This window comes from Dipodomys spectabilis, unplaced genomic scaffold (genome assembly GCF_019054845.1).
Source record: "Dipodomys spectabilis isolate Male_0828 unplaced genomic scaffold, ASM1905484v1 ptg000118l, whole genome shotgun sequence".
NCBI classification, from domain to species: Eukaryota; Metazoa; Chordata; class Mammalia; order Rodentia; family Heteromyidae; genus Dipodomys; species Dipodomys spectabilis.
Genome location: NW_024870795.1, coordinates 2,211,979 through 2,351,594, shown reverse-complemented (window position 1 = coordinate 2,351,594; position 139,616 = coordinate 2,211,979). Strand labels below are relative to the sequence as shown.

General features: G+C 52.3%; 3 protein-coding genes across 3 annotated transcripts; 2 read left to right on the top strand and 1 right to left on the bottom strand.

The window, feature by feature from the left end:
- Nucleotides 1-2,038: 2,038 nt before the first annotated feature.
- On the top strand, nt 2,039-2,848 carry LOC122115157. The gene has a single exon (XM_042688430.1). It carries the CDS (start codon nt 2,039-2,041, stop codon nt 2,846-2,848), a length of 810 nt encoding a protein of 269 aa, XP_042544364.1.
- Nucleotides 2,849-19,667: 16,819 nt separating this feature from the next.
- On the top strand, nt 19,668-121,204 carry Hspg2 (heparan sulfate proteoglycan 2). Its single transcript, XM_042688437.1, has 97 exons — nt 19,668-19,747; nt 53,979-54,114; nt 54,612-54,656; nt 58,745-58,854; nt 58,940-58,998; nt 59,261-59,421; nt 60,919-61,047; nt 61,289-61,543; nt 61,632-61,751; nt 65,054-65,185; nt 65,362-65,506; nt 65,611-65,762; nt 65,846-65,992; nt 68,385-68,548; nt 68,899-69,078; nt 69,161-69,357; nt 69,443-69,590; nt 69,851-69,978; nt 70,249-70,335; nt 70,428-70,486; nt 70,601-70,668; nt 71,727-71,867; nt 71,976-72,152; nt 72,300-72,479; nt 72,595-72,713; nt 73,811-73,922; nt 74,069-74,182; nt 74,261-74,388; nt 74,721-74,807; nt 75,222-75,271; nt 75,522-75,616; nt 75,851-75,991; nt 76,308-76,499; nt 82,820-82,912; nt 83,234-83,314; nt 83,487-83,717; nt 85,157-85,270; nt 86,500-86,627; nt 86,772-86,858; nt 89,030-89,088; nt 89,225-89,392; nt 89,524-89,634; nt 90,735-90,835; nt 90,923-91,103; nt 91,612-91,737; nt 91,882-92,034; nt 92,111-92,253; nt 92,519-92,654; nt 92,736-92,890; nt 93,089-93,236; nt 93,732-93,877; nt 93,963-94,098; nt 94,468-94,619; nt 94,725-94,860; nt 94,949-95,100; nt 96,152-96,287; nt 96,469-96,620; nt 97,350-97,488; nt 97,593-97,744; nt 98,190-98,325; nt 98,431-98,582; nt 98,701-98,839; nt 99,591-99,742; nt 99,880-100,027; nt 100,867-101,018; nt 101,439-101,580; nt 101,974-102,125; nt 102,840-102,981; nt 103,092-103,232; nt 103,502-103,636; nt 103,816-103,997; nt 104,726-104,921; nt 105,111-105,290; nt 105,515-105,775; nt 107,240-107,444; nt 108,070-108,167; nt 108,793-109,059; nt 110,755-110,864; nt 111,035-111,182; nt 111,291-111,407; nt 111,899-112,010; nt 113,162-113,306; nt 113,388-113,487; nt 113,619-113,728; nt 113,818-113,926; nt 114,372-114,470; nt 114,802-115,023; nt 115,269-115,513; nt 115,951-116,122; nt 116,232-116,354; nt 116,454-116,510; nt 118,469-118,544; nt 118,625-118,703; nt 118,865-118,935; nt 119,071-119,154; nt 119,923-120,026; nt 120,156-121,204. The coding sequence occupies exons 1-97, from the start codon at nt 19,685-19,687 to the stop codon at nt 120,326-120,328; spliced, it is 13,173 nt and encodes a 4,390-aa protein (XP_042544371.1). The 5' UTR covers nt 19,668-19,684; the 3' UTR covers nt 120,329-121,204.
- Nucleotides 121,205-121,517: 313 nt separating this feature from the next.
- Nucleotides 121,518-136,042, bottom strand: Ldlrad2 (low density lipoprotein receptor class A domain containing 2). The gene is made up of 5 exons (XM_042688429.1): nt 135,982-136,042; nt 131,702-132,118; nt 127,109-127,240; nt 121,854-122,018; nt 121,518-121,756 (listed from the first exon to the last, which is right to left on the bottom strand). The coding sequence occupies exons 1-5, from the start codon at nt 136,040-136,042 to the stop codon at nt 121,518-121,520; spliced, it is 1,014 nt and encodes a 337-aa protein (XP_042544363.1).
- Nucleotides 136,043-139,616: the final 3,574 nt, after the last annotated feature.

Here is a 139,616-nt window from a genome sequence, read left to right as displayed (position 1 = left end):
GGAATTAGGATGGGGGGGGCTGGTAAGGGACAAGAGGGACATCACCCCGGGCTGGACCCAGGCTGGCTTAAGGACAAGAGGTGGGCTCAATGGAAAAGACATGTCTTTGGTCTGGTGAAGTTAGTCTCTAGGAAGCGCCTACGTTGGGTGAGCGGGAACCCAGATGCCGCTCCTCTGGTAGGGTGGGTGAGGAGATGTTAGTCAGGGGGCAGGAACAAATCACTCCACAGCCTCAGGAGCATACTTTTTGAGGCTCCACCCACCCCATCCACTGGGTTTTTTTTTTGTTTGTTTTTACAGTACTGAGGATTGAAGCCAGGGCCTTGTGCTTGCTAGGCAGGTGCTCTACCATTGGGTCCACATCCTCAGTCTTTTTGTTCATACTTTGTTTATAAAATAGGGTCTCCCTAATTTTGCCTAGCTCCTGCCTCCTCTCCTTTCCAAGTAGCTTGGATTACAAGCATGTACTACCACCACTGGGCTTGGCTTTATTTCAGGTCTGTGTGTGTGTGTGTGTGTGTGTGTGTGTGTGTGTATTGCAGGTTGAACTCATGGTCTCTCATTCTCACTCAGCATTTTTTGCTCATAGCTGATGCCTTAACATTTGACCCACATCTCTAGTTTTGACTTTTGTGCTTGTTAATTAGCGATAAGAGTCTCAAGGACTTTTTTTTGGGTCTGGTCATGGGGCCTGAACTCTGGGCCTGGGCGCTGTCCCTCAGCTCTTCAGCTCAAGGCTAGCGCTCTACCACTTGAGCCACAGCACCACTTCCGGCTTTTTTCTTTTTTCTTATGTGGTGCTGAGGAATCGAACCCAAGGCCTCAGGCATGCAAGGCAAGCGCTCTACCACTGAGCCACCTTCCCAGCCCCCTCAAGGACTTTTGAGCAGGCTTTAATCCTCAGGCTTCTGGGTAGCTAAGATGACAGGGGTGGGCCACCAACATCCAGCTTTCATTTAGGATTCTTGAAGTCAGATCAACTTAGTTACAGGGTTAGCTAATCTCCATCCGGAGAACCACCAGTGCTCCAATTGAGGAAGGCAGGAAAAGTTCAGTGAGAATTCTTCCTTAGAGGATTGTAGGGCACAAAGTTAGCCTGGTAACGTAACAGTGTCAGGAGTCATTGGATACTACTCTGACATGCATACAAGTCACTGTTGTGACTCAGCTAGTCACAACATCTCTCTTGAGCCTCAGTTTCCCCCATCTGTCAACTGGGAGTAATAGAATGCCTCCTTGGTTTGCAGTGGGAATTCAATGAGTGGATTCCTATGAGCACGGGCCCACAATGGCAGTGCCTGCAAGTGCCTGCAGGATTACGTGGAGGCTAGGATGCCTGCACAGTGGCCTCTCACTGTTTGTTGTCACCCGAGGCCAGTCTGCTTTAGTCCTCTTACTATGAGATCTATCTGGCCTTTGTTGTTTCCTGGAGTCCCTGCTTCAAAGATAAATGAGGTTTTCAGAATATGATCTAAAACTTGAAGAAAAAGAAGCTGCTTCCCCACCCCCTTTTTCTAGGGGACCTCAAGTCTTCAACATTCTCATTCTTCATCTTTCTCTTCTTATGTGCTTTATGAAGAAGAGGGTATTGGAGCCTGGCACCAGCAGCTCACACCTGTAATCCTAGCTATTCAGAGGGCTGAGATCTGAAGATCATGGTTCAAAGCCAGTCTGGGAGAAAAGCCTGTGAAACTCTTTATTTTCAAGGAAGCTGCAAAAAGCCAGATATACAGTTATGGCTCAAGTGGTAGAGCACCAATTAAGTGGAAAAAACTAAGGATAAGCACCCTTGCCCTGAGGTCAAGCCCCAGTACCAGCACCAAAAACAAACAAACTATTGAGGGTATTGGTTTCTAACTTGAGAGTCCTTAGACCTAGCTGGAGGAGAGCTCGGGAGTTGGGGTAGCACTAAGTCTCTGGGGGGAGTTGGCAAGAAACTCAGATGAGCCTATCCACCTTTCTCCTCCCCAGGCCTGGGTGAGCAAGCTGCAGACGCTATTCCATCTCAACCACAGGCTTGTTCAGCCCATCCAGAACCATGTCCAGACGCCAGATGAACAGCTCCAATTCTAACGAGCATTGTGTGCACCATCCCCGCACTGCATCTTTTTCGCCCAGAGTTCCAGGCTGGGGCCCAAACCTCAGCTTAAACACCCACAAGAGTCCACAGACCCGCGTCACGAGTAACTCGGAGTTCCGTAGTCACTCAGAGTGGTACCCCACTTCCTCCAGGATGCCCTCGAGGAAAAGCACGGAATCCAAGGGCGTGGACACAAGTCAGCTTGCAAAGGTCCCCACGGTGGCCAGGAGGCCCTCTTGTCATCAAAGTGGTTCTCGTGAACTGTGTACAGATGGCCCGTCTTGTCCCTCCAGCCCTTCCTTTCTGGAGCAGCTTATCAAAGGCATCAACTATCTGGACCGATCCACAGGCATCTTCTCCAACAACCAATCAGCCCAAGCACTGAACTTGCCCAAGCTTGCAGCCACCTACCTGGAACGAGCTGCCAACTCCCTCTACCTGGACAACCTGGAAAACTCCTCACCCCCCAGCTACACCAGCCACAGTGCTGGCGTGGGCCCTGACCACTCCCCGAGTAACACCTCCATGGTGCCCTCTGCCAGGGAAAACACTACACTCCAGTTCCTGGGCGATTCCACTGGTGTGGGCAGTCAGCACCCATCCCTCCGCCCTGGGGGTATGTCACAGAGGTCAGAGGTCAAGCTGCCAGAGCTCCCTCTGTTTAGCAATGGGTTCCTTAACTTGAGTCGTCTGCCCAAGTTGTGGGAAGCCATGCGCTCTGGCATCAATGCCTCAGAACCCATCTCCAAACCTCCTAACTGGTGGTGACACAGACACCCGGCTTATGCAATGGGCACATGTCCATCTGGCTGCAGCATGGAAAATAAATTTGTCTGTGGCAGATGTTTCTTCTGAGGCTCTGATGGGGAAAATGGTCATGAAATAGGGGAATTCAGAATCAAGGGCCTCTGGTAAGAACTGAGGGAGTGATGTGGGCTGGGTGGTAGCAGGGAGTGATGGGCACAGGGGCTAAAGGAACAAGTCTTGCCTTGGCTCTCAAATGCTCTCCTGCCTTTGTAACACGAGCCATGGGTTTGATTTTTTTTTTTTTTTTTTAATGAAGTGGAGTTGCCCAGGTTGGCCTTGAATTCCGAACTTGAATCCTTCACTAGAATGACAGGTATGTGCAATGATATCCAGCTCTGAAATATTGCTTACTTATTTATTTTTATTTAATTTTGCCAGTCCTGGGGCTTGAACTCTGAGCCTGGGCATTATCCTTGAGCCTCTTTGTGCTCAAGGCTAGCACTCTACTACTTGAGCCACAGTGCCACTTCTGGCTTTTTCTGATTAGTTTATTAGAGATAAGAGTCTGTGGACTTTTCTGTCCTGGCCGATTTTTGAACCATGATCTCAGCTTCCTGAGTAGTTAGGATTATAGGCGTGAGCCACTGGAGCCCAGTTTATTTAGTTCTTTTTGTGCTTATACTCAGGGCCTTATGCTCTCACTTGGCTTTTTTCCCCCTTGGCTCAAGGCTGGTGCTCTACCACTTGAGCTACAGATCCCTACCCTGGCTCTGGACTCTTGACATTTCCTGTGTCAGCAACAAAATTGAAATTATCCTGACACTCTGTGGGTTGAACAAAAGTATTTTAAAAATATATTATTATTATTATTAAACTATCAGTCTCAGTTTTCCATAAGAAGAAACAGACTGGCTGTTCATTTCTAATTTCTGTCCATACAGCCTCCTTTTTTAGGATGGCTGATTTTGATACTACATCATGTGAACAGAAATGTAAAAAAATAATAGCAACAACAAAGTAGTGAAAACACTTATACAGCTCTTATTACACATCAGAAACTGTTCTACTTTTTTTTTGAAGTAGTATTACTGAGTAGCCCAGGCTTGCCTCAAACTTAAGGTCTTCCTGCCTTAGTCTTCTGAGTGGTGGATGAGATTACAGGCTTGTGTCACCATTGGCTCTACAGTACCACTCTTCTAAAGATGTGGTTTTAGGAAGGTACCAGTGGTTCATATTTGTAATTCCAGCAACTCAGGAGGCTGAGATGGTTTGAAGCCAGCCTGGAGGGAGATTCTTATCTCCAATTAACCAGCAAAAAGCTGGTAGCTTAGAAGCAGAGTGCTTGCCTAGCATGCCTGAAGCCCTGGATTCAATTCCTCAATACCACATAAACAGAAAACACGTGAAATGACACTGTGGCTCAAGTGGTGGAGTGTTAGCCTTGAGCAAAAGCAGCTCAGGGACAGATCCCAGGCCCTGGGTTCAAGCCCTGGGATTGGTGGGGGAAAATAATGTCTGTTCAGGGCCTACAATAGGCACAAAGAGTTCCTGGATGGCAACTGTGGAATGGCGCTGGCCTTCAGATAATCAGTGATGGGTTAATGCAAATGGTTGCCGGTTTGGGGATAGTCTTTCTTGGGGCTCTGTGAAGACAGAAGGTCTCTGAGCCTGATGAGATTCGAAAGGTCACAAAGAGGTAGTTCCCATATCCTACTTCCTTGAGTTTTTTTTTTTTTTTTTTCGTCCAGTCATGGGGCCTGAACTCTGGGCCTGGGCACTGTCCCTCAGCTCTTCAGCTCAAGGCTAGCGCTCTACTACTTGAACCACAATGCCACTTCCGGCTTTTTTCTTTTTATGTGGTGCTGAGGAATCGAACCCAGGGCCTCATGCATGCAAGGCAAGTGCCCTACCACTGAGCCATCTTCCCAGCCCCATCCTTGAGTTTCTTACTGCAAATGTCTGGGAAAATATTCCCTGGGCCACTGAGGATTCAGAAACCAAACAGATCAAAATGCTAGGAAATTAGACCCCAAAGGTACTCTACTGCCCACAGTCCTGCTAATTGAGGAACTCTGCTGACCAGAATTCCAGCTTAACTCTGACACTGGCTTGCTCTGAGGCCTTGGATGCATTGTTGCCATTTCCAGCCTCTGTTTTTCCATCGATGATCCTTGGATTCTGGAGTCCCAGACTAGGTCTGGAGCCTCCCTAGCTGAGAACTGAGCATGCTCCTCTCTGGCTCCTGCCTACCAGCTACCTTCCCAAGATGCCCAGGGACCATGGCAGGCCTCAAGGGCTGTGAAATGTGTGATTAGGGACTTGACATACAGTCCCTGCTATTGGAGCTGTCCTGTCTCCTTGGCAGTGTGGAACACAGCTGACCTTGAGATAATGCAGAACCTGGAGGCACAGGGTGCTGTGCCTGGTCCTGGCGCCAAGAAGAGAAAGTGACAGACTTGAGTAATTCTGCTATAGGGTAACTCGGGCAGAAGGAGGGAAAGGGCCACTAAAACTCCTGATTCATTGAATTCACCCCACTGCTGCTCCAACTCAGAAGCCAAGGGAGACTCTTCATAGGTCCAGAGCTCAGCAGCCAGCACATACAGGTCTTTGCCCATCCCCCTTGCCCTTTGCTGTTGCTTGGCTTTTTCATTCAAGGCTGGCACTCTCTCATGTGAGCCATACCTCTACTTCTGACTTTTTTCTGGTTAATTGGAGATGAGTCCCATGGACTTTTCTTCCCAGGCTGGTTTTGAATGGAAAGTCTCATATCTCAGACTCCTGACTAGCTGGAATTATAGGTGTGGGTCAGGAACAGCTGGTTCCGACTTGGCTCTTTAAGACAAGTCCTGCTGTCATGATTTTACAGTGGAGGAAACAGGCACAGGGAGGTCAGGTGTAATAATCATAGGGAAGCGTCCAGAACATCGTCTTCAAAAAACTGGTTGTCATGACCTGGCATTGGTGGCTCACATCTATAATCCTAGCTGGTCAAGAGGCTGAGATCTACGGATCACAGTTCAAAGCCAGCCTAAGCAGAAAAGTTCTAAAACTCATCTCCAATTAATCACAAAAATCTGGAAGTGAAGCTATGGCTCAAGTGGTAGAGGGCCAGTCTTGAGGAAAAAAGCTAAGCAAGAGTATAAGGCCCTAGTACCAGCATAAAAATTAGATAATAAAACTAATTTTAAAATAAAAAGATCTAGAGAGACTAAAAGAAGTATTTGTGGAAATAAATTATCATTATCATTAGTTATTAGCAGAGCTGGGATTCTAAATTGGGACTATGACTCTCAGCCAATTCCCCTTCCATCTAAAGAGTAGTTTCTTAATATCTATTAGTGGATTCCAAGGGGAAGAAGAGGAAAACTTGGCTTCCAGGAGTTATATGCAAGCTGGGCACCAGAGCCTCACGCCTGTAATCCTAGCTACTTAGGAGGCTGAGATCTGAGGATTGTGGTTCAAAGCTAACCTGAGAAGGAAAGGCTATGATGTGAGACTCTTTTTTTTTTTTTTTTTTTGGGTCCGGTTGTAGGGCCTGAACTCTGGGCCTGGGCGCTGTCCCTCAGCTCTTCAGCTCAAGGCTAGCGCTCTACCACTTGAGCCACAGCGCCACTTCCGGCTTTTTTCATTTTGCTTATGTGGTGCTGAGGAATCGAACCCAGGGCCTCACGCATGCAAGGCAAGAGCTCTACCACTGAGCCACCTTCCTAGCCCTGATGTGAGACTCTTATCACCAATTAAACACCAGAAAAACAGAAGTGGTGCCGTGGCTCAAAATGGTAGAGCACTAGCCTTGAGCAGAAGAAGCTCAGGGATGGCACCTAGTCCCTGAGTTCAAGCCTAATGACCCAGGGGGGAAAAGTTAAATGCAGAGTAGGTCCTCAGTGATTATCTTTATGATGACAATATCTTGAGTATGGTAGGAATTCTGTAAATGTACACAGTGGTGTTCCACATATACTACACGTTATTATAGAGCCCAGTAAATAAGGTTTGCCCATTGGTTAGAAATTGGATTGTGAAGCTAGGTGCTAGTGGCTCATGCTATCATCCTAGCTACTCAGGAGACTGAGATCTGAGGATCATGGTTCAGTCAGCCCGGGCAAACAAACTCCATGAGACTTTTACTTCCAATTAACCACCAGAAAATAAGAAGTAGGGCTGTCTCTCAAGTGGTAGAGCACTTGCCTTGAGCAGAAGAGTTTAGGGACAGCGTTCAGGCCCAGAGTTCAAGCCCCACGACCAACCAAAAAAAAAAAAAGAAAAGAAAAGAAATTGGATTATGTCTAGCCTGGCATCTGTGGTTAATGCCTGTAATCCTAGCTACTCAGGAGGCTGAGATCTGAAGATTGCAATTTGAAGCCAGTCTAGGTAGGACAGTCCGTGAGACTCTTATCTCCAATTAATCTTTAAAAAAAAAAAAAAGCTAGAAATGGACCTGTAGCTCAAGTAGTAGAGTGCTAACCTTGAATGGAAAATCTCAGGAACAGCTCCCAGGCTCTGAAGTCAAGCCCCAGGCCTGGTATATGCGTGTACATGTGCGCGCACATGCACATAGACACGTACACACACACAAATTGGATTGTGTCCTGTAAGGACAGGATCTACCCTTAGCCCAAACTATTGTCTAGTATGGTTAATCATTGCTTACAAATTCTATCCACAAGTTACTGAGTTGGAGTACAGAGAAAACCTGTTAAATAGAAAAGGTTCTCTTCTCAATGTGGCCATATCAAGGCCATAGGAAGTCCCCCAAGCCCACAGTTCAAGCCATGCATCTGTCTGGTCTGTATAAACAGGAAGTGGTGTGCCTCTGTGGAACAATGCTACAGCCTTCTGAACTGTCTCACTGTGTACAGAAGCAGCCATGGCTGGCAGTGGCCAAGTAAAATCCTTTACACTTACACAATTGTCTCAGACACTGTGTGCAGACCTAATAGAATCGGCTCTCAGCCTTCTCTCACCTTGCTAGGCTAAGCTTTAGTAGCCCATTTATCAGGGGGGAACTTGAGGCACAGAGCAAGAAAGTAATTTACCTCAAACTTTTTCAGTTGGTCAGTGGCAGAACTAGAATTTCAATCCAGGGCTCTGACCCACAACCAAAGCTCTTTCCATCTTTCCATACAAAATGCAATTTCGTGTGTGTGTGTCTGTGTGTGTGTGCGTGTGTGTCTGTGTGTGTGTGCCTTGAACTCAGGGCCTGGGGACTGTCCCTGAGCTGCTTTTGCTCAAGGCAAAGCCATGTTCTACCACCTGAGCCACAGCAATACTTCAGCTTTTTTCAGTAGTTTATTGGAGATAAGAGTTCTCATGGAAGCCAGGCGCTGGTGGCTCACACCTGTAATCCTAGCTACTCAGGAGGCTGAGATCTGAGGATCATTGTTCAAAGCCAGCTCAGGCAGGAAACTGTGACACTCTTATCTCCAATAAACCACTAGCTCAAGTGGTAGAGCACTCTCCTTGAGCTGAAGAATTCAGAGACAGTGCCCAGGCCCAGAGTTCAAGTCCCATGACTGACAAAAGAAAACAAAAACGAAGAGTTCTCATAGACTTTCTTGCAAGCGCTCTCATCGATCTACAATCCTCAAATCTCAGCCTCCTGAGTAGTTAGAATTACAGACATGAGCCACCAGTTCCAGGCTCCAAAATACAATTTCTTAAAGTTTATTCAGTGGATTCCAAGAGTAAGAGGGGTAAAAGTTGGCCTTCAAAATATGCAGTAAATTAGGCAAAGTAAGAATAGTGTTTAACTTGGAGATTTGGGATACCAGTCAGTACCAGGTCTTTAAGGAAAAGGGGCTAAAAATTGGTATAAGATGCTTTCCAGAAACAAGTAAAAAGGGATAAATTTCCTTGAAGACCAGCAGTGATCTATTATTCAGTCTAATGGTTAATCCCTCATTCAGTTTTGCTTGCATAAGGGCGATATATTACAGCCCTTTTAAAAAAGATAGTCTGGCCCGGCCCTGGTGTCTCAAGTCTGTAATCCTAGCTACTCAGGAGGCTGAAATCTAAAGATCCAAGTTCAAAGCCAGCCCAGACATAAAAGATTGTAAGACTTTTATCTCCAGTTAACCAGCAAAAAGTCAGAAACAGAGATGTGGTTCAAGTGGTAGAAAGCCAGACTTGTGTGAAAAAGCCAAATGAGAAGGTGAGGCCCTGAATTTCAAGCCCCACTACTGGAAAGAAAAAAAAAAACCGGAAAGATAGTCTGATACTATTCTAGAAAACAAATGCAGACTCTTGAGTTAACAAGGACTGTGTGCAAAAGATGCACATATCCTATTCTTAGCCCTTACTTCATCCCCCACCTTTGTTCATAGCCGACCTACTCCTCTAATCTTCACCTGACCCCATCCCTCTCTTATTCCCCAGCCCTTTTTATCCCTTCCTCCTCTCATCTACTCACCCATCGTTGGTTCTGTTTATTCTACATAAGAAACAAAGTAGGAATGGGCAGCCTGCTCCTCCATTCCATCCAAAATTGTGCCCATACTGCCTGCTCTCTTTGGGGAGAGGGGGAGTAAAGAACCCCCAGGCCTTGCTGGGCCTGAGCTGGTCACAGGATTTGAAGCAAACTTTTGGACCCCTCCCGCCAGGGCAGGAATTTCTAGTGAACAATTGAACAAAGCCGGGAACTTGGAGGGAGAAGGCACAGGACATTCCAGAAGGATTTCTCTCAAGCTGTAAAAGACAACACACAGGAACAGTGCAGAAAGCTCATGGTCTCGGAAAGAAAAGCATGAAAGAGACGGAAAATCTAAGCAAGAGGAAGGGCAGTGCAGGCTGGAGGAAGAAACAGGGACCTGAGGGTCAAGAGGCCATCAAGGGAGCGCCCCCCACCCCCCAGCCTCTTGCCCCTGCTGAGGCCTCTCCAACTCACTGGCTAAAGATTTGTGCTCCTTAAAAAGGGAGCATCAGAAACAAACATGAGAATTCACACAGAGAGTTCCCAGCAATGCTTTGTCCATCACAAAGACCTGACACAGATTTAATAGCCCCAAACAGGAGAAGGTTTGTGAATCATGCAGTATCAATATAACATAATTGTTAGCCCGGTGCTGGTGGCTCATGCCTGGAATCCTAGCTATCTTAGGAGGCTGAGATTTGAGGATCAATCACAGTTCAAAGCCAGCCCAGGTAGGAAAGTTCATGAGACTCTTATCTCCAATTAACCACTCCAAAACCAGAAATAGAGCTGTGGCTCAAAGTGGTACAGAGTGCTAGACTAGAGCAAAAAAAAAAAAGCTCAGGGACAGCGCCCAGGCCCTGAGTTCAAGCCCAATGACCAACAATAAAAACAAACAAATATATAATTGTTAGAGATAGCATGGGCTGCCAAGCACTGTCAGCTACTTTAATCCTAGCTACTCAGGAGGCCGAGATCAGGAGAATTCGGAACCTTCAGCCCAGGCAGAAAAGTCCTCAAAAACTCCATCTCCAAATTAACCAGCAAAAACTGGACACTAGGTGGCTTGCTCATGCCTGTAACACTAGCTATTCATGGGGCTGAGAACTGAGGAGAAAAGTCATGTGATTCTTATGTCAGAATAACTAGCACAAAGCCAGAAGGGAAGCTGTGGTTCAAGTGGTAGAGCACCAGCCTTGAGTAAAAAGGTAAGTGAGAGCACAAGACCCTGAGTTCAAGCTCCAGTACCAGGAAAAAGAAAAAGCAAGGACCAATGTTAGTGCTATCCGAAGTTGCTAGCCCACAGTTTATCAACAGACACGATCTGCAATCTAGAGCTTCTGCCAGGTCATAAATCTATGACTGCTTTCAATAGGAATCTAGAATTGTTAGAAAACTGACAGCTGAGTCTAAGCTGTATTCTGGGTGCCATGATTGATTTACACATTGCAGCAAAATGCTCTTTATCTCAGACAGCTAATAAAGAGTTTGGGGACTGGCACAGATGCTTTCTCTTTTTTTCTTTTTTCTTTTTGGTTGTGGGGCTTGAACTCTGGGCCTCGGTGCTATCCCTGAGCTCTTCAGCGCTCTGGATACGCTCTCTACCACTAAGCCACAGGCCCATTTCCAGTTTTCTGGTGGTTAATTAGCGATAAGAGTCTCACGGCCTTTCCTGCCTGGGCTGGCTTTGAACTGTGATCCTCAGATTTCAGACTCCTGAGTAGCTAGGATTACAGGCCTGAGCTACCGGTGCCCTGCAACAGATGCACTGTCCCTCAGCTCTTCAGTTCAAGGGTAGCGCCCTACCACTTGAGTCACAGAGCCACTTCCAGCTTTTTCCTGATTATGTGGTGCTATGGAATCAAATCTAGGGCCTCATGCATGCGAGGCAAGTACTCTATCACTGAGCCAATTTCCCAGCCAACAGATGCATTTTTAAATAGTCCTGATCTTTACTGATGCGCAGAGCTGTGTTTGTGAAAACCACATTAAATGAGAAAAGCAAGACATCAAATCCTCCGAATGCTCTGGTACATTTCTACATGGAAGAAGGAAGGGACATGGATATTTGTGGAGTTCCAATCATGTACTCCCATACAGAAGCCTTCCAAGCTGGAGCAGGAGTTCACTGGGAATGTGAAGGGGTGTATAGGAGCCTGCAGTATTCCAGCCTGGCTGGAGAGGAGTGGGTGTGGAGGGTCAAGGGTGACAAATACCTATTATAAAGATGGCATATGCTCAGCTCAGCAGCCAGGCTCTGGGGGTAGCCTTTGCTAGGCATGTTATACGAATCACCAGTCTTGTGAGATGTTTGATGTTTCCTTGAAAACAAGTGGGGTCTGTCCTCAATGAAAATGGAGATTAAACAGATGATCTCACTCAAAGCCCGTTCACTTTTCTGTGTCACTGTTCCATTAGACAGTCAAAGCATGGAAAAGAGTGTGGGAGCCGTATACTTCTTTGCCCAGAGACTCTCTTTTCCAAGGAGCATGTTGGAGGGCAGATCTGCCTAAGGCCCCCTGGGGCTCAAGGTCGAACTGATCTTAGCTGATGATGGGAAGAGGTTAGGAGAGGCCGGGGCCAAGTCCAAGATCATTTGCAGAAGATTCACACTTTTGCTAGAGCTGGGAGGAAACACTTTTGCCCAGGCAGAACTGAGAATCACAGGGAGGGTGCAGAGGTGATGGAGAATGTGGGTTCTGGAATCAACCAGGTGTGGATCTGAATTCCTGTTCTACCTTTTCCTGGTTGACTGACCTGGGCAAGGCCTCAATCTCCTCATGTAGAAAAGAGGTCAATAACGTATACATCCTTGTCCACTACCTAGGACCATGGCAGTGGCCAAATGAGATTCAATATTAATCAATTTGCAGGGGCAGAGGGAGGGGAGGAGAAGGTTCTCTTTGCCTCAAAAACAAATCCAAATGGCTCAGGCTTATAATCCTAGCTTCTCGGGAAGCTAAGATCTGAGGATCATGGTTTGAAGCTAGTCTAGGCAGGAAAGTCTACTGAAACTCTTCTTTCTAATGAAGCAACCACAAAGCATAAGTGGAGCTGTGGTTCAAATGGTAGAGCCCTAGCTTTGAGTGAAAAACCTCAGAAACAGTGCCCAGGCTTGAGTTCTCTCTCTCTCCTTCCCCCCCTTACACACACACACACACACACACACACACACACACACACAAAGTCTTGAATGCCAGTGGTTCACATCTCTATCTATTTAGGAAGCTAAGATCTGAAGGACCTCTCAGCCCACGCAGAAAAGTCCATGAGGCTCCATATCCAAAAATAACCAGAAAAAAGCCAGGATGAAGGTGTGTCTCAAGTGTTAGAGAGACAAGCAAGCATGCTAAGCAAGCGGGAGACCCCTGAGTTCAAGCCTTGGTAGCAAGGGAAAAAAAGGACATGGATGCTTAGTGCCAGTCTCTTGAGTAAACTATGCCCACTTTGAGCCAGGCATTGTACCCTTCACAGGGAATATAATTAGGAAAAAGATAGAAACATGCTGGGCACAAGTGGTTCACTCCTATAATCCTAGCTAAGAGGGAGTCTGAAAACAGGAGGATCAAGGGGCAAGGCTAGCCCAGACAGAAAAGGTCACTAGACTCTATCTCCATGAAAGGGAAACTAGACATGGTGGCACTTGTTTGTCATTCTAGAAATGATGGAAAGCTCATTGTAAGTGGATTGTGGCTCAGGTGTACATTCAGGTGGGAGAGGAGACTCTATCTCAAAAATAACCAGCAGCTGGGCGCCGGTGGCTCACGCCTGTAATCCTAGCTACTCAGAAAGCTGAGATCTGAGGATCGCAGTTCAAAGCCAGCCTGGTCAGGAGAGTCCAAGAGACTCTTATCTCCAATTAACCACCAGAAAACTGGAAGTGGCACTGATGCTCAAGTGGTAGAGCGCTCGCCTTGTGCTGAAGAGTATAGGGCCAGCACTAAGGCTGAGAGTTCAAGCCCCATGACCAACAAAAAAATGATAGGGCTAGAGGTCGGGCTCAAAGGAAGTATGAGGTTCTGAGTTCAAACCCCAGTACTAGAAAAAATAGTAAGTCATTTTCCAGGATAACATAATTATCAAAAATGCTGAGAATACTGGGCACTGATGGCTCACATTTGTAATCCTAGCTATTCAAGAGGCTGAGATATGAGGATCATGGTTCCAAGTCATCTAGACAAAAAAAAGTTCCTGAGACTTTTTTTTGGGGGTGGGTTGTGGGGCTCGAACTCTGGGTCTGGGCTGTCCCTCAGCAATTCAGCCCAAGGCAAGTGAGTGCTCTACAACTTGACCCACAGTGCCACTTCTGATTTTCTGGTGGTTTCTTGGAGATAAGAGTTTTATGGACTTTCCTGCCTGGGCTGGCTTTGAACCGCGATCCTCAGATCTCAGCCTCCTGTGTAGCTAGCATCACAGGCATGAGCCACCAGTGTCTGGCATTCCCTGAGACTTTTATCTACAACTAATCACCAAAAAGCCAGAAATGGAGCTGTGGCTCAAGTGATAGAATACTAGCTCTGAGCAAAAAAGCTCAGGGACAGCACCCAGGCTCTGAGTTCAAGGCCCAGGAACAGCATGTATGTGCACACAGACACAGACACAGACACACACACGCACACACACACACACACACACACACAAATGCTGAGAGAGTTAGGGGAGGCAGATTAGGAAAGTTGGATAGGCAGAAACAAAAGAATGTGACATCAGGAAAGGCTCCTTCAGGGACATGCTATCTGAGAGGAAAGGGAACATGGCAAGTGTCAGGTGGGAAAAGTATTCAAGGAACAGGAAGCACATGAACAAAGACCACTGTAAGGGAGGAAGAGCTGGAGAGATAGACAGACTCAGGTCTTGTCAGGCTTATGGGTCCCTCCTTCTACTCATGGAACTTTTACTATCTCTTTAGAATGAAACAATGTCCTCTCTTCTTTTTCCTCTTCTCCTGAGCTGCATTATTCTTTTTTTGGGGGGGGGGTCTGGTTGTGGGGCCTGAACTCTGGGCCTGGGCACTGTCCCTCAGCTCTTCAGCTCAAGGTTAGCACTCTACCACCTGAGCCACAGCACCACTTCCGGCTTTTTTCTTATGTGGTGCTGAGGATTCGAACCCAGGGCCTCATGCGTGTAAGGCAAGCGCTCTACCACTGAGCTACCTTCCCAGCCCGCATTATTCTTATTATTTTTTAATCTTCATTTTTGTGCCAGTGGTGTGGCTTAAACTCAGGACCTTATGCTCTTTGCTTAGCTTTTTCACTCAAGGATGACATTCTACCACTTGAGCCACATTTCCAATTCCAGCGTTTTGCTGACTAATTGAAGCTAAGAGTCTCCAAGACTTTCCTGCTCAGGTTGGCTTTGAACCATGATCCTCTGATCCTAGCTTCTTGAGTGGCTGGGATTATAGGCCTCATTTCCTTCTCTCATCCCTGCTCCCTTTCACATCCACAGCTCCAAAGATGTATCGTCACTCTGCCAGCACAACTGACTACATAGATGTGGAAACAATGACTACTGACTCAATACTGAAAGAATGCCGGGTACAGCCGCCCATACTGTGCCCTTGCTCATACTACTGAAAGGCAGATGTATCCCACAGCGTGACACATTACAGCTCCCATCTTGGGATGTGCTTGGTACATCCTTACTCAGTGGACAACCTCCTCTACTCTCCACTGCTGTCTTGAATGAATGAATGAATGAATGAGCAAAAATATGAATAAATGAGTAGCTCTGAGACAGAGAAAAGACATAGAATAGGAGAACTAAGGAGAAAATAGCTGTCCTGCAAATTTGGGGCTTTCTTTCTTTCTCTCTCTTTTTCTTTCTCTCTTTTTCTCCCCTTTCTCTCTTTCTTTCTTCCTTTTTCTCTCTTTCTTTTTTCTTTTTCTTTCTTTCTTTGCCAGTCCTGGGGCTTAAACTCATGGCCTGGACACTGTCCCTGAGCTTCTCTGTGCTCAAGGCTAGCACTCTACCACTTGAGCCACAGCACCACTTCCAGCTTTTTCTGTTTATGTGGTACTGAGTTAAAACGAATTAAACCCAGGGCTCATGCATACTAAGTAAACACTCTACTAGTAAGCCATATTCCCAGCCCTCCCTTCCTTCCCTCCTTCCCTTCCTTCCTTCCTTCCTTCTTTTTTTTTCTTTTGTGCAGATCCTAGAGCTTGAACTCAGGGCCCGGGCACTATTTCTTAGCTTTTTTGCTCAAGGCTAGACCTTGGCTCACAGCTCTTCTGATTTTTTTGTTTTGTTTTGTTTTGATTTTGGTAGTTAATTGGAGATAAGAGTCTCAGTGGCTGGGCACTAGTGACCCAAACCTGTAATCCTAGCTACTTAGGAGGCTGAGATCTGAGATCATGGTTTGAAGCCAGCTCAGGTAGAAAAGTCCCCGTGAGACTCTTAGCTCCAATTAAGCATTCAAAAACCGAAAGTGGGGCTGTGGCTCAAGTGGTAGAGCGCTAGCCTTGAGCACAAAGAGCCTCAGGGACAGTTCCCGGGCCCAGAGTTCAAGCCTCACAACTGAAAAAAAAAAAAAAGTCTCACAAACTTTTCTGCCAGGGGTGGCTTCAAACCAGGATCCTCAGCTCTCAGCCTCTTGAGTAGCTAAGATTTTAGATATGAGCCACTAGTGCCTGTCTGCCTCTCCAATTTCTTGTAGTTCCCCCTCACCTAAGGAACCTCAGCTGCTTAAGTAGCTCCTGTTGAAAGATCTCTAAGCCACAGATACATGCCGTGCAGTTACAGTTGCCTGGTAGGTTCAGAACAGCCTAGAAGGCTCTGCTTTGCTCCTTTTCTAAGCTATGTGATAAGACAGCTGGGTCTTAGGCAGGGCAACCTGAGAGCATTTATTAAAAATACTCAGCATGCAAAATACAATTTAGCCAGCCAAATCTCTCAGTGGATGGAGAGAACAGAGACTAAATAGGTGGATGACCAGTCCCCATGTGGGTGGGGCTTTTCTGGAGGGCTTACTAGACAAGCCATATATTCCTGCTCTCTGGGTCAGCCAGGCTTTCTTCAGACCCCAGACAGCTTTCCTCAAGCTCTTTTAGAAAGCAAGACCTACTAGGGCTTGATTAATCTTGGACCAAATATCTACAAAGGATTGCTTGTTCTTCTCTTTCCTTTGCTCATGAGCAAACCATACCCCCTTCACCGCCCCCCCCCCCCAAAAAAGCCAAATCTCTGCGCCTTAAATGGCCTGAGGTAGAGAACAGACATGAAATGGGATTTGTCATGATACTAACCCTCCACACATAGGCAAGGCCTTGGAAAAATCCTGCCACTAGGCTGGCTACTTGCCAACTCTGAAGTCAGCAGGGTTTTGAAGCCTTTTTCATCAGACAGGGAGTTCCTGAGCAGCCCACGGCTGAACTCCCCCATCAGGCTGGGGGAAATCCTGAGGTGGGAGCTGTGTTTCACCATTGGACAGGAAACAACAGGTTGGATGCTGAGGCCGCTTGGCCACCGGACTTGAGCTTCCTGAGGATAAACTTGTTTCTCTCTTAGATTGGCAGTGCACCTAGAAATCACAAGAAGGCAGGTGTGGTGGTGCATACATGTAACCCTAGCCTTTGGGAGGCTGAGGCAGGAGGGTGATGGGTTTGGAGTCAGCCCCTGCACTGTATAGTGAGATGCTGCCTCAAAACAAAAGAAAACAAAAAACAGCTCACTAAAGCAAACAAACAAAAAGCAGCAACAATAACAACAACAAGAATAGTAACAAGGGAATAGCCACCACCTATTGAGTGCTTACCATAATGTTTCTCATCCTCTGTCTCACACAAGTAATCCTTGCTTATCAGGAGACTGAGATCTGAGGATTGTGGTTCCAAGCCAGCAAGAAAGTGGGGTAGGAAAGTCTGTGACTCTTATTTCCAATTAACCACCAAAAAGCCTGACGAGGAACTGTGGCTCAAGTAATAGAGTAGAGAAAGCCAAGCAAGCGCAAAAGGTCCTGGGTTCTTACACGTGCATACATGGGGACACACACAACACACAGAGTATCTCCATATGTTCCTGAGGAGACTGGGGCATGGAAGTTGATTATTTTATCTGGTCTTGCACAGACTGATGGCAGAGGCAGGATTCTGTTAGACTGAGAACTACATGAGGCCAGGGGCTATGTCCTCCTCCAGATTCCCTCTATCAGATTAGACTCTAGGAGGGTGACCATTGGCCATGCTATCTCTGCCAGCCCCAATTTCCTGCCTAGAGCAAGAGACAGACCTTATTCGGTGCAGTGCTTAGAGTCTGGGTCAAGGCCAGGGAGCTGACCAAACCACTCTGGATGCAGTTTCTGCTCCTCACAGCTTTGAGTTCCTCCCCCAGAAATACACCCACAGAGCGGAGAACCACCCACTCCTTTAGAACTGAGCATCTATGGGGCTGGGAGTCAGTGTATTCCCAATCCCCCAAGTGCCTGGCCCCTATCACAGAGAGCATGCCTTCCGCAGCCAAGCTTGGTGCCGCCCAGTGAGCTGGGCATTTCCTTTTGTCCACAGCCCACCTCACTTCTGGCCGCCAATCTAGCCAGGAGTCTCTGGAACCTAGCAACTCTCGGTAAAACAATGGAAACTTGGGTTTTTATTTTCCTCCCTCTATCATTACTCAAAAGTTTTCTCTTAAAGCCACACACACACACACACACACACACACACACACACACACACGTGCATGCACGCAGGCATGTACTCACATGCACACATACACATTTTACCTTCACTTATTAGCTTGGGGGCTGCCTGGAAATTTTCAGGCAGAAGATCAGACTTGGGTACAGGCAGTGGAAAGGCCCCCAGGCTGTTGTGACTTCCTGTCCACTGTGTCAATGGTGGATCATCAGCTGTGATTTACCACAGGAAGATCTGCAATGCGTTGGCAGGGTCTATGACAAGGCTGGGAACTAGAGCTTATATGCCTCTGGCTCTAAGGCTGTGACCAGTAGGACATGGAGCAGGGCTAGGAGGACAACTGTTGAGTACAGAGTGGAGGCAATGACATTAGTGGGTAAGAAAGACATAGCCAAGCGCCAGTGGCTCACACCTGTAATCCTAGCTACTCGGGAAGCTGAGATCTGAGGATCATGGTTCTAAGCTAGCCAGGGCAGGAAAGTCCCTGAGACTCTTATCTCCAATTAATCACCCAAAAGCAGGAAGTGGAGCTGTGGCTCAAGTGGTAGAGCCCCATCTTTAAGTGAAAAAGGCTAAGATACAGAGCCTAGGCCCTGAGTTCAAGCCCCAGTACCAGCAGAAAGAAGAAAGAAAGGAAGGAAGGAAGGAAGGAAGGAAGGAAGGAAGGAAGGAAGGAAGGAAGGAGAGAGAAAGTAAGAAGTGAAAATGTAAACTCTATAAAGTGGTCTAGCATGTGACTTGTAAGTGTGTGGACAATGTATGTGTGTGAAATCACCTGTCTATGCTTTGTGGCTTGTTGGGACATTGAGTAGGTGAGCAGCAGAGTGTGTGTGAAGATCGTGAAGATTTGGAGGTGCCCTCGGTGTCCTTGGAAGAAGTTTGGTTGCAGGGATGTGAACTTGCTCCTGGAGGAGGCAGGCTTTCGGAGGAGGAAAGCTGAGTGTGGGGGCTGGGGATTTGGCTCCATGTAGGACACGGGTCTGGCCTTGCACGAGATTAATCCCCAGCACGACAAAAAGTTACACTAAGAAACAAAGTTGAAGCTGGTACCCAACAGAGCACACAATTAAAACAGATGCAAAGATTGCCCAGCGGGACTGTCCTTGTGAGTCAAAGTGGGGAAGGGCGTCCAGCCTGCGTCTGAAAGGGGGTCCTGGAAATCTTCCCGCTCGCGTGCAGGCGTGGGGGAGCGGTTTCAGGAGTGTGAAAGTTGGGGGGCCACGCTTTGTGCTTGGGGTCCAGCTGGAGCTGACAGCCCGGGCCTAGTCTCAACCCACATGCCAGGCTGCTGCTCCCGCGGAGGGGGTTGGGGACCCGAACAAAGGCCCAGTCTGCTGCGCCGCGGCCGGCTTTAGAGAGCCCAGCCCGAAGTTCGTGGGCGTGGCCTGAGCCGAGGGGCGTGGCGAAAATTCGAGGGGAGGAGCCTGGTGGTCTGGAACCTGGCTCTCGGGGGCGGGGCTTGGGCCTGAGAAGGCGGGGCAGGAGCTCGGTGGGGGCGGGGCGGGGCGAGCTGGAAAGGGCTGGGGGCGTGGCCGCTGACCGGGGGCGTAGCGGCTGACCGGGGGCGTGGCCTGGATTCGTGCGGGTGGGACCGGGAAGAGGGGGCGGGGCCCAGGGCTTTGGGACTGGGCGCCGCGGGGGCGGGACGGGAGGCCTGGGGGCGGGGCGGGGAGGGGCGGGGCGGGGAGGGGCGGGGAGGGGCGGGGGCGCGGTGAGCGGGCCCCGCGGGCCCGAGAACTCTGCAGGACAGCGAGCGGGCGGCTGCGCGCGGCGCCGAGCGGAGCTGAACGAGCCAGCGAGCGAGGCCGGGCCATGGGGTGGCGGGCGGCGGGCGCGCTGCTGCTGGCGCTGCTGCTGCACGGGCGGCTGCTCGCGGTGAGTGTGGGGGACGGAGGGCGCGGGGGCGGGGGGACGCCCGCCAACTTGGCTGGGCTCTGGAGGCTGCGCGCCTGGGACGGTGGCCCGGGACCGCAGCGCCCGCCGAGGACCCCGGGCAGGCACAGGCAGGCCGGCGCCACCGTGTGGCGTGGGGTTGGTCCCAGGGAACGCCCGGGAGGGACCCTACCTGGGGCCCGGGGCTGGACCGGCCCGCATGGAGTGGCGTGGGTCTCTGGGCCACGTTTCGGAGGCAAGAGTCGTGCTGGGCATGGCCCGGGCTGCCATTCCTGAGGACCAGAAGAAGAAAGTTCGAGCAGGGTGGGACCTTGGCAGGGCCAGGGTACCCCCGTCTGTGCCAACTTGGCAGAAGCGGCACTCAGAGGGATGGCGATCTTGTCAGCCCTCGCTGGAACTTGACCACGCCGCTGTCCCCCTTGGGGAGCTTGTCACCAGACAAGCACAAGTAAAAACTTGAACGAAACTGGGGCTTTTATGGAACATCCCTGGACCCGGGAGTCAGACAGCCCTGGAGCTCAACCCGTTCCTGCCCTTCACCTGCGAATCCGTGGCCTTGAGTGAGCTAGTTAACCTCTTCCAGGCCAGCCACACGTGGGCAAAGGCATCTCAAAATTCGGAGCTCCAGGGTAGTTGGCGGCTTGAATTGAATTAGTGCTGGGTTCAGGGCCTGTTAGTGGTGGTCAGGCAGTTGAAGGAAGTTTCTCCAACTTTCTTTTCCCCAGGTTTCCAAGGTTGAGGACAGGGAGGGGGGAAGGGAAGGGGAGGAAGCAGCCTGTGCCTGCCATCCAGCCCCATGCTCAGGCCTGGGATGGGCTACAGTGGGGAGAAGAGAAGTCCTGGGTCAGGAATCCCGAGGCCTAGAAGACACTTGGTATGAGAGGCCTGGAGGACCCGAGTGACCTCCTAGGTGGGGTGGGTGGGAAGGCCGAGGGTGGCAGAGGAGGGTGGGGCATGTAGCCCCCGAGGTGGTGAGCTGCAGAGTCCCTCCACCCTCTACTAGAAGTGCTCCTAGACAGTCCCCTTCTGTCTGAGCCAAGAGAGTGACTTTTCCAACCAGGTCAGTGTTTACCTAGTGACTGATTCTCTGTCTTTGCCTTGCTGGCTCTCACTCACCTCTGCCCTCCTGAGTCACTTGTTAACCCCCACCACACACACACCGAGACCTGACCCCCTCATTGAGCCAGCCCCACCCAGCCAGCCCTCCCTCCCCAAATCTAGGCAGTCTCTTAATTTATCTGGCTTCTTAATTTATCCCAATACAGCCGGCTGAGCTTGGCACTTGCTTCCCAGTCAATCTGAATTGTAGCTCCCAGCCTTGACCTAGACCTTGAATGTCTTCTCAGCCCAGCAATCTTTCCCAAACTCCCCCAGCCCTTTGATGAGGGGCTACTCTGTGTAAGGGCTGCATAATGGCAGGAGTGGTGGGTGGAGCTGTTTGCTGTGGGCCTGAGGAATTCCACAGAAGTTCTCCAAATAGGGCTGATCATCTCATTCACTTGTTCATTTAACAAATCTTCATTGGCCAGCACTGGGAATCTAGGCGTTCATTCATTGAGTAAATATTAGCCAAGTACCTACTGTGTGCACCAGCAGATGGTTGTGGCTGAACAGGCCTTTCTGTGCTTTCCTGGAACCCACAGGCTGGTGGGTCAAGCTGTGGGATTCTAGAGCTTCTGAATCCTGTGAGTCTTGAATAAGATCAGGTTTGCCGTCAGTTATTCCAACAAGCCTTGGGATCTTCCTTGAACTTGGTCTCTTCTGCCCTTCTGTTCACTTCCAGGAGGCTCTTGCTCCTCCAAGTGGGGGAGAGTGGGACACAGGTTAAGCTGGGCCTGTGGGAACCCAGGCCTCACTAGGGGCAGCAGACAAGGGGCAGGGACAGGAGGAACAGCGGTCTGTGATTATGCGATTATACGTGGGAGTAATTTTGGTTCTGGGGAGTGGGAAGAATTGTTGGGTGAGGGGGCTGGGTCTGCGTGACTCAGGGCCTGCTCTGGCCAGCTGACCCTTTTCTTCCTGCTGGGCCTTAGCCCTTCCTTTCTTGGGCCAGTCCTGCAGGGGTCAAGAGTCTTCAGAGGCCCTGGTAGGGATGACTGTGCTTAGGAGGGAAGTCGCTTGAGATACCTGTTTCCTGCCTCCCTGGATTTCCTAGCAGGGGAGGTTGCTGGGGAGAGCTAGAGATCCTCCCCTTCCTGATGTGACCTCAGCCCTCCCCTCTACACAGCTGCTGCCCTGTCCCCCCCTCCCCCAACCTCTCCACCCTGTGAGATCCTTCTTGCTCTAGACTTGCCATAGGGACAGGATGGGGTTGTGTGAGTGCTTCAGGGATTCAGGAAGGAGGGAGGGCTACAGGTCCATCCACCATCCTCTCTTAGGCTGAGCTCCCCTTGTCTGAGGAGCTATCCTGGCCTTGTCTGGTTTGGCCCGGGCCTGTTCTCAGTCTGAGTACAGGCAAGTCAGGATCTGTGGGCCAGAGGCCCTGCCTTGTGAGACAGTTGAAAAAAGGTGACAGAAGGTGACTGGGTTCAGGGCTCAGAGGATGGGTGGATACAATGGTGGGGAGGGAGATCTTGGGTGTCAGGCCAGGTAGTATGTATTTAGTCAGGGTCCACTGTCGGCTGGGTGGCCTGTTTTTCAGCAAATCTGCACTGCCTGCTCATCACTACTCTGTGTTGCTGAGAACCATTTCCAAGCCTCTGACTTCATATAGCCCACAAGGCCCCGGGACAGAGGTCTGGCTATCCCCCTCCTGCATGAACTTGTCTTCTGCTGTCTTTCCTCTTTAGCATTGCCAGCTATACCCATCTTTGTCTCTTGAACTACACATCTCAGGGTCTTTGTGCCTGCTGTTCCCTGAGCTTGGAACACGTGCCCCTCTGTTTCCTTTCCTTCAGGTCCCAGCTATTCAGTTACCCATCATTCTGTGTCCCCGCCCTCACCCCTCTGTGCTGGGGATGGAACCTAGCACTTACCTGCTAGTCATGTGTTATATTAGTGTTCACTGGGCCCTACTGCTTTCTTTTTTCTTATTATCTGACACATGTTTACTCATTTGTTTATCGCATCCTCTGCCTAGGGTAAGCTCCACACAAGCAAGGCCTTAACCTGCTCCTGCTCACTCGCATCTCTAGCATTTGACAGGTAGTAAGTGCTCAGTAACTATGTCTACTGACTATATTAAAGCCATAGTTACTAGAGTGGCTCCCAGACTTGCAATACTCAGGAGTTAGGAAATTTGTACCTTGAAGTTCCCCTGACTGAGCTACTTTCCCACCTACTTTCCCACCTGCCTATAACCAGCAGTTGACTTAAGAACTCTTAGGGATGTGAGGGCACTCTGGCTGCAACATCCATTACCCCATTGATCACCAGGGTTGACGTGGCTGATCTGGCTGGCTAGGTAGGTATTCTCTTCCTCCCTTACCAATCCATGTGCATTCTTCCCAAAGCTGAATGTTTGGTCAAAGAGGATGACCATCCTTGATAGAGGAGGACTTGTCTTCAGTCAAGGGTATATGAGTAGCTGCCTTGCCCTGCTAGAACCTCCAAACAAACTTTCAAGAGCTCTTAGGTTAGGCCAGAGGCAGCACAGGACTACCCTAGGCAAGGAATACTGAGGGTCTGAGGCCTGAGATGGGTGTGGCTTGGTGATGTGGGACTTCCTGCAGATGCGGGAGGAACTCCAGGAAGCTGGAACTCTAGAGCTGGACTCTGGGTTGATCATTTGTAGATTTGTTCTTTAATTTCCTGATCAGACACTCTCTGGGCCTGTACTGACAGTTGGATGATTTCAGGGGCTTTGGAGTATCAGTGGGTTGGGGTCTGTGTGATGTGAGGGGCCTCTGCCTCTGGCCCCACTGTCCCCCCTTCCTCCCAGCTCTCCCTGGGGGCTTCAGGTGCTGGGTGTATCTGCTGAGGTCTCTGGCTTTCCTGGCTTGGGGTGAGAGGCTGGGGTTGGGAAGGAGCGCTGCTAAGGATGTGGAAAGATCTGGGTGTTGAATCAGATGGACTTGGAGGCCAGACCTGTGAGTTCTGGACCCTCAGGGACTTGGGAACTAAAAGCTGGGCTCCCAGCCTTGGCCTGTTGCCACCCTACTCCCAGTCCAATCCTAGCTGCACAAATCAGACCAAGGGAAAAAGGAGTGTGACTCGCTCTCTAGCAGCATCCTGAGAGTCTGTGTCCCTGTCCTGATGGAAGTCCACTGATCTTCCCCATTTCACTCCTGCCCTGGTGGGAGGGGGAGGCTGAACTTAAGGTCCCCACTGGAATGCTGCCCTAGAATGGGCCTTGGCCTCTGTGGCCCTGCTACCCCTCCTGCTCCCAGGGCTTGGCTGGGGCCAGCTGCCCAGCGCCCAGAACTGGCTGACTGCAGCCCAAAAATATGTATGGAACTCGCTTCGTGGGGAGCCGCCAGCCTCACTATGAGGCCTGGTGGCGTCGGCCTTGTCAATAGTGGCCTTGAGAGGGGAGTGGCTTGTAGCTGCAAGGGGGTGGCTGGGCTAGGGGCACTGACATGAAAACCCCAGAACAAGGTGGCTCTTTTAGGCCTGGGAATGTGGGGACCTTCATGTTTCAGCTGCCACTAGAATCACATTCCCTTCTTCCTACCATGCCTGCCTGTATGGGGACTCTGGGGACTTCATACCATCACTGAAGTCTGTGACACTGAAGATGTCCTTAACACCAGCTTCTGACTCCTTTCCTGAGCCCTTGCACTGGGGCATAGAGGAAGGTGTTCTGTTGCTCTGGATTTTAGGGGTGCGTGGGGCACGAAGGTTCAGTGTGCACTAAATGAATGAACTGTACACAGGTGTACACTGCACTCTAGCGAATATTTATGCTGCATCTTCTATGTATTTGATGTTATTCTAGATGTCCAGGTTACATCAGAGAACAAAAGAAGTCCCTTTCCCTCATTCATTATAACTGTGTTATCATGGCGGGAGAAAGACAGATAATAAGGGAAGCATACCAATTGGTGATAGTGCTTGGAAGGGAAAAGAAATGGGACAGAGGATAGACCAAGATGAGGTGAGGCTGAAGCCCTGATAACATTTGAGCAGTCCTGAGGAGTGAGGGTGAATGCCCTTCAGATACTCAGGGAAGGGTGTTCCAGGCTGGGGGAACAGCCAGCGTGAGCCCAGAGGTAAGGGTGTGCTTGACCAGAAGCCAGCATGGGTGAGCTGCTTGAGTAGAAAGGTGGAGGGAGGAGAGTGTGGTGAGATGCAGGCAGAGGTATGGCTGTGGGAAAGGATTGGATTCTGAGTGAGGTGAGACATCATTTAAGGCCATGGATTGCTCTTTTTTTGGTGGGAGGGTGAAGGGTCAAGTTTAGGCAGTGGTAACTCTGGTTACCTTCACCAAGTGATGGAGGTGGGAAAAAGTGGTTGAGTTCTGAATGAAATCCAGAAGTCCACAGGACTGGCTGGTGGAGTGGGAGGAGCCCAGATGCTAGAGCCTGCACCAGGTGATGGAGCTAGGAAGAAATGGTTGAATCTGGAGGTCCATAGGACTGGCTGGTGGAGTGGGAGGAGCCCAGATGCCTCCAAAATCTCAAGACTTGAACATTTGGGAGGATGGAGACACCACAGACCAATGGGACAGTACTGGGGGGAGCAGGCCAGCAGGCGCAGGAGGGTAATGGAGAATGGCAGGTGGTAGTGGAGGCATAGAGACTGAAATGCCAGGGCAACGGGCCTCTGGTCTTCTCCAGCTGTCCCAGGCTGGGGTCTCTGTGATGACCTGGGGATGAAGTGGGCCTTGCCGGGTAAAGCCATGTATTCAGATCCCTTCCACTCACAGCCTGGCTCCTGGCTCCTGTATTTGTACATTTGATGGGAAACTCCAGGAGGGCTTTATTCTTGGCCTTTTGCCCAGCCCTTGGCGGAGAGCAGGAGAATGTGGTCCAGTGACTGAGTTAACTGTCTAGGTAGAGGAGGGTTAGAAAAGGGGCTTCCTTTGGCCCTGCCTTCTGGAGAAACCATCTTCTTCCTCAGCTGCCACTCTCTGCAGTAGCCCATGGGATTCAGGACTGGCTGGGATGCCCATTCTGCCATCTCTTCCTTGCCCATGACATTGTTGGGCTTGGAACCTCTTCCCCTGGGTCCTGTGGTAGAGGGTAAGCCACTGGCTCAAAGAAAGCCACCTTCAAGTCTTGCCTCGGCCCTAACTGGCTGTGTGACTTTAGACAAGTAGCTTCACCTCTCCCAGCCTCGGAACAGTTATTTCTTGCATGCTTTAATGGAAGTCATGAGAGGATCAGGTAGAAACCTGGAATGGCTTCCTGCCAAGGGCAATGCCAGCATGGTATTTGACATAGGGCTCCCAGTGCTCAAGCATGACACATCTCTGCTATGGAGCCAGACTCCGCCCTGGGCTTGCGTCGTGAATGTGTGGCTTTATAAAGGGATTTGAGCCCTGGAAGCTAACTGCGTCTGATCTGTCATTGCCCTCCTTCCCCCACCAAGGCCCAGAGGCTGCAGCTGCAGGACAGAGTCCACCCTTTTACTCTGATCCCTCCTTCCTGGAGGGGGGCACACCCCAGGGTGTGGCCTGCAAAAGGCTGGAGCCTGCGGCTCAGCACACCATCCCTTTCCCAGATGTGTGCAGTTAGTTGGTAGGCTCTGAGCAGCAGAGGGGGGTGGCCAAGTGGCTCCCCTGGGTACTGAAAGGATGTTCGTGTATCATGAGGGGAGTGGCAGAGGGGGCGTCTCAGACTGTATTCCAGCCCCATCCTTCCCCCATAGTGGAGGAGGCTGGACCTGCCCAGGGAGCTCTGGGCAGGCCTGTGGCCCCACCCTCCTTTCTAGGGGTGGTGCCCTGTACAGCAATGAGTTTGACTCCTACGGACTGTCAGAGTATTGGCTGGACTACAGGGGAGAGAGATGGACAGACAAGCGCTGGGGAGGGCAGTCCCTCCAATCCCAGCCTTTTGGGAAGGGGCTGGGTAGGGAAGCCTCAGGTGACCCCAAGATGCTTCTCCTGGGGTGGGGCTGGGGATTCCTAGCTGCTTTTGGCCCCTTCCCAGCCCACCTCCAGGTCCCTGCCTTTCCTTTCCCTTCCCTGCCTGCCCATGGCTCTCCCCCAAAGAGCCTGCTCCAGCCCCCACCCCCTCCAGCTGACTCATCTTGCTCCTTCTTGGCGGTTCTAGTTTTCAAATAGTTGGGAACTGGGATCATGGCTGTTCTTGGATCCTAGCTGGACTAGATGGACTGAGGCTCTGGCCCCACAAACCCTAGTCCCTAAGGCCTCTGTGGCTTGCACAGCTCTTCCTCTCCAGCCTCTTGGCTTCCTGTGAGGGTAGACTAGAGGAATAGAGGCCTTAGAGTTTCACTCTCTGTCCTGGGGCCTGCGGTGTCTCCTCCCTTCAGACCCCAGTTGCTGCAGTCATCAGCCTATGCTCATATCTACTGACTACAACTGCCACCTTCTTGAGCCAGTCTGGTCATCGCCTGGTACAGTCCACCCCCCCTCCCCTGCCCCCAGCTTCGCCCAGCATTCTTTGGAAGTTGGCAATCCTATCTCCATCTTGCAGAGGTGGGAAAACAGACTTATCAAGCAAGAAAACGGGTGACTCAGCGTCCATCCAGCATGGCACACCTGGGAGCAGGGCCCAGGCTGTCTAAGCCGAATTTTGTCATTCTTTTCTCAGTGGGTCTAGCTGCATGGGCCTTGAGAGAGGACAATCAGGGAGAGCTGCATAGAGGAGGTAGATCTGGACCTGCTGCCTTGGTGGAGGTTCCCAGTAAGCTGAACTATCCTTGTCTGAGGATCTTTCAGGACTTTTTGTCCTGGACATTGTACGGATTATTTCATCTGTGTTATCAATTGTCTCATGAGAATTTCCAACAATAAGGAACAGCCCAAAGAACAGTGGCCTGCCCACACTCTTAAGGAGTGATCTGGATAGGCTTTCTGGAGGAGGTGGGTTTCCGAGTAGGTAGGATATGCTGACGGAGGAGGAAACACCGGGCTGGCCTCCAGGGCTCCTCTATCCCTGAATTGGCATTGTCTATGTTGTTGTCCAGGGCAAGAGCAGGAAGGTCTGTGCCTCTGCTGGAGTTGTTAAAGCTAGAGAAAGAATGAACGGAAGTCCCCAATATAGCTGAAGTGACATCCATTCCAGCTCCCACCCTGTACCTGGCCAGAGCAGCAGGCAAGAGGTCAAGACTCGTCCTCCCTCCGCTGGGTCACCACCCAAGCAGCCCTCTTCCTGGGGCCTCCATTTTTGTGCTCACAAAGTGGCCTCCTTCCTTTCTTGTCAGAGGGAATGACTGTGTGCTGACCCTAGGCATTGGTGGTGGTCCATTCTCAGGCCACCTGGAGGAGCCCACCCTGTCACCAAAGGCACATCTTTCTCCCCCCAGGCCACCAGCCTGCAGTGCCAGACCCTGAAACAGGTCCTTCCTGTTTCCCCTCTCTGAGACCCCTGTCAGTGCACTCAGCCTCCTCAAAGCCTGCCCTGGCCTCCCCCAGTCCCTCCTAAAGTGATCTGCCCACATGGTCGGCCTTGGGTCCTTGTTGTTGAGTGAATGAATAGCCAGGGGCATCATCAGTGTCCTTGAACAGAGGAGCCTGGCATCAGGAGCCACAGGTCTTTAATATCTCAAAGCTTATTCGTTCATTCTTTCTTTCTGCAGTCATTCATACAGAACCTGTTCTGTGTCTGCCCAGTGAGGGGCCTGAGGAAGTTTTCAGGCTCCAAGACCTCTGGGAGTCTCTAGGATTTGGCCCCCTCCCTCCCCACTGTTATTCTAGCTACTGCCAGTCCATTTCCCTCTCTCTTGCAGTGATGGTGGGGGGGGGGGCTGGACATTGCCAGGGGAGGCAAGGGGAGGCCAGGAGAGGGGAGTCTCAGATGAGCTCACGGCTATGAGGAATACTGGGGGCTGTTTACGTACTAAGTCTTCTGGAGCCCAGGTTGGGGTTGGTAGTTCTGGAGATTTCCTGCCCTTCCCCCTCTTGCCTTCCTTTCTTCCCTCTCCTGGGGAGGGGGGAGGGGGGAGGGGGGAGGAATGAGAGAAGCAGAGATCTGTCCAAGTCTGGAACTGAGTGAGGAGGTGGGAGGAAAGGGTTAAGGCCCACAGGTTTCCCTCCTCTTGGGGCAGGGATGGGGAGGGGACAGGGACCCAGGCTGGAATGTGTGATAAGATCAAAGCCGGCTGCCTGCCTGAGCCTCACCTCAGTTTCACCTGTGCAGTGAAGGGAATTCTCCTGGCTGGAGGAGGCCGGCCTCTGGCTGCAGCTGCCCCTCTGCCCCCCTCCTCCCGCTGGCTTGTGGGAGGGAGGCCCACCTCTTATACTGGCAAATGGGAGAGGACCCCCCTCCTGCCCTCTCCAAAGCTGCCTCACCACTGCTGGTCTCAGCCCAGGACACTGGGTTTTAGTAAAACCAGGACTCTGGCTGCGGAGCTGAAGAATTTTACTCAGCTCAGAGAAGAGCCTGGAGGCTCCTTGCATGGCTCTTAGCCCAGTCCCTTCATTTTACTCCACCTCAATCTTTAGGTGTCCCTTTGAGATACTGTTAGGGGAGGCCAGAACAGCCCTGAGTCCTGTCCTGGCACTAACGCTTTTAGTCCTGTGTGACTTTGGACTGGTAGGTTAATCTCTCTGAGCCTCATCTGTCAGGTATGCCAATACCTACTCTGCAGAGTTTTGGTGGAGATTAAGAGGCCATATAAATCCCTGATAGCCAGAGCAGACTTTCATATGCAACAGATGTGCTATTCCATTGCGATTTCATAGTTCTCCCTTCAAGACCTCCCTAGGGAGATTTGAGTCCCAGTTTTAGTGTACTGTGCCCCTGCCTTGGGAAGGCCTCAAACTCCAGGCTGCTCTTCCTGGTTCACACTCCTCTGATCTCTGTAGATCAGGGAGGGGGAGAGAGGCACCTGCTGGCTCACTTACCACAGTGGTGTGAAGTTGACCCTCCTGCACTGCCTGACTTGGCCCGTGCTCCAGTGCCCCAGGTCTCACCAGCCTAGCTGTGTGGCTGCTGGGTGGCCCCGGGATGGCCCAGTGGGGAGGAGCTGGCCCTGGGGTGCTGGCCCTGGGCTCCACCCCGGCCCTGATTTGGTTAATGGTTACTCTGGACTCTGGCAATCCTGCTTTCCCAGCTCTTTAACCGCTGGTTGCGCCTGAGGTATGCCAGCCAGTGGCCTGGGTGTTTCCCGCTTTAATGGGGCAGGCCTGATCTGGGGCACTGGGGATGGGGAGCCGGGGCCCCAAGTCATAGATGAGCCAGGCTCTTGCCATCTGGGGTTGACTTGGGACTCACAGACTCAGGGTGAAGTGGAAACAGAGGCACAGAGTCCAAGTGTGAACAGACTCTGGTCAACCCTTGAAGGACACCCTGAGCAAGCAAGCCTCTTGGGACACAAACCTCCATACCCCTCCTCCTCCAGGCTCACTGCCACCCAGAAGCCCCAAGAGAAAGGGACTGTGGTGGCTACAGCTTTGATGCTTGACTTCCAAGACCCAGCCTTACTGTTACTAGGCTGTGTGACCTTGAGAAGTCACTTCACCTTCCTGAGCATCTGCTTTCTAATCTCAGAGGAGAGAATGCTAATCTCTCTTAGCAGGTATCAGCTAAGGTGAAAGATGAATTTAGCCCCTCTAATTAATACCTGAAGAATCATAGTAATAATTCTATTACTGTTCCTGGCTCTGCTCTTAGGAGAAAGTGAAAGCTGAATCTTGGGTAATCAGGATGACAAGTGGCCTATGGGGATGAGCTGGAGGGTTTAGGGAAGAGAAGGTGTATGGGGAGTCTCAGAGGATTGGGAGGATGAAGAGCCTGAGGCAGGGGTGTCTCTGGATTGCCCCAGGCCACCCTCAGCCCTCTCAATCTGCTTTCTCCCAGCCTGGATTCTTCCTGGCCTGGGTCCTGGGGCTGGTGTAGGCCCAGAGTGGAGAAGGAAGGAGAACTATTTATTCTGATGGCATCAGGGCATTCCCCCTCCTGCAGCTATTTTGAGAGCCCTGGAGAGCAGGGGTGATGGTTAAATTAGGTAATGTTGCTGCAGAAGGAATGTCTGAAGTGGTCAGCCATGGTCTGACTGCCTGCAGAGGCTGTGGGGAGAGGACAGGCTGCTCATTCTGCATCTAATTCAGCTGCAGCCTGGAGCTACAGCTCAGGCTGCTTTATAAGGTGATGGAGGGAGGGCAGGTCGCTGGGAGCTGCTGCTGGAGGCTGGGGCCCATGGCTAGGGCCTCTTTTTGGCTGGCCTAGCAAGGAGCTGGAGTGGGGGCCTGGGCTCACAGGTCCCTAGCTCTGTGCACGTGTGGCTGTTGTTCCAGATGGGTGGGACTTAGGGTGACATGAGCCTGGGAAGGAGGTATGGGTGGACTTGGCCTGGAAACCCGCTTCTGCCCCTTTCTAGCCTTCTATGTTCATCTATAGCAGTGAAAGATGTTCCAGTCCCATAGGAGGGTTTTTGTTGTTTTTTTTTTTTTAATGGCAAAACCAACAAGAAGAAAAACATAACTCGCTTTTGTGGAGAGGCCTACTGTATGCCTAGTGGATTCAGAGCCCTTTACTCCCTATGATTTCAAGGGGGTTATATGTACACACAGCTTGGCCCTTACCTAGGAGCTCTTTAAAAAAATGCAGAGTCTCAGGTCCCTCTCACACCCACTGCATCCAAACTTGGTAATATTAAGGACCCCCTAGTGATTGGCATACAGATTAAAGCTGGAAAACTATGAAGAAGGAGGAGCCTAGGAGAAGGGATGTCAGAGGGGCTGCCCTGGGCTTGGTTCCAGTATCCCCTCCGCCCCCTGCCACCCCCCTCTTGACACGGCTATTTCCAGGGCTAAGTCCATCTGATAACAAATGTTTAAGAACACCTACTGTGTCCTAGCCCTGGGGAAGTGTCCTGAACTCGTCCCCAACTGTGTGGACCTTTTATTATAGAGAAAAACAAAACTCACTGCTATTGGTTTAGCATGAAGCATGTGCTACATACTAAGCACTTGACAGGAATTCTCTTTTACTTGTTTAATTCTTCAGCCTCTACAAATGGGGATAATAATAACAATAATAAAATTAAAATAATGTGTTAGCTGGGCACTGGTGGCTCATGCCTGTAATTCTAGCTACTAAGGATGAGCTACTGAGGATGATGGTTCAAAGTTACCTCTAGTAAACTACTCAGAAAAAGCTGGAAGTGGCACTGTGGCTCAAGCCTTGATCACAGAGAAGCTCAGGGACAGAGCACAAGCCCTAGGATCAGAGGGGTTGGGGGAGGGTCTGGAAAGACTCTCACAAAATTTCCTGCCTGGGCTGGCTTGGAACAGTGATCCTCAAATCTGAGTCTCCTGAGTAGCTAGGCACACGGTTTGTAAACCAATATTATAATTAAATTCAGTCATTGAGATGCATTTGAGATTGGCACCCTCACACCCTCACAATATATACACACACATACACTCTATATATACATTGAATAAAGAAACTAACCTAGAAGGCTAGGATGTAAGTCAGTGGTAGAGCATTTGCCTAGCAGATGCTTGAGTCCTGAATTGAGTCCCCTGTACTCCAAAACAACAATAAAACAACTTGATGTTTGTCCCCAGGGAGCTTTGGTTCTAGTACAGTGACTTAGGGACTATAATTACAACTAAATTCCTAGTTCTCTAAAGTGAAAATTAAGGGAGGGATGAGAGAATGATGGAAGGGGTGACATTGATCAAGATGCATTGTACTCATAAACTGACTTGTTGAATGGTGACCTATTTGTACAACTACTTAAATAAAAATATAATTTGAACTCAAAGCTCCGACACTGTCCCCAAGCTTTTCTGCTCAAGGCTGGCACTCTACCACTCAACAGCTTTTTTTTTTTTTTTTTCTTGGTAGTTTAGTGGAGGTAAGAGTCTAACAGACTTTCCTGCCCCGGCTGGCTTCTAACCACCATTTTCAGATCTTAGCCTCTTGAATAGCAAGGATTACAGGTATGAGCCACCGACACCCAACAAAATAAAAACTTTTCTTTTTAATTTTTTTGTTGGTTGTGGGGCTTGAACTCTGGGCACAATCCCTTGGCTCTTCAGCTCAAGGCCAGCGCTCTACCACTTGCACCACAGTGCCACTTCTGTTTATGTGGTGCTGAGGAATCTAACCCAGGGCCTCATGCATGCGAGGCAAGCACTCTACCACTGAGCCACCTTCCTGGTCCCCATTTGTTGTTTGTTTTTTTTGCTTTGTTCGGTCCTGGAGCTTGAACTCTAGGCCTGAGTGCTGTCCCTGAGCTCTTTAGCTCAAGGCTAGTGCTCTACCACTTGAACCACAGTGCCACTTCCAGTTTTCTGGTGATTAATTTGAGATGAGTCTCACAGACGTTCCTGCCCAGGCTGGCTTTGAACCGTGATTATCGGATCTCAGCCTCCTGAGTAGCTAGGATTATGGCCAAACTTTTTTTTTTTTTTTTTTTGTCAGTTGTGGGGCCTGAACTCTGGGCGCTGTTCCTCAGCTCTTTAGGTCCACCACTTGAGCCACAATGCCACTTGCTGCTTTTTCTGTTTATGAGGTGCTGAGGAATTGAACCCAGGGTCTCATGCATGTAAGGCAAACACTATACCACTGAGCCACCTTCTCAGCCCCAAAACATTTGTTTTTTAAAGCAAGGATTAAGGCTTGTCAGAGCCACGTGGTGACTGATCTGGGCCTTGAATGATGAGGGCCATATTAGCAGGAGGCCGAGAAACTGCATTCCATGAAGAGGGAAATAGTTGAAAGGCCACCTACAGGTGGGCAAAAGGCCTGTGTTCCCTGGAGCAGGTGCTGTCCAGTTTTGGGTCCTGTAGGGCCTGGGATTGTAGGGGAAGAAAGGCCTATCTGGGCATTTTTGCCGTTAAGTTTCCCAAAGCCCCAGAACTCTACCAGTTAGGCTTTGTGTTCACAAAGCTCAGGCTCCTTCACCAGCTGGGATCTTCCATCGTCATTCTGCCTTTTTCTTGTGTCAGAAAATCAAAGAGTTTATAAATGACCCGTCAGAACTTCTGGTCTGCGCCTGATAACGGGTGTAGCGACAGTATTCGGGCCAAAGACACGGAGTCTTGATGTCTTGATTAACGAGGCAGACTTACCATACACGTAGGATTTCCGCCAGGCCTTGCCAGAGCTCAGAAATAACACTGAATGGGAAGGAAGGCAGTGTGGGGCCAGGCTGTTCTGTGTCACCTCTGCCACTTATGCCCAGAATGGCTGCAGGGGTCTTGGTTTTCTCCTTTGTTAAGTGAAGATAGCCCAAACTCTGGGGCTCCAATCAGGAATCCGTGATGGCAGTCAATGCTGTCCTATAATGGTAGTTGTGAGCCACGTGTGGCTATTGAAATATATTTCATAAAACCATAGTAATGATTTTGTGTGTGTGTGTGTGTGTGCACGTGCGTGCGTGCTCATTTGTATGTATATGTATGTGAGAGAGTCCTGGGACTTGAACTCAGGCCCTGGTTGCTGTCCCTGAGCATTTGTACTCAAGGCTGATGTTCTACCAGTTGAGCCATAGCCCTACTTCTGGCCTTTTGGTACTTAATTGGTGGTAAGAATCTTACTGAGGATCTGTGATCCTCATAAGTCAGTCTTCTGAGTAGCTAGGATTACAGGTGTGAGCCACCAGTGCCCGGCTACTCATATTAGTGAATTTTAAGTAGCATTTTGGTTCCTCGGTTATGCTGGCTGCATGGCAGGCCCCCAGTATTCAGATGCAGCCTCTTATGGATGGCACAGATATAGGATATCTTCAACTCTGTAGAAAACTCTTGTTGAGTTGGAGGCATGGCTTGAGTGGCAAAATAGTCTGCCTAGCAAGCACAAGGCCCTGAGTTCAAAACCCTAATGCTATCACTGTCCCCTCACAGAAACCCTTGTCAAGCATGCTGTGTACAGAGAAAGATTGTGTATACATACCCAGAGCTGCCAAAGTCACTGTGGTACCCTGTCCCATTTGGAGCTACGTGGGGGTCTCTATATACCAGTACTGGGGCTTGAACTTAGGGTCTGAGTGCTGTCCTTTAGCTTTTTCACTCAAGGCTAGAGCTCTGCCAGTTTCTCTGTGAATGTACAAAATCAAATGGTCACGCAGTTCAAGGATTTCAGAAACTTGAATTTTTTCATAGACATCTTGCTTCCCAGCACTATTGATAGATGAGGAGAGAGCCCAACCTTCTGTTGGAGGTGTTTTCTAAATGTTAGGAAAGGTCCAGGAGCATGGTGACTTCTCCCTCCTGTGGACAGAAATGGATGAAAATGGACAGTTCTTTGCTGTGGCACACCCAATCCTCATCTGGATGGAGGACGGGGACAGCTGCATCTCTCAGCTGCTGAACAGTGGTGCTGAAGTTTGAACTCATGGCCTCATGGCCCCTAGTCTTTTATTTATTTTTTTTGCTTTCTTTTTCTTTTCTTTTTTGTCAGCCGTGGGACTTGAACTCAGGGCCTGGGAGCTGTTGCTGAGCTCTTTTGCTCAAGGCTAGTGCTTTACCACTTTGAGTCACAGCACCACTTCTGGTTTCCTGATGGTTAGCTGGAGATAAGAGTCTCATAGATTTTTCCTGACTGAATTGGCTTTGAACTGTGATCTTCAGATTTCAGCTTCCTGAGTAGCTAGGATTGTGGGTATAAACCACAGCACCTGGTTTTCTTTTCTTTTCTTTTTTTTTTTTTGCCGGTCGTGGACCTGAACTCTGGGCCTAGGTGCTGTCCCTCAGCTCTTCAGCTCAAGGCTAGCGCTCTACCACTTGAGCCACAGCTCCACTTCCGGCTTTTTCTGTTTATGTGGTGCTGAGGAATCGAACCCAGGGCCTCATGCATGCAAGGCAAGCACTCTACCACTGAGCCACCTTCCAGCCCATAGCACCCGGTTTTCATTAATTTTTTTGAATAAGGTCTTATTTTTTGCCCTGGCTGGCCTGGACCGTGATTGATATACACTATTGTGCTCAGCTTTTTCTGTTAAAGTTTGGATCTAAGAACATTTTTGTCTGAGCTGGCATCAAAGCACAGTCTTCCCTGTCTCAGTGGCCTGGGTATCTGGGATTATAAATGTGAGCCTCTACACCTGCTCTAGCCCTGCCTTCTTCAAGTCCCTACATTTGCTGCTTGCCTCAACAAGCATGACTTGGTTCCATTCAGCCCCTTCAATTTCCTCCTGGGTCCCTAGGTCTGGCTCGGCTTATCTCCTTGTACAGCTGCTGGACCCTCCATGTCCAAGCTTCAAGATTCCCACTGTTGGTTCCCAGTGGGAGGAGAGAGGAAGGCCTACCTGGTGTCTGTAGTCCCTAGCTCCCAGCAGAGGTGTTGGCTGCTGGGGGGGGGGGGCCCTCAGCAGGGCAGAGATGATGGTTTGTTGTGACGGGGGCAGTGGGCAGCCTGCCCGCTCCAACACGCCTGGATCTGGGCGCCAAGCCTGCTCTTTGCAGTTGGCCAGGCCTTGAGTTGGCTCAGTGCCCACAAGGACCGGCCTTCTCTGGCACCCTAGTAACAAAGGCAGCTCGTGGGCTTCTTTATGCTCAAGAGCATAGGGAGCTGGGCCTGGGCCTGGGGCTGAGGGGTATGTCTAACAACCCAGGTAGCTTGGCTATTAGTTGCTAGTGCTGAGTGCCACAAGGTCAGGCAGGCAGAGGCAGCGTGCAAACTCTTAGGGAGCAGGCAGGCAGCTTCCATGGGCAGTTCAGGTGTGGAGGGGTGCACCTGTTGCTCACCTATCTAGGGAAGAACTCAGAGGCCAGATAAACCCTGGTCACAGCCTTATGCATAGTTGCCTCCGCTTCTCATTCTCATGAGGGGAGGTGGGTGAACTCGATAGTGTTGGTTCATGGACAGGGAGGATGTCAAGGCCCAGCAAAGAGTGGCAACTTGTCTGAGAGCCATGGCTGGGTAGGGAAAGAACTGACTCAAGCCGTCTGTACCCTACATACTTTGCCAACAGGGAGGGTTGTGTCCTGGTCTTTTCAGTGTCCAGGACAAGTCTCTGAGCCTCACTGTCCTCATCCAGATAACAGGGGTCACCGGTGAGACTTAGCTCTTGGGTAAGGCAGCTACAGTTGTTAGATAACTGACCTGGCTGTTTCTAGAACATTCTGAGAATTGTCCTGCCTTGGGTTGTTACAGCTGCTGTTCCTCTTGCTGGGAGTGTTCTTCCAGTACACATCCACTTGGCCCCTTCCCCATTCCTGTGCTCCTAGTGTCACTCCTCCGGCCTATGTAGAAACCATCCATCCTGCTACTCCCTGGACCCTGAGCCTGCACTGTTTCTCTTCTTGCCATTTGACATGGAGATCTTTGGCCTGTCTGGCTCCAGCTAGAGTGTTGCCCTCAGCTTGTGGTACCTGCTCCCATCCCCTTCTTCCCTTCTTGCCAATATGGGTTTTGCTGGATCCCACAATTCCTTGGGGCCTTCTTAAATCCTTTGCTTAGAGACTTGGGGCAATGCCATGAATTTCGCAAGTGCTTTTGTCACTTCCATGTCAGATGATTGATGAGAGGTACTGCAGTAGCTGGCCCCGTGTGAGCCCTCTGACCCCAGGCCTCAGATTGCTGCCTGGTGTTGGATGAATGAGATCCCAGCCTTTGCCCAAAACTAGGGACTCAGAATATGACTGGATGGGCCAGATTTAGAGGTGGCTTCTATGTTCTGTGTGGCTACCCCTTCCAGGCTTCTCCTCTCTTGGGAATGGTCAGCTACTGCAGAATTTACTATTTGAGAGGGAAAGGGGCTCCGTAGCTGGGGAGGCCCCAACACTGGGGCAGGAAGCAGAGGGTCAGCCCAGTCCCCAGTGTCCTCAGGCTGTCTAGGGCAGGTGGACAGAATGTTCCTCAGGCAGCAGACATTCCTAGTCAGAGTTGACAGGCAGCAGGCAGATTTACTATTTCCGGTAACCTGAGTCCCTGGGATGTAGTTTTCTCCCTGCCAAGGACAAGCACTCCTCACTTGCCAGCCCTTCCTGCCGCTTCCTCAGCAGGGCCTATCTGTCTGGAGCCTGAGGACAGGCAGGAGGGTTCACCTGCAGGTCCCAGAGGCTAGGGTCCCACCGAGAACTGTCTGTGGGGCTTCTTAGTCCAGCCTTGAGGCATCCCTGTCCCCAAGGCGAGGAGGGGTGGCTATGGAAGGTGACAGAGGCCCTGGTCTTGCCCCTTCTTTAGAGCCACTGGGTCCCCACTGTGACCTAACAGGCAGCGCCCACCGCAGCTCACCCCTGCTCCACGGCCACAATGCTGGGACGCACAAAATCAAGGCTCCCCACAGCCACGAGTGTCAGATCCAGGATGGGAACTCAGGGCCCCCAACCCAGGCTGGCCACCCTTTACAGACTTCCCTTCTCTAGGCTCACATTCACTTCCAATAAGTGAGGGTATTAGTCACGTGATACATTTCAGGCCTGGTCATCAAGGATCTAGCAATATCTTCTGTAAGCAACCCCTGCTGTGCAGTGTTACCTGGCCCAGGAGAGGGGAGCAGAGCAGGGAGGGATGAGGTGATACTTACATCCAGTAAAGGGCCTGACCCTAAGCACTTGGTGGCTCTATTGAACTTTAGGGAGGTGGTCATTTTTATTCACATTTTAGCTGAAGGAACAGAGAGGTAGGGTGATTTACCCAGGGCAGCCCAGCTACAAAGCTGCTAGCCTAGAGTGTCCAGTCAATTCCAAGTGATGTGAGGGTAGCCTGGGGCCAGTGCTCATTTTCTTGGATGGCTTTGATTTATTCATAAAATATAGCCAATGTCCTAGTACTTCTAAAAAAGTTATTAACATGTCATACAAAATTGAATACATTGCCCAGGCTGCTTCTAACATGCAGGAGTAGCCAGAAATCCTTTGTTCAACAGTTTTTGTTTTTTGTTGTTGTTTTTTTTTTAATTTTGCTTCGGAAAATATGGTCAGTGGTAATTATGGGTGTGTGAGAGTTCAGAGCAGAGAGCGGCGCGTGGGCTGCAGCCAGCTGGAAGCTAGGGGACTAGAAGATTGTGGCCACAGCCCATCTTACAGGCTGTGGGAAAGCTTCCTGAGGGCCTGCAAGGGGGACCCTATACAAGGAACTCTCAAGGCTCTCCCAGAGCTCCAACCCCAGAGCCTCCCCCTCCTACCCAGCATCCCCACCATCCGGCTCCAGTTAAAGCATTTGTTTCAGCCCTCACCCTCCCAACAGGCTTTCCTGGATAAAGGGACTGGGGGTGAAGGAGCAGCAAGGCCTGCATCCTGGAACTTGAGCAGCACAGGGACTGAGATGACCCCGGCCAGCCAGCTCCCTTCCCCCCCCTACTCGCCCTCCAGCCTGCTGTGAGGGCCCTGGCCCTGAGACTGCAGCAGCTGTCAGCAGGAAAGGGTGACAGAAGAGGGCCAGAGGTGACTTCCCAGCCTGCCCTTCTCCCCCTGCTTGGGGCAGGCCCAGAACTCCTGCCAGCTGTTGCAAGCAGCTGTTGTATTTAGTTACAGAGCCTGTGCTGGGCACTCCTCCTCTAGGGCATCTTCCCACCATCCTTTCCAGTGCTGCCCCGGGAAGGGCTGGGGCTTGTGGGGGAGCAGCACGGGTCACATCCTCTAACTCCTTTGATCCAGATCTGAAGAAACAGGAATGAATGCTGTGTTTTCACAGAAGAGAAAACAGATCCAGAGAAGCCAAGGGACTCGCTGAAAGTCACACCAGTGCTTTGCCACTAACTTTGGCCTGCTGGTTCCCAGCCCAGGCTTCTTCCTGCTCCTTCCTCCAAAGTTTGTTTGTGGACTGAGTGAAGCTTTGGAATTCCTGGGTTTGATTCCTGGCTTGATCATTGAGTATTCTGAGGAACCATGTGGAATGCAACTGCCGTTTTCTTTTTGGTTTTAGGGAGTACTGAGATTTGAACTCAGAACGCTGAGCTTGCTAGGCAAGTACTCTATCACTTGAGCCACACCTCCATTACTTTTCTTTTTTGCCAGTCCTGGGGCTTGAACTCAGGGCCTGGGCATGGTCCCTGAGCTTCTTTTGCTCAGAGCTAGCACTATACCACTTGAGCCACAGTGCCACTTCTGGCCTTCTATGTTTATGTGGTACTAAGGAGTCAAACCCAGGGCTTTATGCACTCTAGGCAAGCAACACCAAGCTACATTCTCAGCCCCTTGGGAGACTTTTTTTTTTTTTTTTGATCCAGTTGTGGGGCCTGAACTCTGGGCCTGGGTGCTGTCCCTCAGCTCTTCAGCTCAAGGCTAGCGCTCTACCACCCGAGCCACAGTGCCACTTCCAGGTTTTTTCTTTTTGCTTATGTGGTGCTGAAGAATCGAACCCAGGGCCTCAGGCATGCAAGGCAAGCGCTCTACCACTGAGCCACCTTCCCAGCCCCCCTTGGGAGACTTTTATCTCAAATAAACTATCAAATGAAACAAAAACATCAGAGTGCTACCCTTGAACAGAAAAGCTAAGGGACAGAACCCGGCACCCTGAGTTCAAGTCCCAGGACTGACACCAAAAAAAAAACAAAAAAACAAGGATAATTGTAATAACCTCTTGGGATTTTTGAGCCAATTAAATGAGATAAGGTGAAGAATTCAGCATGAGCATTGGCATGTCCCCATGCCCGTGGTGTGAGCAGAGAGCATTGTCATTAGCATTGGCCACCTGTGTGCCAGCCCTCTGTGGGGTTCTATGGCGCTTCTAGACACGGCTCACTCATAATTATTCCAGTCAGGAATTATTTGGCACCTAACAATGCTGTCAGGTGCTAGAAAAGAAGCAGTAACAAAAATTCCTGTCCCTGCTGTCCCTTATCCCTCTCAGTGGCTGGGGAGACATGATTTCATGTGAACCACAGAAAGCTCTGGAGTGCTCTGCACACTCTAGGCTTGTTTCTCCACGTGCTGCAAGCCAGCACACTGTTACCCAGAGAGGATGGTGCCATGCGGAAGTCAGGACTAGCTCTCATGAGGGTCATGGCAGCGCTGGCCACAGCTGAGCAATAAAGCAGTCTGTGGGCTTCCTGAAGGAGGTGTGTGTGTGTGTGGGGGGGGGGGGGGGGTTGTTTCTAATGCTAAATCCCGCAGGGCCTCAGGACAAGCCAGGAGAGGTTGGGAATGGTAGGGAATGTAGCCACCAAAGTCTGGGCCAGTCACAATTTCAGGAAGGTCTTGTGGAGGGCAAGGCCTCTTGTCCCCCAGGGATCAGGCCCAGCCAGAGCTTTAAATACGCCATGCATCCCAGAATAGCCCCCATTGTCCAGGCCCATGGTTGAAAGAGCCATAGCAGATCCTCAGAGAGGCCAAGCCTGGAGGTGGGGAGAGGGAGGTCCAAAGCACTTCTGTATATGGTATGAGTGGCACTCTGTGGTTCTGGAAAGCCTTTTCCATTTGGCTCTGTAGGAAAGCCTGAGTGAACAAGAGCAGGGTGGCAGCCCTGGCCTGCGTGAGCAACGTGCAGCCCAGGGCAGAGTTCCAGGGAGGGCCATGTACACCATAAAGGTGCCCCTTTGTGCACCAGAGATGTGTGTCTTGGCCCAGTGGGCCCTCCTGTGGGTAGGCCTTACCAGGGACTCCGTCTGGGGCCTCTGGGCACCCTCCCCCACTCTGGCTATTTTGGGCACTGGCTGTGTTCAGGCCTGGGAGCGCTGCGTAATCCTGCCCAGATGCAGGCTGCCGGGTGAGGTTGGTGGCAGTGTGGACTCATTACAGACTTTCTGAACCGTTGGTCACCACATTCTCTACCCCAAACCTCAGCCATTGAGGGCTACAGTTAGTGGCTGCTGAGGGGATACCAGCCCCACCAAGGGGCCATGAAAGATGCCACACAAATCTATCAGGAATAGTGGTACATCTAGGTTTACTTTCCTTCTTTTCCTTGGCTGCTGGAAAGCTCAGAGGTTCATAATGAGTTGTTGTTGTCACCAATCTTCTCCTGGATTTGCACCTGTGGACTGTCCAGTCACCTCTGCCGGCTTGTGTGTCCGCCCTACCTGAGGGAATCTTCTGTGTGTTTCATTAATTTTCTCTTGCTGTTAGGCATGTATCTTGTACCTGCCTGAGGTCTTTTGGGAACAGGGTATGGGGTGAGGTATGAATGGATAATGGTGACAATTACTCCTTAGCTGGCTGCTCCCCAAAGTTTGGCTCCAATGACTGTCTTTCACTCTGACATCATAATTCCCTCTCTTGGCCAGACTCTTCTTGTTGGTGGAAGCCACAGTCTAGAGTTTTCAAATCCTAACGTTTCTGGGTTTTCAGTGTGCCAAAATGTCAAAATCAGGAGGAAGCACTGAGCTCCTCAAGCAGAGAGCTTTCAAATTTACCAAACTGGGAGATTTTTATTCCGATGACCATGAACGTATAGTCATGAAGCTGTTTGTACCTTAAAAAAATTTTTTATTATAGGGGCTGGGAAGGTGGCTCAGTGGTAGAGCACTTGCCTTGCATGCATGAGGACCTGGGTTCCATTCCTCAGCACCACATAAGCAGAAGCCAGAAGTGGTGCTGTGGCTAAGTGGTAGAGTGCTTGTTAGCCTTGAGCTGAAGAACTGAGGGGCAGTGCTCTGGCCCAGAGTTCAAGCCCCATGACCAACAACAACAAAAAAATGTTATTATAAAGATGTTATACAGAGGGGTTACAGTAACATAAATCAGGTAATGAATGCATTTCTTTTTGGACAATGTCACCCCTTTCCTCTCTCTCCCCCAGTTGTTCCCTCCCACTCCCATCCACAAGTTGTATAGTTCATTTTCTACGTAGTGTCTAGTGAGTAACATTGCTGTATTGGTTCACCTTTTGTCCCTCCATTTCTGTGTGTATCATTTTACTTTTTTTCTCTTTTTTTCTTTTTATGCCCATATTGGGGTGTGAACTCAGGGCTTCGTGTTCTTGCTCAGCTTTTTCACTCAGAGTTCGTATTCTATCACTTGAGCCATATCTCTACTTTCAGCTTTTTTTTTTTTTCTAGTTAGTTAGAGATAAGGGTCTCGCAGCCTTTCCTGCCCAGACTGGCTTTAAATTACAATCCTTAGATCTTAGCCTCTTGAGTAGTTGGAATTCCAGGCGTTAGCCAGTGATGCCCAGTCCATTTTATGTTTTGTATTAGATATTCTCACAGTTGTCCCTTGGTGTCTGTGAGGATGGGTTGAGGACCTCCATGGATATCAGATTCCGAGGATGCCCAGACCCCTTTTGTTTTTTTTTTGGGTCCGGTCGTGGGGCCTGAACTCTGGGCCTGGGCGCTGTCCCTCAGCTCTTCAGCTCAAGGCTAGCACTCTACCAATTGAGCCACAGCGCCACTTCCGGCTTTTTTCTTTTTTGCTTATGTGGTGCTGAGGAATCGAACCCAGGGCCTCAGGCATGCAAGGCAAGCGCTCTACCACTGAGCCATCTTCCCAGCCCGCCCAGACCCCTTTGTAAAGTGTCCTAGTTATTGCATAGAACCCACATAGGGCCCTAAAGCCACCTCTAGATAATTCAGAGTACCTAATGCATTGGAAATGTTGCATGATGATTGTTAAACTGTGTTATTTGTGACATAACTACGAAAGAGTGTTTGTGAATGTTCAGTATAGACATAATTCATTGTGTGTGTGTGTGTGTGTTTCAGTTGAACACAGGGCCTGGGCACTGTTCCTGAGCGTTGTTGTGCTTAAGGCTAGCACTCTACCCCTTGAGCCACATCACTTCTGGTATTTGAAAGGTTCATTGGAGATAAGAGCCTCCTGGGGCCTTTTCTGCCCAGGCTGATTTCAAACCACGATCCTCAGATCTCAGGCTCCTGAGTAGTTAGGATCACAGTGTGAGCCACTGGTGCCCAGCTGTTTTTAATTTTTTAGACAGAATCTCACTATGTAGCACAGGTAGGCCTTGAATTTGCAGTTCTCTTGTTTCCTCTATCTCCCCAGTTGCAGGGATTACAGACTTGCACCATCATGCCTGCCTCAGACATTATTTTCTTCAAATACTTCAAATGACTCATTTCTGCGTAGTTAGCTGAACCCACAGATGTGGAACCCCGACAGAGAGGTCTTTCTGGTCATAATGAAGAAACAGACACAAAGAGGTGAACTCACTTGCTGAGGAGTTGAACCAGATGGTTATTTAGACAGAGTGTAAAGGAGAAGAAGATGGGTTTGTTTCAGTTAAAGCAAGCATTTTGAGGAGGGCTTCCACTGGTTCTACCTGTTCTTCTCTTCCTCTTCATCCCTCTCCAGAGTGGCCTGGAACTCTGAGAACAGACTGAACACCTGTGAGCTAGACCTACCCTAGCATCCACTAGGGACCATAATGAACATAAAGAGTCCCAGGGAACATAAAGAACTAACTCAAGAGACAGGGGTGAGCTGGGACCCCCATTCTCAGCCCTTCATGGCCCCCACTGCCATCTATCATGCCCTAACCCCATGCTCTGCACTCTGCAGCAGGGCTGAGCGCCTGCTCTTTGGGGAATAAGTGACTTTAGACAGGGCTCTGAGCCATCCTGTCTGTTTCCTTCAATAGAACTCAACAAGCAGTCACCCTTAAGAGAGACCATATCCGGCCACCAACTAGCTTGTCCCTGGCTGTCCTCCAATCTGTGGGGCCTTGTGACTTTTCTGTGGCTAAGCCCCTCACTGTGGTGCTCAGGGAGCATCCTATCTCACCTTGAATGCCTTGCTAAGGCCACCTCGGGGGATAGGTGTTATGTCTGGAATATTCCTAAAAGCTATTCCATGGGACCTTAGCCATATGAGCTTTGCACAGAGGAAAAGCAAGTTCAGGGGACTTCTTCTTCCCGCATCATGGGGGAAGAATCACTTGGGACTTAGATGACTGCCATGGCTTTGTCAAACCAGCAATTTCCTGTCCGATTCTTCTCCCAGAGCTACGGAGCCCTGCAGTGAACATGACATGGAGAAAGCAGACAGAGAACCTCCAAAGGAAGGGCCCTTGGTCTCAGCTTTTTTGGCACAGGCCTGAGTTCAGCTCTAATGTCTTTTCTTCCCTTCCAGGAGGAAGACTCCCAGGGTGGGAGAAGACCCAAGGGCGGGAAGTGCTGGCCTCTCGGGTTATAGGCCACAGCTATCAGATTGCTGGTCCAGCCTATTTTTTCCTACTAGCTGTCCCAAGGGAGCAACAATGCTGAGGCGAGCAGGGCATCCCCAGCGCCTTGTGGCCTGGCTGTCCTGTGAAAGCCTTGGGGCTGGAGCTCTGGCCCAGTGCCCCTGAAGCCCACATCCCTGCAGGAAGGCCTAGGCATCAGTGTCCAAAGAGGTGGCAGAAGGAGGGGTCAGGCCATATAGGGCTACTTCCAGGTTTGGAGCCTGATCTTGGATTCAAGTTCTGGGTCTGTGATGATGATCAGGTTGGTTCTCTGGGCCTCAGTCTCCACATTTGTAAATTTACCCATTTACAATCTTGATGAACATTGCTGGGGATCTACTGTGTGCCAGGCATGGGGAAATGGCAATAACCAAGTGGTGGTTGTTTTTTTTTTTTTTGATTAGTCATGGGCCTGAACTTGGCCTGGGAGCTGACTCTCAGCTCTTCAACTCAAGGAGAGAGCTCTACCACTTGAGTTACAGCACCATTTCTGGTTTTTTCTGCTTATGTAGTGCTGAGGAATTGAACCCAGGGTCTCATGCATGCAAGGCAAGCACTCTACCACTGAGCCACCTTCCCAGCCCCCCAAGTGGTGGTTCTAAGCCAGTCTGGGCAGGAAAGTCCCTGAGACTTGAACTCCAGTCTCCAATTAACTACCCCAAAACTGAGTGTGGATATATAGCTAAAGTTGTAGAATGTTAGCCTTGAGTGAAAAAAATCTAAGGAATAATCCTCAGGCTCTGAGTTCAGGCCCCAATATGGGTACACACACACACACCAGCAACCGAATGAGTGAGAGCTCTGAGAGAGAGCTCTAATGGAAGGATGGACTTTGGGACAGTATCTCAGGCAGAGGACACAGCATGTGCAAAGGCCCTAAGATGAGAAGGTCTTGGTGTGTTTATGGACTGGTGAGAAGACAATGTGGCTTGGAGCTAGAGAGAAAGAAGGATGGGAGAGACCAAGAGTGTGGACAGATCACATAGAACATGGGTGGCCATCAAAAGAACTTAGCTTCTCCTTTGGACGGCCCTTAACAGCATAAAGGATAAACCAAATAGGTTTAGGAAGTGGGCATCATCATTAGAGGTGTGTTATTTCATCAAAAACTTTTATACAACAGTCACCCATAGGCCTGGCATTGTACTGGAGGCTTGGTTTGTGAAATCTGCCGATGTGGGAAGGCAGGCCTCAGAGTCCTCTGGACATGCCAGTGTGCTGTGGCAGCAGGATAACCTGAGAACCCTGCCAGGCTGTGGACACCAGGGGGCACGTGAACGCCACAGGCCATGTTGGCACCAGTAGGGTTTGGCAGATAGTGTTCTACCCCTGGGGACTTCTCACTGGGTAGCACAGTCCAGAAGCTGCTTCTGTTTGTGCCGCCCTGCCTGGTTTGGCCACACGTGGCCTGCGGGTGTGGCAAGGACACTTCCTGGTGGCTTCCTGCATGCTCCCTACAGCTGGCAGGCCACCCCTGCAGCTGTCAGGGGAGGCCCATTCTTGGGGCATCAGTGGGAGAACACAGGGACGGGGGCAGGGGTAGAGACTTGACCTCTGTGCCCTGCACCAGGTCAGCAGCCAGCAGAGGCCCAGCATTTAGAGGAAAAGCCATGCCGCTACTGCTCCTATCACCTCAAGGGGTGCTCACGCCCTGCTGGCACACACCACCCCCACCCCCCCCTCAGGATGAGTCAGCGTCACTCCTGGAAGCTCCACGGTCTCTCCCAGCCCTATACCTCCTCTTCAAACCTGTCTCTCCCTGTGTGTTCATCCCATGGGTCTATAGCCCACTAGGGGCATGGATTTCTCTCTGGCTGCTTTGCCCTTTATCCCCAGGGCCCAGCACATAGTAGGGACTCCATAAATACAGACCCAAACTGAACAGGTTCAGTGTCTTGCTATGTAGCCCAGGCTGGGCTTGAACTCCTTCATGATCCTCTAAGCTCAACCTACTGAGTGCTGGGATTATAGATGTACACTACCATAATGGACTTGATAATCCTCTTCTAATAAATGAGGACACTGAGGACAGCCAGTTAGTAGAAAATGTGAGACATAGGGGCTGGGAAGGTGGCTCAGTATAGAGTGCTTGCCTTGCATGCATGAGGCCCTGGGTTCGATTCCTCAGGACCACATAAGCAGAAAAAGGTGGAAGTGGCGCTGTGGCTCAAGTGGTAGAGCGCTAGCCTTGAGCTGAAGAGCTGAGGGACAGCACCCAAGCCTAGAGTTCAGGCCCCATGACCGACAAAAAAAAAAGAAAGAAAGAAAAAAGAAAAAAAAAGTGAGACTGTTAGGTTTTTAAAAAGAGGTAGCCGAGTAAAAACAGCACCAGCACTCACATGGTATTCAGGTAAGGGGTAGGTTTATTCAGTAGACCTGCTGGGACCAGGCAAGGTTGGCACTCCACGTGGCTGGGAAAGAGAGAGGAAAGAGAGAGAAAAGAGCAGAGAGAGCAAGAAAAGAACAGAGAGAGAGTCTGGGCCTGAGCTAGCCCTTATCTAGGGTATGGGCGGAGAAAGGTGTGGCCACATCAAATTCAGATGTGACCTCAGCGGATGCAGATGTGACCTCTTCCAGGTGTCCCAGTTGCCTAGGTAATGCAGGTACTGGGTGGAGACTTTGCTGCGAGGAGGGTGGAGTCTGCTCGCCATCCAGGAGCGGAACTTACAGAGACGTACTGGATTCAGATGTATGACTGAGACCAGGGTCTGCCCTCCTTACTCCACTAGCTCAGAAATCACCTGAGGCTCAGAGACTCTGGGCTTTCTCTGGTCCTCTGCCTGGCCAGTAGCATACCAGTTAGGGTGCCCATCCCAGCTATACTAGCAATGCTTCCAAGGCAGAGACTATCTCAGGGCTACCAAACCATGCTTCTCAAAAAGGTCAGCTGGGGAAGGTGGCTGCCAGAGCCTTGTACTCTCATGGCAGTGGGACTGTGAGTAGTCTTCAGGGAGGGAGCTGGTTCATGACCCCTGACCCAGGCAGGGCAGGGTCAGGCTGTGGCATTGATTTGCTGATAGGAAACTGAGGCCTAGAGATGATGGTGGCCCTTCCTGACTGCTCCATCATGAACAAGTTCTCACTTGTGGCCTTGGCTGTCTTCTGTCAGGTGGGTGAGTTCAAGCCCCAGAGTGGTGAGGCAAGTTCATTCCTGGGTCTGTTTGGTGGGCACCTACTGTGGGGAGTAGCAGTGATCAAGGCAGACAAAAGTCGCCACCTTCCTGATGTCCACAGGCACCTGGGCGGACATGGCTGGTGTGGACAGTATGGACTTGCAAAGGCCTGATCCAAGGGAAAGGAGCCTCTGGGCCAGTCCAAGGCCACAGGGTGAGTCAGAGAAGGGCTAGGTCTAGAAACTTCTTTCCCCAACTTCCAGCTCCCTGGGCATCTGCCGAAGGCTCTAAACCTCCTGTCTGGAATGCAGTCTTCCCAGCTCTTAGCCCTTTGAGATTTCAGGCATCAGAGGTCCAAAGCGGGGGCTCTGTTTTGGCCAGAACACTCAAGTATGAAGCCAGAGCCCTGCTTTCCAGCAGAATCCTTCCCATTGCCTTAGCTGTGTGACCTTGGGCAGGCCATGTGACCTCCGATTCTAGTCTCCTTTCCTATAAGATGAGGAGGCTGCTACTGCTATCTGCCTCGTGAGCTGGGGTTTGAGCAACCCCAGCCTCCCAAAGACCTTAGCTCAGCACCTGGCACAGAGTGGCATTCAAGTGTCAGTTCCTCTCCTTACTTTGGGGCTAGGCATTCTTCCTGGCTGACTGGCTGGCAAAAGTCCTGCCACCTTGGGGGCTCAAGTGTGAGAAGCTGGCAGCCCTCCCGATCGGCACGGGCACACAGGCATGCCACAGGAGGCTTCACCAACTCCCTTCCGGCCCGGCGCCCCTCTCAGAATGCCAGGGGATTAAAGGCCTTTTGGCCTTTGTGTCGGGCTCACCCGCCCCTGGCAGTTTATACAGCAAAGTGCTGCCCCAACAGATTCCTCCTGTTTGCTGTCTGCTGCCCATGGATGGGGCACTGTCCAGCCTGGGGGTGGGGCAGGGGCCTAGGCTGGAAACCTACCTATGTGTGTGGGGGGGTCATGTGGCTCCCAGGAGGTTTGGGGGATGGTGATGGTGGGGACCCCAGGGCCAGAGAGACAGGTGGGCAGGCTGGGGCTCATCACCCCACTCCTACTCTCACATTTCCTGCATTTTGATGAGGTGAGCTCACTCAGCCCCAGATGCCTGGAGCCTTGCCTTGGGCAGCTGCAGCTACCCTAGGGACCTGTGGTGCTCAGACCTTCCTGCCCAGCTGCGGGGGTGGGGGCTCAGCCCCAGGCCTGGGTCATGAGGCAAGAGGACATGGGCTGGCTGCCCCAGTGATGTGAAGGAGGGCCCAGAAACCCATTAGAGCCTGCGGACCCAACAGTTTTCAAGCATGAGAAGTGACACAGAGCACTGATGCCACGTCCTCAGGGGCGTCTGGGGTGACACCCCATGATCAAACATGAGCATTGCTGTAGAAAATGGGCAGCTCTTCACCCTCCTTGCCTGGCTGTCAATAAGCTATTCATACCTTCATGCCAGTTCAGGTCAAGACTTGGTGCAAATGAGCTTGCTGTAAACATTTTTAAACAAAAACACAACTGGTTTGCAGAATTCTCTGGCTTTCTCTTCCTGCAGGTAAAAGACTGTCCTTATGTACTGGCCTTTCCCCCTGGGTTGAAGGAGGTGACACAAAGCCACACCTGGAATCCTAGCTAGTTGGTATTTTCAAGCCAGCCCAGACAGAAAAGGTTTTTTATTTTTTGGGTTTTTTTTTTTTTTTGGTTGGTTGTGGGACTTGAACTCTGGGCCTGAGCACTGTCCCTCAGCTCTTCAGCTCAAGGTGAGCACTCTACCACTTGAGTCCTAGTGCCACTGCTGGCTTTTTCTGCTTATGTGGTGCTGAGGAACCAAACCCAGAGCCTCATGCCTACAAGGCAAGCACTCTACCACTGAGCCACCTTCCCAGCCCCCAGACAGAAAAGTTTTGAAGACCCTTTTTCAATGCATAGCTAGCTGCAGTGGCTTGTACCTGTCATCCTGCTACACAGGAGACTGAGATTTGGAGTATTGAAATTTGAGGCCATCCTGGGCAGAAAAGTCCAGGAGACTCCACCTCAACAGAAGGAAGCTGGACACTGTGGGTGAATGCTGATGATCCCATCAATGACTGGAAGCCTAAAATAGGCAGATTATCATCCAGGTGCATGCCCAGGGGCCAAGACTCTATCCTAAAAAAAAATAAAAAAATAAAAAGCCCAAATCAGGCTGGAGGTGTGGTGCAGTACACTGGGAAACAGGGTGTGGCTTAGAGAGCTCTTTCCAGGAAATGTGGCTTTTTACTTCGGCTCCTAACTGTACCAGCTTGACGCCCACTCCTCTCTACATGTGTAACCTTTGGATCTTATTTTGGGTTTTGGTGGTACTAGGTTTTGAACTCAGGGCTTCTACCACTCGAACCACAGCTCCCATCTTTTTGTGCTTTAGCTATTTTTTTTCCCCCAGATAGGGTCTTCTGTTTTGTTCAAGGGGGCCAGCCTTGGGTCACAATCCTACCTATTACCTATGTCCTTCCTCCTCTGTAGCTGAGATCACAGGCATGAATTACCATGCCTGGCTTATTGGTTAAGGTGGGTCTTGGTAGCTTTTTGCTAGGGCTGGTTTCCAACTGCAGTCCTTCTGATCTCTGCCTCCTGAGAAGCTGGGATTACAGAGTTGAACCACTGGGCTTGGCTCAGAGTTTAAAACACCTTTGGAAAACACAAACCCCATATCCTGTCCTTACCTAGGTACTGTCCCTATGCCTCCTCGCCTCTCACTTCTCCACTTTTCAAGCCCTGTGTCTGTCTCAACCATGCTGCACTGTCCTCGCCAGCTTTGGAGAGTCTAGCTTCTGTTCCTTGTCACCTGTTCACTCTCAGTCTTAGAGTGGTCCCTCCCACCTGTCTGTCCCTCCTTGTCTGGTTCCCTGCCTGTCTGTCCCCCTGTGCCAGAGCTCCAGGGGTGCCTGCTATTTGGGGGGCTTCCCTGGCTGTGTTACTGCCTGAAGCATCTGTTCTCAGCGTGTTAGAACAGATTATGTTTAGAGCGGACAGACTGCTCAGCTCTGAGTCATCCACCCCTCCCCCCAGGAACCTGCAGGCGCTGGAAAATCCCCCTCACTCTGCTTGGCTCCTTCCTTTCTAACCCAGGTCTCCCTCCAGCCCCTCTTCCTGGAGTACCATCCGCTCCAGGGCCTGCCTAAGCACTGGGTTCCTCTGGGAGGAAGCCCGGCTGCCTTGCTGCCCGGGGCGCGACGGGGCGCGACGGGAGGGCAGGAAGCCTGGGTTCTATTTCTGCCTCTGACCTTGCAGCTGCTGCTGCCTGCTCTCGCTGCCACCTGAGGTCCACACTGCATGGGCCCACACAGTGGGCAGCCCCTGGATTATCCTGGGAGGCTCATCAGGTTGGGGACCGGCCTGGCGAGTGCTGAGCTTCCCTGTACTGTCCTTTGCTTCTTCCTGCCTCCTTTCCTGTTGAGCAGAGGGCCTAGTGTGGGAGCAAGTTTCCTCTCCTGGAAGCAACTGAGGGGCTTTGTGGGAGGATTGCAGCTCAGTGGTTCAAATCCCAGCTCCCCCGCATGCAGCTCCAAACCAATGACTCCCCCTCCCCCATCTATGGTACAATAGACTACCTCTTCCTAAATTCTCAGCTAGTTCTGGCTCCCCTTACTCCCAGAGAGCATCCTGAACTTTCCTGAGCTGCCTCCAAGTTCCCTTCTATGGTCAGGTCTGAAGCTCCCGTCTGCTCCTTCCGGGAGAGCTCTTTCCCTGTCTGGCTCTGTCTCCTCTCACAGATGTGAAATGCAGCTGCTGTGGTGTTTTGATGGTCAGCTTCTTACAAATGAAGCCTCTAGCTAGCTTGTCCTTGCTGGCACCTCTCAGCTGACCCTGCATCTTCTCACCCTGGGGAGAGATTTGCAAACAAGGACAGGCTGGCATCTGGAAGGATCTACAGCCAAGGAGTCCCTGGGGGTCCAGACCCCTGGCACTACAGATGTGTGCTCTTGGCAGCTTTTCCCTGTTGAGTCTCACTTGGCTATTTCCTGTCCAGTCCCAAGCAGCCCCCATCCACCTCCCCCTTTTCTGGGAAAAAGCTCTAGCCCTTGCTTGCCACCAGGCATTTCCTTTCCAGACAGCACTGTGTGTGTGTTGGGGGGGGGGGTCTCCTTCCTGGCCTCTGTAGCTTTGCTTGAATGGGGCGGAGGAGTGTGTGGCGGAAGCACAGTGACTCCCCTTACCGGGAAGGACCCAAACCTGTCCCTTTCAAACTCCTTTTGCCCAAAGTCGATGCCCCTGCACCAGCCCTAGCCTCATACTCTCCCTGTGTCAGGGTCTGCCCCAAACCCACCCTCCAGCTAGCAGGAGCATTTCCCTTCACTCCCAGCCAGGGAAGGAGGCCAAACCCCTGGTCTTGTTCTTACTCTGTGGCTATCAGAATCCCCTACTCATGCACAATCTTAATCAATCTGGATGACTCAGGAACTCTGAGAAGGGAACTAGGAATCAGTATTTTTATATTAGCCTTATTAGCTACACTCTTAATGCCAGCCCATAGACATGGCCCAGAAGTCCTTGGTCACTGCTCAGAATGAGGACAGACCCGATGTCGTATGGAGAGAAGGATCAGGAAGTGGCAGGACACTTGGGCTGTGTGGACAGGCAATAGGCCATGGTCATGTGTGGGCAGGGCAGGTCTTCCCCAAGGCTTAGGAGCCCTACAAACACAAAGTGATCAGTTGGTGCCCAGCTCCTGCCCCAGGAGCTCAGAGCCTGGGGAAGAAATGCTTGACTCTGTGGAGGAGGTACCCCTCCAAAACCAGTCATCACCAGGAAGAAATGCTGGGTCAATAGCTGAAGACACGTCATTCATTCAATTACTGATTGATCATAAGCTGAGGAAGTAGAGATGAGACTGTACCTTCCATACACAGTCACAATGTGAGCCAGCAGGGCCTAGGACCCAGTACTCCAGGAAATGGTTGAGAAGAGTAAGGACCGAGACACTGTTCCTGTCTTGTCCCATTCAATCCAGAGCTTCTGTAGCCAGCTCATTCTCCAATCTAAGCTTGGAGGCCAGACCCAAGCAAGCAGGTAGAGCTGGGTAGAGGAGGGTTCCAGCCTGGGGAGGAAGAGTTGGAGACAGTGGTTTTTGATTTCTGCCTGTGTCCTGATCTTCACTGGCCTAAATCACTCCTTATCTCATTTTTTTTTTTGCTGGTCATGGGGCCTGAACTCTGGACCTGGACACTGTCCCTCAGCTCTTCAGCTCAAGCCTAGCACTCTACCACTTGAGCCACAGCTCCACTGCAGGCTTTTTCTGCTTATGTGGTGCTGAGGAATCGAACCCAGGGCCTCATGCCTGCAAGGCAAGTGCTCTACCACTGAGCCACCTTCCCAGCCCCACTCCTTACCTCTTATGTCCCCATCCAGTCACTCCTTATGTCCTGGGATGGCCTTTTCTTTCTCCATAGGAAAAGGATTTGTCATTTAGCAAAATGACATTGGGTGTTTTGTTTGGTGGAGTTTAAATTTTTTATTTATTTTTAATTTTAGAAATTATCTTTAGGTTTTTGTTGTTGTTGTTTGTTTTTTGTTTTGGTGCCAGTCCTGTGTCTTGAATTCAGGGCCTTGGCATCGTCACTGAGCTTTTTTGCTCAAGACTGGCAATCTACCATTTAAGCCAGAGCTCCACTCTGGGCTTTTTGGTGTTTAATTGGAGATATGAATCTCATGGACTTTCTTGCCCCACTGGCTTCAAACCACATCCTCAGAGCTCAGTTTCCTGAGTAGCTAGGATTACAGATGAGAGCCACTGGTGACTGGCTCGTTAAGTAGTTTTGCAAAACAGTTTCAATTCAGTATATCAGTTTGTGAGTATAATGGGCTTTTGGTTTACTCTCAGTGTTAGGAATTTGCACGGTTGGGCTCTGAGGCCTTCAAAGTCTAGGGGGATTTGGGGAAGCTGAGTCACAAATGGTGGTTCAACCCCAGTCTGCCTGTCTCAGCATACTAAATCTAACTTAACCCCTGGGGGGAGAATTATGGATCCTCCCTGAATTGAGGAGAAGGGAACTAGGGCTTGTCAGGAGCTGGACAGTGTGACTCAGAGGGCTGTCCTTTCCCACAGGTGACCCATGGGCTGAGGGCGTACGATGGCCTGTCTCTGCCTGAGGACACAGAGACTATCACAGCAGGACGGACAGGCTGGAGCTATTCGTACCTTTCTGATGATGAAGACTTGCTGGCTGATGATGCATCGGGCGGTGAGTAAGGGTCCCATGTGGAGAGTGAAGGGGGAGGGATATCTGTGGTTCTTCCCACTGGCCCTACAGCAGGCCCCATGAAGGTCACACCAGGCAGTGTTTCAGTAAGTGGGTCATGTGTCCTGAGGCCTGGTCCTGATGACCTTGGTGTGCTCTGCTCTGTGACGATCTTGAGCTGGCCATTGCTTCTCTCTGTGCCTGGCAGGGTATCATACAGGACAAACTGGACTGCCCTTCTACCTAATCCTCCTTGTCTTTGCTTGGAGACCAGGCTGGCCTGGCCACTCTATCCCACCCATCGATGGATCATCAGATCCCTAGAGTTTGAGGCCTCAGTCCACACCCTACCAGTGGAGGCTTCCACTCATACGGGCCAGCCCTCCCTAAGCATGGGGAAAGGTGACCAGTCTGTGTTTCATGGCCCTTCCCCACCGTGTGCCAAGGACCCACAACACTTCCTTTGTCGTTGTTGTTGAATAAGTCTCTGTTGTTTACAGATGGCCTGGGCAGTGGAGACCTGGGTAGCGGGGACTTTCAGATGGGTAAGTTGCTACGGCCTTTCTACGAGTCCCCATCCTGACTCTCAGGGGAGCCCCGGAGCAGATCTCCTGGCCACAGAGACCCTCATTCTCCTGGGCTGAGGGCCTTGAGTGCTCCTGGGGTGCACTATAAGGAGACCTGGGAATGGACCCATAGCTGCCGGGTGGCAGTTTTGTAACTGGTTGGCAAGTCTCTGTGGTTAGAGATGGTTGTGTTCTGTACTTGCCTATTTCATAGGCACCAGGCACGGGGCAGAGGACCCTAAATGCCAGGCAGCCATTCTGTGTTCAGAGCAGCCTGGGCCTCTCCAGGGCTAAGGTGCTTCCCTTCAGCTGGCCTAGCATGAGTATCCAAAAGCCATAAGGTGGCATTCTGACTGGGTCAGTGTCGTAGCAGCCTGGTCCTGACCATGACCTGCAAGCACCTGGTCTAAGCCCCTGCCTAAGGCTCTCCCAGATGTTGGTCTTTGCAGGGCTGAGGGATGCCTGGCAGCCACATGGAGCCCTGAAGTGGAAGTGTCAGGTGGACCCATGAACATATGCCACATCCCAGAATAGTCTCTGCCAGTGCATCCTGGGAGCTGCCTCTTACAGGGCCCTGATTTGGTCTACCCTGTCTGTTCACAGCACCTGTGGCCTCCTGTGGGACTGCCCTCAGTGTGACATCTCTGTCCTTCTGAGAGCTCCTTGCTGGCTACTTCCCTCCTGGGAAGGACTGGGAAAGGATAGAGAATCAAGAGTGACCCCCTGGAGGGCCCAAGACCAGGGCTGGGCCTTTCCTGGCAAATGGGTTTATCTGAGGGAGGCAGTATGATCCTGGGTCCTCCAGTCTCAAATCTGGCACAGCTAGCCAAGTGCCCTTGGGATATGCCCAGCCAGCTGGGCCATCTCAGCCCAGAGTAGCAGGTACACCTACCTGATGCCCAGGGTCTCGGTGTGTCCCTTGCCTGAGTCAAGCTGCTGAGATCGCTTCCTGTCCTTTTCCCTCAAGCAGAGCTGTGGTTCCTCTGGTGCAACCCCCACCCCCACCCCCCGCCAGACAACCATAGTTCTGCTACCTCTCCTCTCCTGTTTCTGCTGATCTGTCTCTTGTCTCTCCATCTGTCTCATGGGGTCTGATACTCCCTATCTATCTCCGTCCCTGCCTCGTCTGTCCTGGTTCTGTTCTTCTCCCTCTTTCTTTGTCTGTTCAACTCTGCCTCCAGCTCTTTCCCTCTGCCTCTTGGCATTCCTCTTTCTCCCTGTTCTTTCTTGCTGTCTCTGTATATCAGTCTCTGAACACCTCTGACTCAATATCACTGCCCCTCCTTCCCTCCCTGTCTCTGTCCCCACTGTAGTCTCAGGGCCATCCCTGGGCTGCCTTGCTGCAAGTATTATAATGGTTTGGCAGTCAAACAAGGGATCTCCCCTCAGTCAGTGGCCAGGCCTGGGCCAGGTGAGAGCACTGTCTTCCCTCAGGCGTCCCCCACCACTTCCTCTCAGCTGGTCCTTTGCTATCCTTTCTCTCTTTTTCCCAGCTGGACCTTGTGACATGAATTACAAAGGAAGTTGAGGTACCTCTTCCTGCTGAGACAGGCCAAGAGAGCCCTTGTCTCTGCTGTATCTGGGCTGTCAGTCTAAACACAGTGGGTCAGGTCCCTGATGTTTTCCCCCCCGGCAGGGTCAGGGTCAGGGTCAGGGCCAGAATGGGAGCCTGATAGTCTTCCCCAGACAGGCTGCTCATGGCCTATCTGAGAGACTAAGGGACAACCAGGGCTGGAGACACGGTCAAGGTGTGTTGGCGGAATCCTGCTGAACAGGAGTAGGCATCAGGAGTTGGTGGAGTGCCTACTCAGGACTAGGGCTGAACCACTGTGTGTTTCTCACCACCCTCTGAGGTGCAGAGTAGCTGCAAGCCTCCCTTCTGTCCTTCCCCTGGCCTCAAGTGAATACTCCAGATAGGCTGAGAAGGAGGCCAGGGCAGGCCCCAGAAGGCCCCTTCCCTAGGCAGACTCACCCTTTCCAGCTGCCTAAGCCTCTAGGCACTAGCACATGGCCACATGTCAGGCTGATGACCCAGGGTGCTTGCTTTGGCCTGCCTTTGGTCTGGAAGAGGGAGTAGGGTCAGGTTGGAAGGTCCTAGCCCTTCCCAGGCCCTACTAGAAAGGAGCTTTGTAGAGATCTGGCCCCTCTCTGGAAGTGGGCACATTCCTGGGCAGAGGCCTGGCCTCCTTGCCCGTGCTGGGCTGTGGGCTGAGGCCAGGGGCTGGGGTTGGGGGTTCTCAATGGGCCTCTGTGCTGATTCACAAGGGGCCTCTGTAGCAGAGCCCACGGCCCCACACTCAGCCCACAGGGCCCCACCTACCCAAGCACCCAAGAGCCCAGCCTAAGCTGGTCACTGTGGTTCAAAGCAGGCACTCACAAGCACCCTTTCTCAGAGTGGGAGTTCGTTCCTATGCCCAGCTTAGCACCCTCAGGGCCCTTTTAGTCTAAGCCACAGGCTGGATGCCTGTGTAGCTCTGGCCTGACAGTAAGATGGAAGGCACTCCCTGCTCTGTCACCTCCACCCTGCTATTTGGTCTCATGGCCTTTGCATTTACTGGTCCTCTGCTGGAATGCTTTCTCCCAGATACTTTCTGTGGCTCAACGCCTTCCTTCAGATCGCCATCAAAGAGAGCCCTTCCCTGGGCCCCTATGGGAAACACCACCTGCCCGACCCCAGCAGCCCCTTCCCCCAGCCTTCCTTATCTGTCCCCTCCCCCCAATAGAAAATGATCTCCACTGGGACACAAATTGTCATTTGTGGAGTTCATTGCTCCAAGAACATGACCTGGCACACAGACTGGTTTGGGGAATGAGTATCACTCTTAGATGAGAAGAAATAAGAAGAAGAAATAATGGGGTTTGTCCTAAAGACCAGAGTTAGTCATTATAACCAAGTTTGTACCCCACTGTGTGCTGGTCACTTTTGTAAGCCTTTACTTTCATGAACTTGTTGATCTCTTACCACAGCCTGCAGGGATAGGGACTACTCTTTTTTTTTTTTTTTTTTCTAGTCCTGGGGCTTGAACGCAAGGCCTAGGCACTGTCCCTAAGCTGCTTTTGCTGAAGGTTAGCACTCTACTACTTGAGCCACAGTGCCACTTCTGGCTTTTCCTGTGTATGTAGTACTGAAGAACTAAACCCAGGGCTTCATACATGCTAGGCAAGCACTCTACCACTAAGCCACATTCCCAGCCCATGGGCACTACTCTTATCCCCAGGTTACGTACAGGTGAAGACACCAAAGCTCAGACAGGCAGATGAGTTGTCGCAGGTCACAATCTATCGCAGGTCTGCTCCATAGGCTGAGCTGTTGGACACTAGACAACACTACCTGCATAGGGTGAACAGCTACAGCAGGTTGCACCTGCTCTATGCCAGGCTGTGCAATATACAGTCTGACATGTTAAACTCCTTTGTAACTCACATTAACTGCCTATCATGTATACTTTATTTCATAAACATTATGAATTTGGGTGTGTGTATGTGTGTGTGTGTGCGTGCGTGCATGTGTGTGCGTGCATATGTGCATATGTGCATTCTACAGTCCCTGTATACTCAACTCAGGCCAGGATGGCATCTATGCACGGGGAGCAGGCATAGAAGTCCAGAGTCATTTACTCCACAACTCAGTGCAGTAAATGCAGTTGAGCCCACATTTTACCAAGGAGGAAAGAGTAATGCAGAGAGGTGAACGGTACCTGAGTGTGGCTGACTCAAGGCTAGCATTGTCACTGTGTTGCTCTGTGGTCCAGGTGTAAGCAAAGAGGTCTGGGCCATCTAGTAGGGTGGAAAGGTCTCTGCCAGGAAAGCAGAGACACTGTGGAGCCCAGCAGGGGGCTCTCAGGTCCTGTTGGGGTGACTCAGGGGGTGTTCTTGGAGAAGGTAATGGCAGAGCCAGGTTCTGAGTAGGAACTGGCTGGGGAAGCAGGTCCACTGTGTGTTGTGATGAGTCCTGTAAAGGGCACACAGGTATGTCAGCCTCCTGAGACTATTGCCCCATTCCCACCCATCAGTCCATCTGCCTGACAGCACTACCTGCCAGCCTCACTCCTCCCTCTTTTCCACAGTGTATTTCCGGGCCCTGGTAAATTTCACTCACTCCATTGAGTACAGTCCTCAGCTAGAGGATGCAGGCTCCAAGGAGTTCCGAGAGGTGTCAGATGCTGTGGTGGACAAGGTATACTGGCGGGGGTTCAAAGTGCTGCCAGCATGATACGGGGTGTGGGGAGTTATTGGGGGCTGATGGTTCTATGTCTCCCCAGCTGGAGTCGGAGTACTTGAAGATTCCCGGAGACCAGGTTGTTAGTGTGGTGTTCATCAAGTGAGACATATCCCCTGTGGACTGGGGAGGGGCTGGGGCCACCTGGAGGGGACCAGCTTGGATACCAAGAGGACAGGGAGAGAAGTGGATGGGATGAATCACTGTGGAGAATGGGGAATTGGAGGCAGCAGGATAATCTGGCCCTTAAATGGTCTTGGCTCTCTGGGAGCAGTGCCTCAGCATTGGGGTAGGAGCCTAGTAAAAGAGCTGAGAAAACACTGGCTTTCTCCCCCTTCTCTCTGCCTGTCCCTACCTTGTCTAGGGAGCTGGATGGCTGGGTCTTTGTGGAGCTGGATGTGGGCTCCGAAGGGAACGCAGATGGAGCTCAAATTCAGGAAGTGCTGCACACGGTTGTGTCCCGGGGCTCCATTGGCTCCTATGTCACCTCCCCCCAGGGGTTCCAGTTCCGACGGCTGGGGACAGGTGAGCTCATCCCAAGGCCCGGGGTCACCTCCAGTTTGTCAGACTGCAGTGGGGCCCTTTTCAGTGTCTCTACCATGAGATGGTGCTAGCTTGGGTTTGCACACCATGGGGACCAGGGAGCTTACTGACCAGGGAGCCTGTGTCTTCCTGCCCAGCACTATGAAGCCTTGGCTTGTGTAAAGCCAAACAGCTCCTGCTGACAAGTACCCATTATTAGACCCGACATCTGCCCTCCATGTAGACCTCAGTACTTTGACAACAGCTACCGCTTCACTTCTTTGTGTAGGGATTCCAAGGTCCTAAGACTTGCATTCAGGAACAACCAACAGTAGTTTCCTGAGCACTAAGTGTATGCCAGGCCCTCTGCTGGGACCTGACATCCAGCTTCCTATTCAAGTGCCCCATGATGGCCACATAGGAGATGTATTCCTCTTCTCTTCAAGAGGAGAGAACCAAAGCCCCAAAGGCAGCATGGCTGTCATACTTGCGTGGGCCAGACCGTGGGAAAGGCAGAATGTAAACCAGACTGGCTGGCCTAGGACCTGTGATGAGATCAGAAAAGAGAACAGCATACCGGCCCAAAGTCACACCACTGTTAGAATAGAAGCCTGGCCTTTGTGCTCAGGCCCACCCCAGGTTTCTTGTCACTTATCCCTCCATCCCCGATATTGGCTGCCTGAGTCTTCTTCTCTAGGTCGGTTCTAGTTCATGGCTCAGCCCCATCTGCATCTCAGCTCTCTCTGTGTCAAGGCCCCAACATGTCATTTTTTTGTGCTTCTAACTCAGTGGAAACCAGAACAGAACAAATGCCATCTCTCCAATGTAGTCTAATCAGGAAAGTAATAGTGAACTTATGGCCTCATAAAACTTTATTAATGGACCCAAAGATCAGCAACCTTTATTGGTGCCCACAGACCCAGGTCTAAAAGATTGTTAGGGGCTCAACCATCTGGTCGCATTTTCAATGAGTCTCCTGACTAGGGAAGCTGGGGCAGGCTTGGCTCCCCACTCAGGTCGGAGGAGGCATGGTTGCTGACCACCCCTTCCTTTCCAGCACAGACCCCCCCAACGCCCCCAGCTTCTGTGGGGGTCGCAGTGACATCAGGTGAGAGAGTGAGCCCAGTTGAGGTCCAGTGGCTTTTCCAGAGGACATAATGGGTGGAGAAAAGAAGGACATAAGCCATTGTCCAGGCATAGCCTACAGGCTGCCTTCTTTCTCCTCCTTGTCCTCCCTGGGCCCAGCTGAAATCTGCACGTGTGTGAAATGGTGGCTGCATGCATGTGGCATGTCACCTGTATATAGGTCTGTGGAAGAGGCAGCGCGGCCACTGTCACGAGCCCCCTGCCCTGTGTGTGCTGTGGGAGTGTCTGCCAAGTGCAGCTTGTGCTTGCTATGTCTGCCACGGTGACCCAACATAAGCCATGCACTGCCTTTGCCATCTGCTATACCTCCAGCTACTTGATCCCTACCACCTCTGACTCCTACCAACCTCTTAGTGCCCCAGGTGCCCAGGGTCTGCACAGAGGCTGAGTTTGCCTGCCACAGTCACAATGAATGTGTGGCCCTGGAGTATCGCTGCGACCGGAGGCCTGATTGCAGGGACATGTCTGATGAGCTTGATTGCGGTGAGGGGTACAAGCAGCGGTGGGTGCCAGGGGTGTGGTCTATGTCTGGGTCTCAAAGTTGTCTGGGCTCTGAGAGTTGGGAGCAGGCAGAGGACTCTGAGGAGGGTTGGGGTGGAGAAGGGGGACAATAGAGGCAGGACCGGTGAGTTGACAGAGCCTGGGGTGTACAGAAGGGCTGGGGAGCAGGGGACAAGGGGGGGAGAGTCATTACTCTGCTAAACATTGGTGCCCCTGCCCACAGAGGATTCAGTCCCTGAGCTCGCCTCCCTGCCACCCTCTGGAGTGGAGACGTCACCTCCTCCAGTCTGGCCAGACGCCATAACTACACTGCCACCACCAGTTGTGCCCAGGCCCCAGCCTCTGTTCCCTGATTCAAGAGGGCTCAGACCTTGTGGGCCCCAGGAGGCCATGTGCCACAGCGGCCACTGCATCCCCAAAGACTACCTCTGTGATGGGCAAGAGGACTGCAAGGACGGCAGTGATGAGCTGGACTGCGGTGAGCACCACACAGCTTAGGGGTGCTGGGGACTGACTTTCTGGCCAGTGGAGAGCCAGCCACGATGAACCTTATCTGGTCCCCACAGGGCCCCCTCAGCCCTGTGAGCCCAATGAGTTTGCCTGTGGAAATGGCCACTGCGCCCTCAAGCTATGGCGCTGTGATGGCGACTTCGACTGCAAGGACCAGACAGATGAGGCTGACTGCCGTGAGTGTCCCTATATCCCAGTGGTAGCCCTGTCCTGCCCGGCAGCTGCCCCTGCCCCCTTCTCGGGCAGGTATGCTGGCCTCTCTGGTTGGATGTGGGGGGTCTTGGAGACAGATACCAAGGTGCATCAGAACTACCTTCGTAGCAGCCGCTGGCTACACTCCCTGGCTCCATGGCCTGTTGTCTTTGCCTTTCATGTTTCTAAGCACTATCCTTTGCTTAGGTGGGGGTCAGATGACTTGATATACTTGGTACTGTGTTAATGGAATGTGTGCATGAGTCTAAGCCTTACTCCAGGGACTGTCCTCTAACAGAATGTCAGAGGTTGGGTGCTTTAGAAGCAATAGAAGTTTATTGGGATGCGTTAGGTCTGGTTAGTATTTCACTAGGAGAATTAATTATTTGACTTATGTTCTGGAGGCTGAGTAATCTAAGATGGAAGTGCTGTGTCTAGTGAGGGCCTCCAGGCTAGATCAGAACTTGATAGAAGGCATTGCATTGTCTAGAGAGAGCAAGGAAGGAGTGAAACCATCATTTTTATTAGAAACCTCTGATAGCAGCATTAATGCACAGATGAGGCAGAGCCCTTGGACCTAATCATCTGTTAAAGCTCCCACATCTCAACACTGTTGCATTGGAAATTAGGTTTCTAACCCATGGATGTTGGGAAACACATTCAGACCATACCATGAGCCTAGAAGGTTTTCTTCTATACCCAGTTCTGAGTTGTTAGTTCTTCATCAACTTAGCTCTTCATCCATCTCTCAGTCTCATCTACTCATCCATTAAATGATCCATCCACCCTCCCATTCATTCCGTCATCCATTTATCCATTACCCTGCCCTTTATCCCTTTTCAGTCCATAATCATTCAGTCATCCACCTACCCATTCACCCAGTATTTCTTCCTTCCTTCCTTCTATCCATCCATCATCTATCTACTCAGCTCTTCATCTAGCTATCCACCCATCTGTCCAGATCTCTCTCCACCCATACACTAGCATGCTTCTTTCCTGCCATACATCTGTCCATTGCACACCCATCTATCCATCTTTTCAATGTTTTGGACATTGTGGATACTATGGCCAATGAAAAGAGGGAATCTGGGGAGTCAGATCACGTCAGGTAGCATCCTATCCAGTGAGGCAAAGCCTGGACTCCGCAGTCTGAGACTGAGGATAATCTTTAAAGCCATCCCTCTATAGACAGGGGCCGTGTATCTGGGTAGGTGGGACATTTCCACTGTTCGCTGGTCTAGCTCCTCCTAGCTTTCCATCGTCTTCCCATGGCTCTCAACTTGCCTGATGGCATCAGCCCCAAGGGAAAGAGACTTTGAGTAGCTTCCCAAAGGTCTCTGCTGGGGAAGAGACAAGGAAGGCCAAGCCCTGTTGACAGAACACAGGGGAGAATGGACATGAAGCTGCCTGGCCATGGGAGAAGGGAAATCTCTGAGCTGTGTCAGCAAATACTGAATCTAATTCCTTGCAGCACCAACTCTGGGTGTGTGGCTTTCACTCCCGCACTGGGCTTCTTTGTCAATGTCTGGCTCTCAGGCTTGGTCTCTTGAGGAAAAATGTTGGTTACCAACTGCTAGAGAGGCCTGACAGGAGCAGGCTTGGTGCCAGGCCAGCCCCAGAGCTCTGATCTGGCGCCACCCTGGTGAGTGAGCATAGAGTACAGAGCACGGAACCCACAGGAGGGGCTGGGCTATTACAGTCCTTTGCTAGGCCCGTCCAATAGAGAGAGTGATACAGGTGTTTGCTGTCTATAGACACCAGCACCTTTGGCTGTGCCTGTGACAGGGTCTCTAATTCTGAGGGTGGCTACATGTGTGAGGGGCAGTGTTTTAGTCCATTTTCGTTACTCTAATAAAATACCCAGGGTAAACTAACTTACAGTTTGGAAGGCTGAGAGTCCAAACAGCATCTCACAGGTTGTGGTAAGGGATCCTCCCTCCCCCCCTCCCGTTACCTCATGACACATGGCAGTGGCAGAAGCACTAGGAGAGGAAGAGGATACTTAATCTCATTTATTCTTTGTGTGTATGTATGTAGTACTGAGGTTTGAATTCAGGGCCTCCACTTGCTAGGCAATTTCTCCATCACTTGAGCCATGCCACTAGCCCTTTCATCTTGACACAGGAAGTCTGACAGAGACAGGGATTCCACCCACAGCCCCTCCCATGGGTCCATTTCCAATGACCCAGGGACCTTCTAATAGGCCCAAACTTGTTTTTGTTTTTAAACTGGTATTGAGCCGGGTGCTGGTGGCTCATGCCTGTAATCCTAGCTACTGAGGAGACTGAGATCTGAGGATCGCGGTTCAAAGCCAGCTCAGGCAAGGAAAGTCCGTGAGAGAACCGGAAGTGGCGCTGTGGCTCAAGAGGTAGAGGGTTTGCCTTGAGCTGAAGAGCTGAGGGACAGTGCCCAGGCCCAGAGTTCAAGCCCCATGACCGACAAAATAAATAAATAATAAACTGGTATTGAATTTGAACTCAGGAGCCTCAAAGTTGCTCAGCTTGCTTACTTGGCTGATATTCTTCCACTTGAGCCACTGGCTTTTTGGTGGTTATTTTGGACATGGAATCTTGTTGACTTTCCTGCCCAGGCTGGCTTTGAACCTGATCCTTTAGATCTCAGCCTCCTGTGTAGCATGAGCCACCAACACCCAATTTGGGGGCCTCACTTTTTTTTTTTTTGGTCAGTCATGGGTCTTGAACTCTGGACCTGGGCACTGTCCCTTAGCTCTTCAGCGCAAGGCAAGTGCTCTTCCACTTGAGCCACAGTGCCACTTCCAGTTTTCTGGTAGTTAATTGGAGATAAGAGTCTCACAGACATTCCTGCTGGGGCTGACTTTAAAGGCAATCCTCAAATCTCAGCCTCCTGAGTAGCTAGGATTATAGGTGTGAGCCACCTGTGCCTGGCTGGGCCCACTTTTTAAGGGTCTCACCACATGACCATGTGGGACCAAGCTCCCAATACAAAGACTCTTGGGGGACAAACAACACCCTAGCTACAGCAGCTAGATTGACCCTGTGCCTGTAGCTGTCACATGCCAAGTAGAGCTGTATTTTGGGGGTTGAAGGGGTGATTGGGGGTCAGGTAGTATGAAAAGCTGTTTGACAGCAGACTGACTGCGTCACCCCAGGTGTGGTGGCACAGACAATGTTGTGGCAGCCGTGGTTGGGCCTGATGAATGACCCTGGTGAAGGTGGTAGTGGACTGTTGGAGGTGGCAAGAAGAGAAGCGTAGGTGGTTCTACAGTCAGGGTCCCAGTGCCCACTCTACCTGGCTTTGCCCCCAGCCACCAAGCAACCTGAGGAAGTATGCGAGCCCACACAGTTCCGCTGTGTCTCCACCAACCTGTGCATCCCAACCAGCTTCCAATGTGACGAGGAGAGTGACTGCCCTGACCGCAGTGATGAGTTTGGCTGCAGTAAGCTGGCGGGGGGGGGGGGGGGGGGGGGGCAATGTGAGCAGCTCTGGGCGGGGCCTCACTGGCTTCTCCCCCATCTCAGCCCCTGCTCTCTCCTGCCTGGGGGAAGGGGTCCTTCTTGCCCTGCCCTGCTCTGCCTCTCAGACCTTTCTCATTCCTGCTTTGGTCTTCCCCAGTGCCTCCACAGGTGGTGACCCCTCCCCAGGAGTCCATCCAGGTTTCCCGAGGCCAGACAGTGACCTTCACCTGTGTGGCCATTGGTGTCCCCACCCCTATCATCAACTGGAGACTCAACTGGGGCCACATTCCCTCAAATTCCAGGTGTGACCCAGGCCCGGGTGGAGGGTGGTGAGAATGTGGAAGAGCTCAGCTGGTGGCACAGGCTGAGCCTGACCCTGAGCCATTACTGCCTTGGGGCCCATCAGGGTGACAATGACCAGTGAGGGTGGCCGCGGCACACTGACTATCCGTGACGTGAAAGAGGCAGACCAGGGAGCCTACACCTGCGAGGCTATGAATGCACGGGGCATGGTATTCGGCATTCCTGATGGCGTGCTGGAGCTCGTCCCGCAGCGAGGTGGGCTGGCAGAGGGTGGGCACTGGCTGGGGAAGGAGCATAGCTGTCTGCTGGAGGATGACCACAGTTCCTGATGCCCACAGGTCCCTGCCCTGACGGGCACTTCTACCTGGAGGACAGTGCCTCCTGCCTGCCCTGCTTCTGCTTCGGAGTCACCAGCATGTGCCAGAGCAGCCGCCGCTTCCGGGACCAGATCCATTTGCGCTTTGATCAGCCCGAGGACTTCAAGGGTGCGCTGGGCAGGGGGCAGATGCTATGGGATGGGGGAGGTGGACACCAGGCTCCAGGGAACTCAAAGAGAGGACAGGCATAAGAGGACATGTACTAGTTTGGGACCACAGGAGGGGAGGGAGACAGGGTTGCAGAGAAACAGCTCTATTGGAAAAGCATTTCTGGGGAAAACTTGTTATGCCAGTATTGGGTCTAGAACTGAGGGCCTTGGAGCTGTCCCTTAGCTTTTTCACTCTAGATTGGCAGTCTACTACTTGAGCCATAGCTCCTCTTTTGGCTTTTTCATGGTTTATTACAGGTAAGAGACTCATTGACTTTCCTGCCCAGACTGGTGTTTGTTTGTTTGTTTTTTTGCCAGTCGTGGGGCCTGAACTCTGGGCCTGGATGCTGTCCTTCAGCTCTTCAGCTCAAGACTAGTGCTCTACCACTTGAGCCACAGTGCCACTTCCGGCTTTTTCTGCTTATGTGGTGCTAAGGAATCAAACCCAGGGCCTCATGCATGCAAAGCAAGCACTCTACCACTGAGCCACCTTCCCAGCCACCACCCCTCCCCCTCCCCCCCTGCCCCGGACTGGTTTTGAACCACAGTCCTCAGATCTCAGCCTCCTGAATGGCTAGGACTACAGGTGCAAGCTACTAGAACCCAGCTAAGGGAAAACATTTTTTAGGAGAAGCCAAATACACTTGGCACTTTCCTGCTTTGGTTCATAAAGAGTACAGACCTGATTTTGTCTCTTCTTGCCTGTGTGCCTTTTGCTAACTTACTGTCTTGAGTCTCAGTTTGTCCATCTTTCAAATGGAATGAGTCAATATGATGGCTCATACCTGCAGTCCCAGCTACTTAGGAGACTGAGGCAGGAGGATCTTGTTCAAGGGTAGCCATAGTGAGATCTTGTCTCAAAAAGAGTAATTAAGGGCTAGGAATGTGTCTTCGTGGTAGAGTGCTTATTTAGTATGGATGTAACCCTGGGTTCAATTTCCTCAGTACCACATTAACAGAAAAAGCTGGAAGTGGTGCTGTGGCTCAAGTGGTAGAGTGCTAGCCTTGAGCAAAAGAAGCTCAGGGACAGTGCACAGGCTGTGAGTTCAAGCCTTAGGACTGGCAGGAAAAAAAAAAAGAGTATGGGGGGCGGGGGGAGGCTGGGAAGGGATGTGAAGGGTAAACAAAGGAGGAGGCTGCAATGCTTGATAAGAAATGTACTTATTATCTTGCCCATGTAATTGTAACCCCTCTGTACAGTATGTTCACAAAAAAAAATTTTTATTAAAAAAAAAAGAGTAATTAAGCTGGGCGCTGATAGCTCATATCTATAATCCTTACCTATTGAGGAGGCTGAGATCTGAGGATGACAGTTTGAAACCAACCCAGAGGAAAGTCTAGGGGACTCTTATTTCTAATTAACCAGCACAAAGCTGGAAGTGGAGGTGTGGCTCAACTGGTAAGAGTTCCAGCTTTGAGAGAAAAAATCAAGGGAAAGGAAAAGGCCTTGAGTTCAAGTGCCAACACACACACACACACACACACACACACACACACACCCCTAGTAATAATAAATATATTTATTTACTCACTGAAATGCAGATTCAATACTACCTCCCTCCTAGGTTTTTGATCAGGATTAATAGGTGTACCTAAGCCACTCAGAGCAGTGCTGAGTCCCAGTAATTTTCTCAGTCTTTGGATTGTCTAGGTCTTCCTTTTTTTTTTTCCCAAATATTGAGGCCAGTGAGAGGCTCCCATCTTCTCTGGCTCTGGGAAGAGAACAAAGGGCAGCTAAGAGGATGCTTGCCCCCATGCCATGAGGACTGGTTCACATACCAGGGCCATCATTTGCCACCTGCCACTGGGCAGCTCCTCCTCTTGATTTTTCCCTTCATCATAGAGAAGTTTAGCAGCAAGGGCTCTGCTCCTTGTGCAAGAAAAAGCCTTTACCCAGTGGGTCTCCCTAGCTACACTTAGTTGGTCAAGGAACCACAAAGTAGCCTGTAGGAAACTCAGTCACCTCTCAAAATTATTCTCTCATGTATTTTGAATCTTAATGACATGACAATCCAGGGAGCTCTTGGCAAACAAAAGGCTCTGAGAAATCCTGCTGCCACAAATCCCCTAACTTTTCCTCCAACCTGTGGCTTCCAGCCATCAACCTACAGCATCGTCTTTCCCAAGACCATACTCAAAAAATCAGGAGGACAAACATGACTAGGAAGAGAAAGATCTGCTGCTTCTTAACAGAGAGAGAGAGAGAGACAGACAGACAGACAGTCAGACTGACTGACTGACATACAGACCATGGTTTTCTCTAAATGAGCTTTCCCCATAACCTTCTACCATTCTGAATCCTGCTGCTCAGGGCTGGTGTTCCAGCCTCACCCCTCCTTCTGTCCCTGCAGGTGTGAATGTGACGATGCCCACCCAGCCCGGCATGCCACCCCTCTCCTCCACTCAGCTGCAAATCGACACAGTCCTGCAGGAGTTCCAGCTCGTTGACCTGTCCCGCCGCTTCCTTGTCCACGATTCTTTCTGGGCTCTGCCTGAGCAGTTTTTGGGCAATAAGGTGAAGTCAGCTGCCACTCTGAGTGGCAATGAACCTCTGCACTCCGGACCTGCACAGGCGTTATGCTCTGTGTGTTCAGGAGCTGGATGCAAAGGGCAGTCACAGCTCTAGGGAAAGGTGTTCTACCTTGGAGGCAACAGTACAACCTCTGCCTGCTGCCCATCCCTCCTCCAGAGAGCCTTCTCTGATCACCCCAGTACTCTGGGCTGAGTTAAGTGTCCCACCCTGGTCTCCTGTGCACAGCATTATATATTCTATGCCATGGATTGGGCTCCCTCAGTGCCAGGCAGAGTACTAGGTGGGCATCGTGGTATCTCTGCTGTCTTCCCTAATCACCCCATGTTGGCCAGGTGGACTCCTATGGTGGCTCGCTGCGCTACAAGGTACGCTATGAGCTGGCGCGTGGCCCACTGGAGCCAGTGCAGAAGCCCGATGTAATCCTTGTGGGTGCTGGATATCGCCTACTCTCCCGAGGCCATACGCCCACCCAACCCGGGACTCTGAACCAGCGCCACGTCCAGCTCTCAGAGGTAGGAGGTGCCTGGGTTTAGAGGCCTGGTGGGGATGCAGACTGAGAAGGCACTGATGTGGGATCCTCCTGGTCCGCCACAGGAGCATTGGGTGCACGAGTCCGGCCGGCCGGTGCAACGCGCCGAGATTCTGCAGGTACTGGCGAACCTGGAGGGTGTGCTCATCCAGATAGTGTACAACGCCAAGATGGCCAGTGTGGGGCTGAGCGACATCACCATGGACACCACTGTAACCCACACCACCACCCATGGCCGTGCTCATAGTGTGGAGGAGTGCAGGTACCTGACCCAGGAGGGTGGGAACCACAGGGACTCTGGCCTGGGTACAGGAGAAGCAGCCATTCTCATGGTCCTGTCTCTACAGATGTCCTATTGGCTATTCCGGCTTGTCCTGTGAGAGCTGTGATACTCATTTTACCCGGGTGCCTGGTGGTCCCTACCTGGGCACCTGCTCTGGCTGCAATTGCAATGGCCATGCCAGTGCCTGTGATCCCATCTATGGCCACTGCTTGGTGAGTCGTGCCAGGTGGCAGATGCAAACATGGAGAGGGTGGTAGGTTTGGATTAGCATGAAGTGGGGGTAAGGAATTGTCTGTGGGCTGGACTGCCTTGTAAGGTGCTAAACTCAGTCATCAGTAGGCTGCCACTCTGTGGAATATTCTATTGTAATGGGAGAGGCTGAGCCAGATGTCCCCAAAGGCCAGCCAGAGCCTGTCTGGCCCAGTTCTGTTCTGTGGGACCTGAGCCACTCCCTGTTCTGCCTTGCTTCTAGAACTGCCAGCACAACACAGAAGGACCACAGTGCAACAAGTGCAAGGCTGGCTTCTTTGGGGATGCCACAAAGGCCACGGCCACAGCCTGCCGGCCCTGCCCATGCCCGTACATCGATGCCTCCCGCAGGTCAGCTCCAGCTCATTGTGTGCAGCACAGCAGCGGCTGGGAGGGATGTGGGAGACCCAGATTCCACTTCCAACCTAAATTGCCCCACACTTCTTGGCCTCTCTGGGCCTCAGTTTTCCTTTCTGTGTAATGGATTGATTACTCTAGCTCAGGGACAAGTGGGTGGGGAGATATGACACATCTAGTGTACGAGTCAGTGTGGATGGCAGCTATTTCCAGGGGTGTACAGGTAAGACCTGGCCCCCGACACTGTCCACTCAATACCCACAGATTCTCCGACACTTGCTTCTTGGACACAGATGGCCAGGCCACATGTGATGCTTGTGCCCCTGGGTATACAGGCCGTCGATGTGAGAGGTGAGGGAATTCTGGCATGCGCTGGGGGCAGCAGGCTGGCCTGGGAGGGGTGGGGCGTGGAAGAGTTGCTGACCATGCTCTTTTTCCCCTAGCTGTGCCCCTGGGTATGAGGGCAATCCCATCCAGCCGGATGGGAAGTGCAGGCCCATCAGTGAGTATCTCAGCCCCATCCTGGCACTTCCTGGCTGCCTGCCAGGCCCCTCCCATTCAGGATTCCAGAATTGCCCCACCCTTGGTCTGTTATAACTCCCACCTTGTGCCCCAGACCAGGAGATTGTGCGCTGTGACGAGAGAGGCAGCATGGGGACCACTGGGGAGGCCTGTCGTTGTAAGGTATGTACACCGTCTGCAACAAACCTCCAAGGCCTGGATCTCCAGCACCACCATGGGCTCAGGGAGGATGGAGGCTCCACCTTCTCTTAGCACCATGGCCAGTGAGCAATGGGCAGTGAACAGGGGCCCTGGTTAGGGAGTCAAGTACCTTGAATTCAAGTCCCAGCCATGCAGCTGTACCAGGTCATGGCCTTGGTCATGATTTTCCAGGCCTCACATTGACCAGTGATGTCTGTCTGAGCACCACTGACTGATTCATGGATGAGAAAGCAAAGCTTAGAATCACTTAGAATCAACAGTTGAGAGGATCACGTCTCAGTGGAGAAAAGAACAGGGCAGATCTTGGAGTCTGGAACTCCTGATCTTACATTCCAGAGTAAATGAGCGAGCTGAGTGTCCTTGTGCAAGTCATTTCACATTCATGAGCCTCAGTTTCCTCCTGAGAAGGATAGAGTTAACCTTCTCCTACCTCTTTAGGTTCTTAAAGGGAATAACTAAGATGATGACTACAGAGAAACTAGCATAGTGCTTGAAACACTCCACAGATTGTAGGAGTCATTATTTTAATCAAGTTGCTTTATTTTATTTTATTTTGTTGGTTGTAGGGCTTGAACTCAGAGCCTGGGTGCTGTCCGTGAGCTTTTCTGCTCAAGGCTAGCACTCTACCACTTTGAGCTACAGCTCCATTTCCAGTTTCCTGATAGTTAATTGGAAATAAGAGTCTCGCAGACTTTCCTTCCCCTGCTGGCTTTGAACCACAAGCCTCAGATCTCAGCCTCCTGAGTAGCCAGGATTTACAGGTGTGAGCTACCAATGGCCTGGCAAGTTGCTTTATTTTAAATCTCAGCTTATCTGTGAAGCCCTGGCTTCACAGAGAAAAGGGGAAAAAAAGCAGTGGCATAAGCACTCATTAACTGGGAGTTATTAATCAGGTGGTAGTGATAACCTCACACATATGCTCTTGCCTTGGCGCGCTGGGTCTCATCTAGACTGTGGGTGGATTAAATTGGATAGCCCTTCTGCGGGCTATCCTGCAGCTCCCAGCTCTATACCTGCAGAACAACGTGGTGGGGCGCTTGTGCAATGAGTGTGCCGATGGGTCTTTCCACCTGAGCTCCCAGAACCCCGATGGCTGCCTCAAGTGCTTCTGTATGGGTGTCAGTCGCCAGTGTACCAGCTCCTCCTGGAGCCGTGCCCAGGTACTCACTCAAGGAGGGTGGTGGGTTGGTGGAATGGCCATGCCCAGGGATGGATGGACCAAGGGCTAGGCCTGAGCCACAGTCTATCCTGGCCTTCTCCCCACTCAGGTCCTCGGGGCCTCTGAGGAGCCCACCCAGTTCAGCCTGACCAATGCTGCCGGCACCCACACCACCAGCGAAGGCATCTCGTCTCCCACATCTGGGGAGCTGGTTTTCTCCTCATTCCAAAGCCTCCTGTCTGGACCTTACTTCTGGAGCCTCCCTTCACGCTTCCGGGGGGACAAGGTGGGCAGGGGTAGGAAAGGGAAAGCAGTGGGAACAGCACAGGCAAGGCATGGAAGCAGGGGTCTTGGGAGAAGAGTGAGATACCCCATGTTGAAGAGGAGGCCCAACTGCAGACCCCCCTGAATGCCTGTCCACCTTGTATCCCAGGTGACCTCCTATGGAGGAGAGCTGCACTTCACAGTGACCCAGCGGCCCCGGCCCAGCTCTGCACCCCTGCATGGGCAGCCGCTGGTGGTACTGCAGGGTAATGGCATTGTCCTGGAGCACCACACCTCACAGGAGCCCATCCCTGGCCAGCCCAGTGACTTCACTGTACCCTTCCGGGAGGTGAGCTAACAGCCAGCCCAGTGGCCCTTCCAAGGGTGAAGATGGCCACTGATACTGTCTATGCATCTGCACCCAAGGTGGCAAGGGTTGGACACACGTGTCTTTTCCTTGGCAGCAAGCATGGCAGCGACCTGATGGACAGCCAGCCACACGGGAGCACCTGCTGATGGCACTGGCGGGAATTGATGCCCTTCTGATCCAAGCATCTTATACCCAGCAGCCCGCTGAGAGCAGGTGACTGGGGCCTGGGCAAGACAGAGGGGCTTGGGTAGGGGGCCCAGGCTAAGCACTGTAAAGCATTCAGCTCTGCCACTTACTGGTTGTGTGTGATCAGCCACACTTAGCTAGTATGGTCTTAGAATAGACTCCTAAAAAAGCAATCAGGAGCGATGCCAGTCACTGGTGGCTCACACCTGTAATCCTAGCTACTCAGGATGCTGACTGAGATCTGAGAATCTTTGATTCATAGCGAGCCTAGGCAGAAAAGTCCCCGTAAGAATCTTATCTCCAATTAACCACCAGAAAACCTCAATTAGAGCTGTGGCTCAAGTGGTAGAGTGCTAGCCTTGAGCAAAAGAAAGAGCTCAGGGACAGCAATCAGGCCCTGAGTCCAAGTGACTTATAAAAAAAAAAAAAAAAAAGAGCCGGGCGCTGGTGGCTCACGCCTGTAATCCTAGCTACTCAGGAGGCTGAGATCTGAGGATCGAGGTTCAAAGCCAGCCTGGGCAGGAGAGACTGTGAGACTCCTATCTCCAATAAACCACCAGAAAACCGGAAGTGGCGCTGTAGCTCAAGTGGTAGAGCGCTTGCCTTGAGCTGAAGAGCTGAGGGACAGCACCCAGGCCCAGAGTTCAAGCCCCACGACTGACAAAAAAAAGAAAAAAATAAGAGTACTCTAGCCCTGAGTTCAAGCCTTGGCAGGTGCACTTGTGTGTGTGCACATACACATGCAAAAAGATTAGGATGAGAAGGATGCAAGAAAGGGAGGTATCAAGCAAGAACATGACCCCAAGGTCAAGCCTGACCTCAACCCCAGCCCATGGAGAGCTCTGAGAGTAACTGGCCTTCTAACTGATTTTGGACCAATCTTAGCCTGTCATGGACCACCCCAGGGAGCAGGTGTAACCTGTTTCTCTTTGGAGAAAGTACACATGTGAGCTGTTAGCTATAGCCCCTGCAGCTGCTGTGGGCCAGAGGCCCCATCCACAGACCTGGACAAGGCTCCATGGCAGGATGCCAGGGTTGGCAGGAGGACTAGTGGGAGATGGATCCAGGACTCTGGCAGCCTGGCACAGAGAGTACTCATTCACAGTGTGTCTTGCCATATGTAGGGTCTCTGACATTAGCATGGATGTGGCTGTGCCTGAGAACACTGGTCAAGACCCCGCTCTGGAAGTGGAGCAGTGCACCTGCCCATCTGGGTACCGTGGCCCATCCTGCCAGGTGAGTCCTGGGCCGCTCACCACGCCACCCATTCACCCACCTGCCCAGCCAGATCCCTTCATGGTACTCCCAGCTTCTCCTCCTTTGGCTCCCCACCTCCCCAGCACTCCTAACTCAGTGCCCCCCTGCCATCTTCTTTCCCTCAGGACTGTGACACAGGCTACACACGCATGCCCAGTGGCCTCTACTTGGGCACCTGTGAGCGCTGCAGCTGCCATGGCCACTCAGAGGTCTGTGAACCTGAGACTGGTACCTGCCAGGTAAGTCTCTCTCCTTCCTCCCCACCCCAGAGACCCATGGCCTTCAGGCCCAGCCTCAACTACCCTCTGTTCCTCCAGGGCTGCCAGCACCACACCGAGGGCCCACGGTGCGATCAGTGCCAGCAGGGATACTATGGGGATGCTCAGCGAGGGACACCACATGACTGCCAGCCCTGCCCCTGCCATGGACCTCCCTCTGCTGGCCAGTGCGTTCATACCCTGCCCTTTCCTGAGAGGTCCACTGCCTGCCCCCATATCTCCCCTTCCTGCCCTGTTGAGAGGCAATGATTAAACCTGGTTTGCTGTGCCTCAGTGGGTCACTTGGTAAACGAAACACCACACCTATCTCACAACCTCGGGGGCCTTGTGTGTGCAGCGGGGACGGTTCACTGCCTTAGCCCTTGTGTGAGAGCTGTGAGCTAATGCCGGTGGAGCTCTCCACATGCCCCTATTGGCCCACTCTCCTCCCCTGGTCTGAGGGAAGGGCCAAGAGACAGGGTCCCTGCCTTACTGACTGGACCTTGCCCCACCCTCTCAGGGTCTCCCACACTTGCTTTCTGGACACGGACAGCCACCCCACCTGTGACTCGTGCTCCCCAGGCCACAGCGGGCGTCACTGTGAGAGGTGAGTCAGGTGGTGGGAGGGTGGGACACAGAGGAAGGGCTGGAGTGTCCCCTCCCCCCCAGACATCCGGCCTGCCTGTCCAGGGGCCTCCTGCTCTTTCTTGCATGGGCCCTTGAAGGCTGCTGATAAGAAGAGATGGCATTTGAACCCCTCAGACATGCTAACCAGCCCAGCCCAGCCCCCGTGACTGCCTAGGCCAGGCCTGCCTCCTCCTATAAGACCCCTCCCTCCTGCCAGTGAAGCCAACACACTGGCTATGTGGTCAGCCCCTTCCCATTCTGTCTTCTGTCTCCCTATCTTAAAATGAGTGAGCTAGGCAAGCTGGTTTTATCCCCAATATAGGAGTCAACACATGACCCCCTATAGGCCTGGGCTCACTGTCGTCTCCTAAGATTCTGCTTTCTCTCTTTACAGATGTTCCCAGGGTTACTATGGCAACCCCAGCCAGGGCCAGCCCTGTCAGAGTGAGTAGGGTTTAGAGGTGGGGAGGGTGCAGGGGTTGTGGTGGAACTTGAGGTGAGGGTCACAGATGGCTCTACCCTTCTGAGCTTCTGCTTCTCCCTCTGTCCTGTGAGGTGGGAGAAGACCACACCCACATCTCACAATGAGCAGCAGCATCCTCTCAGTGCTAAGTGGCATGCTCAAAGGGCAGTGAGAGTCCGGGTGCTTAGTGGTAAGTTTGTGGGTTCTAGCTGTGACTTTCCTCCATGTCAGGAGACGGCCAGATACCAGAAGTAACAGGCTGTGACTGTAACCCCCAGGGCAGTATCAGCAGCCAATGTGACGCCGCTGGCCAGTGCCAATGCAAGGTCAGTCCAAAGCTCTGCCCTCTGAGAGGTCTGGTGCTGCCCACTGCCAGGGCCTGGACAGAAGCCAGGCGGTACTTGCAGGTGGCTGGGGGCTGGGTATGAGCAATGGGCTAAGCTGTCCGGAATTGTCTCAAATGGTTGAGAAAGCTGGTCTTGCTTGGGCTTCTGGGGTGCAGGAGACTCCCAAGTCCTCCCCCTCTCCCCTACACACATCTTTCCATTGACCCACCCCAGGCCCAGGTGGAAGGACTCACCTGCAGCGAGTGCCGGCCTCACCACTTCTACCTGAGTGCTAGCAACCCTGACGGCTGCCTGCCTTGTTTCTGCATGGGCATCACCCAGCAGTGCGCCAGCTCCTCCTACACACGCCATCTGGTAAGAGCCTGGCCACGGTGGGCCTGGAGCCTGGCTCCAGCTGGGTCCCAGTTGTCCATGAGGATACCCATTGCCGTGCCCACCACTGCCCATCTCAACACTGAGCCCACTGACCCTGAGACCCTCGCCAAGTCTCATATTGCTGAGCGCAGCACCGATATCATCCTCTGCTGGATGTCCACCCTACTCATCCATTCTTTCTCTCCCAGCCAAAACTCTGCAATCCCCCCTTCGTGTCTTGATGCCCTCCCATGCCCCATCCTCGCCAAGGTGCCAACCCCAGTGCCTAAACTGACATCTCATCTTCTGCTGCCAGATTTCCACCCGCTTTGCCCCTGGGGACTTCCAAGGCTTTGCCCTGGTGAACCCTCAGCGCAACAGCCGCCTGACCGGAGGCTTCACCGTGGAACCTCTGCCGGACGGGGCCCAGCTCTCCTTTGGCAACTTTGCCAACCTCGGCCATGGATCCTTCTACTGGCAGCTGCCAGAGCTGTACCAAGGAGACAAGGTAGGGTGCACATAGGGGTCACCAAGACATCCCTAATGCCAACTCTGAGCCAGGCCCTGGGCAAGCACCAGGGTCGGTGGGTATTCTGACACAAGTTCACCGGCGGCCATGTGACTGTTATATCATGGTGCTACATGTGACATTTGGGGGTCTGTAGACTTTGACCTGCATGTTAGCTCTGCTCTCAGTTGGACCTGACAGTGCCTGGGGGAATTGAACATGGCACCTGGCATGTGCTGAGTACATGTCTGTTAATGACCATAGGAGGGAGCAAGCGAGCGAGCGAGCGTTGAAGCAGTTGTCAACTAGCATGTTTTTGAAACACAAGCTTTTGACTAGGCAGCTCCAGTTTCATTCATCTGCTTCCCCCAAATTCACTTGTGTCCACTGCAGGCCCCATGCCCGTGCCAGGTGCGGTAATTGTCACTGAGGTCACATTTACTGAGCTCACACTGTGTGCTTGGCATTGTTCCAAGCACTTCCACCTGTCTGTCACAGGTCAGATTCTACCACTGCCCGACTTCATAACAGAGGAAACCAAGGAGAGAGGTTAGGGAAACACCTAACCTCTGGTAGGTGGCATTAATAGGACTCACCCTCAGGTCTCAGGTTGTCCTTAACATGCAAAGTCTGCTGGTCCTTGCTGAGTACGTCTTTTCTACTGTGAAACAAGCTTTGGAGGGAAGGGGGTGGGGTGGGGGGTGGTATTGTGGAGGCACAGGGCCACAGGGATAGATAGATTTCCAGGACAGCCTGCCCACCTGTGTTCCTTGAGCACTCATGGCCACCTGGTGGTACCTGGGAGAATTGGGGCTTGGCCTAATTATCCCCTGCTGGCTGAGGAGGCCATTGCTAAATCAGATGCACCCCAAGGGCACTTGAGGGACTCTGAAGCTGCTCCTTGGACAGATCCCGGTACCCAGCCTTCTTGCAGGGCTGCTGTCTTCTGCTCCCCTCTTCTTCTCCCCCAACCCCTCACCTGACTGTGCTGCCTGCTGTGGCTCTTAGACCTTTCTCTGTCTCCCTCCTGGTGCTTCCCATGCCCCACAGAGGGAGGCATATTTCACACGGATGCGCCGGGCTCACCAGGTAGGCCCTTGCCGAGCAGTGTGCAATGGCATGGTGTGTTCCCGGGTGCCCTCAGCTCTGTGGGGGAGAGGCTTTTGCCCAAGACAAGGCAGGGCTGCATGAATTCAGACAGTAGATCTGCTGATCAGGGAGTTGGCACTTGGCCCTGCACTGCTGCCAAGTTGGGGACTGGCAAGGATGCATGGCTCTGGGCCTCCCCAGCTCTGTAGTCTGGTCCTGGTGGTACAAGCTATGAGAGGTAGGACAGTGACCGGGAAAGCAACTCCATGCTAATTTGCATGACTGCTTGGCCCCTGAGTTTCACCCAGTACTGCCTACCAGGTGATAAGCCCCCTGTCTGCCTGCTTGTGTCCCCCAGCAAGGGGGTACATGCCTCCCTCCCTCATCAGTGTGGCCTCTCTGCTACCATGTCCTTGGGGAGAGATTCATGCCTATGCTCTGGGTCGTGGGAGTGCTAAGTTCTGTGACCTCCACCCCATCAGAACCGCACATCCCTCTCAGAGGAGCAATGGCGTGCAGCTGTGACCACTGGGAGGATCCTGGGACTCCCAGAGGGCAGGGGCCCGGCACAGCGGGCATCTCAGGTAACTCAGGCATGACAGGGGCAGCTTGTCTCCAGGGCTCTAAAGAGCAAGCCTTCTTGACCAAGACCCTAGTCCGCCTAGGCCATTTCCTGCATGCTGGTCCAGACTTAGTCTGACCCAGTCCATGAGCACTTGGCTGTGCCATGGGCCATGTGAAGCCAGGCCCCTTCCCTTTGCCCCTCCCACACAGTCCTGGGCTGCCTCCAGCACTGCTGGCCTTGGCTCCCAGAACCATGCTCTGTCTCTGCGTTCCCAGGGTACCCCTTGGGCTCCTAGAAGCAAGAGTGCAGAGAATACAGAGCATGACTGCATGGGCGGCATAGAACAGCAATTGGCTAGGCTTGGGGCAGCTTGGGGCACAGCCTCATAGGCATCCTTCTGTGTCTGTCTGTCTGTCTGTCTCTGTCTCTCTTCGTCTCTGTCTCTCTCTGTTTCTCTCTCTCCTTTCCTTGGTCCCCCAGGTGGATGAGGCCCAGAGGCGGATGGATGCTGAAATCTGGCAGCTTCTTGCCAGCTTTGCTGCCCAACCTCATCCTCCTCCCCAGAGAGATCTTCCTTACCCCCAGCCTGCAGCTGCTCTGCGAGCAGATCCTTCCTCCTCCTCCTCCTCCTCCTCCTCCTCCCCCTCCCACTCTGTGACTTCCCCAGTAAGTTCTCAGGTAGGTGGCAAAGTGTCCCTCTCAAAGGACCCCCACCCCCCCATGCTTTTCACATTTCAGTTGTAATTTCTGGCACTACCAGGGCTGTTAATGATTTCAAATGTCCTGTTAAATTCATAATTCATCATATATCGACTCAATTATAGTTACAACTTTTTTGGGGGACCAGTCCTGGGACTTGAACTCAGCCCTGGGCACTGTCTTTGGGCTGCTTTTGCTCAAGGCTAGCACTTTACCATTTGAACCACAGCACCATTTCCAGCCTTTGTGTATGTGGTACTGAGGAGTCAAACCCAGGGCTTCATGTATACTAGGCAAGCACTCTATCACTAAGCCACACTTTCATTTATTTATTTTTTTGATGGAGGTTTGAACTTAGGGCCTTGCTATTGTTAGACAGTTACTCTTCCACTTTATTTTTCAGGTTAGGGTCTCATTTTTGCCTGGAACTAGTCTGTGACTACAATCTTCCTGTCCCTACCTCATGTGCAGCTGTGATGACAAACATGTGCCACCACACCAGCTTATTGACTGAGATGAAGTGTTGTTAACTTTTTTGCCCAGGCTAAGCTTGAAAGAAAACCCTTCATATCTCTACCTCCTAAGTAGCTGAAATTACAGGTGTATGAACCACCATGTCCAGCTTTTCTTTTTCTTTTCTTTTTCAGACAAGGTCACTGTGTAGCCCAGGCTGGCTTTGAACTCAAGATCTTCCTGTCTCAGGAATTACAAGCATATGCTACCATGCTTGGTTAAATAGTTGTACTTTTTCCTTTTTCCCAGTACTGGGATTTGAATTCAGGGCCTTGTGCTGCCTAGGCAGGCCCTCTACTTGAGCTAGGCCTCCAGTCTTATTTTTAAAATGGGGTCTTGCTCTCCTATGGCCTCCCTGCCATCCACTGGCCTGGACCACAATACTCTTATTTAAGCTTCCCACATATACATCACTGTATCATGCTTTTTTTTTTTTTGGTTGTGGGGCCTGGACGCTGTCCCTCAGCTCTTCAGCTCAAGGCTAGTGTTCTACCACTTGAGCTACAGCACCACTTCCAGCTTTTTCTGCTTATGTGGTGCTAAGGAATTGAACCGAGGGCCTCATGCGTGCAAGGCAAGCACTATACAGCTGAGCCACCTTCCCAGCCCCATGCTTTTATTTTTTGGCTGAGATAAAGTTTCGGGAACTTTTGGCCTGGGCTCCTGGTGAACTGAAATCCTTCTTGTTTTTTTCTAAGTAGCTAGGATTACAGGTATGAGCCTCTTGTGCTTAGATTCTTTTTTTCTAGCAGTATTTAGATTTGAACTCAGGGCCTGCTAAGCAGGCACTCCACAACTTGTACCCTGCCCCTTTTTTGTGTATGTGCCAATCCTAGAGCTGGTTTGAATTCACAGCTTGTTTTTCATTCACAGCTGGTACTCTGTTCCTTTCATTTCTGTCCTTGTACTAGTTAATTATAGATAAGAGTCTCATGGATTTTTCTGCCCAAAGCTTGCTTTAATCCATGATCCTCAGATCTCAGCCTCCTGAGTAGCTGGAATTAAGATGTGAGCCACCAATGTTTGGCTCCATCTCTGTTCTTTTTAGTGCTGATCCTGAGACTTGAACCCCAGGACCTAGATGCTGTCCTGAGCTTTTGTGCTCAAGGATAGCATTCTACTTGAGCCACAGCTCCACTTCCGTCTTTTTGGTGATTAGAGATAGGAATCTCATGGGCTTTCTTGCCTGGGCTGGCTTTGAACTACGATCCTCAGATCTCAGCCTCCTGAGTAATTAGGATTACAGGCCACTGGTACCTGCCATCCATCATGGTTTTAATACACACAAAAAGAACTACTAAATTTTTAGATGTTTCCCAGTGTGCCACATTAATCCTGGAGTCCATGAGAGGGACACACCCGACCGAGAAAGACAGTGATCCAGACCCAACCCAGAGGGGGCAACTGAGATGCCCAGTCAGCAGTGTGGGACCCGGCTGTTGGGCAGCAGAGGGGATGGTGTGCCTGTGTGTCCCCTGGGCCTCCCTGCAGGTCTAGGCCCTCTGCCCCCTGGGCCCCACCTGTCCCCAGCTCACCACCTGCCTTCTGTCCTAGTTCTTACTCTCCTACGGGGGTTTCTCTCTGCTTCCTGGAAGCCTCTATTACTGGCAGCTGCCCCGGGCCTTCCTGGGGAACAAGGTAACAAGGAGCTGGGGGAGGCGTGGGGGGTAGGGCAGAGAATCCTAAAATGTCAGAGGCAAGACAGCCCCTGGCCCTGTGTTAGCTACTGTATGCATTCATTTCTGGAGCATTAAGTACTTGTTGTATGCCCTCACACACACATGGGCCCTGACCTTCCAGAACACTCAGTTAGTCTCATGATCACATTGTAATTGTCATCACTGGTGTTAATATTTGTGTTCATATTGCTTCCACTGTGTTTTCTGAACAATGTAGACAGCCTTTTCAGAGTGTACGTACTGTGCGAAAGTCAGTCAGCATTCAGAAACACAGACTAGACAGGGTGAGGAAGCGAGCTAAGGAGAGAATCTGCCAAGGATAGACTCAGAGGCGTAGGCAGGTGTCAAGCCTTGATGTGCATTCTGGGCACCACGCTTTCAGTGTATGTGTGTCCTGGGTTATATAAGTGTAGTGAAGCTCTTCAAAGTGTTGCTTTTACTACTCTTTCCATGTGAGGGAAGGAGGGCTCAGAGAGGGTATCTTGTGCAAGGATACACAGCGGTGGAGCTGGAACTTGAGCCCAGGTCTTTCGGACCACAGAGCCCCTCCCCTTCCTTAATTATTATGCATGTAATTTCCTAGAAAGCTGGCCTGGACAGACATGGCTTTGAACCTGCTGGCACCCAGAACAAACAGGAAACCACTTGTTTCCATTGCTACTTGGTTTCTCCCTCACTTGCTTACCACACCCTGAGCTGGCTATGGAAAGCAGCCCCCAGCCCTGCCTGGGCAACCCAGGGTGTGGCAAGTGGTCAGCAGGTGTTTGATAAATGCTCGCCAATTGAAAGAACACACACGTGGACCTGGGTGGTAAGGCCTGCGGCAGCTGGTACTGAGCTGGCTGGTCTGCCCTGGTACCTGAGGAAAAAAGACTGTCCAGTTAGCCAGAGCTGGGGACCTTAGCTGTCCAAACAAAAGTTCCCTACTGCAAGCACACAGACACTTGCAGTTGTGCCCATGAAAACCCAAGCCTACCTTGATTGTCTGCAGTAAAGAATCTGCATGAATCTCTGGTTCATGCAACCAGAGTTCAAGGTCATCTCTATCCAGGGGCTCATTTGGGCTTTATCTCAGTTGACGTCAGTTCTCTAACTTGACTAGAGAAGTCTCTGTCCCAGTAGAAAGAAAAGGGCTAGGTTTGCCAGTCTTGCCTGATAAGGGAAGGGGCAGTTGGCTGCACTATGTACAGCCCTACCCTGTCCTCCACCCTGATTTGGCACTAGGCACACTGGCCAGACCCAGCTTGTTCTCCACTGTGGAGGAGGGGAGAACCCTAGAGTCACGTGACCTGCATAGAGGGGAAGAGTCATTCTTTAAAGAGAACCGGGGTGGTATTTGCAAAGAGGGAACTGGATTCTGGGGAGAGAAAAGCCACTCACCCAGGAAGCAAAGCTTCTGATGGCCATTGTGGCCTCCCTGTGGTAGCCTGTCATTCCCCTTGCCTGCTTTATGGAACTCTCTGTATATGAAAGGAACTTGGAGCTTGTCAGCTGGGACCATGAGGCAATGGAGGGTGGAGAACCACACAAAGCCAATAAGAGGTCACTTCCTCCCACCCCCACCCTATCACCACCCCCCCCCCACACACACACACATGCATGAAAGTGGATGGGACTAGTGATGGCCTGTTTTCATGACAACCACTGGCCTGGCCCTGGTCTCCTGGAGGAGGAAGTGAAACAGGTCCCACCAGGCCTGGAGAGGCTGCACCCCTCACCTGAGTGGTCCCAGAGAGGGCCAGCCAGCCTGTGACCAGACACTTGTCTCCCTGCAGGTGGCGGCTTATGGCGGGAAGCTTCGATACACTCTCTCCTACTCTACAGGGCCACAGGGCAGCCCCGTCTCCGACCCTGACATCCAGATCACGGTGAGCCCTCAGATATCATGGTGGCCAGCCTAGAGGAAGACTGAGGAGGCCCTGAGCCTTCACAGTGTCTGTCCCCTTAGTCCAGCACAGCTAGCCTGACACAGGCTTTCCACTGCCTGGCTGGACACTATCCAAGCTGTGACCCAGCCGGTGGGTGGTGGGGAGGAGGGAATGGCCTGGTGCTGGGAGTTACAGGAGCTTGGGAGAACAGAGAGATGGGAGGCGAGGCCAAGTGGTTCAGAGAATCTGGGACTAGTGGAGACCCCTTGCTATCCCAAGAACCCCTCAGCTCCCCTCTGAACCCTACCTGTGTCCCTCTAGGGCAACAACATCATGCTGGTGGCCTCCCAGCCTGCCCCGCAGGGCCCCGAGAGGAGGAGCTACGAGATCATCTTCCGAGAGGTGAAGACATGGGTCGCCAGGGTCTCCTGCCTGCCCAGCCTGATTTGGGGCCTCCCTTCCCATCCTCCCCTCACAGCCTCAGTTGATGCTGGAAAACAGAGGCGTGGGAGAGGCTCAAGGTAGCCTGCCAAGCACAGTGGCCCCCACCCATGCTTGACATCTCCCCACCCAGGAATTCTGGCACCGACCAGATGGGCAGCCGGCCACCCGTGAACACTTGCTCATGGCACTGGCTGACCTGGATGAGCTTCTGATCCGGGCCACCTTCTCTTCGGTGCCGAGGACTGCCAGTATCAGTTCCGTCAGCCTGGAGGTAGCCAGGCCGGGGCCCTCCCACGGGCCTCGGGCTCTTGAGGTGGAAGAGTGTCGCTGTCCCCCAGGCTACATCGGCTTGTCCTGCCAGGTGAGTGTGTGGCCAGCTGGTCACCTCTATTCAAATACAGCGATGTCAGCAACCTGACTGGCAGGCATTGTCACCACCTGTGATTACTGTCAGAGCTAGTGACCCCTGTACCCCATGCCAGCTCCATGCCATGACACTCACTCCCCCAATAGCCCTGAGTAGCCTAGAGTTATCCCCTCCCTCCAGTAAGAGAGATGTAATCAGTGGTGTAACTGAGAGCACATGGCCAATATGAGGCAGAAATGAATTGGAACCTAGGTCTGCTGCACTCCAGTGTGTCCGAACTATTGGAAGTGTCCCTCCCTCTCCCAAATGTTTGGATCCAGCTTGCATCTTTGGGCTGGCCACAGAGGCAGGGAGACCACACAAACACAGAGGACTCAAGCCCAAGCCACACAGGGGTGTGCTCACAGGGGATCTGCATGCAACAGAGTTACCTACCCTTGGAAAGCCAGTGAGGGCCCTGCTTTAGAAGGCCTGGAGCAGGGAAGACCAGGCTGCTAAGGGAGTACCTTGATCAGAGCTGACCAGAAAAACTTGTCGGCTGGCTGTGGTGTGGTGGCAGGGCAATGAGAGAGAGATGGAGCTGAGGAGCCATCTGCAGAATGAGGGCAATGGGTGGGACAAAAAAGCTGTCATTTGAATGGCCCTTGATAAAGGCGACCAGAGCTACAAGCTCTAGGAGGGCACATAATAGGTGCTCAGCTAACATCTAGAAGTGACTGTCAAGCTGCAGGAAGGGGGACTCCTGCAGGGCCAGGTGGGCATCAGAGAGGCCAGGTGAGAGCGCCTGACCGGGCTCCTGGAGTGTTTTGCACCTGTGCACCTTTTTTGGTTGACACAGAATTTTCAAATCCAAATTCAGAATTTTATGTTCCTTGAGGTTTCAGGAGGGGCACTGGAGGAAGCACAGTCTGGGTGCACATTTCTGCAGCCACGCAGAGGAGACTCATAGCTTCTCATAAAGAAGAGGGAGGGAAGGCCCCCAGTAGTGTCAGGGAGAGACCGCTCATCTCCAGGCTTGGAACCCCTCGGTGCTATGCACTGCTTCTGGCTGGTGAATGAGCACACACAGGACGATCTTCCCCGTATCCATCTCCCCTTCCCAGACCACTTTCCATTAGGTATAAAGTTTCTCTCTATATACGTCTCCCACCAGAACCTTCAGGAACAAAAGCCTGGGCTGGGGAGAAAGGAATCTGCATTGAAGATGAGTTGTTGTTTCCCTGTGCTCAGCCTGCAGGGAGGCATAGACACAGCCAGAGCAAAGATGAAAGATGGGGCACAGAGATGTGGCAAGGAATTGCAGAGCAGAGGAGGGGCCCAGCATGTCCCCTCCAGGAAGCAATGTGGAGTGCTAGACACTGGAGGGAACAGGACAGAGAAGAGGCTGGGTCTGCTGGCTCTGGGTGGGATGCAACCTTCTTCTGTCCCCCCAGGACTGTGCCCCCGGCTACACGCGCACCGGAAGTGGGCTCTACCTTGGCCACTGTGAGCTGTGTGAATGCAACGGCCACTCAGACCTCTGCCACCCAGAGACTGGGGCCTGCTCGGTGAGATGCAAGCAGGGTCCCAGGGATGGGAGGGGACTTGGTAGACAAGAGGCAAGGTCACAGCACCTGGGCCAATAGGCCAGGTCACCGAGGGGCTGTGGGCATGGCAGGGAGGCCAGAGCTATGGAGTGACATCCTTCTTTGCAAAGAAAGCTTTGGTTCTTGCCATTTTTCAGTAGTGACACATACTGTCTATGCAGGAGATAGACTACGGAAGTTTATCAGGCAGGCTTTTTGTTGTTCTAGGGATGAGGGCTTCCTGTGTACTAAAGTAATCATTCTCTTACTGAGCTGTGTCCCCAGCTCAGACTATAGAGATAAATGGAAAGGAAAGTTGCAGTCCTCTATCATCCTGCCACCTTTGGGAGTGACTGTTACTCTCCTGCTCTTCTGGCAAATTTGCTTTGGCAATACTAGGGACAGAACCAAAGGCCTCGTAAAAATATTTATGTTTTTTCCCCCAATCCTGGGGCTTAAATTTAGGGCCTAGGTGCTATCCCTTAGCTTATTTTGCTCAAGGCTAGAACTTTTATCACCACAACTTTACTTCTGGCTTTTTGGTGGTTAAAGGTAAGAGTCTCATAGATGTTCCTGCCTGGGCTGGCTTTGAACCAAACTCCTCAGATCTCAGCCTCCTGAGTAGCTAGAATTCCAGGGGTGAGCCACCAATACCCAGCTTATTTTATTTTAAATCTGAACAGGAGATCATCGTATTTACCAATCAGCTTTACTCACTCATTCATTCACAAACTTCTTTCTACATCAGTACATACTGGTTTATATCAGGACCTGAAGTGGCATGTATAGCCCTCCAGGTGTTTGATAGAGCTGTAGGCTATTAGAATTCATCCTCTGTGACCTTCTGTGAGTATTTCTTTAAGATAAGTTCAGCTGGATGCCAATGGCTCATACCTGTCATCCTAGCCACTCAGGAACCTGAGACCTAAGGCTCACAGTTCAAAGCCAGCCCAGGCAGGAAAGTCCATGAGACTCTTATCTCCAACAAATTACTAGAAAACCAGAAGTGGAGCTGTGGCTCACATGGTAGAGTGCTAGTCTTGAGCACCAAAAGCTCAGGGACAGTGCCCAGACCCCGAGTTTAAGCCTCAGTACCAGTACAGAAAGAAAAAAAAACCATGTAATTTTGTGATCCAAGGACTGTCAAGATGAAAGACTTTTGGCAAATCTTTTCTGGTGGCAGCTAATGTCTGACCCTTTGTGCCCTGCAGCAATGCCAGCACAACACTGCGGGCGAGTTCTGCGAGCTCTGTGCACCTGGTTACTATGGAGATGCTACTGCTGGGACACCTGAGGACTGCCAGCCCTGTGCCTGCCCACTGACCAACCCAGAGAACATGTGAGTGCCCTTGCTCGAGGCCTGAGCACTAACTACTGCTGGAGATGGAGGAACTCTACTGAGGAATGGAGGCTGCTACCTCGGCTCTTGGAGCAGGATGGGAGGGGACTTCCAGTAGCCTGACCTCCCCCTCCACTCCCCTAGGTTCTCCCGCACCTGTGAGAGCTTGGGAGCTGGTGGGTACCGCTGCACAGCCTGCGAACCTGGCTACACCGGCCAGTACTGTGAGCAGTAAGTATACGTACAGGAGTAGGGAGGAATGGTAGACTCCTAGGTGACAGCCCTAGGTGGGTATTAGATTCATGTCATTTGATGTCCCAGACCTTTCCCAGACTCACAGTGCCCTGGGGACACGCCAACCCAAGCTCCTGAGGAGTTGGCATGTATGCTTCATCCAGTGTCATCTCATTCCTCACACCAGTGCTTCCCCTGTAGCTGGACTAAACTTTCTGAATTCTTGGTGTTCAGATCTTGCATGTGCCGTTCCCGTTCTTTCACTTTGTTTTTTTTTGTTGTTGTTGTTTAGTACTCTGTGAATAGCCTGGGCACTGTTCCTTAGTTTTTTTCTGTCAGGACTGGTACTCTACCACTTGAGCCACATCTCCACTTTCAACTTTTTGCTCAGAGATAAGAGTCTCATTGGGGCTGGGAAGGTGGCTCAGTGGTAGAGCGCTTGCCTTGCATGCCTGAGGCCCTGGGTTCCATTCCTCAGCACCACATAAGAAAAAAGCAAAAAGCTGGAAGTGGCGCTGTGTCTCAAGTGGTAGAGTGCTAGCCTTGAGCTGAAGAGCTGAGGGACAGCGCTCAGGCCCAGAGTTCAGGCCCCACCACCGGACCCCCCCCCCAAAAAAAAAAAAAAAAAAGAGTCTCGTGGACTTTCTTGTCTGGGCTGCCTTTGAACCAAGATCTTCAAATCTTAGCATCCTGGGTAGCTAGGATTGCAGGCTGATGCCTGTGCAATTACTGGTGTCTGGCTTAATTGCATGGGATGCTATTCACTCCAAGCTCTTTTCTTCCTGGCTAGCTCCTGCTTCATTGATTCATTTAATACTTGTTTTATTTGGTTTAGTTGTCTTTGTTTTTGTTTTTTAATAATACTGGGAGGGATATATATGCTGGTACTGGGGCTTGAACTCAGGCCTTGCGATCTTGCTCGGCTTTTTTGTTCAAAGCTGAACCACACTTCCATTTCTGGCTTTTTGCTGGTTAATTGGAGGCAAGAATCTCATGGGCTTTCCTGCCTGGGCTGGCTTTGAACCATAATCCTTAGGTCTTAGCCTCCTGGGCAGTTAGAATTTCAGGCATGAGCCACAGGTGCCTGGCTGATACTGGGCTCCATGCTCACTAGGCAGGTGCTCAACTACTTAAGCCACTCCAGCAGCTATTTTTGCTCTGGTTATTTTTGAGATTGAGATTGAGGTCTCACATTTTGCCTAGGCTGGCCTGGATGGCAATCCTTCTTGCGTATGCAGATGACAAGCACACACCACCATCCCCAGCTTTTTCAGTTGAGATTGGGTCTTAAAAACTCAGACGTAAAATACTCAGGCTGGTCTGGAACCACAGTCCTCCCAATCTTAGCTTCCCAAGTAGCTAGGATTGTAGGAACAAGCCACCATACCCAATTTCATTTTGTGTTTTGTTTGTTTGTTTGTGTTGAGACAGTCTTGCATGTCGCTCAGGCTGGCTTTGAACCTCATGCTTCTGCCTCAGCCTCCTAAGTGTTGGGATTACAGGCACGAGCCACCTCACCCCACTCAACACATTTTTAGTGTGTATTCACCATGTGTCAGACAGTGTGCCTCGGCACTGAGATAAAGGGACAAACAAAACAGATCTGTTTCAGTCTTCTGGAGCCTGTAATTGGAAACAAGTCAGGGAGAAAAACTATGATATACGTATCTATTTACAAACAGCATAGTTTCTTTGAAAAAAAAACGCAGCCTTTGAGTGGATACAACAGCCCAAGCGTCCCTTCCTCTGGGAAGCTCCTGGTCTCAGGAATCTGGGTCCTCACAGCCCACATATCTCTCATTTCACACAATGTCTCCATATTGGCTTCCCAGCTACCACGTTCCACAAGACCACAGACTTGGCCATGTTTGTTCTGTTTTTTCCAGCACATAGTGTGGTACCTGCAGCATAGTAGTTGCCTAATAAACACTTGTTGACTGAATGTCTCTCTGGAGAATAAAGGCCTGACCCTTCTTACCCAGCCAATTTACACTCCCATTATAGTCTCCCTGCCCCCTGAAGGCCTGAGTTGGGGACCAGAGTTCTTCCAAAGCCCTCCACTTCCACCCCACAGTGGGTAGTGAGCTGAGCTTCCAGCTCCCCAAGTTCACTGTTCAGCTCTGGGTCCCTTGGGACTTTGACAGAGCTAATCTTCTTCCTCCTGACAGGTGTGCCCCAGGTTATGTGGGTAACCCCAATGTGCAGGGGGGGCGCTGTTTGCCTGAAGGTGAGTGGGGTCCTGACGTGGGGTGAGGGTGGTGTGCCACACAGGGAACCCCAGGATTTGGGGGAGATGGGGCTGTCTTTGGGAGGGCTGCATGCAGGGACCTCCTGCCTAAATGCCAATCCTTCCCCCACCCCAGCAGACGAAGCCCCACTGGTTGTCCAGGTCCATCCTACTCGGAGTGTGGTACCCCAAGGTGGCCCCCACTCCCTGCGGTGCAAAGTCACTGGGAGCCCTCCCCACTACTTCTACTGGTCCAGGGAAGATGGACGCCCTATGCCCAGCAGCGCCCAACAGCGGCATCAAGGTACCCACAGCCCCAGGCTTCTCAGGCTCAGGCATCACCTGGTGATGGCCATGCCCAGTCCTTTCCCTGCATCTGGGGCTGGGTAGAAGAAGGGACGTGGGCACTGATGAGCTACCCTCCCCATCTACCAGGCTCGGAGCTCCACTTCCCCAACGTGCAGCCCTCTGATGCTGGTGTCTACATCTGTACCTGCCGGAACCTCCACCACACTAGCAACAGCCGGGCAGAGCTTCTGGTCTCTGGTGAGCCCCACGCCCCCGCCCCACCATGGGCCTGCCTAAGCTGGGCTACAGCACAGTCCTAAGCCAGGGTACATTCATCTGTGAAGGAAGGGGAGGTTGCAGTATGAAGACAGCAGCCACACAGCTGGGCAGAGGTGATCTGTTTTAGAGAAGAATGGGTAGGTCTTTGTAGTCACTGAGGGTAAGAGACAGGGATGCTGCCTGGAGCCTAGGTTCTAGAGCTGTGGGAATAGGGTGTTGTTTACTGAGGTGAGAAAGGTGTCAGTTTGAAGTTGTCTTCCTGTGGGCTTCCCCCAAGCTAAATCTGAGACAGGATTTGTGAGCAAGAAGCTCAAGGGGAGTGTGGGGAGATCCGGCTTGGAAGGCAGATGTAGAAGAATTGAGGCCCAAGGCTGACCTGGGTAAAAGCATGAGTTTCTATTGGAAAAATAAAAGCAACAGTGAATGGCTAGACGCATGGCTCAAAGGGCCTGAAGCCCTGAGTTAACCCCAGTGACTCTAAAATAAAAAGCTCAGGGAAGGGAAGCAGGCCTAGGAAGAAAAGGTACCTAATAAAAGGGGAAGGGAGACTATTATCAGCCAGACTGCTGGTAGGTCAGGCCTGTAATCCTAGCTACTCAGGAGGCTGAGATCTGAGGATCACAGTTTGAAGCCAGCCCAGGCAGGAAAGTCCATGAGACTCTAATGTTCACCAGAAAACCAGAAGTGGCACTGTGGCTCAAAGTGGTAGAGTGCTAGCCTTGAGGGGGAAAGCTCAGGGACAGCACTCTGGCTCTGAGTGCAAGCCCCAAGACAAAAAATAAATAAAAAATGAATATATATATATGTATATATATATATAAATTATTGACTTGAAGATCAATGAAGCAGTAGGAAAGATGAGGCTGACAGTCACTTTCAGAAAAGGAAACTTCTGGAACATACCTGTCTGTGAAGGAGAGTGATCCCATAGCAAGGGAGAGAAGAGATGGGTGCAGCCCTCGGCTCTCAGCAGTGCCGGTTGGAGCAGGGGTGGGCAGGCGGAGGTGACAGAGAAAGAACACAGCCGCAAGACAGGGACCTGGCCAACCCCTGCTCAGGAGGGGCTTCCTGTCCCACAGAGGCTCCCAGCAAGCCCATCACGGTGACTGTGGAGGAGCCACGGAGCCAGAGTGTGCGCCCCGGAGCCGACGTCACCTTTGTCTGCACAGCCAAGAGCAAGGTGGGTGGGCACAGAGGGGACGGGGAGTCCATATCCTGGGATCTCAGAGCCCGCACACACGTCTCAGCCTGCCCCCTTGCCTTGCAGTCCCCAGCCTATACCCTGGTGTGGACCCGCCTGCACAATGAGAAGCTGCCCTCCCGGGCCATGGACTTCAACGGCATCCTCACCATTCGCAACGTGCAGCCGAGTGACGCAGGCACCTACACATGCACCGGCTCCAACATGTTTGCCATGGACCTGGGGACGGCCACTCTGCACGTACAAGGCACGTCTCATCACTATCTGACCCTCCATGACCCATCGTTTCTAACGCACTGGGGTGTTTCTGGGCTCCTACAGCGGGCCAGGTCCTGGTTTAGGCTCTGAGAAAGCAAGGAACAGAAGGACAAACACTATCTCAGCCCTCCTCAGAACCTCTGGGTGATCTCAGCCCTGGAGGCAGCACATGCAAAGTCCCTGGGGCCAGGAACATGTTGATGTCTTTAAGGGAAAGCAAAACCAACCTGGCTTTGCAAAAGGTACATGAGGACTGGAAGGTACTGCAGAGATATCTACTTGTGATAGAGAAGAGTAGGGAGTTGGGATTTTCTTTTCAGCAATAGGCAGCACAGGCAGGTCTCTAGTAGGGAAGCAGCGAGGTCATTACTGTTTGAAAAACTCCCTGTGGCTATAGTACAGGCAGATGGCCACCAGGGATAGAGTAGAAGCAGAGTGGCAAGGAGGCTGTAGTTGTGGATCATGCAACATGTCTTCTTTTCTCCCCTCCTTCTCAGCCTCTGGCACCTTATCTGCCCCTGTGGTCTCCATCAGCCCGCCCCAGCTCACAGTGCAGCCTGGGCAGTTGGCTGAGTTCCGCTGCAGCGCCACAGGGAACCCCCCGCCCACCCTGGAGTGGTCAGGTGAGGCAGAGATGACAGCAACCTTCAGGGGCTGGGCTCCTCTGCCAGGGCAGGGCAAGGCCATGGGGTTAACTGCCACCGGGGAAGGGAGGTTCCCGAGCCGGGCCAGCCCCAGCAGCTGCTCACTGCATGTGTCCATTCCAGGAGGCCCTGGGGGCCAGCTACCTCAGAAGGCTCAGATCCACGGTGGCATCCTGCGCCTGCCTGCCGTCGAGCCCTCAGATCAGAGCCAGTACCTGTGCCGAGCCCACAGCAGTGCTGGACAGCACGTGGCCAGAGCCCTGCTTCAGGTGCAAGGTGAGAGGGCCAGGCCGAGGCAGGGGCTGGGGCCTGTGGGCACGCCTGAGGCGATTCTCATCAGGTTCTGTCGCAGGTGGCAGCGGACCCAGGGTCCAGGTGAGCCCAGAGAGGACTCAGGTGACTGAGGGCCGCACAGTCAGGCTGTACTGCAGAGTGTTAGGTGTGCCCAGCACCAGCATCACCTGGAGAAAGGAAGGGGGCAGCCTGCCTCCACAGGTGAGAGAATGGAGCCCCGCAGGTCCCCAGGCTCGCCCAGCCCAGCCCCTGCCTCACCTCCCACTCCACCTGCCCCGCTCCTCTCCGGCTCCCGGGCCCTGCACCCAGCAGGTTGTCCTGCCCATCTCTTCACTGGTTCCGTGGTTCTCAGGGCCCTACTGGGCCTTGATCTCAGCTCTGTCCCTGCCCCTTTCACATTGGCACCCTCTGCCGAGCTCACGTGGCCAGGCTCTATGCCATGTAACTGACCCTCTCCATCTACCAGGCCCGCTCTGAACACACAGACATCGCCACGCTGATCATCCCAGCCGTGGCGCTCGCTGACGCTGGCTTCTACCTCTGCGTGGCCACCAGCCCCACAGGCACTTCCCAGGCACGCATCCAGGTGGTCGTCTTGTCAGGTACAGGGGACTCAGGGGCCACAGGCAAGGGAAGGATGAACCCCTGTTCTCTGGCGTCCACTCACCTCCCTGTGGTCACAGCCTCAGGTGCCAGCACCTTGCCAGTGAGGATTGAGTCTTCCTCGCCATCAGTGACTGAAGGGCAGACCCTGGACCTGAACTGTGCAGTGACGGGGTTGGCCCACACCCAGATCACGTGGTACAAGCGAGGGGGCAGCCTGCCTCCCCACGCCCAGGTAGGAGACCCCCAAAATATGGAGCAAGGGGGTTGGGGGCTCCTGCAGCCCAGCACTCCCCAGCAAAGGGCCAGGGCTGTCTCCCCTACCTCCAGTGCTCTCAGTGGCTCAGAGTTTGATGACTGCATCGTCCAGATCTAAGGACAACAGAGTCCAGCCTCGTTTCTGTTTTCTCTTCCCCCCCATCCTACCACGCAGGTCCATGGCTCCCGGCTGCGGCTCCCCCAGGTCTCCCCAGCTGACTCTGGAGACTACGTGTGCCGCGTGGAGAGTGAATTGGGCCCCAAGGAGGCTTCCATTGTCGTCTCCGTCCTCAGCACCCCCTCAGGCCCCAGCCACACCCTAGGTGAGGAGCCAGGTTGAGTCCTGGGGTCTCCCCGCTGTGGGGAGGACATCCATGGTCCTCAGTGGCCCAGGGCAGGCTGTGGTCCCGCACCATGGGCTCGGGGAGTGGAGGCTAGGCTGGACGGGGTTCTGGCTGGCCTGGAACTGGCCTGGGGTCACATCCTGACACAGGGCTTTGTCAGCCTCACTTCCCTTATCTGTGAAAGGGAGACCACACTGCCTGTAGTGTGGTGGTGATGCACACAGAAACACATGTTGGGGCCCCTGAGAAAAGGTGGGGTTGAGCCCAGCCTGGCAGGGGGGGGTTCTGGCCTCTGTATCTCTTGTCTCTCGGGGCATGGAGGGCGTGGAGCCCAAGTTAGAGGGGGTCGAGAAGGATGCCCCTTGGCTCCATGCGGAGGCAGAAGAGTATGTTCCAGCCGAGACCTCCCCAGCTGTGGCCTGGGGGCCACTGCCCAAGGCTGTCCAAGCCCTTGACCAACCCCTCTGTGCCCAGCCACTGGCAGCACCCAGCCCATCCGCATCGAGTCCTCGTCCTCCCATGTGGCGGAGGGACAGACTCTGGATCTGAACTGCAAAGTGCCTAGACAAGCCCGGGTCACATGGCGCAAGCGTGGAGGCAGCCTCCCGGCCCGGCACCAGGTACAGCAGCCCCCAGGGCCAGCCTGCTGGAGGGGCTGGGGGGGGGCCGCTCCAGCACCCTCCAACCTTCCTTCTTCGCAAACAGACCCACGGCTCCCTGCTGCGGCTGCACCAGGTGTCCCCAGCTGACTCTGGCGAGTACGTGTGCCATGTGACCCTCGGCTCAGAGCACACGGAGACCTCTGTCCTGGTCACCATTGAGCCCTCCGGCTCCATCCCTGGTGAGCAGCCCCAGTAACAGGGAAAGTGGAGGAAGCCAAGAGCCTTCTGGGAGTGAAGCCTGGGTGCCTGCCACTGCCTGCATGGGGAGGAGGCCACCGTGGCACTGGCTGCAGGGCTCTGCCCAGGTCTACCCCCTGTCTTTGGCCATGGCATTCTCGTCTCTGCCCCTGCCTCATCCTCTCGTGGCCTTACTACCTCCTCTCATTCACTCCCTTGCTCGCCACCCCCCCACCCTGGCCTCTGTCAGTAATGGAGCCAAGCCAGGACTCCAGGCTGAGGCTCCCAGACCACACAGCTGACACAGCTCCAAGTGGGTAGTTTGTGTTCTCTCCCAGGAGTCTCCACTACCTTCTCCCTTGTCCCCACAGTCCCAGGACCGGTCCCCCCTGTCAGGATCGAGTCTTCCTCCTCCACGGTAGCTGAAGGGCAGACCCTGGATCTCAGCTGTGTGGTGGCGGGACAGGCCCATGCGCAGGTCACGTGGTACAAGCGTGGAGGAAGCCTTCCTGCCCGGCACCAGGTACTCGGCACCTGGAACATGGGACAGTGCACAGGTGGTGGGAAAGGCCGTGGGACATCTGCTGAGCTCCGGAAGTCCCCTCACCCACCTATCCCCACTGCGCAGGTCCGCGGCTCCCGCCTGTACATCTTCCAGGCCTCCCCCGTGGATGCAGGAGAGTACGTCTGCCGGGCCAGCAATGGCCAGGAGGCCTCCATCACAGTCACAGTGACTGGCACCCAGGGGGCCAACTTTGCCTACCGTGAGTGGCCACCAGACGAGGGTGTGGAAGGAATTGAGGCAGGAGTGGCCTTGACAAACTGGAGTCACCATGACCTCTTATCTCCCAGCCCCAGGCAGCACCCAGCCCATCCGCATCGAGCCGTCCTCCTCCCACGTGGCCGAGGGGCAGACGCTGGACCTGAACTGTGTGCTGCCAGGACAGGCTCATGCACAAGTCACATGGCAGAAGCGCGGGGGCAGCCTGCCCACCCGGCACCAGGTACAGGCAAGAGGGTGGAAGGGCCTAGAAGAAGAGGAAGGGGTTAGTTGATGGAGAGAGCTGGAGGCTGCTCTGAGACAGAGGCCTGGGGCCCCATGGCACAGGTGCAGGGTGCAGTGGTTGGAAGCCAAAGGCCAGGCCAGGCCAGCCCAGGGGGAATCTCTGTGTCTCTACTTAGTAGCATGTGACCTCAGACAAGTTACTTAACCTCTCTGTGCTGTTCTTTCTCCATCTATGAAGCAATAATAGTAGTCCTTACTTCGTAGAATTGTCTTCAGGATCACATTAAGTGACCTATTTGCAAAACATTCAGAACTCAGCATGTGGGGAGTGCTGGGAGCCATTATCACAGTACACAGAATTTTATAGAATTTAGGATTCTGCCAGCTTCTGGCTGTGCAACTGATTCGTGAAACTCTAAGGGAAATATCCCATGGGTTTATAATGATCAGAGTAGGCACTGGAGATGAACCTTCCTTTACGACCTTAGCTTGTGTGCAACCTGTGAGCCTACACAAGCCTCTAATCCCAGCCTCTTGGGAAATGGTGATGGAGGACCACAGTTCAAAGCAGCAGGGACAAAAAGTTCTCTAGACTCCATCTCAATTGATGGCTGGGTACTGTAGCGCATACCTCTTATCCCAGCTACAAGGGAAGCATGATGGCTGGGCACAGTGGTATGCACCTGTCAGGTCCAGTGACGGGAACGTACTAGTAGGAAGGTCACAGCCCAGTCTGGCCTGGGCAGAAAATGAGACCCTACCTCAAAAGAAACCAATGCAAAAAGGGCTGGACATGCCTCAGGGGTGGAGCACTGGGCTAGGAAACCTGACGCCCCGAGTACCACCAAAAACACCATGTGAGCCCAGGGCTCGTCCTGTGCCCCCATCTTCTGAGACAAGACACCACCCTCTGCCCCACTGCTAAGCAAGACAGAGAAGCCAGTCTGTCACTGATGGCCAGGCCCCAGAGCTCCAGGTGTAGCAGGTGGCAGGTTCCAGGTATGGGGGCCCGGGAAGGATCCCCCTGACCTCACCCTCCATCTGCCCAGACCCATGGCTCCCTGCTGAGGCTCTACCAGGTGTCCCCTGCTGACTCGGGCGAGTATGTGTGCCGGGTGGAGGGCAGCTCCACGCCTCTGGAGACCTCTGTCCTTGTCAACATTGTACCCGAGGACTCTGTGCCTGGTGAGTAGCACTGGGGAAGCAGTCAGGGCTGCGGTCACCCAGGGAAGGGTCCCCCCTCCAACCATGGCAGGACCAGGAGGCCAAGCCTCAGCCCACGCTTCCCAAGAGACTACTGTCACCTGTCCCCACCCATGTGTGTGAGCCTCCTGAGGGGTACTGACCCTCTTCTCTCTGTCACCAGCACTTGGAGTTACCCCTACAGTCCGGATTGAGTCGTCTTCCTCACATGTGGCTGAAGGGCAGACCCTGGATCTGAACTGCCTCGTTAACGGGCAGGCCCATGCCCAGGTCACATGGCACAAGCGAGGGGGCAGCCTTCCCGCCCGACACCAGGTAGGAGGTGGGGAATGAAAGAGGGTCCAAAAGAGCCTGCTAACTACGGAATAAAGAATAGGGATTTGGGGCTGGGAAGATGGCTCCGCGGTAGAGTGCTTGCCTTACATGCATGAGGGTTCGATTCCTCAGCACCATCTAAGCAGAAAGCCAGGGCTCAGTGGCAAAGCGCTTGCCTAGCGAGTGCAACGTCCTGGGTTCCATCCCCACTACCAAAAAAAGAAAAGACAGGAAAAAAAGAAAGAAAGAAAGAAAAAGCTGGAAGTAGCATTGTGGCTCAAGTGGTAGAGCCCTAGCCTTGAGCTGAAGAGCTGAGGGACAGCGCCCCGGCCCAGAATTCAGCCCCCATGATTGAAAAAAAAAAAAAAACAATAGAGGTTTTGAGTTCAAGCATATTCAAGTTCAGATACTATTCTCTCCCACTTGGCCTGCTATGTGGCCTTAGGCCAGTTGCTTGACTTCTCTGAACCTTGAGGTCATCTGTCAGATGGGCTCACACTGCCTGCTTCACCTACTCTGTAGCATGTCAGCAGATGCTCGTGTCAGGTCTTAGCAGTCCCTAGGATAGGTCACGTGGCAGGCTCCATCTTGCCCCAACTCTGGGGCTCTGGGGTTGAAGAGTTATGAATGGACCTTCTCCCTATCAGGCTCCAGCTGGCTGTGTGGGGAGGGACCAGAGCTGAATGTGAGTGCCAGCTGAGTTTGCCATCTCTGTCCTGTCCTGTCCAGGTGCTTGGCTCAAGGCTGCGGCTGCCCCAGGTGACCCCAGCTGACTCTGGGGAGTATGTGTGCCGTGTGGCCAGTGGCTCAGGTACCCAGGAAGCCTCAGTCCTTGTCACCATTCAACAGCGCCTCAGACCCTTCCACAGTGAGTGTTCTGGGGATTGTGGCAAATGGTGGGTGGGAGCTGCTGGGCCCAGCACCATCTTCAGCAGTACCTATACCTTACTTTCCATCTTACCTGCCCCCCAGCCCAGAGCATGGTGTACCCTGTCCGTATCGAGTCCTCTTCGGCCTCGCTGGCCAATGGGCACACCCTGGACCTCAATTGTGTGGTTGCCAGCCACACACCCCACACCATCACCTGGTATAAGCGTGGGGGAAGCTTACCCAGCCGGCACCAGGTAGGAGCCAGCGGGCTGGAGGACACTGGCCCTGGTGGGAGGTCCAGGGTGGTGCCAGACCTTGTTCCGTGCTTGCTCAGTCCACCCGCAAACACTGGGCACCCTTGATGGATAGGCCTGAATCCCACCGAGGATACAGTTATATCCTGTGCACCTCAGCTGGGTGCCCTCGCCTGTTGTCCCTGAGAGGACATGCCCTGGGCCTGGTGCTGCTGTCCCAAGTGAAGAGAGCCAGACATGTTGAATATGACAGCAAGCGCGCATAGGGTCAGCAAGGGTGTGGAAGGGTCCTGGGTTGGAGGACGATCAAAGACTCCATCCAGAGATCCAGGCACAGGCCACACACCATGCCAGGAGCCTGAAGGGAAGCATTAGGGCCACCAGGGGGCACTGAGCACCAGGCCTCCGAGCCTTGGCCCCACCCACTACCACATGCTCCCTCCAGATCGTGGGCTCCCGGCTACGGATCCCTCAGGTGACCCCAGCTGACTCAGGAGAGTATGTGTGTCATGTCAGTAATGGTGCTGGCTCCCAGGAGACCTCGCTTATTGTCACCATCCAAGGCAGTGGCTCCGTGCACGGTGAGTGTGAGGGCAGACCTGCGGCCCACAGGTGTGGGAGGAGACCGCAGCCCCAAGTACCATCAGCTGACTTGGGCTGTCTGTCCTTTCCCCCTTGGTGCCCAGTGCCCAGTGTGTCCCCACCCATCAGGATTGAGTCCTCCTCCTCCACGGTGCTGGAGGGAGACACCTTGGATTTGAACTGCGTGGTGGCAGGGCAGACCCAGGCTACCATCACCTGGTTCAAGCGAGGGGGCAGCCTGCCTGCCAGACACCAGGTAGGGGTTAGAGCTGGGTAGTGGGGCTCCTTGTGCCCTGCGTGCCTCAGCAGACGGGGTGTTGGCACACAGAAAGCAGCCCTGACCAGGCTCTTCCCCCTTCCCTATCTGTCCCCAGGCCCATGGCTCCCGCCTGCGGCTACACCAGATGTCTGTGGCGGACTCTGGGGAGTACGTGTGTCGCGCCAACAACAACATCGAAGCCCAGGAGACCTCCATTGTGGTTACGGTCTCCCCCAGAACCAGCAACCCCTCTGGTGAGTCTGACCCTGGGAACACCAGAGTCCTTGAGTTAGAACCTGCAGACCTTGGCTGATGGTCACAGCAAGACCTCTGCAAAATGGACCTAAGTTCAATATCTTGCCTGAACCACTAAGGCACTGAGCAAGTTACTCTGCCCTTCCCTACCTCGGGCTCCAAGTAAGTAAAATGGAAGTAGTATTCCTACCTGCCTCACCAAGCGCCACTAGCCTTGTGAAGCAATTGAAATAAGCACTAAAATTCCATCTCTAACTGTTCAAATGTTCAAGAGCCCCAGGTAATTGTGCCCTGTCTTAGATGATGTAGAAGAGGACATTTCTGGATGGGGCACCAGTGGCTCTTGCTTCTAATCCCAGCCACTCAGGAGGCTTAGATATGAAGCCAACCTGGTCAGGAAAGAGACTCATCTCCAATTAACCAGTAAAAAAGCAAACACAAAAAAACAGAAGTAGAGCTGTGGCTCAAGTGGTAGGACACTAGCCTTGAGCAACAAAAGCTAAGGACTATGCCAGGCCCTAAATTCAAGTGCCAATACTGGCATTTAAATAAAAGGGACATTAATACCAAGTGTACAGATTTATGAGGGCTTAATGTCTTAGTGCACATAAATCTCAATAAAGTACTTGACACACTGTTAGCACCTAATAAGTGCTAATTTTAACTATTTCTGGCATGTGGGGTTTACCGGCCTCATTCCTAACCCAATCTAACTGTGGTCAAGCCATGACTTACTGCCTGTGTCCCTAGGCCCCGGAGCGGCTGTACCTATCAGAATTGAGTCATCATCTTCACACGTGGCTGAAGGGCAGACGTTGGATCTGAACTGTGTGGTCCCTGGTCACGCCCATGCCCAGGTCACGTGGCACAAGCGTGGCGGCAGCCTCCCTGCTCACCATCAGGTATGGCAGAAAGGAAACGGGAGAACTGCTAGCCCGGGGCTCTCGAGGGAGGCCTGGGATCCCCAATGGAATGCCATGCCTACCTGCATTGGAGTGGCATCTTATACTGCTCCTCCCTGTCTTTTCTACCCTGTCAGGCCCACGGCTCAAGGCTGCGGCTGTACCAGGTGTCCCCGGACGACTCCGGCGAGTACACGTGCCGCGTGCTAGGCAGCTCTGGCCCTCTGGAAGCTTCCGTCCTGGTCTCTATCGAACCCTCTGGCTCTAGCACTGTCCATGTCCCTGGTGAGGGTCCCTGTGTGGGGCTGGGAGACTGGAGGAGGGAAGAAGGGAGGGAAGCAATGGCAGAGCTGGAAATGCTTAGGTAGGTAGAGACAGCAGCCCCTTGGGTCCCAGACCCCCTCCTCCTACATGCCCTTGTCCCAGGATGGAGGGACCTGGCCATGTGGGCTGGCTCCTGCCCAACTCAGAGGTGTCACCTAAGGGACTTGGCCCTCTCTCTGCTGTCCTCAGTTGCAAAGGGAGAGCAGAGTGCTTGCCTCTAGGGATAATTGTCTGAGTTCCCTGGAGTCTGGGGTGTGTGCCTCAGTGGTCACAGTAGCGTGTGAGAAACAAACATTGCTATAATGGAACTACATGTTTAGTAGATCGATAGAAGGGAAGTGTGTAGGAATTAGAACATGGAGGGCCACGCCACAGGAATAGGCCCTGTTCTGCTTATATATTAACTCATTTCCTCCTCCCAGAGCCCTTTGGGGTAGGGTGATGGTTTCTTCCTTTTACAGACAGGGAAATGGAGACAGAGAATTAAAGTAGCTTTCTAAAGATCACCCAAACAACAAATAGCTGAGCTGGGATTCGAACATGGGTAGTCTGGCCCCAGGGTGTGTTCTTTGCTGCCTCCACTGGAGTTTGGATGTTAGTGACCCACATGGAGAGGCTGAGCCTGGCTGAGGACAGGGCCAAGGGAGAGGCCTCCATCCTAGGTGGCCCAGCAGTACAGCCCCAAGGGGAATAGGAAAGGAGAGAAGCTGCTCCTGGTGGCCTCTGGTCTGCACATCCGGGCACCTGGCAGAGGGGCTGAGGGCAAAGTCCCAGCCCCACTGACCCCTGCTCCTCCCCAGCCTCAGGTGGAGCCCCACCCATCCGCATCGAGACCTCTTCCTCTCGAGTGGCAGAGGGGCAGACCCTGGATCTGAACTGCGTGGTCCCTGGGCAAGCCCACGCCCAGGTCACATGGCACAAGCGTGGAGGCAGCCTGCCTGCTCACCATCAGGTATGGGGCTTGAGAAAGGCAGATTCACCCTCCTCCACAACCCCAACTGTCCCTCCCAAACCCCGCCCTGAAGGGAAGGTGGCCTAAGCAATGGTGGCTAGAGACATGGCAGTCCATGACTGAGTCAGGGGCTCATGAATAGGCTGGGTAGGGCAGGCCCACAACTGGCCCCACAGCACGCCGGTGCAAAGTGGAAAAGCAGACCACTCACCCCCTCCAGATTCAGGGCTTCCTCCTGCCAGAGGAAAGTCATAACAAACCTACTAGAGTCTACATGTCCAGTGTCCAGGGATGGTCTTGACAGTGTGCAGCCAGCACACCTGCAGGCCTCCTGGGGGGATGGGTACCAGAGACAAGATTACCTGGAGGCCTGGGCTAGTGTCTCCAGCACCTTCTCCCCATTGTCACTCTACCCTGCAGGTCCACGGCTCTCTGCTGAGGCTAAACCACGTGTCCCCAGCTGACTCTGGCCAGTACTCCTGCCGGGTGACTGGCAGCTCGGGCACCTTGGAGGCCTCTGTCCTGGTCACAATTGAAGCCTCCAGCCCAAGACCCATTCCTGGTGAGTGGCAAGGAGACATAGACAGTGCTACCACCCCACTCAAGGCCCTTCCTGGGGTCAATCCTCTCTTCTCTCAGGACAGGGCCCTTGTTGCCTGGGCCTGGTGTTTTCTGCCATAGAAGACCAGGCCCACCCGATGTTTGCAGCTATGACTGGCAAAGCTGGCCTGGGTTCCTGGCAGTTCTAGCCCCCTCCCCCAAACACGGGAACCTTGCCTTGAGTCTCAGCAGCCATCTGTCCCTGGGAAGGGAGACTGTAGATCAAGGTGGCCCTGTTATGTCTACTGCTCAAGCCATAGGCCCTCCATGAAGATCATTGGCCTTCAGGGCCACTGCCACAGGTCCTTGCCCTCACCCCAGGAGCCATGCCTCTCTCCCACCCCTGTTCCCACAGCCCCAGGCCTGGCCCGGCCCATCTACATCGAGCCCTCCTCCTCCCATCTGGCTGAGGGACAGACTTTGGATCTGAACTGTGTGGTACCAGGGCAGGCCCATGCCCAGGTCACATGGCACAAACGTGGTGGCAGCCTGCCTGCCCGGCACCAGGTACGGGCCAGGGTGGAAAGGAGCCCCAAGGTAGGCAGAGTCTCCCTGCACTTGTGAACTTCCTGAATGAGGACACAGACAGGACACCTGTGAGGGGAGAGTTCCCAAGCAGGAGCTGAGAGGCCCAGGGGCTCCTAGCCCTGCTCCCAAGTGGTGTTGGTGTTGGTGGTGGTAGTGGTGGTGGTGGTGGTGGTGGTGGTGGTGGTGGTGGTGGTGGTGTGTGTATGTGTGTGTGTGTGTGTGTGTGTGCACGCATGCAAGCACACACACAGGTGCACTGATCCTGGAACTTGAACTCAGGGCCTGCATGCTGTCCCTAAGCTTTTTCACTCAAGGCTGGTGCTCTACCACTTGAACCACAGTTTCATTTTTGGCTTTTTGGTGGTTAACTGGAGCTAAACATCTTATGGACTTTTCTGCCCTGGCTGGCTTCGGCTTCCATTCTCAGATCTCAGATTCCTGAGTAGCTAGGACAACAGGCATGAGTCACAAGCCCTTGGCTCCAAGTCATCACTTGTGCCTCAGTTTCCTCCTCTAAAAAGAGAGTGGGTGGATTCTGGGATTCCATGGCAGAAGCCCCCTCCAGCCTGATCCCCCCGGCAGGAACTGAGCTCTGACATCCCTCCTCTCCCCAAGAACTGGCACAGCTCCCTTGGGGAGCTGCACATCTCAGTGCCCCGATCTGATGGCCGCTTCCCCTTCTCCCTCTGACAGGTACATGGCTCCCAGCTGCGGCTCCCCCATGTCTCCCCTGCTGACTCTGGCGAGTATGTGTGCCGTGTGGCCGTCGGCTTGGGCCCTGAGCAGGAGGCCTCCTTCACCGTCACTGTCCCCCCCAGTGCAGGATCTTCCTACCGTGAGTGTGGTGGCAGGGAGAGGAAGGCAGAGATGGGGAGGACCCTGAAGCTGAGGGGCTGAGGCTAGCCCTCCCCCCTCTGAGCTTGGCCTTCCCTCTTGGGCCTGCAGGTCTCCGGAGTCCAGTCATCTCCATTGACCCGCCCAGTAGCACCGTGCAGCAGGGCCAAGATGCCAGCTTCAAGTGCCTCATCCATGAGGGAGCCACTCCCATCAACCTTGAGTGGAAGACCCGGAACCCAGAGCTGGAAGGTGAGGACAGGAGCGGGGGCTGGCTGGAGGCAGGCAGGAGGGCCACTGGTATGAGGGTCCGGACAGGTTAGGTATGGCCCTGGGCAAAATGCAGACTCTCTCTAGTGAGTGGGCTGCATTCAGCAGTCACCAAAGACTCTCATTTTCTGCCACAACTCCTTGTCATGCGCCCACACCCAAAGGGTCAAGGTCATGGTGTAGAGATCTACCACTGGGCAGCACCAAGGCAGGAGTAGTTGACCTCTGCTTCCCCCAATATCTCCCCACAGACAATGTCCACATTAGCCCCAATGGCTCCATCATCACCATCGTGGGTACCCGGCCCAGCAACCACGGGGCCTACCGCTGTGTGGCCTCCAATGCCTACGGTGTGGCGCAAAGCGTCGTGAACCTCAGCGTGCACGGTAAGGGGCTGTGTCAGCCCCAGGTCCCTGCCTTCCTGGTTCCATCCCCACTTCTTAGAACCTTCAGGTTTACATTCTACCCCGCTTTGGGCCGAGGACGAGGAGGCATCTGCTCACCCTGCCATTGCTTTGTGATGGATGTGGGTCAGTGGGTCAGTGGTGGTTGTTTCTCCAAGCAGGACCCCCTACACTGTCCGTGCTCCCTGAGGGCCCTGTGCGGGTGAAGGTCGGGAAGGACATCACCCTGGAGTGCGTCAGTGCCGGGGAGCCCCGTGCTTCTGCTCGCTGGACCCGGGTTGGCACACCAGCCAAGATGGAGCCACGGATGTTTGGGCTGCTAGACAGCCATGTCGTTTTGAAGGTGAGTTCAGAATTGTTCTAGTTTGGGGTCTGAGGCCCTGTCCAGGACCTGCATTGAGTAGGTACCTGGAGGAGTGGGTAATGGACAACAAGTGGGTAATTAGTGGATGGAGGGAGAAAGTGAGTGAATGAGTAGATTGGAAGATAGGAGAGAAGAAAGCAGGAATGTGGAAGAAAGTAAGGGGGGCGTGGAGAGGGAAAGTGGCATGCACCCATAATCCCAGCACCCAGGAGGCTGAGATGAGAGCATGGTGAGCCTGAGGCCAGCCTGGGCTGCGTAGAAAAGTCCTATCTCAGCCGAGCACCAGTGGCTCACGCCTGGAATCCTAGCTACTCAGGAGGATGAGATCTGAGGAGCGTGTTTCAAACCAGCCTGGGCAGGAATGTCCATGAGACTCTTACAATAAACTGCTCAGAAAAAGCCTGAATGATGCCGTGGCTCAAGTGGTAGAGAGGCTTAGGGACAGAGCCCAGGCACTGAGGAAAGGGGAAAGGCAAGAAGAGGGGAAGGGAAGAGAAAGAAAGGAAGGAGAGAAGGAGAGAGGGAGGGAGAAAGGAGAAGAGTAGATGGGTAAGTAAGTAGAGGAATGACCAAGAGGCTGGATGAGTAAAGGGATATCATGAGGATGAGCCCTCAGGCAGCCAGGTGAAGGAGCCAGAATCCATGGAAAGGGGCCAAGGTCAAAGTCCCTGCCACACCCCACTTCCAGCTGCCCTGATTTCCTCTAGATTTCATCAGCTAAGCCATCAGATGCAGGCACCTATGTGTGCCTAGCCCAGAATGCCCTGGGCACAGCACAGAAGCAGGTGGAGGTGATCGTGGACACGGGCACCGTGGCCCCAGGGGCCCCTCAGGTCCAGGTTGAAGAAGCTGAGCTGACCTTGGAGGCTGGACGCACGGCTACCCTGCGCTGCTCAGCCACAGGTATGGCCAAGGGTGGGCCTACAGGGCTGGTGGAGCAGGGGTACCCAAAGGGTCCGAATTATAGACATGTCAGAGGTCTGGGGATGACACAATGTCTGGGCAGCACCTACCCCACAGAGGGACAGGATGCTGCCTGCCACCCTACACTCAACTAGTGCCCAGCAAGCAATGCCATGTTTCACTCCACAGGCACCCCCACTCCCACCATCCACTGGTCCAAGCTGCGCTCCCCGTTGCCCTGGCAGCACCGTCTGGAAGGCAACACACTGGTCATCCCCCGAGTAGCCCAGCAGGACTCGGGCCAGTACATCTGTAATGCCAGCAGCCCTGCGGGCCATGCCGAGGCCACTGTCATCCTGCACGTGGAGAGTATGACCCAGACCTCTGTCCTTGTGCTTCCCGCTCTGCTACATTGAGATCTGTGACACCCCCCCATACACATCACCAGGACCCCCTTCCACAGGACCTCTGCACCTGCACTCGCTGCCACTTACCCATATCCCCTCCTGTGTCCTCTGAACTCAGTCCCCAAGCCTCTGGGCTTCCCTGGTTGTCAGGTCACCGCTCTCCTCCTGACCCATGTCCCCCCACAGGCCCACCGTATGCCACCATCGTCCCAGAGCATGCCTCGGTGCAGGCAAGGGAGCCGGTGCAGCTTCAGTGCCTGGCACATGGCACGCCCCCACTCACTTTCCAGTGGAGCCGCGTGGGCAACAGCCTCCCTGGGGGCGCCACCGCCAGGAATGAGCTGCTGCACTTGGAGCCCACAGGCCCAGAGGACTCTGGCACCTACCGCTGTCAGGTCACCAACAAGGTGGGCTCAGCTGAGGCCTTTGCTCAAGTGCTTGTCCAAGGTAAGCCGCCGGGGCTGAGCGTGGACAGAAGGGAGTCAGCATTCCTCCAGGCATCTCCATGACCCCACCCTGGTCACTTGGGGACTCCCACTTGGTCCTCTGTTACCTACCTACCCACATTGCCCCAAGGCCCCAGATGGCCTGCCCCCTCCAGAAAGACCCTCTGCTACCACCCTCGGCCCCTCTAGCTCCCTCCCACCTTGTCCCTGGACACTGACCTTACACTGGCAGGAAGTCACGCCTCACCTGTCAGAAGGGTGGACAAGGATGCTCCAGGCAGGGCTTGCACATCATCATCCCACACTCCTGGTGCTTGTCTCCATGGGCCTGGAGGAGCTGGGTAAACACTGGACAGGAACAGTTGTAAGTGACAGAGCCACCCCCAGCATGCCCAGGGCCCCAGTGGATCTCTGAAGCGTCCAGCATCTCCATGCCTCTTACAAAGCCACGTGAGGCTGTGGGATTTTTTTTTTTCTGTTGGTCATAAGGCTTGAACTCAGGGCCTGGGGCATTGTCCCTGAGCTTTTTTGCTTAAGGATAGTATTCTAGCATTTTGAGCCACAGCTCCACTTCATGTTTCTGGTGGTTAATTGGAGAGCAGAGTCTCACAGACTTTCCTGCCCGGAGTGGCATTGAACTGAGATATTCAGATCTCAACCTCCTGAGTAGCTAGGATTTCAGGCATGAACCACTGACATCTGGCTGGTTTTGAACTTTGGGGCCCAAAATTCTAGAAACAGCAAAGCATGTTACCTATGAGTCAAGATCCTGAAATCTGGCCACAGACAAACCCAGCCTGTACCTTCGACCAAGTCACCTAACCTTGAACCTTTTCCTCTGTAGAGAGAAAACACCTCCATATAGGCTGAGTTAGAAAGACAACATGTCTGCAAAGCCCCTGGCTGTGGGTGGCACTCTGTGAACAGCAGTGACAGTGACATCTACTCACACCCCACAGTGTCTTCCCCATGGCCACATCTCTGGGTTCTCTCATCTTCACATGTAGGGAAAAGAGTCTTTCCAGTGTTTCCTTCCCTCCCATTCTTATCCTGGCCACACTCCCTGAACAAGGACTGGGTGTCAGAAAGCAGTGCCCAGCACCACTCTGGCCTTTTGAGTGCTGTTTGAATGACAGCATGAATGAGCAAAGAACGAATCAGCACCCAAAAACAAAATTAAAACAAAACAAAACACCTTTGTTCCCTGCTCAGAGAGGTCACCAGAAGAATGCCTCTTGAATGTTCGAGTGAAAGTTTCTTGGCAGATGCCAGGGACATGGCACACATGCCCATGGAAAGGCCTTGAAAGCTGGGCATGATGGTGAATACCTGTAATTCCAGTTACTTGGGAGGTTGAGGCAGGAAGATAACACTTGAGTTCAAAAATTCAAGATCATCCTGAGCACCATAGCGAGATCTGCCTTACAAACAAAAAGCATACAGAATGTCAACTATGTCTCCACAGGCCCTTCCGTCTCTCTGCCTGACACTTCTGGGAAGGCAGGCTCTCCACCCACAGTACAGGTCACTCCTCAGCTGGAGACCAAGAGCATCGGGGCCAACGTTGAGTTCCACTGTGCTGTGCCCAGTGATCGGGATACCCAGCTCCGTTGGTTCAAGGAGGGAGGTCAGCTGCCCCCTGGCCACAGTGTGCAGGATGGGGTGCTCCGGTGAGTAGTGGTGAGCCAGGACTGACTCAGGGACCCAAGGCTCACCAAGGGTTGAGTTACATGACCCGTCTATGGAGCCCAGCCTGAGTCAGTGTTCTTGGCTGTATAATGGGTTGCATAAGACTGCAGTGTGATTATCTAAAACACTTGGCCCCAGTAAACTGTGGCCCTTGTTCCTATTATTAGAGAAAAGGGAATAGCTGTGGGACCAGACATTTACAAGTGACCCCAGAACTCAGTTGGTAACCGTAACTTGGCCAGGGTGATAGTGACCCCTTAGAACAGGAAGAAGTCTTTGTTTTAAAAAAAAAATGTGGGCTGGGAAGGTGGCTCAGTGGTAGATCGCTTGCCTTGCATGCATGAGGCCCTGAGTTCGATTCCTCAGCACCACATAAGCAAAAAAGAAAAAAGCCTGAAGTGGCGCTGTGGTTCAAGTGGTAGAGCGCTAGCCTTGAGTTGAAGAGCTGAGGGACAGCGCCCAGGACCAGAGTTCAGGCCCCATGACCGGACCCAAAAAAAAAAAAATGTGTGGAGCTGTCCATGTGCAGTGTGGTGGGTTTTAACTCCCACACACTGCAAAGCCTTCACAGCTGCTACCTGGTATCTTCCTTCTTTTCCTTTACAGAATCCAGAACTTAGACCAGAGCTGCCAAGGGACGTATGTTTGCCAGGCCCATGGACCTTGGGGACAGGCCCAGGCCAGTGCCCAGCTGGTTGTCCAAGGTAAGAAGTAGCTTCTGGCCTCTGCTAGGAGCAGAAGGGGTACCCTATTCCAGGACCCTCCTCCCCATGATCAAGGTTGATGATTATTCTGTTTTACCTGCTGTGCCTGGTGAGTCAGGGGCTGGGTAAGTATTGTGAAGGAGGAAGGAGAGCACTGATGCCCACACTGTAACCCTAGCTACTCAGGAGGTTGAGAGCTAAGGATTGTGGTTCAAAACCAACCTAGGCAGAGAAATCGAGGAAACTCTGATCTCCAATAAACCAGCAAAAAGCCAGAAGTAGAGCTATAGCTCAAGTGTTAGAGCACTAACCTTGATCAAAATAATCAAATGCAAGTACCAGGCCCTGAGTTCAGATCCTAGTACTGATACACACATACACACACACACACCACAACACACAATACAGCACATACACACATACGAAAGAGTGAACTCTTGAACAAGTATGTGAATAAGGACAGTTGAGCAAGTACATGAATAAGCAGAAGAGCACACAAGTAGGCTTGTGAGTGGATACATGGGAAAGCCAGTAAGGAGGTGGGCGGTGCTCAGGGTCCCTTCCCTGCAGGCTGAAGCCTCCCAGCCAGCCTAACCCTGCATCTCCACTGTGCCCCTCATTCCAGCCTTGCCTTCGGTGCTCATCAACACCCGCACCTCCGTGCAGAGTGTGGTGGTTGGCCACTCTATTGAGTTTGAGTGCTTGGCACTGGGGGACCCCAAGCCTCAGGTGACATGGAGCAAAGTTGGGGGGCGGCTGCGGCCTGGCATCATACAGAGTGGAAGCATCATCAGGATTGCCCACGTGGAGCTGAGCGACGCGGGACAGTACCGCTGCACTGCCACCAATTCTGCCGGCACCACCCAGTCCCACGTGCTGCTGCTGGTACAAGGTGAGGCCCGTGGGGACCATGGTCCCCAGAGACAAGGAATGGGCAGGGACTTCCTGTGCCACCATTACCCTTTGCCTGCCTTGCTCTTCCTTTCTGCTGTCTTGGGATACTCTCTTGTCTATTGGCAGCAGAGGTTAGAGGATGGGTTTTATTGAGCTTCTTATGTGTTTTGGACATTAAGCCTCTGTCAGATGTATTGCTGATGAAGAGCTTCTCCCAGTCTGCTTACTGTATTTCTAGTTTAGTAACTATGTCCTTCGCTGTGCAGAAACTTTTTAGTTTGATGTAATCACATTTGTCAAGTCTTTGTCCTATCTGCTGTGCCCTTGGGACTCTTTCCAAAAAAGTTCCTGCCTATGCCTGTGCGTCTAGTGTTGTTCATACTCCCTCTTGCAATAATTGTAGTTTCAAATCTGACGTTGATGTCTTTGATCCACTTTGAGTTGATATTGGTGCGTGGTGGCAAATAGGGATCCGGTTTTCCCAACACCAATTATTGAAGAGGCTATCTTTTTTCCATCATGTATTTTGTGCTCTCTTGTCAAATATCAGATAACTGTAGATATATGGCCTTGTTTCTGGGTCTTCTGGTCTGTTCCATTGATCTTCAAGACTGTTCTTGTCCTAGTACCATGCTGTTTTTTGTTATTATAGCTCTGTAGTATAGTTTGAGGTCTGGGATTGTGATACTACCAGTAGTGGGGTTCTTTGGTTGTTGTTGTTTTTTGGTGTGGTTTTTTTTTTTTGCCTAAAATTGCTTTGGCTATTTGAAGTCTTTTGCTGTTATGAGTTTTGGATTGTTTTCTCTAGCTCAGTGATGAACATCATTGGGATTTTTATGGGGATTGCATTCAATTTGTAGATGGTTTTTGGCAATATGGCCATTTTTACAATATTAATTCTACCTATCCATGAACCTGGGATAGCTTTCCATTTCCTACGATCCTCTGCTCTCAGCCTCCTAAGTAGCTAGGATTGCAGGTGTGAGCCATGGGTGCCTGGCTGATGTGCTTTTTTTTTCTTTTTCTTTTTCTTTTTCCTAGTCCTGGTGCTTGAGCTCAGGGCCTGGGCAATGTCGCTGAGCTTCTTTTGCTCAAGGCGAGCACTCTTCCACTTCAGCCACAGTGCTACTTCCAGCCTTTCCTGTCTATGTGGTACTGAGGAATCGAACCCAGGGCTCGATGCATGCTAGGCAAGCACTCTACCACTGAGCCACCACATTCCCAGCCCCTGTGCTCTCTCTCTCTCTCTCTTTTTTTTTTTTTATCAGTGAACACTTCGATTTTCTCTTCTTTGATCTTAGTATCCCCCTGTGTTCTCTTGAAGCGGAGTTCTGTGCTAAAGGCCTTGTACCTCTGTTTGATCAGAGGGAGCTCCGGTTATTCAGTCCTACTCTACCATCTTGATTCACTTTCAATCTCCATATCTTCTGTGCCTCAGTGCTGCATTCTCAGATCCCCAAAGGGCTGCACAAAATTCTGCCCCAGCATTGTGAAAGTTGAGTGGACCTATATACCCAACTCTCTCCAGTCTCATCATGCGGCCAGGGATAAGCAACCTCAGTCCCCTCATCTGTGGGATGGGACCCAGTGCCTCTCTCAGGGGGGAGTTGAGGGTTAGATGAGCCGTAGCCATACTGGACACACAGACACTGTCTGTCCTGGTACTGATGGCCCATGTCTCATCCTCTCTCAGCCTTACCCCAGATCTCAACACCCCCGGAGGTCCGTGTGCCTGCTGGCTCTGCAGCTGTCTTCCCTTGCATGGCCTCAGGTTACCCAACTCCCGACATCACCTGGAGCAAGGTAAATGCTGGGTTTGGGCCAACAGGCCTGCCTCTCAGCTGAAGCCAGGCTTGAGTCATGTCAGCTCCCCAGGACCTGGCACAGAGTAACTGTCAGCATGTGCAGCGTGGGGCTGAGGCAGAGGTAGGAGGCATGGGCTGAGGCTGGGCACTCAGTGCTAATGTTTACAGCTGGATGGTGACCTGCCACCGGACAGCCGCCTGGAGAATAACATGCTGATGCTGCCTGCCGTCCGGCCCCAGGATGCGGGCACCTATGTGTGTACTGCCACCAACCGGCAGGGCAAGGTCAAAGCCTTCGCCTACCTGCAGGTGCCAGGTACGAGGACATGGGACATGATCCCCCCCACCCCCCACCTCCCGCCATTGTCAGTAAACTGATCCCCTCCCCAGTGCTGTCCTCTCTAACGGTGCCATCTGCCCCCAGAGCGGGTGGTGCCCTACTTCACCCAGACTCCCCACTCCTTCCTGCCACTGCCCACCATCAAGGATGCATACAAGAAGTTTGAGATCAAGATTATCTTCCGGCCCGACTCAGCTGACGGTGAGTGGGAGCAGCGAAGGTCTGCGGGCTGGCTTGCAGCTCTGCAGTCCCTGCATTCCCACAGACACCAGGCAGCACCCAGCCTCCCATGCCAGGCCTTGCCTCCTGCCTTCTTGCTTCCTTTCCTGCTCTCTGTGCCTTCCTCTTTCCTGCCGTCTCTTACCCTGTCCTTTCTCTCTCTCATCTCCGGTGGGCCTCTGACTCTCACTGCCCAGGCCTCCTGCTCTACTCAGGTGAGTCTCTGCCTCCCTCGCCTCCTACAGGCATACCACAGTGGGTGCATGAAGCAGTTCAGGTGCACACCCAGGGCTCTCAACAAGGCCTCTACTTAGAGGTCCATGTGTGCGAGCATGTGTGTGTGTGTGTGTGTACGTGTGCGTGCGTGCGTGCACATGTGCACGTATCATAGACTAGTATCAGAGTGGAGAGGTTGGAGCTTGGGTCATCTAGGGTGGGTGACAGGGAAGCCCTCACACAGCTGTGCCTCCCAGGGATGCTGCTGTACAATGGACAGAAGCGGACCCCAGGGAGCCCCACCAACCCGGCCAACAGGCAGCCTGACTTCATCTCCTTTGGTCTCGTGGGTGGACGGCCTGAGTTCCGGTGAGATTCTCATTCTTCTGCAAGAAGGACAGGGTGGGGCCTGGACACAGGACTTCAGTTGGTCCTACACTGCTGAAGGAAGGAGATGTGGCTTTGGTGACCACTGAATCTGCTGGAGTGAGCACAGTGTGTCCTTGGGTGGCAGGACTACTGGGCATCGTGGCTTACGCATGTAATCTCAGCTACTCAGGAGAATTGCCATTTGTTGCCAGCTTCAATGAAAAGTTCACAGGACCCTATCTTAACCAATAAGCTATGGGTGGTAGTGCATACATGTCATGATGCAGGAGGCATAAATAGAAAGAGCATGGTCCAGGCCATGAAAAATACCTAGTAAGAAAAAAGGACTGAAAGTGTGGCTCAAATGGTGGAGCACCTTCCTGGCAAGTATGAGGCCCTAAGTTAGAAACTCAATACAGGCATGGTGGATCATGCCTGTAATCCTAGCTACTCAAGATGATGAGATTTGAGGATGGAGGTTCCAAGCCAGCCCAGACAGAAAAGTCTATGAGACTCTTACCTCTAATTAACCACCAGAAAACCAAAGTGGCACTGTGGCTCAAAGTGATAGAGCACTAGCCTTGAATGAAAAAGCTCAGGGACAGCACCTAGGCCCTGAGTTCAAGCCCTATGACCAACAAATAAATAAATAGACAAGACAGCTGCAGATCAGGATTCATTCATTCATTAAGCAGTTCCTTGCTGGGCAACTACCGTGTTCCAGGCACTGACACAGATATAAACAGAACAGAGTTCTGCTTATGATATAAAGCATAACAGATGTTTATATGTTTATACCATAAACAGAACAGAATCCCACAAAGACACTTGTCTAGCTGAGGGACATAAGCCATAAAGGAAAGTGAAGTTATCTCAGAAAGGGTGACTGAGGTACAATTTGGCCTGGGCCTTGGCTGCAGGGCCCATGAGTCTCTGGGGACAGAGGTGGGGATAGAGGATCGGGGTAGAGGCCAGCGTAGGTTGGGGTGGGTGGTGAGGAAGGGCAAGCAGGGGCAGGACTGGAGCAGAGCAGCCGCAGAGCCTGGAGAACAGGAAACGATGGCCTCACCTCCGGAGCTCCATCCCCAACCCTTCTTACAAACCCCTCATCTCCACTCTCCTGCCCCACCCCATTGCACTCCACGGAACAGGTTTGATGCGGGCTCTGGTATGGCCACCATCCGCCACCCCACGCCTCTGGCCCTGGGCCAGTTCCACACCGTGACCCTGCTGCGCAGCCTCACCCAGGGCTCACTGATTGTGGGCAACCTGGCCCCTGTCAATGGGACTTCCCAGGTGAGAGCTGACCCCATCGCCTATTCCCAGTCTACCCCTGCCTGGGCTGTGTGCTGTTCCTGACATTCCCCATTCCCCCAGGGCAAGTTCCAGGGCCTAGACCTGAACGAAGAGCTATACCTGGGTGGCTACCCTGACTACAGTGCCATTCCCAAGGCTGGGCTGAGCAGTGGCTTTGTGGGTAAGCCCTCATCTGCCCCCCACCCCCCCACCCCCGCCCAAGGCTTCACTGAGAGCTGGGGAGAGCACCGCAGGGCATGTGCTGGGACTGGCAGGCTCTGCTGTGGCTCACACCCTCTGCCCACCCTCTAGGCTGTGTCCGGGAGCTGCGGATCCAGGGCGAGGAGACTGTCTTCCATGACCTCAATCTCACCGCACACGGCATCTCCCACTGCCCCACTTGCCAGGACCGACCCTGCCAGGTGGCCCCACACCCACATACCACCGGCTGGCCCAGTGAGGATGGGGGGCTGCGTAGGGGGCGTGGCCTGACTCCTGGGCTGCCTTGCAGAACGGAGGTCAGTGCTACGACTCGGAGAGCAGCAGCTACAAGTGTGTCTGCCCAGCTGGCTTCACTGGGAGCCGCTGTGAGCACTCAGAGGCCCTGCACTGCCACCCAGGTGCGTGCCCCACTCGTGCCAGTGGCTGCCACCCTTGATGCATCCCCTTCACGTCCATCCTCCCCACTGCTTAAGACCTCTCAGGGTTGTTGCATGGGCTCCCTCCACAGTCCAGTCCTCCCTAGGTCCCTACAGATACCCTACTACCAAGGTACCACCCCCACTGTCACCACAAGGTGGGTTGTGAGCAGGTGGGGGGGGTGGCACACCATCCACCGTACCGATGATGGAGCTGAAAGACCTGGATGCGATCTAGGCTTCCCTCCTCCCCGGGGCACGTGCTCGCCCTTTCATGCCCACTGTCCTCAGTCCAGCCTCTTCTGGACGCATAGGCCCCACCTGGGCAGCCTCCACGCTGCAATGGATAATGGACGAGGCTTAGGCCCCATGGCCCCCCAGTTCTGAGTCCCTTCAGTACCCTCCTCACCGGCCCTTCTATCCCTAGAGGCCTGTGGACCGGATGCCACCTGCGTGAACCGGCCTGACGGTCGAGGCTACACCTGCCGCTGCCACCTGGGCCGCTCCGGGGTGAGGTGTGAAGAGGGTGAGTGTGAGAACCCAGGCACTCAGCGCTGGCCGGGCATTCTGCTGGTTACCCTGGAACATGACAGGCCCTACAAATGGTCAGTGTGGTCCCCCAAATCCTCTGGCCACATGCCCACCCAGCCTGCATCCTCCAGAAAGGACCACTGTCCACTAGCCCCAACTACTGGCCCTGCCAGCCAGGACCAGGAGCCTCCGGGCACTGCAGATGCTGCCTAAGTGGTCCCGGAGCTCTGAGACAGGAAGGAGTGGGTGGGAGTCCCAGGAGAAGACCAAAAAGCTGGGTCCCCCAGGAGACCCCACTGGCCCTGGCTGAGCTGTGGCTGCCACAGGTGTGACGGTGACCACCCCATCCATGTCGGGCACTGGCTCCTACCTGGCACTGCCCGCCCTCACCAATACACACCATGAGCTGCGCCTGGACGTTGAATTCAAGCCATTAGCTCCAGACGGGATCCTGCTGTTCAGTGGGGGGAAGAGCGGGCCTGTGGAGGACTTCGTGTCCCTGGCCATGGCTGGCGGTCACCTGGAGTTCCGCTACGAGCTGGGATCAGGTAAGCATGGGGGTCAGACGCAAATGGGCCCCTGGGTGCCAAGCTCCATGCCCTCCTTGGCTTTCCATGCCCCAAGGAGTCTTGAAGGAATAAGCCCCCCTTCCCCACTGCCGTGTGCAACTAAGCCGATCCCTAATGATGTGAAATTCCTATTCTGCTCCCGTCACCTTGGGGTGGGGTTGGGCCTGGCCTCCCCCCTCATCTCCCTGTACCCGGAGTCCAGCTCTGCCCTATGTCCTCCCCAGGACTAGCTGTTCTGCGGAGCCCTGAACCACTGGCCCTGGGCCGATGGCACAGAGTATCCGCAGAGCGCCTGAACAAAGATGGCAAGCTGCAGGTGAACAGGGGGCGCCCTGTGCTGCGCTCATCGCCTGGCAAGAGCCAGGGCCTCAACCTGCACACCCTGCTCTACCTGGGCGGAGTAGAGCCCTCTGTGAAGCTGGCCCCGGCCACCAACGTGAGCGCTCACTTCCACGGCTGTGTAGGCGAGGTGAGGAGCGGCCCCTGGGACCACGTGTTTCCCCACTCAGCCTCCACTTCCTCCTCCACACGGGATAACAGCTGCATGCCGACAGCTCCTCCATTGGTTCCTGCTGCCCTCCCCTGCATGATGCTCTCTGCAGCATACGTACCTCTTCCCCCTGCCCCCACAAAATAGATACCAAACACACTTAAAGGAATACCTGCTTATCATAAACAAGTGAGAAATTATAAAGGAGTATAAAAAAGACATCAAAGCCACCTATATTCATAACACCCAGTGATAACTAAGTATTTCTGACTTTAGATTTTTTTTCTTTTTTTCAAAGCTGGCTTTGAACTGTGATCCTCAGATCTCAACCTCCTGAGTAGCTGTGATTATGAGTGTGAGCCACCAGTACTCTAACTCCTGTACCTCTTAGTCCTTCCGTGTCCCTGTGCCCACAGGTGTCTGTGAATGGCAAGCGGCTGGACCTCACCTACAGCTTCTTGGGCAGCCGAGGTGTCGGGCAGTGCTACGACAGTTCCCCTTGTGAGCGCCAGCCCTGCCGCAACGGTGCCACGTGCATGCCCGCGGGCGAGTACGAGTTCCAGTGCCTGTGTCAGGATGGCTTCAAAGGTGAGAGCCAGCCCAGAGCATGGGGAGCACCAGAGTCGGCAGCCCAGGGCTCAGGGGTCACAGATGATGAGCAGCCCCTGTAGCCCCTGCCCTTGGCCTCGGCCTGCAGGAGACCTCTGCGAGGATGAGGAGAACCCCTGCCAGCTCCGAGAGCCCTGTCTGCATGGTGGCACCTGCCAGGGCACCCGCTGCCTCTGTCTCCCCGGCTTCTCTGGCCCACGCTGCCAGCAAGGTACCTGGTCCTGGCCTTCTCCACCTCCCTCTTGGGGCCCAAGCTGGACACACTAGCTGACTGTGTGTGCTCACTGACCAAACCCCACTCTCTCCATAGGCTCCGGACATGGTACAGGGGAGTCTGATTGGCACCTGGAAGGCAGTGGAGGCAATGGTATGTATTCCCTGTGGCCAACCAGGCAGCTTCATCTCTTCTACCTGTCTCAGTCTCCTGTCCCACTAAGCTCCGCCTCTAAGCAAAGTAGGCCAAGGTGATGGAGTTTGAAAGGTCCAATAAAGGGAAGCTGCCTAAATCAGCATGATAGCCTTGGCAGCCCTTTGAACTCCTGACCTGTTTTCCTCTTCTGTACTCATGCATTCAGTCAACAAACATCTCTCCTATGTTCACCTTTGCCCAAGAGCAGTAAATGTAAGATGAATAGGGCAGAGCCCACATCTTCGGGATTTCACCTCTGCTTCAAAGTGAAAACAAGGCGCTGAGTGTGGCTCAAGTGGTAGAACACTGGCCTAGCAAGCATGAGGCCCTGGGCTCAACCTCCAAACCATAGTAAAGCATAGTAAATACTAAGTAAATTATACACATATATATCATATATTTTCTATATATGTATACATCCATATAGCAAAAATAATAAAAGTGAATGCTTGTTGAACATTGACAGCCACTGTGCATCGTTATAAACACATCTCTTACCACTGGTATAAGATGGAGCAGTGGTATAGTCGTTAAGAGCATGGACTCCGGAACTGGCCTGCCTGGGTTCAGATCCTAACCCTGCCATTTACTAGCTATGTGACTCTGGATGAGTCAGCTAGCCTCTCTGTGCCTCAGTTTTCTCCTGTATTAAATGTTACTTAACAGTTGAGATAAAATGATTAGACCAATATAGGCAAGACTTCATTACCCTCTCATCTTAAAAAAAAAGTACCTCAGTGACATTTTTCCCTAAGGCTTTGGATAAAATTATGTGTGAAGAGTTAAATTATTTTCTGTACTGAAGATTTAGAACAAGGTGGATGCAGAATGTTAGCTTTTGTGAATGTCCTCACCAACTCCCGGGTCATTACTAGGGTCTGGGTAAATGTAGCTGACTGTGAAATGGTCAGGCACAGAGTGGTCTTTTGGTAAGTGTCAGCAGTTATCTTAATCCTGTGGCAGAGAGCAGCACTGTGTCCCCTGCCCTTGTGCTGCCAGGCCTGCTCTGGCCAGTGCTGGCTGAGGGGCGGGGTATGAGCAGTAGAGCTGGAACGGCCAGGGTACAATCCAGGCCTGGGATTTCTGGCTGTTCTCCATCCTGAGGGGCTTTGGGGGCTGTGGGACTTTCAGAGATAAAGTCTGATAGAACATGACAGACAGCCTATGATAGCAGTCCCACTGTGTGCATTCTCTGGCGTACTTAAAGTAAGATTTTAGAGGAAGACTAAAGTTTCGGGGGCGGGCATTATATTTAAACTTGGCACCAGTTGCTCACACCTATATTTTAATCTTGTTTGGAGGCTGAGATTGGGAGGAGCTTGATTTGAAACCAGCCCAGGTGGAAAAGTTTCTATTGAGAAGGGTGTGGTAGCATATGCCTATCATCCGAGCTATGTTGAGAAGCCTAAGATAGACACCTATCTTAGGTGGGGCCAGTGTGCACTGAGGCAGAAAGTGAGACTCTATGTCAAAAATAACCAGCCACAAACAGGGCTGGAGGTGTGGCTCAGTGCTAGAAGTACCTGCCTAGCAAGCATGAAGCCTTAAGTTCAAACCCCAATACAACCCTCTAAAAAAGAGTTCTTTTTTTTTATTTGAAATACATATGTTTATTAGCACATTAAATAGCAAGGCGTAGCAGTGATTGTAATAGTTATTGCAGTTTCTAGTCATGATCACAGACCATTTTTGGTCTGCATTGAGATAAGCAACTATCAGTGACTTAGTCCCAGCACCTCAGCTGCCACACCTGGGATCCAAGGAGCTACCAGCTGTCAGTGACAGGGAGTGAACAGAGCAGCAGCGTTTTCCCCCAGTCCTGCAGTGGGGTGGAGATGGAGGTGCTAAGGGAACCGACTCAGGCCTGACAGCTGCAGCAGGTGAGCAGGTGGCTCAGCACACCCACCCTCCCACAGATGCCCCTGGGCAGTACGGAGCCTATTTCCATGATGGCGGCTTCCTTGCCCTCCACGGTGGTGTCTTCTCCCGGAGGTGAGATGGGAGTGGATGGGAGGCCAGGGTGGAGGATGGGAATAGAGATTTCCAACTCCTCACCCCTGGCTCCCCCACAGCCTGCCTGAAGCCCCCGAGACCATTGAGCTAGAAGTCCGGACCAGCAGTGCCAGTGGCCTCCTGCTCTGGCAGGGCGTGGTGAGTGGGCTTCTGGCCCAGGATCTCAGGGTTCCTGGGGCAGGAGATAAGCCTCCTGATGGCCCAGGCAGTGGCGGGAGAGGAAGCTGAAAGCTGTAGCCCTTTGTGGGGGCTCAGCTGTCCTGGGTGGGGACCCTAGAGAATCTGTCCTTCTTTGGCAGGAGGTGGCAGAGGCTGGTCACAGCAAGGACTTTATCAGCCTCGGGCTGAAGGATGGGCACCTGGTCTTCAGGTGGGTCCTGGCCCTTCTTGTCCCTTTCCTTGCTCCTTCCACTCCCAGCACCCTAGCTACCTACCACCTGCCTCCTCCCATACCTGTGCCCTGGTCCTACCCAGCTCACACCCTCACGGGTCTGTGTTTCTGTAGCTATGAGCTGGGAAGTGGGGAAGCCCACCTTGTCTCTGAAGACCCCATCAATGACGGTGAATGGCATCGGGTGACAGCACTGAGGTAAGGGAGCCAGCCGGGCACTAGGGGAAAGAGCCTGAAAGAGTTAAGGAGCCCAAAACTGCCACCACCCCTGCCCCCACCAGGGGCAAGGAAGAGACAGTGTGTTCAGAGAGAGAATGTGAGGCTGGTGTGGAAGGAGAGCTAGTCAGTGATTGTGCCACTGCACCCACTTACACTGTGGCCACTGTCATAGTGGGCCACACCTGTGACTCCAGCACTGCAGCTGGAGGTGGAAGGATCCCTCCTTGTAGATTTACAGGCACATTCTAGTTACACAAATGAGGGAAACCATGCAGCCTGTTTCTTTGTGTCTGGCTTACTTTGCTTAATACAATTTTCTCCAGATCTTTCCATTTCATTACAAATGATACAATATCATTCTTTCTGATGGATGTGCAGAATTCTGTTATTCTGTTGTGTATGTGTTTTTATATACATATATATATATATATTTATATATGCCATTTTCTTGATCCATTCATCTACTGAGGGACATCTGGATTGATTCCATATCTTAGCTATGGTAAACCATTCTGCAATAAACATAGTTGTACTGGTAGCTTTAGTGCAGCCTGGTTTGTGATCTATTGGATAAATGCTCAGGAGTTTGAAGACTTAGGGGTAGGGAGTTATGAGGCCAAATCTCTATCTAGTGAGAAAAGGCACACAGCAGAGGACATGTCTGGTCTGGAGTCCTCACCCCAAAGGAATGGAATTTTGGGCGTTCTGGGAGTTTGGGGGAAGGGGTCTGACCCAGTTCTTCTGCAGAAAGGGCCGGAGAGGCTCCATCCAGGTGGACGGTGAAGAGCTGGTTAGCGGCCAGTCCCCAGGCCCTAATGTGGCGGTGAACACGAAGAACAGCGTCTACATCGGTGAGTCCTGGCCTGGCCTGAGCCCAGCCTGTGGCCTGGGTGGAAACGCCTGCCCTGCAGAGCCAGAGTCCCCAGCCGGCCTGGCCTCCTGGGCTTCCGGAGCCGACAGCCCTTGTGCTTCCTCCGCAGGCGGAGCCCCAGACGTGGCCATGCTGACTTCGGGCAGGTTCTCCTCAGGAATCACCGGCTGCATCAAGAACTTGGTGCTGCACTCAGCCAGGTCTGGCGCGCCACCCCCGCAGCCCCTGGACCTGCAGCACCTCGCCCAGGCAGGGGCCAACACACGCCCCTGCCCCTCATAGGCCCCGCCTACCCCCACGGACTCCCGGGCAGCGTCCAGCCCGTCATTGTCAACTATATTATTATTAATATTATGATGATTTTTGTAAGGACCTGAGGCAATGCCACGCTTTGCTGCTATGCCCTGGGCTGGACTGGAGGGTGGGCATGCCACCTCCTATACACGTGCCAAAGCCCCCAGGCTACAGGGCAGGGCAGAGGGGAGAGGAGTAGGTAGGCCACCAGACTTGGGACCAGGCACAGTGGCCAGATGGATCCAGAACTCACCTCACTCCTCCCACCCAGACAGAGCCCCCAACATCAAGCTGGGCTGCCTATTTTTGCAGCCATGGGAAGTCCTCATTCCTATGAGAGCCGGCCTCAGTTTACCCCCCCCCCCCCCCCCCGTGACTTACCAGCTACCTGAAGAGGTGGTGTCGCAGTGGCTAGGATGCCCATGCCCACTGCAGAGCAGAAGGCAGCTCCCCTGCCCCCACCAGCCCCCGCCTGGCCGCTCCCCCACCCCAGCAGCCTCCCTCCACCCAGCCTGCATTCCACCACCCCTCACACCATCCAGGGCCCCATCCTCAGGGGCTGCAAGGGAAACCCCTCCAACCTCGGAGCTGCCAAGACAGAGCCCAGCACCAGAGTCCCACCACGCCAAGCCCCACTCCCCATCTTCTGGAGGTGAAGGCCCAGGATGTGGGGGAGAGGGGTCAGGAAGACAAGTGCCTTGGTGGGGAAAGGAGGGGACATGACAGCCCCACCCATCTGGGAGCCTGAGGACCCTAGAAAAGCGGCCCCAGACTCTGGCATTGGGGCGCCTGGCCTCAGGCCCTAGAAGGGACCCTCCTGTGGTCTTCTTCTTGGTTTTTCTTAATAAACGGTGCTATCCCCGCCGGGGGTCTGTTGTCTTTGGCTGCAGCCAGTGGGTGGGGCAGAGTAGGGCCTCAGCAGTCTGGGGGTGAGGGAGGGCGGCCCTAATACCTACCCTGGGCCAGGAGGTCATGCCCTTTCCTGACACCCACTGGCCCTCCACTCGACTCACCCTGCAGGGTGGGTTCCGTGGACTGGGCACATGCTACCTCCTAAGACCCTCACCCCAACCTGGAAGATGGAACTTGGCACAGACGGAGGCTGAGAGAACCGAGTGGCCTGTCTAGCGTCAGCCAGCTGGCCAGGCCACCAGGCCTCAGCGCCACGCCTTCCTTGCTAGGGATGGTCTCCCGGGTGCTGGAAGGCAGGCTGGCTTGGCTGCATCCCCGGGGTGACCCGGCCAGGACACTGGTAGCACGTGTGGCAGGCTGTGCCACATCTGAGGCGGAGGCTGAGGACCTCAGGGGGCCAGGCTGGTCCACCCAGGGAACAGCAGCACCAAAGGAGGCCCGTGAGGAGACCAGTAGAGGCCAGGAGCAGCAAGGAGGCCAGAGCCACCCTCGAGAGCCAAGGTCCTGCCAGAGGAAAGAGTGCACTCAGCCTCAGGCTGGGCCTGCTGCCAGGCCCACCACCCAGACAGGGACAATTGTGATCTTGGTGGAAGAGCCCCACCTTGCAAAGCCACATCCTGTGGAGCGGCATCCTGGTCGGCTGGGGAACGCCTCTCAGCTGCAGTGTGGGAAGGGACAGCAGTCCTGACGGCCAGGGAGAGAGACTGCCGGGGCCTGGAGGTGGCGTTGGCCATGCTTCCTGTCTGGTTGGATGTCACAGAAGGACCTGCAGCAAGCAGTAGCATGAGTGGCACACAGCCCTATCCTTCTGTCTTTCATTTAATCCTCTGAAGACCTCTCGGTCTATCAATGTCATCTTTCCATGTGCACAGAAGGGAAGGGAGGGACAGAGAGGTTGAGTTTGTTGTCAAGGTCACACAGCTGGAAACAAGAGGACATAAACTCATAGTCTAGCTCCAGGTCCTGGGGTTTTATAGAGTTTCTTCTCAACAAGGGAGTTGCACACACAGACAGGTGCTGGGTGCTGGGTGCTGACAGTATTTACAAGGTTAGCTTGTACTTTGCTTATTTGACTAATAATTCTGTAGTATCTACCACCCCCTACTCATTGCTGTAGAATCTGGGGGACACAACCAGGAAGCAAAATAGACAGTATAGTGTAGTAACACAGAAAAACATGAAGTGCTCTAGTAGGGCTAAGAGGCAGGGCATGGTGGCTGGAGATGGGGTGGGGTGGGGGTGTGTGCTATACTAGAGCTTGAACTTGGGACGTAGGCATTGTCTCTTAGGTTTTTTCACTTAAGGCTGGTGCTTTACTACTTGAGCCACCACTCTACTTCTGGCTTTTTAGTGATTAGAGATAAGCAGGAACTCATATCTCAGCCTCCTGAGTAGATAGGATTATAGGTGTGAGCCACTGCTGCCTGGTGAGTTTGTTTTAATTGTAGGAAAACACATTTACCATCTAACTACTTAATGTGTACAGTGCCATTCAGGGCCTTGAACTTACTCAGCAAGTTCTCTCAACTTGAGCCACACCTCCAGATCTTTTTTGCTTTATTTTATTTGGGTATAGGGTCTAGCATTTGTGCTCACGTCAGCCTGGACTGTGATCCCCCTTTTCCTGCATAATTGATGCACCTTGTCACACCCAGCATTGGTTGATAAGGGGGCTCACTTCCATTTTCTTGAATCCAGAGGACAGTCCTCTTGATGGGAGCCTTCTAAGTAGCTGAGATTACAGGTGTGAACCACTGCATTCAGCTCATCTTCAGAATTGTCTTCATTTAACACTCAATTCCTAAACCCTGCTCTGGGCAACCATGGTTTTACTTGATGAATCTAGCTCCTCTAGGGTCCTTCCTATTGGTCATACAGTATTTGCCCTTGGTGGCTGGCTGGCATCCCTGAGTACCAAGTTGATTTGGGTTGCAGCATGTGTCACAAAATCATTCCTTTAATATTCCATCTTACAAATAGATCACATTTTCTTTCTGCACTCTTCTGTAGGTGGACACAGGGTTGTTATTTTTACATAAAGGGGCCAGGAAAGAACTTGCATAAAGAATGAGGGGTAAGCAGAGACCTAAGGAGGTAATTCCACTCTGGGAGGCAAAGGAAGGAGCCTTTCCTCCAGGTGGAGGAAAAGGCAGAGACCAGAAGGCAGGAGTGTGGAGGCACCCCAGGTGGCTCTGTGGAGAGGTCGAGGGCAAAGGGAAAGGGCTGGGAAAGGCTAAAGGCTGGCAGGAGGGGAGAAGTGAGTTGAGGGGGCGTGGTCAGCATGGAGGCAGGACAGGTGGCAGGGGCCTGTGAACCCCTGGGAGGCTTTCCTTTCTCTGAGAGATTGGTGTTGCTGCAGAAGTGACACTGAGTTATGTTTTAGGAGGCTCCAGCACAGGAAAAACCTAACTTCCCACTCAAGTGTGAGCAGCACATAACAACTTCCAAAGGGTACAGTGCAGAGAAATTCACCAAGAAAGCAAGTTGCCAGGCACCGGTGGCTCATGCCTGTAATCATAGCTATTCAGAAGGCTAAGATCTGAGGATCACAGTTCAAAGCCAGCCTGGGCAGGAAAGTCCATGAGACTCTTATCTCCAATGAACCATCTAAAAGCCAGAAGTGGAGCCATAACTCAAATGATGGAGCACTAGCCTTGAGGGAAAAAGCTCAGGGACAGCACCCAGGCCCTGAGTTCAAGCCCCAAAACTGACAGAAAAAGGAAGGAAGGGAGGGAGGGAGGGAGGGAGGGAGGGAGGGAGGGAGGAGTGAGTGAAAAAGAAAAAGGACAAAAGGAAAGAAAGAGAAATGAAGGGAAAGCTGACCTCAGCCAGGGGTCAAGGTCACCAGCCATCAGTAATGTTTTTTGTATGAAACTTTGCAGCAGGAGGAGCTGAAGGGAGGAGACAACTAACTACTAACCGGAGTCCTAGGGCAGGAAGGATATTAGGTACAAAGTAGGAAACCCTGACTTTAATTAATAACAATGTATCACTGTTGCTCAGTTAATCAAAACAAATGTGTCCCAGTAATATAAGATATTAACAGTAGGCAAAACTCTTGTCAGGGGATTGTTTGAACTATCAATATTTGGTAAATTTACAACTGTTCTAAAAGTCTATAAAAGGCAAAAAGAGCTGGAACTTGTAGCTCATGCCTATTATCCTAGCTACTCAGGAGGCTGAGAGCTGAAGGATCAATGTTCAAGGCCAGCCCAGGCAGGAAAGTTCTCTAGACTCTTAACTCAAAAACAAGCAGCAAAAAGCAAGTAGTTCAAGTAGTAGAGCACCAGCTTAACAAGTATAGGATCCCGAGTTCAAGCCCTAGAACTGGAAGGAAAAAACTTTTTTAAAGCACCTCCCTGCAGGGAGATCAGAAGTTACTATAACAATCAGACCAGGTGTTGAACTAGAGCTTGAGCTCAGGACCTAGGTGCTTTATCATTTGAACTATGTAGCTCTACTTCTGGCTTTTCGGTGGTTAATTGGAGATGAGTCTCACATACTTTCCTGCCTAGGCTGGCTTTGAACTGCAGTCCTTAGATCTCAGCCTCCAGAATAGCTAGGATGACAGGCTTGAGCCACAAGCACCTGGCTGAACTTATCTTTTTTTGGGGGGGAGGGGAGGGTCAGTTGTGGACTTGAACTCAGCCTGAGTGCTGCTCTTCAGCTCAAGGCTAGCGCTCTACCACTTGAGCCACAGCACCACTTCCGGCTTTTTTCTTCTTGCTTATGTGGTGCTGAGGAATTGAACCCAGGGCCTCATGCATGCAAGGCAAGCGCTCTACCACTAAGCCACCTTCCCAGCCACTGAACTTAAATACTTACAGGGGGCTGGGAAGGTGGCTCAATGGTAGAGCGCTGTTCAGGGGGCTGGGAAGGTGGCTCAGTGGTAGAGCGTTTGCCCTGCATGCATGAGGTCCTGGGTTTGATTCCTCAGTACCACGTAAACAGAAATAAGCCAGAAGCAGCACTGTGGCTCAAGTGGTAGAGTGCTAGCCTTGAGCTTAAATGCTGAGGGATAGTGCCCAGGCCCAGAGTTCAGGCCCCACAACCGACAAAAAAAAAAAAAAAAAACAGAAGGTCATAGAGGATGAATTGTAATAGTCTATGGCTCTGTCAACCACCTGGAGGGCCACACATGCCACTTTAAGTCCTGGAATAAACCAATATGTACTGATGTGGAAAGAAGTTCATGAACGAATGAGTAAAGCTGATTGCTGAACATGATGATCTGTTCAGATGTAAAATAAAATGTTTTTTAAAGTGTCAATATTATACTGGGCACTGGTGGCTCATTCCTGTTATCCTAGTGACTCAGGAGGCTGAGATCTAAGGATAGGGGTTTGAAGCCAGCCTGGGTAGGAAAGTCCGTGAGACTCTTATCTCTGATAAATTACTCAGAAAAAGCCAGAAGTGGGGCTGTGGCTTAAGTGATAGACTATACTGGGCGCTGGTGGCTCACACCTGTAATCCTAGCTACTCAGGAGGCGGAGATCTGAAGATCGAGGTTCAAAGCCAGCCTAGGCAGGAAAGTCCATGAGACTCTTATCTCCAATAAGGCACTAGAAAACCAGAAGTGGTGCTATGGCTCAAGTGGTGGGGTGCTCGCCTTGAGCTGAAGAGTGCAGCAACAGCGCCCAAGCCCAGAGTTCAAGCCCCACGACCGTAGACTACTAGTAGTCGTAGACTACTAGCCTTAAGCAAAAGAAGCTCAGGGACAGCACTCAGGACCTGAGTTCAAGACCCAGGGCCAGAATAAATTAAATAGAGTCTGGATGGTGATATCTTAAGGAGACAACCAAGAAAGAAGATGATAAGATACAGAAGATGATGAGCACAGTGTTTGAGGAAAGCAACCAGAAACCTGCAAAGGAGCTAGCGAAGTAGCTCAATGAGGTGTTGGGGCTCTGGTCAGTGCATTTCACTAGAGCAAGGTACTTTCTTACAATGAGCAACTGTCCTACCCATGGCAGACACCCCCACATTTGCATCCCCAAATCAGCTCCATATCTCTAGGAAGGTGATTCCTGGGTGACTTGTTCCAGTGCTTGCTGGCCACAGAAGTCACTCCTGCTCCTGACACTCCCTGGCTTCATGTCCTTGAGCAAGTAATTTCTCCCCCTTCATGGAGCTCAGTTTTTCCATTTGGACCATGTGGGAGTCACGCTAGGTGCCAGGCTCACGCCTGTAATCCTAGCAACTCAGGAGGCTGAGATCAGAGGATCATGGTTCAAATCATCTGAGACAGCAAAATCTGTAAGACTCAGCTCTAATGACCAAAAGCCAGAAGTGGACCTGTGGCTCAAGTGGTGGAATGCCAGCCTTGAGTGAAAAAGCTAAAGGACAATGCCCAGGCCCTGAGTTCAAGCCCTAATGAAGTATGGGAGTCAGGCTGGATGTGTGGTTTTCAGATTCTCTGGAGTATGGTAGCTAGGCTCAGATTTGTCAGCCAGAGCCCAGTGGCCCCAGGCCAAAACCTCAGGCCACGTCCCATTTAGGAAATCTACCAGCTGGGTGCCAGTGGCTCATACCTGTAATCCTACCTACTCAGGAGGCTGAAATCTGAAGATCACGGTTCAAAGCCAGCCTAGGCAGGAAAGGCTGTGAAACTCTATCTCCAATAAACCACCAGAAAACCAGAAGTGGTGCTGTGGCTCAAGTGGTAGAGCGCTAGCCTTGAGCTGAAGAGCTGAGGGACAGCGCTCAAGCCCAGAGTTCAAGCTCCGTGACCAAAAAAAAAAGGAAATCTTCTGCCACTGAACCACACCTGCCGCACCTGACTCCTCACAGACCCAGCCCCAGGGAAGGGAAGGAGGGACAGGCTCCCACAGGGCCCAGGCCTCATCCATTACCTACCTCTACAGTTGGCCAGTGGCCAGGCGTCCTGGTCGCTGCCATCACCGCAGTTATCCACGTCCCAGACATCACACAGCAGGCTCAGGGGGATGCACCTTCCATTCCCACAGCGGAAGTAGGGGCCACAAGACCCTGGGAGAGGAAGGAGAAACCTAGGATGATATTAACCACAGAAGTGGGGCCCGTAGTGGGAGAGGCGTGACCAGGAAAGAGCTGTGTGCCTACATAAGTGTGCATAAGTGTGACAGAAGTGTGCACAGGGACATGGAACACAACAATAACCACAGAGGTGGAGCAGCTCAGCTCACTTCTCCTTTTCCATCCTCTTCTGTGCCAGCTCACTTCATCCTCATGATGTTGCCACAAACCGAATACTGTTATAAACTCTGAGTTCGAAATAAGACTGAAGCCGGGTGCCAGTGGCTCATGCCTGTAATCCTAGCTACTCAGGAGGCTGAGATCTGAGGATCACTGTTAGAAACCAGCCTGGGCAGAAACGTCTCTGTGAGACTCTTTAATTAACCCCTCAAAAACTGGAAGTGGTGCTATAGCTCAAGTGATAGAGTGCAATCTTTGAGCACAAAAGCTTGGGGACAGTGCCCAGGCCCTGAGTTCAAGTCCCAGGACCAGCAAAAAAAAACAGAAAAGAAATAAGACTGAAGCACAGAAAGTTTAGGCCGCCTGACCAAGGCTACACAGCTTGTATTAAGTCAGAGGCAAGCTTGGTCTGAAGCCTGTGCTCATAAAACAGTGGTACCAAGTGGCATAATGTGAATCTGCACATCTGTACACATGGGAGCACATACATGTGTGTGGCCTGCAGTATCCTGAGCACTCCTGGCCTTACACCTGTCATCAACTCCACCTGACTTCTGCCTGTATTCCTGCCCAGCTTGCTCCCTTCCCATCCCAACTCCATGTTTCTTCACCCTGGACTGCACCTCCCCACACTGTGATCCAAGAAGGCAGGGACCTCTTTTTTGCACTGCTGTGTCCTCAGAGCCAAGGAGAGCCTAGCATCTAGCAGGTGCTCAGCTCATGTTTTCTAGTGAATGACTATGTCCACAAGTGAAATAATGGTATGACTCCATGCACGGTGTCTGCCAGGCAGGTCCATGCTGTGGGCAACAGCTAGCTCAGAGGGACTGAGGGTCAGTACACAGCTCTAGTTGGCATGGAATTCAGGCCCCACCAGGTAGAACATTTCATTTCCAGGCCACAGAAATGGATACTATAACTCACAGAAACAATCAGATTCAGCCCCAGGACCTTGGCTAGAGCCACAGGAAAGGATGCCTATTCTGTCTGTCATGAGATTGCAGTGAGGGTGATGGAGGCTGGAGCTGCAGGGTGATCAGGCAGTGAAGTAAGAGGGGGACCTGCCTGAGACAGAAGCCAAACAGACCCACACAGGGCAAAGACACAGGGAACAGAGGACAGAACCCAGGGGACATTGCTCCAACTCCTGGATCCAGCTGTACATGGACTAACATCTTTTTTTGTGGGGGGGTGGGGGGTGGGGGGGGCAGTCAGTCATGGGGCTTGAACTCTGGGCTTGAGCACTGTCTCTGAGCTCTTCAGCTCAAGGCCAGCTCTCTACACTTGAGCCACTTCCAGTTTTCTGGTGGTTAATTGGAGATAAGAGTCTCACAAGGGGCCAAGGGTGGGGGAGGGGGGAGGCTGCATCTGGGAAAGTGGCTCAGTGGTAGAGCACTTGCCTTGCATGCATGAGGCCTTAGGTTTGATTCCTCAGCACCACATAAGCAGAAAAAGCTGGAAGTGGTGCTGTAGCCCAAGATAGAGCACTAGCCTTGAGCTGAAGAGCTGAGGGACAGCGCCCAGGCCCAGAGTTCAAGTCCATGACCAACACCCCCCCCCCCAAAAAAAAAAAAAGTCTTACGGACATTCCTGCCTGGGTGGCTTTGAACCGCCATCCTCAGATCTCATCATCCTGAGTAACTAGGATTACAGGCGTGAGCCACTAGTGGCCTGCTGGACTAACATCTTAATATCCCACCATTGTTGGGCTTCCACTAACTTGAGTTTGGCTTCTTCTGCATGTGAATGAAAGTACATGTTCTGGGGAAGGACTGTGGGTGACAGGATCAGGTTGGGGTCTAGGAGAGAAAAGCAGCAGCATACTGGCAAGGTCAGAAAGATAGGCCTGAGGAGCAGCCCAGGTGAACCAATAGGAGGGGCCTGCAGGGGTGAAAGGAACAGCTCCTCATTCAGATGACAAAAGGGAACCCCAAGACAGTCCTGCTGCAGGCTGAGCAGCTGTGATGACTGGCAGCTGCCCAGGTAGAAAGGCTCAGCAGTGGTCAGGGAAAAAGGGTGAGAGGGAAGGACAGAGGGAGGGAGGAGCATGCTGCCAGCTTTCTATCAGCTAGTGAAGGCTATTTGGAAATCAACCTAACATAACAGGAACTTTGGTACCTTAGAGACTCCAGGACCCAGAAATAGGTACCCCCCAGGACCATGACTCATGGCCCTAAGGCTCTAGGGGATACATTTCAAATTGTTTATCTCAGAGCCAGAGACTCCACTAGAGAGGGGAGTCTTGAATCCACAAGTCAGGCATGCAGACTCCAGGGAGGAAGGAGACAAATGAGGTCAATGTCAAGGTCTGGTTCTCCAGAAGCTGGCTGTTCCTTGTTTGGACTGTGCACATTCCTGTTGTACTCCAGCAATGGAAATGAAGCGTTGAGCCAGGCACCAGTGGCTCACGCCTGTAATCTTAGCTACTCAGAAGGCTGAGATCTGAGGATCTTGGTGAAAGGATCAATGCCAGCCTGGGCAGGAAAGTCTGTGAGACTCTTACCTCCCATAAACCACCAGAAAACAGGAAGTGGTGCTGTGGCTCAAGTGTAGAGAGCTTGCCTTGAGCTGAAGAGCTGAGGGACAGCGCCTTGGCCCAGAGTTCAAGCCCCACGACCGACCAAAAAAAAAAAAAAAAAAAAAGCAAGAAAGAAAGGAAGGAAGGCCTTGTAGGGTTTTGATTCCACAACATGGCTCCAGTCCTAGGAGAACCCGCTGGGGTAGAAGCTGGCACTGGACTGGAGCGGCAGGACTCAGCACAAAAGCCCCAACCTCTGCAGCTACAAATGGCAGATGTCCTGGAGGGCAGCAGGAACATGGCAGAGGCTCAGCCTGCAGCTAGGGGCTGGGGCTGAACTGCCATGCACAGGGCAGGCATGAAGCTTGAAAACCCGGCATTACCAGTCCAGGAAGACCCTTCCTTGCATAAACCAGTTCCTTCTTACAATCCATGACCATCTGGATTTCTTCTTCCACCTTCTCTTCCTCCTTCTCCAGTGTTAGGGCTTGAACACAGCACCTCTCAAATTCTCATATCCCGCTAGTGTTTACCACTTGAGCTAACTCCACTCTAACCCTTTTTGTATTGTTTGGTTTGTTTTTTTGATGCCCATTCTGGGCTTGAACTCTGGGCCTGGGTGCTGTCTCTCAGTTCTTTAGCTCAAGGCTAGTGCTCTACCACTTGAGCCACAGCGCCACTTCTGGTTTTCTGGTGGTTAGTTGGAGATAAGAATTTCACGGACTGGGCTGGGAAGGTGGCTCAGTGGTAGAGCGCTTGCCTTGCATGCCTGAGGCCCTGGGTTCGATTCCTCAGCACCACATAAGCAAAAAGAAAAAAGCCGGAAGTGGCACTGTGGCTCAAGTGGTAGAGCGCTAGCCTTGAGCTGAAGAGCTGAGGGACAGCACTCAGGCCCAGAGTTCAGGCCCCACGACCGGATCCCCCCCCCCCCAAAAAAAAAGAATTTCACGGACTTTTTTTTTTTTTTTTTGGTCAGCCGTGGGGCTTGAACTCTGGGCTTGGGCGCTGTCCCTCAACCCTTCAGCTCAAGGCGAGCGCTCTACCACTTGAGCTACAGTGCCACTTCCGGTTTTCTGGTGGTTTTTATTGGAGATAGGAGTCTCATGGTCTCTCCTGCCCAGGCTAGCTTTGAACCGCGATCCTCAGATCTCAGCCTCCTGAGTAGCTAGGATTACAGGCGTGAGCCACCGGCGCCCGGCTTTCATGGACTTTTTTGCCCAGGCTGACTTTGAAACCCAATCCTCAGATCTCAACCTCCTGAGTAGCTAGGGTTACAGAAGTGAGCCACTAGAGCCTGGCTGTATTTTCGGTTTTGATACAGGGTTTGCTAACTTTGCCAGGGCTGACCTCAGCACTCATGATCCTCTGGCCTCTATTTGTCCTATAGCTGGGCTTACAGACATGTACCATGCTCTCTCTTCTAGCTTTGCCTTTCTGCACCCCTCTGACAGGTTGGCTGAAGAGGAGCCAGAGGAGTTTGTGTATGAACATGAGTGTGCAAACATGTGTAAGTGTGTAAGGGGATGTGTGTGCATGATGCAGCTATGATGTGGCTTGTGTTTAAGCAAGGAGTGTGAGGTTGAGTATATAAGGGGTTAGTGTGAGGGTGCAGCTATGTGTGTCTGTGTGTCTGTCTGTGTGCGTCTCTTTCTGATAGGACTTTTGCTTCTCCACCTCCCTGGGCCCACAGGGTCCCCCCATTCCCAGCTCCCACAGCCTCCCGTGTAGCCGCATCCTGACCTTCAATCCTGACCCACCTAAATGGAAAGAGGTGGCTGCTCCCACGAAGTCCACGCGGGGCTGGCTGCCTCTGGTGACCAAGCGCAGGCCGAGGAAGGGTCCAGAGGAGGTCACCGGGGCGGGGATGGTCAGGCCGCACAGAGGGGGCCCCAGGGGCTGGGGCACCTCTGGAGGACCCTCGTAGAACTGCAGGTAGGAGCCGGGGGCGCAGGGATCAGCCGGCACGGGGGGCTCCTGGGCCCCCGGTGTCGTCAGGCTGTAGACTAGGAAGAAGTGGAACTGGAAGCGAATACTGTCGCCGGGGGCGGCCGCCTGCACCCACAGCCAGCAGTCAGTGTCCTGAGCCACGAAGTAGAAGCGGCGGGACGTCGCGTGGGAGCGCAGCAGCAGCCCTTCCCCGTGCCACGTGTGGCCGCACCGCTCCTCCAGGTGGGCTGCAGTGGGCCAGGGGCACAGACATCGTGGGTCATGCGCGCGGTCCGGATTTGACTGCGCCCCCACCCCTCCCTTCATGATTGGAAAAATGGGGACTAAGCAGGCTCAGAAATCATTCTTTTACTTGAGCCATGCCTCTATCCCGGCTTTTTGTTGGTTAATTGGAGACGGAGTCTTGTAGACTTTCTGCTGGAGGTGGCTGGCCTCAACTTTGGATCCTTTAGATCTCAGCCTTCCAGTAGCTTGGGTTTACAGATTACAGCCTCAAGTGTCTGGAAAGCTCGGAATAATTAATGAGGACTAAGAGATTGAATTCAAGTCCATAGTCCTAGGAAGCTGAAGAATTTTCTAAGTTGTTGTTGTTGTCAGTCGTGGAGCCTGAACTCTGGGCCTGGGTGCTGTCCCTCAGCTCTTCAGCTCAAGACTAGCACTCTACCACTTGAGCCACAGTGCCACTTCCAGCTTTTTCTGCTTATGTGATGCTGAGGAATCGAACCTAGGGCCTATGCATGCAAGACAAGCACTCTACCACTGAGCTACCTTCCCAGCTCTTCCAGGTTGTTTTTTGTTTTTGGTCTGTGTGTGTGTGTGTGTGTGTGCTGGTTCTAGGGCTTGAATTTAGGGCCTGGGCACTGTGCCTGAGCTTGTTTTTGCTCAAAGCTAGTGCTCTACCACTAAGCCACAGCACCATTTAGGGCTTTTTTTTTTTTTTTTTTTTAAATTTTAATAGTTAATTGCAGATAAGAGTCTCGGGGACTTTCCTGCCAGGCTAGCTTTGAACTGTAATCTTCAAATCTCCATATCCAGAGTAGCTAGGATGACACCCAGATATTTTCCAGGTTTTAAACAGATCATATGGTGTGGAGACCACAAATGCATCCTGCGGCTACTCTGCCTCCAGAGTAGTTGTGTGATTACTGGCCTCAAGTTGAAGTGGGGTTGTTGGGTCTAACCAGTGCCATCTTGGCCATGTGGTGGATAGGGAATTGGGTTTAACTGGCACCATCTTGTCTTCATGGTGGAGTAAGGGGATGTCCCATCTCCCAGGTGATGGGCATGCCTGAATTCTTAGAGGCAGAGGCAGGGACTTGGATGACAGATTAGTGGACCTGTCAGCCCTAGGCCATGAATTTAGGAGAATCTCTCTGTGACTCTACCTCCTAATCTGAGCCTATTTTAGGGTCAGACCAGCTCAGATGCACTTACACTAGGCCTGGTGTGCCGTGTCTTCTGTCTCCTGGCTCACCTCCTGTCAACATGGTGTTCCACTTCAACTCTCCATTGGGGTTGATCTGGGTTGTTGATATTATTTGTCTGCTCTTTCCTCTCCTGCTCTCATGGCTCTAACACTACACTAACAATATTAAGTGTAATCATGGGGCTGCAGGTCTTCGTGATAGAGTACACCTGCAGATGCCAGCTTTCTAATAAAGACTCCCAATTCCACCTCTTAAAATGTGGCTTCTCAAAAAAAAAAAAAAGTGGCTTCTCTGTATCTTGCCAACTGGATTTACCTTTACAACAAAGTTTGTAACTGAAGGCAATTGACCTGCTGAGCTGGAACCCAGTGACAAACAGGCCCTGGGCTCATCCCCACCTAGCCTCTGCTCCAAGAGAATGATAAAACAAGCCTCCTGCCAGTCCAGGTCAAGTGTGGCCCATAAATAAAAACAAATGTTGTTTTTTGGAGCCCACGGTAAGTTGGAATTGCAACTAAAAGGTTGTGTACCTTGTCTAGCTCAGAGCTTCAGACAGCAATCAGCATTTAATGGGTTATCCAAATGTCAGCAATTTCTATTATCTCATTCAACGGTGGGGTCGACACGTTCGGGTACCTGCTCACCCCACAGCCTTTTCCTGTTTCTTGCGATCTAATTCTATTTGCCAGGTTTAGGGATTGTTTATGTGTTCTGATTGTTTATTAGTTCTGACTAATGAGACTTAAGGAAAGGTCTTCCGGAGTTCCCAAGGAATGGCTTTCCACCTGATTAAAAAAAAAAAAAAAGTGGTGGGGGTGGTATCAGACTATGATAAAGCCTCCTTTTTCTTCCTGCTTCAGAAAGCAGTTGACTAAGGATGTGATGGTTGGAGCTGCAGCAACTGCCTGTCAAAAATGAGGTGGTGAACATTACAGAGAAATGCTATATGGTTGAGCTGCCGAGTTAACCATCTCAGGGATCAGACAGCCACTCAGTAGCTTAAGCACCGTAGGGTTGGTATCTGTCTTTTATAGCACAGATTAGCTTTGGTACCAAGTTCTTGTAAGAACTGAGAACAAATAAGTCTTAAAACTCCCTACAGTGATTTTTGTAAGGATAGAGAATAGAAGGTAAACTAGGTGTTGGTGGTTCATGCCTGTAATCCTAACTATTCAAGAAGTTAAGGGCTGGGAAGGTGGCTCAGTGGTAGAACACTTGCCTTGCATGCATGAGGCCCTGGGTTCGATTCCTCAGCACCACATAAGCAAAAAGAAAAAAGCCGGAAGTGGTGCTGTGGCTCAAGGGGTAGAGCGCTAGCCTTGAGCTGAAAAGCTGAGGGACAGCGCCCAAGCCCAGAGTTCAGGCCCCACAACTGGACCCAAAAAAAAAAAAAAAAAAAAAAGAAGTTAAGATCTGAGCTTCACAGTTCAAAGCCAGCCCGGGCAGGAAGGTCCACAAGAGGTGCCTATCTCTAATTAAATACCAGGAAACCAGAGGTGGCACTGTGGCTTAAAGTGGTAGAGCAATAGACTTGAGCAAAAAAGCTCAGAAACAGTGCCCAGGACCTGAGTTCAAGTCCCACAATCAAAAAACAAAACCAAACAAAACAAAGAATATAAGGTACATTTTCTGGGGCAAGGTGTGGGTCCCAGTGGGTGCTTGAGGAACAGCCAAGGTAATCCTTGGGGACTGAGGACATACAAGCATTTCCTCATATTTATAAAGTCTACTAAAGCCAGAGGCTGTCCTTTCATGGGGTAAGGGTGAGCACCCTTTATGTGCCAGGCTCTGTCAAGTGTCTTGTAGTTTACTCAGAGGCAAAGTGGTACTTGTCCCTTAAGGGGCAAGCACCTATTATGGTTCCTATTTGACTGCCATTTGCTTTTCCTTCCTGGAAATACTGAGAAGGGAAGCCATCCATGCAGCCTGCATGTGCTGAGTAAGTGCTTTGCCACTGAGCCACACCCCAGCTCCTTTACCGATGAAGACCCTAAGATTAAGGGTCTTAATTCCTAGAGAACTGAAGTAATGGGTGGAGGGAGAAATGCAGGAAGCAAGGCTCATGCCTGTAATCCTAGCTGCTCAGAGATCTGAGGGTCATGGCTGAAAGCCAGACCCATCCATGACATACATTTATTCTCTTGTCATTTCCTGGGTGCCTGTCATTGACATGGGGGCTCAGCTCACTGAACCCTCATGTGACATAGAAATGTCTGTGAGACTCTTTATATCCAATTATGCAGCAAAAAAAAAAACAAAAAAATAAAACCAAAAAACTGAAGTAGAAGTATAGTAGAACACTGGCCTTGACTGAAAAGACAAGCAAGAACATGAGACCTTGAGTTCAAGCCCCAGTACTGACACCAAAAAGAAAAAAAAGTGAAACAGGAAGCAGCATTCGAACAAGTGTCAATGTGGGCTGATTCCAACTCCAGACCCTAGGGCAGCAGGCCCTGCTCACTCCCAGACCCCTGCTGTTTGGGAACCAGATCGCTAGCCTTCTAGAAGGGTTTGGAATAGACTCGGTGGGTATCAAGCTGACCAGGCATAGGGTTTCTCAGCCTCCTCCATTCAAGGGGTCCAAACTCATCAGAGTGCTGACTGGGAGAGCTAATGGAAGGGGGATGAGTCTCGAGGAGTCCAGCGAGGCCCCCCACACTCACCAGTGTCCAGGGCAGACACAGTCAGGGTGGCCACACCCAGCAGAAGCAGATAAGGTGCCATCGGGACTCCCTGTCCCCAGCAGCAGATCTCTAGTTTGGGGTCTTTGTGGAGACTGGAGGGGAGGGAACCTGGCCAGCTAGCAGAAGCTGGCAGCCACAGGAGCAGGGCAGCAAAGCCACCAGCTCCAGCCTCTCCCCTGGCATATCCTCCTTTGGGTGAGGGTTGGGTCTAGGGGTTGCTATGGAGATTTGAAGCCAGGGAGGATGCTGGCTTGCCCCCTGCCAGACAGGAACCAGGAAACACAGATCCGGGTTTGCCCTTGGGCCTGTGGGAGGGAAACTCAGAGCTGCTGTCTTTCTTGAGACACAGCTTGAGGGAAGCCCCGGACACCAAAGAAGCCAGAATGAGGGACTCTAGAAGCAGCAAAATGTCAGGTGCAGGTGGCTCACACCTGTAATCATAGCTACTCAAGAGGCTGAAATGTGAGGATCATGTACACTTATGAACCCAGCCACTGGGGAGACTGAAGCAATACAGTAATTATTTCAAAGCCAGCCTAGCAACTTGCCAAGATGCTGTCTCAAGATTAAAATTAAAAAAACTACCAGCCTTCAAGGCTGGAAAGGTGGCTCAGTGGTAGAGTGCTTGCCTTGCATGCATGAGACTCTAGGTTTGATTCCTCAGCACCACATAAGCAGAAAAAGCTGGCAGTGGCACTGTGGCTGAAGTGGTAGTACCTTGAGCTGAAGAGCTGAGGGACAGCGCCCAGGCCCAGAGTTCAGGCCCCACGACCTACCAAAAAAACAAAACAAAAAAACTTCATATAAGCTCTGTGCAGGAGCTGCAGGTCTTTGAGACCAGAATCCTTCTGCAGATACCAGCTCTCCAATAAAGACTACCAATTTGACCTCTCAAGATGTGGCTTCTCTGTTTTGAGACTGAATTCCCATACAACAGGAGGAACTTAGCCTTGTCTGGAGCAATGAGAATATAGAATAATAAAATGAACATGTAATATTAAAATAAAGATTTTAATACATAATTATAAAATGCTTAATAACAGAACATATGAGTGAAAGCAATTTACTGATTGCTTCCCATGTGATAGGGATTGCGGGTGTATCTCATCTCTGGTAGCCTGTATAGTAGCACCATGGCAGGCTCCACTACCCCACTTTACAGATGCAGAAGCTGAGGCATGATAGATTCCATATCCAGGAGGCCAGAACTTCTGCCTTCCCACAAGTGAGGAGAACCTGGGCTGCAGGAGAAGTCCATGGCACCCAGCAGACAGCCAGAGCTCACCCTGCCTGGAGAGCCTACCTTGTCTGCTTTTGGCCCACACTGTGAGGAAGAGCCCTCCAATCCCACAGAGGCCAAGTGAGGCGCTGAGGTTCAGTTGGCAGAAGCAGCAGAGCCAGAGTGTGGAAGTGCATCTGCCTTGCTCCTCCTACGTCAACAGGAGGGAGCTTGGCTCCTGGCATTCAGCTTTTTTTCCCTTTGCTTGTACCTGCATGTTGACAGAGGTTAATACCTCACCATATAAAAGGAAAGGACAAAAAAAAAATGAGACAAGTCAATTTTACAAAACTAAGGAAATAGGGCATAATTAGACTGAAGCCCTTATAAGTCACTAGTGAGGGCAGGAGGAAAATGGAGATTGATGATGGACCACAGAAACATAATAAAACATAACTGTGCACTGCCTGGTGCTGGTGGCTCATGCCTGTGATCCTAGCTATACTTGGGAGGCTGAGATCTGAGAATCAAGGTTCAAAGCCAGTTGGTCAGGAAAGCCTTTGAAGCTCTTATCTCCAATTAACTACCAAAAATCTGGAAGTAGAGCTGTGGCTCAAATGATAGAATACTAACCTTTTATGAAAACCTCAGAGTCAGTGCCCAGACCCTGAGTTCAAGCCCCAATTATCTCCCTCCTCCCCCCCCCCAAAAAAGGAAAAAAGATCAAGAACAAGAGATAGTCACAAAACAGTACGTGCTAACAAGCTGTCAAAACAAAACAAAAAGACTTTTCATATCGGCCAAGCAAGGCAAACAGCAATCCTCCTGGTGGAATTTCTTTACCAATGACTTTTGCATAGATACCAAATACCAGGTATCCAGACAGTTCATGTGGGGGGGGGGGGGGGCGGGGGCCTAGGTGCTGTCCCTGAGCTTTCTTGTTGCTGTTCAGTCCTGGGGCTTGAACTCTGGGCTTGGGCGCTGTCCCTGGGCTCTTCAGCTCAAGGCGAGCGCTCTACCACTTGAGCCACAGCACCACTTTTGGCTTTCTAGTGGTTTATTGGAGATAAGTCTCACAGACTTTCCTGCCCCGGCTGGCTTTAAACCTTGATCCTCAGAGCTCAGCCTCCTGAGTAGCTAGGATTAGAGTCTTGAGCCACTGGCGCCCGGCTCCCTGAGCTTTTATGGTGAAGGCTAGCCCTCTATCACTGGAGTCACAGCTCCACTTCAGCTTTTTTGGTGCTTAATTGGAGATCAGAGTCTCATGGACTTTCCTGCCTGGGCTTTTTAAGCCTTGATCCTCAGATCTCAGCCTCCTGTCTCCTGTTTCCTGGATCTACTCCAGTCACCTTGGAGTCCCATTTCAGTTCTCCATTGGAGCTGATCTGATTTGTTGGTATTGTTTTTCTGCTTTTTCTTTCGCTCCCATGGCTCATTTTTCTGACAGTGTTAAGTGTATTCATGGGATTGCAGATTTTTGGGACAGGCAGCCATCTGCAGGCCGCCAGTGCTCTAATAAAGACTCCAGATTTGACCTCTCAAAACGTGGCTTCTCTGTTCTCTCTATAAAACACATTTTGTCCACTGGGTATATAATCCATATTTTCACTATTCAGTCATCCATCAATGGACACCCTGGCTAATTCCATATCTCAGCTATTGAAATAGTGTACAACACAGAATGTAAATTTTTCTTTAATATATGGACTTCCTTTCTTCTGGAAATGTTCCTAGGACTAGGACTACTGGATCATATGGCAGTTCTATTTTTGGCTTTTTGAGGAACCTCCATATTGTTTTCCATAATGGCTGTCCTAGTTTACATTCTCACCAACAGTCTAAAGGTTCTCTTTCTCTGTAACCTCACCAGTGTGTGTTTGTATGTGTGTGTGTGAGAGAGAGAGACAGAGAGACAGAGAGAGACATGGAGAGAGAGAGAGAGAGAGAGAGAGAGAGAGAGTGTGTGTGTGTGTGTGTGTGTGTGTGTATTGTATGTATGTTTGGGGGGGCAGTTGCCAGGACTTAAACTTAGAACCTCCTGAACTCTTGTTTGACTTTTTTTTTTTTTTCAGTTGTGGGGTCTGAACTCTGAGCCTGGGTATTGTCCCTCAGCTCTTCAGCTCAAGGCTAGCACTCTACCACCTGAGCCACAGTGCCACTGCCAGCTCTTTCTGCTTATGTGGTGCTGAGGAATTGAACCCAGGGCCTCATGCATGCAAGGTAAGCACTCTACCACTGAGCCACCTTCCCGGGCCCTCACTTGGTTTTCTTGCTCATGCTTAACTCTGACTTGAACCATGCCTTCAGCCCAGCTTGATGCTGGTTATTTTAGATATGGGGTCTGGTAGGCTTTTCTGCCTGGGATGGCTTTGAACCATAATCCTCTGGACCTCAG

Coding starts and splice junctions, on each gene's coding strand:
- Hspg2 (XM_042688437.1), top strand. CDS start 19,685: ATGGGGTGGCGGGCGGCGGGCGCGCTGCTGCTGGCGCTGCTGCTGCAC. Junction 69,979..70,248: donor TACATCGATGCCTCCCGCAG/GTCAGCTCCAGC, acceptor CAATACCCACAG/ATTCTCCGACACTTGCTTCT. Junction 109,060..110,754: donor CGTGCTGCTGCTGGTACAAG/GTGAGGCCCGTG, acceptor ATCCTCTCTCAG/CCTTACCCCAGATCTCAACA.
- LOC122115157 (XM_042688430.1), top strand. CDS start 2,039: ATGTCCAGACGCCAGATGAACAGCTCCAATTCTAACGAGCATTGTGTG.
- Ldlrad2 (XM_042688429.1), bottom strand. CDS start 136,042: ATGGCACCTTATCTGCTTCTGCTGGGTGTGGCCACCCTGACTGTGTCT. Junction 132,119..135,981: donor TGTGTCTGCCCTGGACACTG/GTGAGTGTGGGG, acceptor GGCCCACTGCAG/CCCACCTGGAGGAGCGGTGC. Junction 121,757..121,853: donor ACAGGATGTGGCTTTGCAAG/GTGGGGCTCTTC, acceptor TTCCTCTGGCAG/GACCTTGGCTCTCGAGGGTG.